A 144,179-nucleotide genomic window follows, 5' to 3' on the forward strand; every position below is an offset into this window, starting at 1 on the left:
CTTTCTGGAAATCTAAGTACACTATGTACACTGGTTCCCCCTTGTCCACATGTTTGTTGGCCCCCTCAGAGAACTCTAATAGATTAGTAAGACATGATCTCCCTTTATAGAAACCATGTTGATTTTTGCGCAACAATTTATGTTCTTCTATGTGTCTGACAATTTTATTCTTTACTGTTGTTTCAACTAATTTGCCTGGTACTGACATTAGACTTACCAGTCTGTAATTGCCAGGATCACCTCTAGACCGCTTCTTAAATATTGATGTTACGTTAGCTATCTTCCAGTCATTGGGTACAGTAGCTGATTTAAAGGACAGGTTACAAACCATAGTTAATAGTTCCACAATTTCACATTTGAGTTCTTTCAGAACTCTTGGGTGAATGCCATCTGGTCCCAGTGACTTGTTACTGTTAAGTTTCTCAATTAATTCCAAAACTTCCTCTAGTGTCACTTCAATCTATGAGAATTCCTCAGATTTATCACCTACAAAAGATGGCTCAGGTTTGGGAATCTCCCTAACATCCTCAGTGTGAAGACTGAAGCAAAGAATTCATTTAGTTTCTCCACAATGACTTTATCTTCTTTAAGTGCTCCTTTTGTATCTTGATCATCCAGGGGCCCCGCACGACCTGTTCTGTCCTTCCGATATATTTTGTACCCCGGAACGATTGTATCCCATTGATTGTCCTCACTCCACCAGGTTTCTGTGATGCCTATTATATCAATATCCTCCTTTAACACGAGGCACTCTAGTTCACCCATCTTATTATTTAGACTTCTAGCATTTGTGAACAAGCACTTTAAAAACTTGTCCCTGTTTATTTATCTGCCCTTTTCTGATGTGTCAGATTCTTTATGTGAATGTTTCTTGTCTGATCTGGCCCCTACTTTGTCCTCTTTCATCCCCTCCTCCTGACTAAAACCTAGAGAATCTCTATCAATAGACTCTCCTCTAAGAGAAGTCTCTGTCCGATCAGCAGCAATCGGCTTTCCCCCATCTCTTAGTTTAAAAACTGCCCTGCAATCTTTTTAATGTTAAGTGCCAGCAGCCTGGATCCACTTTGGTTTAGGTGGAGCTCATCCTTCCTGTACAGGCTCCTCCTATCCCAAAAATTTCCCCCAGTTCCTAATAAATCTAAACCCCTCCTCTCTATACCATGGTCTCATCCATGCATTGAGACTCTGAACCTCTGCCTGCCTGCCTGGCCCTGCGCATGGAACTGGTAGCATTTCTGAGAATGCCACTATAGAGATCCTGGATTTCAGTCTCTTTCCTAGCAGCCTAAATTTGGCCTCCAGGACGTCTCTCTTACCCTTCCCTATGTCATTGGTATCTACATGTACCACGACTACCGGCTCCTCCCCAGCACTACACATAAGTCTATCCAGGTGCCTCGAGAGCTCTGCAACCTTCGCACCAGGCAGGCAAGTCACCATATGGTTCTCCTGGTCATCACAAACCCAGCTATCTATGTTTCTAATGATCGAATCTCCCATTACTAACACCTGCCTTTTCCTAATGACTGGAGTTCCCTCCCCCGGAGAGGTAACCTCAGTGCGAGAGGATACCCCAACATCATCTGGAAGGAGGGTCCCAACTATGGGAAGGTTTCCCTCTGTTCCCATTGACTGCTCTCCTTCTCTGGGCCTTACATCCTCCTTAACAGTGCAGGGGCTGTCTGACCAGAGGTGGGACAAATCTACAGTGTCTCAGAAGCCTCACCAACAAACCTCTCTGCCTCCCTTAGCTCCTCTGGTTCTGCCACCCTGGCCTCCAAACAGGGCCAGCTCTAGGCACCAGCAAAACAAGCACATTGGGGCAGCACATTTCTAGGGGTGACATTCCAGCACCGGCCATGCCGCCCCTAGAAATATGTCCCTGCCACCCCAGCTCCCTTCTGCTCCACCTCCGCTTGCTCCCCTGAGTGCTCCACCACTGCTCCGCTTCTCCCCACTCCCTCCCAGGCTTGCTGCATGCAAAACAGCTGTTTCGCGCGGCAAGCCTGGGAGGGAGGGAAGGAGGGAGGAGAAGCCGAGTGGCAGCATGCTCAGGGGAGGCGGCAGTGGTGGAGCAGAGGTGAGCTGGGGCGGGGAATGGTTCCTCTACCTCCCCCTGCTACTTCCTGCGTTCCCCCCCGCTCGCTCACCTCCACTCCGCCTGCTCCCCTGAATGCACTGCCTCTCCCTCACCTGAGAGGGACGGGGGAGAAGCGGAGCGGTGACATGTTCAGGGGAGCAGGTGGAGTGGAGATGAGCTAGGGTGGGGGGTTGCAGGCAGGGGAGCCACAGGAAGCAATGGGGGGGGGAAATGAGGCATACCTGGGGGAGGAGGCGGGGCTGGGGATTTGGGAAAGGGGTTGGCAAGGGGCAGAGTTGGGGCAGAGCTGGGGGCAGAGGAATGAAAAAAAAAAAGCGGGGGAGGACCAAAAATTTTGGGGGGACAGCAAAAATCCTAGAGCCAGCCCTGCCTCCAAAGCCCATACATGGTCTATGAGGGCCAGGAGCTCCTTGCACTGAATGCACACATACACCATCCACCCATAGGGCAGGTAATCATACATGCTACACCGAGTGCAATAAACAGGATAGCTCCCACTCTGCTGCTGGGCTTCTGCCTGCATTTTCTCATACAGTTACCTAGTTTAATGATAGGGTTTTGTTTAAATCAAGAAGTTTCTATTATCTATTAAGAAGTTTAGTGTAAAGGTTTTAAAGAATGGCAAGTGTACCTTGCCCCATTCCCACTCCCCTTCCAAACTGCCTCTCGAAACTCCCTGTTAGCAGCCCCTGTTCGCAAAGGGGCCCTTAGATTTTATTTCTTTGGCTAATTTCATACACACTAAATAACCCCTGAAAGCTGTAGAGAAGAAATCAGTTCCGATACCTACCATGTGTGAAGTTTCCCAGAAACACTAGACAGAAATGCTTTCACTGTTCTCAAATGTTCACGTTTTAATTTCTTGAAGACGACCCTTTCCTTTTACAAGTGGCACAAAATGAACGTTACCCTCCACAAAAGCTTATTGAACATTTTCATTTTTAAAATATATTGACACTTTTTTCTCACAGATCAAAAGACAGCTGCACTACTTTGCTCAGCAAACATTTAAGACATTGCATTGAGCAAAGTAGTGCAGCTCTCTTTTAATCTGTGAGAAATGGTGCCTGATGCATTGTCACACAGCTATACACCCTCACTCAGCAGTCTTAGTGCCCCAAAGCCAATTGTTTCCTGGGGACAGAAAGTTGAGATTGGAAGTCCTAGACATCTAGCTTCAACACGTCCTATGCCAGGATCTGCAGGATTAAATATTTATTATATTTGGCTGCTTCTGCCTTACCTTCGCGAAGAAAATGTCCTTTGCCTCGTTCCAGGAGATTGCCTAGCATGGATTCATAGTTTGCCCTGGGATCTGTTTTCATTTTATCAAATGCAGCATTTTCCACAACAGTGTTCAGCTCTTTTTCATTTAGCTGCTTTCCTAAGAATTTGCAGATTTTCAGTAGGAAGATTATATATATATACAGAGAACATGAAAAAATGTTATATATATATAACATATATAAAAACATATATATATATATATATGTTCCTACTGTCTTTTCCAGTGCATGCATCTGATGAAATGTTATGCCTAAAAAAGGTTATGCCCAAATAAATTTGTTAGTCTCTAAGGTGCCACAACTACTCCTCTCTCTTTTTGCTGAGACTAACACGACTAGCACTCTGAAACCTTTCAGATATAAAGTGATTGATTGGTCTCACCTTCTTCATCTCCTCATAGGTGAGGAAGAGAATATTTAAGTCATCCCTGTGGGTGTGCCACCGTCTGACATGATCCAACCAGTACTTATGAAAGAGAAAAATTACAGAAATAAATGTTAATGATCTCAAACAGAAAAACCGTTCAATTATTGACATTTTTGCTTCCTAATACTCTCCCAAACATGGCTGCAGAATCGATGGAGCAAATTTCCTTTTTTCAGCTTCTCTTCCCTCTGCTTTGGGGGGACATTTGGGCTCACAGAGATTTTATTCCAGTTCCTGTTTTTATTCCGAGTCTTATCCTGGATTATCTTTCACTTTAAACATAAGATAAAGGAAAGGCCAAATCCAGCTTCTCATCTAGGGATCTGAGGACAAGTTTTGTTTTTTTCCACAAACAGACAGACCGTTACATGATAACGAATACACATTGCACTGTTACCTCTAGAATCCACTGGCACCATAGAATAGTACTTGCACCCAGCACAACATATTTGCACTTTTTTGTCCTGGATTATTTACCCATAGATAATAGTTTCCATTACTTTTGATGGATTAGTGATCACAAACCTAGAATTAAATTGCCCAATTAGATTCCTAGATTAATAGATTCTCTGGCCAGAAGGGACTATTGTGGTCATCTAGTCTGAATTCCTGTATAACGCAGGCCATTAAACTTCCCCCAGTAACTCCTAAACATATCTATTAGAATAACATCCAATCTTGATTTAAAAATTGTCATTGATTGAGAATCTACCATGACCTGGTTAATATTCCAGCAGTGGTCACACTAGTACCAAATACAGGGGCAAAATAATCATGTCAATGTTTGATGCCCAGGGTGAAACTAATCTCTTCCATTCCTCTCTGTCATTTGATAGTACTTCCATCCACTCAGTGGTGTTATGATCAACCATTGTGACCTACTTGTGAAGGGTTCTTTTTAGGGTCTGTTGGGCTCCCTCATTTCCTAACCCAGTTGGTTTCCACTTGACAGCTTCATGTGGAACTCTGTGTGTTGGAATGTGAAGTGCATGTCCCATATATGTCCAATTCTTCCTCCTAATTCTACTGGAAATAAGCTGCTGGCTGGTGATTTCTTGGATATATTTATTGGTGATGATGTCTCTCCATCCAATGTCCAGAATTTTTGAAGGCGTCTGATTTTCTGTTTGACATTTTAGTAGATCTTTAGCTTTCAAAACCATATGTTAGCAATGAGACGTTTGAGTTGAAAATTCTCAGTTTTGCTTTGTTGCTGTTTATCTTTGATGTCCATGTGCTGTTGAGTTTAGTGAACGAGGTGGATGCTTTTCCTAACCTTGATGTCACATAATTCTTGATGTTCCTGTTGGCTAGAATAGTACTTCCCAGGTAGATGAATTAATCCACTTTCTTGATATTTTTGCCTTCTAATATGACATTAACGCTTGACATCTGAGTGTCAAGGTTGTCAGTAAGTGATTCTGAGCCGTGTTTGACCTGCAGATTTTGCCAGGTTGTCTTTCTTTGTTTGTAGCTTTTCCAGGGAATTGCTCAATAGTGTCTCAGTCTAGGTCTTCTAGGCTTTTACCATCTGGTTTCCAGTTTTTGTGTTACTAATATACTTCTTCATTATACTGTCTATGGCAATGCCAAACAAGAGCAAAAATAAAAATGTGGTGCTGTTTCACATAAGTGTCCACAATGAACCACTCTCTTGTCAGGTTGTTCACTCTTATAGAGCAATCTTGTGTCTCTGTACATGGCCAGTATGGTGCTGATGGGTTTAGCTGGAATTTCACAGGACTGAAGAATATTCCACAATGCACACCCATGTTGGCTGTCAAATACCTTTTGAAAGTCAGTTATATCAATGATGACGGAAACCTGGATTCACTGAATTGTTCTTCATGTCTGACTTCCTGCAAGCACGCTGTTCCCTTCTAGAGACATACACAAAGAACCATGGGATCTGACAGATGGCAAAACAAAAAAAGAAATCAATTGCGTCTGAATCAGTTCAAGATTCAGGTCATCTGTCCAAGATGCATGGGCAGATTTTGCCATAGATGACAGAAGCAACCAAAATGACAGTTTGCATTGCCAAACTGAAATTAAAACTGAGAAAGACCAACTTTAAACAGAATGCAGCAAAGAAATCAATAATATAAAACTGAAAACAAAAGTGTGCTCTGAGAAATTCCAGTGTGAACTATGGAACAGATTTGGGGTGCTGACAGAGGCAGAGGAAGGTGAGATAGAGATTGGACCTGAAGAAAAATGCACAGTGCTCTGATACAACGTGATTCAAGCTGCAGCAGTCACAGCCTGGTATCAGCACACACACAGAGCAAGGACTGAATAAGCCAAGAGACCTCGCATCTCAACAAGGAAAGAAAAGCACTGAAAGGAAAACTCCTGAATGCTAAGACAAATGAAATATTGGAAGAAGCAAAGGGAAAGTACAAGAAAGCAGACAAAGCAGTGAGAAGTGTGGACATTTCAAAACAGGAAATGGGCCAATAAAGAGCCAAGATGAAAAAAGGCTACAACTGAGGTGTAACAGAACGACACATGGGCAGAGCATATCAGACAAGTCCTCAACAGACTCAGCCCCAGATATTGATGAAACATGTGAACCTAATCTACTTGGCATTAACACTGACGCAACAGAGATGTCAGCAATACAGGCCGCAATTAAGAAGCTGAAAAACAACAAAATGGCAGGAGATGATCAAATCACAGCAGAAAAGCGAAAAGAACTGGACCCCACTACCCTAATAAAACTGACAGAACTCTTCCAAGTTCTGGGGAGAAGAGACCCCTCCTGACAAGTGAAAACATGGAATCGTTGGCAGAGTACCGAAAAAGGGTGATCTCATTGACGGCAATAACTGGAGAGGAGTCATACTACTTTCTGTTGTAGGGAAAATCATCTGTCATCTGATTCTAAACAGGACAAAAGAGGCAGTAGATTCAAAGCTTAGGGCAGAAGAGGCTGGATTCAGGCCCAAAGGATCCTATGCAGATCAGATAGTCACACTAATTCCCATCATAGAAGAATATGTAGAATATATTTTACTATGTACTGAAATTTTCAGTGTGCCATAAGCTGCTTTAGTGAGAATGTTGCATTGTCAGAAATATTAAGAGAGAACTCAGGTGCTAGATAGGTTACAGCTGAGTCTTTTGGCTCTTTGGAGGATAGATATAGTTGTTTGAGATTGCAGGATAGGCATAATGATTGTGGAAAACTTCTAAACCAGAAAATTAATTGTAGAAAACTACTTCTGTGTGTTCTCTGTATAGCACTCATCCTCATCTCCTCCCCTGTGTTATCTGAGCGCCTAAGTGGAGTTGTTGAAATCTTCATTGTTAGATTTCAGAATGAACACCAATTGAGATTTACAAGGTAACTTGCACTTTATTGGTGCAATGCATGTGCTTATGCAGCTCCCCTGGACTACCTTTGCATAAAATTTCTATTGTGAGCTGTGAATGATACTGCATTTATTGCAACCTTAGACCCCAGGTTGGTGAGGTTGGGGGCCAGGATTTTGACGAACTCCACCATCTAAGTAATTTACCCACTCAGATAGTTTACTCAGGCTGTGGTCAGTGATCAGGGCTTAGCCTTTTAGCAGTAAATGAAACCTTACCTTTCCGAGCTAAAAAACTCTCCAGAAAAATATTAAAATCTGGTATTGTCTCAAGTTTGAGTGAAAGGCTAGAAAAATGAAAATAGGAAACCTCACCATCCTTTGGGTTTCTGGCTACATAAATAACCTGCAAGGTAAAGAGAGTGACAGTCTCAGAAATAGAAAAGGGACACCATTAACTTACAAATCTATGGTTTGATAAAATTGCTATTGCTGCAAGTAACATTAAAATCATTATATCCAAAAAGGGCTAGAATAAGTATTTTAGTAAATAGTTTATCCTGATTTAAATGAATGGGATTTTTTTTTGTGTCTTTGCCAGCATTTTCTGTACATTCAGTGGCGTTATTGCGCTTCCTTAATTCTAAAGACCCCCATGCACATGCATAACTGTCAACATTTGATAGTACCATTGACTTCAAGGGGACTTCACTATTATAAGGTCAAGCACATGAGTAAGTGTACTTAGAATCAGGTCTTCAAGTTTTTTCCCATAGTTTATATGGGTCTTTCACACAGCAAGAGAGGAGCAAAAACATTTAAAAATCATGGAAAATGTGATAATAAACAGCACAAAAATTAATAGGGAGTGCAGTTGCAGGTGCTGAAAAGAATTTATCTGAAAATAATATCTGAAAAGAATTTAAACTTTAATAAATTGATTTGAGTTTGAGTTCCTTTGAAATACAAACATTGTTAAGTCAACAACAGAAATTTATTTGTGTGCATTGTGTCTGGGATATTGGTAAAGTATTTCAGTGAAAAACATATCCTTAGACTTGAATCCTAGTAAGCATGAATTTCTTGCTATTTCAAAAAAAATTGCAGCTGGAGATATTTTTAGAGAATTGTAATGGATACAATGTTTAAAAAGTAATGCTAAAATGCATTGCTGAACAGCACAACCAATTTCTCCAACAATTTGGAGCTGAGAATTTCTGGAAAACCACACAGAGAGCTGAGCCATATGATGGTGCACAGTAAGAACAGCCAGCCAGAAGCCATGAAGAGAAAAACTCCCTTCACCATCACAATCTTAAAATTGTGAAAACCTACATGAGCCCTGTAAAATATACATAAGCAATACAAGATTTCCCAATGTCTGTAGTTAAAATTGTGCTCTGTGCTGCTTAGGAGATGATGTTGTTCCATTTACTTTTACTGTTCCTGTAACTTTAGGGAATCTATCCGCATGGGAAACGGGGCTGAGCTATAAAGCCAATCAGGAGGAAGGTTCCTACAGATTGAGAGGTTGCACTGATGGAGCCCATGCACCTGCTCATCTTATTATAGGTGTTACTGCAACAGAGATAAGGAAGCTGCAAGGGTGACTGTGAAGGGAGTCTCATGGGGAAGTGGGTGCACAGCACATGCCACCTTTCATGGGAGATCCATGGAGCAATGTAAGAGATTGGCATCGCTCCCACAAGGCAATTCTCACACTTTCTCTACAATTACAGCAGGCCAGCACTGCACACCTTCAGTGTGAATGACTCTCTTTAGATTAAGGAAAGCAACACAGCAGGGCAGGGCAGGGCAGGGCAGCCATCTCCATGAGAGAGCTTAGTGTGAATCCCTGGCCCTGGGAGATCCTTCCTCTTGAGCTGCGTCTGGCACAGTCCAGCCCCCTATCACTAGCAAGAAGTTTCCTGATGTTTAAAGATGCAGGAGACATAAAACATGGATAACATAAGAGTTTACAGTTACATAACTACAGACACCACAACAACAAAACCACTGTAATTTACAATATAACATGCAGACTGTAATGATCCTAACCCATCAATAATGCCCCTTTTAGGATGAGCTGTCATGATGAGGAAGAAGCAGCTCCGTTTCTTGGCCCAGAGGCCAGGCACAGCAGTCCCAAGAAAAATGGGATCTCCACGGAAACTGGACACTGCAGTCCTGAGGTCTTGATTGAGCTTGTTTTCCCCCCTTTGGCTGGGGTCTAGGGACATGGAATGAGCCTTTGGAGGAAGTGAGCCCCATCCCCATACAGAGGAGATTTGCTTTTGGAAGGGTGGTTGGGGGGAGGACAGACAGTCTGGCTCAGAGGATTTATTGGTGAAAGGTACAAGTTTTCCTTGATAATGTTAATTAAATTGTAAAAATAGTTTCACCTACTTTTGCTCTCCTGTTCCTCAGATCTCTTGGGACTAAATAGTAAAGCAAAGAGATGCGGTGATGGATGATGGTCATAATGGATATTAGTTACGTTATACTACAGCCATGGGACTTTGCATTTTGTTTCCATATTTTCTGTTCCATCTCGATGGCCTTCATGATAAATCAAGCTCAAAATATTCTGAATCCACACAGTCCCTGGGAAAGAAAATAGCCTTATTTGAAACAGCTTTGATGTTAATTTTATTTGTAATGTCATGTAATAATCTGCCATAATTACAATCTCTTCAAAACTGTTTCTCATTTTACTTTATAAATGAAGTACAAAAATTTGTGTTAAAGGGAGTCCATAATGCAGCAGGGATGGGAATCCAAATGGCATTATATTTTTGTACGTTTTAGTATAAAAAAAACCTGTACACTAGACCCTCACTAGAACGTGTGTCTGTATAATGTGAATTTGGATACAATGCAGTCATGACCATGGATCCCAAATTTAAGTATAGTACAGTACAATTTTTTGAGTATAGACGTGATAAATCGACCACTGAGCGCTCTCCTGTCGATTCTAGTACTCCACCAGAACGAGAAGCGCAAACATTTAACCAATTCTAGCTTTCATCTATATCTTTTTTCTTTTATGAATAAACCTTTAGATTTTAGATTCTAAAGGACTGGCAACCAGCATAATTTGTGGGTAAGATCTAACTTGTATATTGACCTCGGTCTGGGGCTTGGTCTTTGGGATTAAGAGAACCTTTTTTCTTTGACTGTGGTATTGGTTTTCATAACCATTTGTCCCCATAACGAGTGGCACTGGTGGTGATACTGGGAAACTGGAGTGTCTAAGAGAATTGTTTGTATAATTTATGATTAGCCAGTGGGGTAGAACCAAAGTCTTCTCTGTTTGGCTGGTTTGGTTTTCCTTGTTGTGCAAAGGAACCCCAGCTTGGGCTGTAACAGCCCTGCTTTAAGCAATTTGTCCTAAATTGACACTCTCAGTTGGGTCCCACAAAAGCCAGCATCGTTACAACTTTGTGATGGGGTGTGCACCCCACACCAGCCCTGATAGAGTTGATGAGGGCCTGAGAAGTCAATTAGGTTACCTGGTGTCATCTGTGAGAGGGAGGGCCAGGGTTAATTAAGAGTAAAGCCCAACTGCGAGAAGGGCTGGCACAGCCCTGGGCGCGGGGCTACTCAGGAAGACCAAGGCTTCAAAAAGCCCTCTCCTAAGTGACCAGAGGAACTAGCAACCAGGGGAGTTTTGCAAGGGAGCTGTGAAGGGGAACCGTGGGTTCGGGGGGGGGGACTACATACATGTACCATTCCTTAAACTTCTTTAAACATAAGGCAAAAAACACCCCCCAGTTAAAAACAAAACAACAACAAAGGAACAAGCTGCAGGAGTAAAAAGAGAATGCAGGCAGAAGCCCAGCAACAGAATGGGGGCTACCCAGTTTATTGCACCCAATCCAGCACATATGATTACCTCCCCTATGGGCAGGTGGTGTATGTGTGCATTCAGTGCAAGGAGCTCCTGGCCCTCAGAGACCGTGTATGGATTCTGGAGACCAGGGTGACTCAGCTGGAGGAGGTAAGCGAGACAGAGAGGTACATAAATGAGACTTTCCGGGACACAGGAGAATGGCCCCACCCCTGGTCCGACAGCTTCTGTGCTATTGAGGAGGATGAAACTCTCAGGGAAGGAGAGTACTCTCTCCCACACCTCAACCCCCACCCCTGAGCCCCCTCCTACACCCAAACTCTCTCCCTCTTAGTGAACCAGAATGTTTGATTTATCAGCACTCCCCATTCCCCCAACACTCCAGATAACAAGCTGTTACTGTATCTCTTTAAACTCAGCCCAAAGCTGTCAAGCTGAGAAAGCAAAAGTTGAGCAGCAAGAAGATCTGGAGAGCAACCAGCTTCATCTGCTCATTGAAGAACCAGTCTTGGGGAGTTTATTGTTTTGCTTCCCAAGTGCATACTAGGGGCAGAACCATACCAATGCACAATGCCCAGAGAATCCTTTCTCTTAGGGACCCCATAAAACGTTCAATTTGATACAATGTTTTTGGTTTTCCCAAAAAATCTGCTAATCTCCATGTTCAGTAATGTAGCTTTTAAATCATACTGAGGAATAATATTTTTTTTACAGGTAGATGTGTCTATGGAAGAGCACCATGTGATAAAATAGTTGGGTCCTAAGATAAAACAAACCTCATTCTACTACATAAATTAGAAAAAAACACAGAATGATATGCTCTCACCCAGCAGGGCTGCAGTCACCTTGAAGATTCTCCCCCTTCCCCTGCTTTCTGAATGCAATCAGCCCCCTGCTAATTTTATTACTTGCATTCTTTTTTTCAATTTTTTAAAAAAATTCAACTTCCTTTTACTCTTCAGGCTGCACTACAAGCTCTAAAAAAGTTTTCAGCTTCATGGACACTGCAAAAGGGCTGGTCTAGGGTGGTCATTCATTTGCAGGAGTACAGGAGTTGTAACCTTTCTACAAATCTCAAATTCCAGCACTGATGTGTAGAATGGCATCAGGCCAGCCAGGTGCAACAGTTGTACTCCTGCACAAACTCCTGTGTACTCTGGGTCCAGCAATCACTTACACCCCCATAGTTACTGTCCTTTGTTCCAGTTTCTTTCAGGCCTCTCTTCAGGGTGGAGAGGCTATCTTTTGAGCCAGCTGAAGACAAAATGAAGAGGTTTCCAGGGCCTTTTATATTCTATCTCTTGTGGGCGGAAACCCCTTTGTTCTCCTTGTTGCAAAATCACAGCAACAAGATGGGTCTGTAGCCACTTGGGCAAACAAATACATAGCCAATATTCATAACTTCAAATACAAAAATGATACATAGAGACAGCATAATCGTAACCAGCAAATTACAACCTTTCCATAGACACACCACTTGGCCTCCTCTGTACAAGAACGGTGCAACCATAGGACCCTGGTTGCAAGAGTGATCTCTACGGTCACAATTTATGTCAGTTACGTCACAGCTCTTATTCAGCATTTGTACAACAATAGCTTACGGGGCACCCATTATTGTGAGATCTTAAAAGAATTAATATGAGACCTTCAAAATCCCAATAATAGAGACTAAACAACATGCTCCTCTGCTGCCAGCCTGTCTATGACTATCATGGCTACATCTGGGCTGTTGCAGACAATTTTCATTTAAAAATTTAAGTACAGCATCAGTGTCTACTTCTTCTACAGCATCAAAATCAACATTACAGTGCTCTGAAGCTTTCACTTTCTCACTCATTTCTGACCAAAGATAGTATGAGAAATTTTAAGCCAAAAGGAATTTGCAAATGCTGGGAAAGGGGTAACAAATAGAATGGACTATTTCATGCAACCTTCTCTGTGGTATTGCTACTGTGATTCCATGGATTTCCTTTTATTTATTTCAGAATGTATTGGCCATCAATGTTACCAACTGACCTCTTCTTACCATGTTATGGGACAGGGCATATAGGAAGGTCTGAGCAGTTCTCTCTCTACTCTTCTCGAGTTTGGATACCTTAGTTAAGTCTCTTAACTTCTTTCAAACAGAATAATCAATATATATATATATAGATTATATATATAATAATATATATATTATTGCCAAGAAAACATAGGGACTTAATTTTCAGCAATCATTAGGGGCCTGATTTTCACACTGTGGGTGATGACAAGGACAAGCAGTTATTGTTCAAATTGTCGTATCCGTGTTAACAGTGCTAACATGTTTTTTCCTCAGTTCTGGAATTCCATTCCCATGGATTCTTTCCCAGTCTTGCATTGAGCTTGACGTGGTGAGATGTTTTCAAATGATTCCTTCATGGCATATGACTTCTGGGCGAGTGGGTGCTGGCAGGGAGCTGATCTTACCACATAAAGGAAAGGAGAGAATAAATCAAAGGTGCAACACTAGCAGGCTGCTGGTGGACTAAAGGTATCTACAAGGGTGTGGGTGCAGCAGAGTCAGCCTAGTTATTCACTTCATTTCCACAGCTTGCAGGTTGAAAAAGGGGGTGCATAGCAAAGGGGAGTGAGGAGCAAAGCCAGACTAATAACTGATGTTCGCTTCCGCAGTCTGCGTTTGCTTTGGACAACGTTAGAGTCATGTGTATGGACAAAAGGTGCACACATACTTTTCAAAAAGGCTATGGAAAAAGCCATGCTATTTTTGGAAAGGCTGGCAACCCCAGAGCTGGTTTGGCAGTGGAAGAGAACCACTTGGATATGATGAGGAAATGGCACTGCCAAATAATCTCAGGGCTCAACTGGAGCATGACCTTTGGCTCAAAGTCTCTTTTGTGAGACTTGAAAGTGTTCAGAGCAAGATAAATCAAATACTGCAGTAGCATCAAATGGGGGATTAAGAATTTAATTTTAAACTGTATCTTCCTGTCTTGTAATGTCTGTGTAGCATTGTAGGCCAGGCTTGACATGAGTCATTGGAGGTGGATGAGGCCTTATTTCTTGGATGACAGGAAAGGGAGGAAAATGAATCAGCAGGCTGGAAACAGAATATCTGTAGCAGCTAAGATAAAGAGGAACATCCATTTCCAATGGACAAAATAACAATACACTGGGATATCTAATGTTAACCATTTCTGTGTCCAGCTAAAGATGCTGCAGTGTTCCCACTTCTGCAGTTTAAGTGATAACAGATGAAAACTGTTGAAAATACAGCAGCTGTCTGCCCACCAACACGCAAATGCACCGCACGTGTATGTGAGAGGGCTTGAGTCACACAAGAGTGAGGCCGACCATGCAATGTTTTCAATCTTATTTACATGTGCTATCTCTCTAGATACTGTATGGCTGTTGAAGGGGGGAGAGGGTTTGCAGAATTGCCTTGTATTTGGGGTTGCAGTGAGCTTGCTTCGGGGGCGGAGGTGCCTTTTTTTTGCATTTCAAAGGTGCTAATCCTAGGTAGAGGGAAGGAGAATGACCGACCCTGGTAGCGGGGGAGGAAAGAATGGGGAACAGGGAGAGAAGAATGAGGGTTTGCAGTGGTCCTGAAATAGAGCGGGATAGGAAGGTGGCTTGTGGAAGGGAATGGAGGAATGCAAGGACACACTGGTGTGTGCAATGCGCTCAGCCTAGGGAAGCAATTCAAACTACAGGGTCACACATTTCATCTCTATTTGTCCCATCCTATATTTCCTCCAGGAACTGCTGCTTATATTTCAGAGCTCATTATTTCTTCTTTGTCGGTCTGGAAGTGGAACTGAAGGATGTACCGGTGAAGATTATTCATTGCAGAGCTTCAGAAAGAACTGACACTGAAATCAAGTGCATAGATTAGTATTTTTATACCCATGACTCCTAGAAGTCCCAGTTAAGATTCAGAACCCCATTGTGCTAGGCACTGTACACAAAAACACTAGGAATCAGTCCCTGCTCTTAAGTGTTTACTCTCTAAATAGGTGGGACACAGCGTCCCAGAGACCTCTCCTCAGTGCAGGTGGCGCCTATCCTGGCTGCTCTAGGGATTAGTTCTTTCATCCTAACACCCTCTTCTTGCACTTCCCCAGTCTGTCGTCTCGCTCTCTCACTCTGCGGCCCCTCTCTTGCGTCTCTGGTGCTGCCATCTCTCATCTTTGTGGCTTTGTGGCTTAGCCTTCTGGACAACTACTCCCCTTCTGGAGTAATATCAACATCTTCCTCGCCATCCCAGACTGTCCTTCAGTCCACTGCCCAGTGGCTAGAACACATGGTCCCGGTGCGGGAGCAGGATTTGATATTTGCACTATAAGAATTCATGTATGATTTGATCATCCTGCCAGCCATCCCTTTTGAATAGCAGAAAGGAATGACACTCTGGGACACTGGCAAAAATGCATCTGACAAACTGCCAGTGTCTGTACTGATCTTAAAGCAGGGACAGACCAGAACAATCCTTATGACTGATTATGGTCACCCTTTTGTTTTAGGATAAGTTATAATGTCAACTATGGTTTCCTATATGTATCATAAATTAGGCACTCTAGATAAATATACATTTCTTTGTTTTAAGGTTTAGTAAGTAAGAGGCAGGATCTTGTATTGTGTCTATGTTAAGGAGATTAGAGGAATGTTGAAGGCTTGGGCCACAATGTGAACTGTTTTGATTGCAAGATTTAGTAAGGTTTAATTTACAAGGCCTTTCTTGCTCAACATGAAAAGTGCTGTATACCTTTGAAGGTCTCTGTAAAAGACTGTGTGTGTGAATGAGGAATGTATGCATCAGGAAAAGATAAAGTGTGAAGGCCATTGTTATAGCCAGATGGTCAAGAAAGAAGGAGTGAAGAGACTTAATGACATCAGAGAACCATCAAGGTGCATCCATAATGAAGGAAGGGCAGATTGAGAACTCTGAGGTGGAGGCTGGCACCCTTAAAGACAAGACAATTGATTAAATGGAAACCAGGACAGGATGACCCTCTGAGAGGTGTTTTGGAATGTTAACATAAAAAAAATAACACCAATTAAGAAGTAACTGGTCACAAACTGACACAGCAAAATCCATAGACTTCACAGAGAAAAAAGACTATAAGAACAAGGTGCTTGGCCCTGGGACTTTGGGTTCATCTTGCCACACTCCAGGAGCATTGGATTGCGACCAGCAGAGCCCTGCTCCCCTCTGTGACCAATCTGGCTGGCCACTAGATTGATCCAGACTCTGGACTGGTAACTATACAAACATTAATTGGCGGGACTGTGTGCACGGGGTGTGTGTGTGTATGTGTGTGATTGAAAAGCATATGCTAACTGTTGTATTCTCAATAAATGTGGCGTGCTGCCTTCTCCTCTATAAAGATCCTGGGTGCTTCTAATAAGTAAAACACCGGACAGTCTCCAGGTTCACTGCCCAGAGTGTGCCACTCACTCAGTGGCTGGCAGGGGACCCCAGGCCTGCCCTCTACTCTGGGTTCTAGTCTAGGGGCCTAGTTCCAGCAGTGAAGGCCTGGGCAACCACAAACCTTCCTGCCCCTCCCCTGAACTATCTCCTACCTTCTAGCCCACATACAGAGAGCCCCACATGTTTTCATCACCATCCTAAAGTCCAGGTGACTAGGTTTTATAATGAGTAAGTGTATAGATGAGATCAGGCAACCCCGTATTAGACTACGGACTGATATAGCAGCCCCTCTGAAATACTTGCACAGGGCCACTGAACCCATTTAATCAGAGGGTGCTCTGAAAGCTGGAAAGAGCTAATTCCTGAGATGACCAGCAGGAGGTACTGTGCCAGTGAGTTGTCGCTTCACTACAGGTCCTTTAGAATATGTGCTAACTATTTACACTAAACAATCTACTCCACTGTGTATTTAGCTGTGACCTTCTGAGTACCTTTCCCAGACCTGAAGAGCTCTGAATAGTTTGAAAGCTTGTCTCTCTCACCAACACAAGTTGGTCCAATAACAGATATTACCTCACCTGACTCAGGTATATTACATAAAATTCAAACATTAAACCTATAAGAGAAATTTGTTTGTACATTTTTATAATACTTATTTTCTTTAATTTAAAAATTCTTCAGTCAAAAATCCATTTCTGGATTTACCTCTTAAGATGCAAGAAGAATTATCTGAGATAAACACTGATCATATGCTCTCAATACTGTTGAACTGCTGTTAAATTCTGGCAGCTTGTAGAGAAGAACATTTGAAAATTGGATGACAGATAGGTTTCAGATGTCACTATGTCCCTATTTGTTGCTGTTTGGAAGTATGGACTTGTGTAACATGAGCTCTTTGCTTGTGATTAGGGCTCAAAGGGAATGGTATGCTGCTGTACAACACACTAGTATCTCTCTCATGCTATCTTGTTCTTCAGAGACTCAGCTTTCATTTTTAAGAGTAAATCTCTAGTTACAATTGCAAAAATATGAACAGAGTGTAACCAATGTAGGGATGTCTGTGTGAATCTGCTGAGAGCCCTGAACATTAGCTCCAAGATATATGAACTGCCCCATTCATCTCAGTGAGGTGTTAATTCAGATTCCCTAGTGGTGATCATTTAAATTTCAGCATTCACTATTTCATCCTTCATATAAGAAAGGAAAGGGAGGTTCACAGATCTTCACAATATACTGTGACAACTCATTTGGTGTCACACGTTATGTACGTGGCATTTATGAGATACCCCCACTTATTTTACCTTCCAATGAAAGGGCCCGAACCAGGGGGCCTAGCAGAGTCCATGGAGCTATTCAAGCTTCACCAAGGGGGAGCAAAGTGCAAGGATCCCAGTGTAGCTCAGAGTATGATTGTTTCAAATCAGGCTGACCTGGTATGCCAAGGAGACTCCTATTTCCAACCAAAAATCTCCAGTCTCCCAATGTAATGTTATCTCCCACATAAAAACTGCATTACCCAGAATCATATGCACCAGGCATACATGCACATCAGTCTTGCCCGCTCTCTCTCCCTCTGAGTCAGAGAGACTGATGCGCCCATGTGGCTGATGTACAAGATTCTTATTTTGGGTACTGTAGTTGACCTCTGCTCTGCTTCTGCTTCACTCAGTAGGACTACAGGAGGGGAAGGGTTGGCCAGGCTGAGCGGCCTATTGCAGGGGACTAGGGGCGTTAGGTTTGAAGTGCAGGGCTGCCGGCGGGGGTGGGGGGGTAGGCAGGGAGGGTAGCGCAGAACTCAGCAGTGTGAATGGGGGCAGATACTGGGGGTGGGTCAGTATGTCAAGGAAGGGATTATGCCTCATTGTCCCTCAAGCCTTGACTGCAGCAAGGATTGGGGAACAGCCGCACTCACCCCAGAACTCAGTGCAGAAGGGGCAGTTTGGGGATTGGGCTGGGGAGTTTATGCCCCATTCTCCCTGGGTGTAGTTGGAGAGAGACTGGGGAGGGGATAACATCCTGTCCTTTCCCAGGATTCGGCACAGGCGGGAGCGGGCAGGCCCACCAGGTTCTGTTTTGCTGCAAATGCCCTGCTGAGCTCAAACATCTCATCTCTGCTTTCCTGGGTGTATCTGTGGCTCTACCTCCCTGAACACTGCCTACACAGAGCTTATTATAGACCTAGGGGTGGGCACCCACACTGGGGGGGAGGGGGAGCAGGGTCTGCAACTCTGCTTGCCTCAGTGTGTATTCTATGGAATAAAAGCACTGGTGGGGGGGGGGGCAAGGCTGAATGGAAGTATTAGTGGGCTAGTAGTGAGGCAGTGCGATTAGCAGTGAGGGTGTTGGGGGTAGGGCGCAGCATGTCTCTGAGATTAATTTTAAATTGTTGGTCAGTATGTTTTGAACATCTGCACAAACTACTGGGCGTAGCATCTGATTTTGATGAGTCATATGGGTGGAGCTTGGAAAAGTGCCACTAATTTTTTCTCCAAATTTAACCTCTGTTTATGACACTACTAAAAAAAACAATGGGAGAGAAGGGGTAAAAAGGGGCATTGAGGGGTGTTTGTCAACCACTGAAACTGACCAAGGAGATCTGTTCCACCAAACAGGTTCCAGTCGCCGAGGGATGTTAAGCATAGCTTCTTAAGTCCCTGCCCACATGGAGAACCTTGTAGACTTGAGGTCTGCATTTGTAAATGCCTTAAACCTTGCAAGTGTTTTTGGAGTATGCATATCTTGTGGCATGTGTAAGAGCCAAACAAATCAATAATTTGAGAATCAAATTGTACACATTTGAAAAAGGAATCCACCTCCAGGGCATTCTTCTAATTAGAAACCGGTCTAAACAAATTGGAAATAGATAGGACAAACACTATCTGAGACAGTATCCAGCATTTCTGCAGAGAAACCGACTCAACGGAGAGGACTATGGTCTGGAAAGAAAAATAAGCATGGCATTGTATGTTAGGAAGTTCTGAATTTTGATCTTGGCACCTCCACAGACTTGCCCTGATGCCGTGGGCAAGACATTTCACCTCACTGCATGTCAGTTGGAGATGAGAAAAACTAGTCCTCCAAATGGGTGAAAGATTCCATGAGAAACCACACGACCAGTAACCGGTTAAGGGACTTGGCTGTCATGGCTATTGAAAAAAACTTGTCCAAGTCTCTTGATCTGAAGAGAGTTGTGGGCATATTTGCTGCTTCTCACAACCACAGGCATGTCCAGCTTCAATCAGGTAAATAAATTGCTAGTCATTATTTATCCCCATTCTATAAAATATGGTAGGAAAATCCTTGCTCCCCCAATAATGGTCTTCACCACCCCTTTGCTCCCCCAAAACAAATTGTTCTAGTATCGCCCCTAAGATACACATTCACTGCTTCTCTCCAGCGAGTACCCCTTGCAAACTGGCAAGAGTGATAATAGTGTGCACCACAAATAGGTAAACATTGGGTTTTTGCTCCTGATTATAAACTATGCTGCACAACAGGAGTTTACTACCAGCAGCACGTTGACCTTTGAGCTGGATGCTGTACAGGCAGAGAGAGGTTCAAGTCATTCTTGGAAATGTGGAAACCTGTTTTGAAACAGTTATCAGTTTTGATATAGATTATCTGTATATACAATTGAAACAGCTCCTAGTACTCATTCCCTCTGAACTACCATCCAGCTCAAACCTTGCAGTTTCTTTTCCAAGTATAAGGTGCAATTTTTTTGACCTTGCCTGAAAAACAAATAGAACATGCAGCACTTTGTAAAAAATATTAAAGTGAGAAATACTGAGTTTGCCCTACAGGAGATAGTGGTTCCGTAGTGTCGGGCATGTGGGAGAGAAGTGGATTTATCCTTTCCAAAAACAAACTTAACGCTATACAGAACCCTTTCTCAAACTGCACAGCAGAACATTCTGAAACCCTGTGGGAGAAAAGAGAGTCAGCAAAGATAAAATTGGAAATAAGGCACAACATTTTACCAATAAAGATAATCAACCACTGGAACAGATTAGTAAAGTATATGGTAAATTCTCCATCTCTTGGATTCTTTAAATCCAGATTGGATGCATTTTTAAAAGATATGCTTCTAGTTCAACCAAGAAATTACTAGTCAAGGTGCAAGAATCCCTGAATGAAATCTCTGGCCCGTTTTGAGCAGGTGGTCACACTAGAATATTATATTGGTCCCTTCGGGCCTGAAAATCTGTGAAAACAATTAAAAGGATGTTGGTTCTCATTTTCAATCCTACCAGTTATCTGTTGTATTAATTTGGACTGCATGAGCTCAAAGAGTCAAAGGTGTCAGTATGACCCAGTCACAGTCCAATTGCTTGAAGAAGGTTTGGGGTTTGGTATACGGAGACCTCAGCCTGCTTAGTACCATGGCAAACACATAAGTAAAAATCCTTTTAACCTTTTATTAAAGATACAGGAAAAAGAAGGAAAAGCAGTTAAAGCCTTTGAAATTAGAAGTATTAATAAGGCTTTCATTCTAACAACATGTTTTGTTCCCTTTCCCTTTAGATAGAGAGAGTCTTTAGAAGGGGGAAAAATGCCTTGTTTGACAGTGCTTTAGATGGTAATAACTGTCCAGCTGGGAGGAAAAGAGAAAAAGTTAGTTGAGCTGGGCTGGGCTGGAGCTGTAATTGTTGCTGTTAAAATCTGATCCTGTTTCCTAGAAAAAAAAAACACAAGACAAGCCCAGACAAAAGGGGAGAGAAAAGAACAGCAAAGATAGAAAAAAGACAGATGGAGACAGAGGAAGAGTGGGAGGGGGGACTGACACAGTTTCACATCCCAGGGGGCATTTGCGACTTAGACGAAGCAGGTAGAGGGGGAGATAGTGATGTCGTCTGGATTCCGCTCTCTCTGGCCCAGTCTGGTCAGGATGTCTCTCAGGGTTAGGGTGATGAAGTCCCAATAGTGATGCTGTGGATCCTGGGTTTGAGGAGATGGTGGGGGTGGTATCTATCATGATTAGGCTCACTTTTTTTCCTGTTCACCCATCTCCCAGATAGCAGTTATTATCAGGCAGCTTCTTCTGCTAATTTTCCCCTCAAAGTCTTTTCTTTGTAAGAAAGGGAGTGGTGGGTAGAATAGCCCATCCTCATTATTTTGTTCACCAGTTCGGCCTAATTTCCAATACAGTAATTTTGGTCCAATGATTTCCAGTCCCACACTCTTCTGTACCAGGCATGATCTTAATGCAGACCTTGAGTTATCAGTAGGCCTTTTGGTTTGGACTAATTCAGTCTGTCTCCCTTTTGCACCTTTTCCCATTCACATTTGTTGTTATAAGTTATTGTGACCTTTGATAAACTTTCACTCACTGTTTACGGTCGAGCTCATAATTTGGGTAAATAGTAGGTCCAATTATCTCAACATATCCAAAGAGAGCAATAGAAGAAATAAACAAACAGAGGTGTTTTTGTCCTTATTAACCCGATCTTTGGTAATTAAGGAATCAGTCCTGAACAATGAACCAGAAGAAGGTCACAGGGAGAGTCAAATGAATTTGGAAAGAGGGAATATTGAGCTCTAAGGCAAAACCAGAAAAAGCAGAGAGAGAAAATAAGGTTAAATCACAGGGGGGGGAAAGTCATAGAATGTTAAAGTTACAATGAGATCCAATGGTTGAAAGCTTAAGCTACACAAATTCAGACTAGAAATAATATGCATATTTTTAATAGTAAGGGTGATTAATCACAGAAACAATTCACTTAGGGATGTGGGCATTCTCCATCACTTGCAGTCCCTAAATCAGTACTGGATCTCTTTCTAGAACAACAGTACCACAAGACAAAGCAATTCCCCTAGCAAAGCAGGCTATTGGCCTCCGAAGCCTTTCCTCTTTTCTCTGTAAGCCCTGGCAAGAGAACCCCTTTCTTCAAACCTCTGCTGTAATAGATAGGCAGCCCTTAACCCTTTCCTGGCTATTTCACCATAAGACACACCCTCCTGTCAAAAGTGGGGCCCAGAAAATTATCTCCATCCATCCAATAAGCCTTCCCCTTTCCAAGAGAAGAAATCTGCATTCACACAAGTCACTGTGGGTGTGTAGCATACCATGAAATCATAGGGCTACAGAGCCAGATACGTGCACATCAGCTTGGGGTTGGTCTCTTCCAAAGAGCCCGAATAAAAGATCTTGAAACTAGTTCAATCCAAAGGAAGTAGGAAATTTATTTTATCGCCCTTCAATCTGGGGTCAAGATATCAGCAAACACCCCTGGGTGATATCTAGGGTGTTTGTATATGTAGCCTTTCCTAGTCTGTCCAACACTTTCTCTATCCAACCCCATTAGCAGTAAAACATTCCTTTTATCCTTTTTAGTAATATCCTTGATTAGTAATAGACAATAATAGAATCATACAAATGCAGGGATGGAAGGGACTGTGAGAGGTCATCTAGTCCAGTTCCCTGCACTGAGGCAGGACCAAGTATACCTAGACCATCCCTGACAGATGTTTGTCTAAAAACCTCCTGTGATGGGAATTCCACAACCTCCAGCGCTTAACTATCCTTATAGTGAGAAAGTTTTTCCTAATAACTAACCTAAATCCCCCTAATTGTGACAGGGTTCCTGGGGTACAACAGGGACTCTGGGATTGCTGAGCCCGCTGTCCCACCAATCTGGGCTTCCTCTCACACAGTAAGCTGTTGGCAAGCTACAAATCTCTCCAGGCACTGCGCTTACACAGACATCCATTGGCAGGGGCACATCCAGTGAATGCTTCTCCCAGCCACTCATGAACCAGCAACAGAGAGGCTCCAGGCAGTTCACCCCAGCTCCCCAGCCTTGCACCCCAGAATTGTACCATCTTGCCCTGGTCAGAAGTCTGACCAGTGTAAGTTCATTACCCAGTCTGCCCCTCCCTCGATGTGGAGAGGAAACACAGCAGCTTTTGTAAACTGAGATGAGATTTCCTAAGCAGTCAAGCAAAACTCACTGTTTAGGTAAAATATAAAACAGATTAATAGATTTTAAGTGATTATAAGTAGTAAGCATAGAGATCAAATTTGGTTACCTAAGAAATTAAACAAATTTGTAATCTGAGTTCTATAAACTAAATCTGAATCAAGCAGTGTCTCACCCTGGTAGATGATAGAAACAAGTCACAGATCTTCAATACACAGGCTGGAATTCTCTGCCGGCCCAGGGCTACCTCCCCAGTTCAATGTTTTTGTCCTCTAGATCAGGGATTGGCAACCTTTGGCACGTGGCCAGCCAGCTTAAGTCCCCTGGCAGGCCAGACTGGTTTGTTTACTTGCCGCATCTGCAGGTTTGGCCGATCGCGGTTCCCACTGGCCGCAGTTTGCTGCTCCAGGCCAATGGGGGCTGCGGGAAGTGGCAGCCAGCACATCCCTCACCCTGCGCCGCTTCCTGCAGCCCCTATTGGCCAGTGGGAGCCGTGATTGGCCAAACCTGTGGACACAGCAGGTAAACAAACTGGCCCGGCCCACCAGGGGGCTTACCCTGGCGTGCCACGTGCCAAAAGTTGCTGATCCCTGCTCTAGATGTTTCTTCCAAGTGTTGAGTTGTGGGGGGAGTGAAGCCAAGTGATGATGTCACTTCCCCTCTTTATAGTTTCTTCCAGCTTTCTGTAAAGATCTTTTGCTATGACGTGGGTCAAGCAGTCTCCATTGTCTACATGCCCTCTCTGAGAAGCAGCCATTGTATACAGTGCCTGGGATAGTGGATTCTCTTTAATTGGCCATCAGCATGTCTGGCTACTCCATTGTTGTACCTGAAAGGCTGGTTGTGGGTGTTCCCAACCTCACAACATATTTCAGTAATGCACACATAGCAAAACATCATAACTCCCCACACAATGATAATACATACAATCCAACAGGATATTAACGTTCAATAGATCAAGGCTTTTAAAATGATATCTCCCAAGGCATACTTAGTACAAAACATATAATTATATGACACTGGTGAATATGGGAGTTCCAGGATACTGCTTTGAGGTACAGAGTGCCACCCCCTACTTGCAGATTGTTCCTATTTCTTCTTGTCCTACCTTCAGTGGACATAAAGAACAACTGGCCATTGTCCTCTTTATAACAGCCATTAACATAGTTGAAGATGTATCAGGTCCCCCATAGTTTTCTTTTCTCAAGACTAAACATGCCTGTTTTTTTTAAACTTTTCCTCGTTTGTCTGGTTTTCTACACCTTTTATCATTTTTGTAGCTTTCCGCTGGATTCTCTCCAATTTGTTCACATCTTTCTTAAAATGTGGCACCCAGAACTGGACACAGTACTTTAGATAAGCCCTCATCAATGATGTGTAGAGCAGGACAATTACCTCCCATGTCTTACATACATCCCAGAATGTTAGCCTTTTTCACAACTGCATCACATTGTTGACTTGTATTCAATTTGTGATCCACTATAATCACCAGATCCTTTTTAGCAGTATTACCACCTCACCAGTTGTTTCCCATTTTATAGTTGTGCATTTGATTTTTTCTTCCTAAGTGAAGTACTTTGCACTTACTTTTATTGAGTATCATCTTGTTCATTTCAGACCAACTCTCTAATTTGTCAAGGTCATTTTGAATTCTAACCCTGTACTCTACAGTGCTTGCAAACCTTCCCAGCTTGGTGTCATCTTCAAATTTTATAAGCATATACTCCACCCCATTATCTAAGTCATTAATGAAAATATTGACTAGTACTGGATACAGGATAGTCCCTTGCAGGACCCCATTAGATTCTTCCCTCCCAGACTGAGAGCAAACCCTTTATAACTACTATTTGGGTATGGTCTCCAATCAGTTGTGCATCCACCTTATAGTAATTTCATCTAGATCACATTTCCATAGTTTGCTTAAGAGAATGTCATGTGGGATTGTGTCAAAAGCCTTACTAAAATCAAGATATATCACAACTACTGCTTCCCCCTATTCACTAGCCCAGTAATCTTGTCAAAAAAGGAAATTAGGTTGGTTTGGCATTATTTGTTCTTGGCAAATCCATGTTGGCTCTTACTTATTACCCTATTTACCTCTAGGTGCTTACAAGTTGATTAATAATTTTCTCCAGTATCTTTCCAGGTATCAAAGTTAGGCTGACTGCTCTATAATTCGCTGTGTCCAGTTCATTCCCCTTTTTAAACACAGGTACTATGTTAGCCATTCCCCAGCCTTCTGGGCAGGGTTGGATTTCCAATTAGGCACAGTAGACACATGCCTATGGGTGCCGGCATTCTAGGGGTGCCTAAAAGTTAAAAGTGGGTTAAAAGTTTAATTTTTTAAGAAAAACATGAAGGTCAGCTGTAGGCAGGGAAGGGGCGTGTGCTGAAGATGCTGAGCCTAAGAGCACATAAGATGTAAATCTGGCCCCACTTCTGGGACCTCGCCCATCCTCCAAGAGTTCTTGAAGGTAATTGCTAACAGTTCCAAGATTCCTTTAGCTAGTTCCTAAAATACCCTAAGATGAATTTCATCAGGCCCTGATTACTTGAATATATCTAACTGTTCTTTAACCTGTTCCTTCCCTATTTTGGCTTGTGTTCTTCAGAATCCAAACCGCCCCAGCTCGTCTCTGAACAATGGAAACACACATGCCAAGTCTGGGACTCTGCTGTATTTGGCACCCACTGCCACGGTTCCAGTGCTGACCCAGACTTCTCTGCTATGTCTTGGCTGTCCCCAGCATTTGGTCCTCTGATCAACCCCTCAGCTGTGGGATCACAGACTCCAAGACCAGAAAGGACCATTGTGGTCATCAAGTCTGACCTCCGGTATAACCCAGTCAATAGAACTTTCCCCAAAATATTTGTTTGAACTACAGCATAGCTCTTTAAAAATATATATAATATTGATTTTAAAATTGTCAGGGACAGAGAATCCACCATAATCCTTGGTAAATCATTCCAGTGGTTAATTACCATCACTGTTAAAAAAAATCTGAATGTGTCTAGCTTCACTTCCAGACACTAGATCTTGTTATACTTTTGTCTGCTAGACTGAAGGGCCCATTATCAAATTTGTTCCCACGTAGGTACCTACAGACTGTGATCAAGTCACCCCTTAACCTTCTTTTTGTTAAACTAAATAGATTGAGTCCCTGGAGTCTGTCCCTATAGAGCAGTGGTGGGCATGTTTTCTGGTTCTTTAATCATTCTAGTCTCTGAACCCTCTGAACATCCTTATTGAACTGTTGACACCTGAACTAGATGCAGTATTCCAGCAGCGGTTGCACCAGGTCCACATACAGAGGCAAAATAACCTCTCTACTCCTACTCAAGATTTTCCTGTTACATCCAATGATTACAAGTTTGTGACAATTCTGCTTTTTGCTCTCCCTCTACAGCTGCAATTACAGAGCTGTGCCACCCAACCACACAGGACACATCTACCCCACCCCTCTCAATCATCAATCTGGATTATTCTTCCTTTTGCGGCTCTGGATGATTCTCAGGTACAGGATGGTGCAGGTTCAATGCAGCCATATGCTCAGGCCCAGCCCAGAGCTGACTCTTGTCCTACTGTATCCCTGCAGCAGCAGCAGCAGCAGTGGCAACCACCTAGTGTTCACACCCCTGCATCCTTCTGCCCCTTCTGCTCTGGAGACCTTGCCACAGGAAGTTGGGTAAGAATTTTCTGGTATCTCTTCGCCCAATTCCTGTTTGCTTGTCAGCCCACCAATCAGAGCTTCAGAGGATGAACTAGTTTTGGTGAAGGGGAATTCACAGCCCCTTAATTTAATTTCACACCTCTATGACTGGTAAGAGGACACTCCTTCCTTCAAACTCCTGCTTAATTATGTGACAGAGACAGTCCTTAATCTTTTCTTGGCTGTTTCAGCCTGGCAGTGTCTACAAAAACTAAATACAAATTAGTGAAAGGGAAAAAACCTTAGTGGCCAGCCAGCTGGCCGGCAGGAGGGGGGCCTGGAGGAGGGGGCGAAGAGGCCTGAGCGGCAGGCACAGGGGGCCAAGTGGGACTGGGGTGGAGCGCGGGCAGGGCTTCTGGAGGAAGAGAATGAACAGCGGTGGGCCTCGAGGCAGAATCACAGTCTGGGCATGCATAGCCTCCCCAAATGGAGGAATCATGCACTGCCCATGGAGGCTAGTGTGGGGACACTGATAGCTGATTTAATTGCTTTGGTGGCTGTAGGTCAACCTAACTAAAATTGACCGAATTTTATAGTGTAGATAAATCCTCAGTGCTTGGGAATAGAGAAGTAATGTTTCTTAGACATGCCCAGGGCTGGTGGTAAATTTTCCCAGATTACTGGATGGCAGCTGAAGTCCGTTCTGCTTTTATTGTTAAGAGGAACTCCTAGATAATGAACCCACTCCTTCTTGTTGCCAACTCCACCCAACAGAAGGATTACATGTGCATCATCAACAGAATTGTTATCGAAGTTCCAGTCAGTCACATTCGTGCAATCCCATTAATAACAGGAGATTACACAGGGGTGTGGGAGATCATAATTTGATCTGAAGAAACTTCATTCCAGTTGAAAGCTAATAAATACAGTTTTGTGCTTAATTCTCAGGCTGAGTTTATAGTGGTAGCAGTTATTAAAACATAAAGCAGAACTTTATTTGTAAACTGAGTGTATGAATAAAAAATAATTGAGACAAATAAAGTCCCACCATGCTATTTTTTTAGTCACTTTTCTGAGTAAAACTGCAATCTCAAACTCAGACATTAGCTCGTAGCATCATCAGAATTTTACAATAAAGTGCTTCCCCAGAAATTCTCTTGACTAATTTTACAATTTTTGTAAATTATATTTCCTTTCATCATAACAGCCTACACCTGGAAGATGCATCAGGACCTAAAGTAGGGGCTGTGGGGCAGTAAGAAAGTAAATCAGCCAATTATACTGAAACCAGGACATAATCCCAGTTTTATTATATACAGTAAGAACTACTCTTCTAAACCAAGATACCATGGAACCACATGGGTTACAGCTGATAAATTTGTTCCAAAATCTATGGGTATCAAAACATTCTAATGAGAAACTCTGATACAGCAAAGGATTAAATATGAATTTAAAAATCTTCCAGGAAATGGATGAGCAGTTGTATACTTAATAAAAGTTCTAAAGTCTTCACATTAAGGGGAACTAGCATGAATAGCTGCTCTTTGGCTGTGGGGAACAAACAAAGGCAGCAATTATTGCAAAACTTCGAAGACGATTTCAAAGGCTCACTGAAACACTCAGCCAAACCCTTCTTCCCCAAAGGGAAAAATTAATATGCAAATCAGGGAGCATCCCTCACCAAAAAGGAAAAAGCTCTGGGGAAGGGCAGCTTTGAAGATTTTTGAAGACTTGCTGGGCATCGAAGGGGAAAGTTTCAACCCCCAAGAAACATTTTCAGAAAGCAATGAAGAAACAGAAACTTCAAAAACATCACGGGCACATTTTTTATTATCAAATTATTCATCAAACATTTTTTCCAGGTTTGGGGGCTGGTTGCAGGGGCGGGTAGACACTGAATTTGCTGGAGTAAAGTGCGAGAGCCCATTTAGGTATGCTGACGCACTCTGGGATGAGGTGGAAGAGGCAGGCCAGTGATGGCACCAGCGTCACGAGCACATTGCGCACCGATATGTAGTTGTAGACGGGTCTCCCGTCCACGTCACAGAAGCGGTAGCGGCGGGCGAGGTCTGGGGTGAGCAGCACCTTGCCGCTGTGGCACATGACGGCGGGATCGGACGCCAGGCCCACCACGCACTTGCCGCTCACTTCGGGGCTCTCTGAATTACCAATCATCTTCTGCAGCAACACGCTCCACGGGCCCGAACCCTCGGCCTCCTTGAGCACAGCCTCGGTGCGGACGAGGCCGGGCCACAGCGTCACGCAGGCCACTCCGTAGGGGCGCAGCTCGACGGCGCAGTCGGCGGCCAGGCGGTCGCAGGCGGCCTTGCCCACGCCATAGGGCACGTCGAACATGTAGCGCAGGCCGCCAGGCGAGGAGACGATGACGATGAGGCCGCGCCCGGCCGGCACCATGAGGCGGGCGGCGTAGCGGGCGCAGAGGTAGTGGCCCCGCAGGCCCGTGTCGTTGACCTGGTCCCAGAGGGCGGCCGGGCTCTCCCAGAAGGGCAGCCCCTGCTGGGCAGCGATGGCGCCCACCCCGGAGAAGGCGTTGCTCACCAGCACGTCCAGCCGCCCGCCCTCCGCCTGCTGCAGCCGCTCGAACAGCGCCGCCACCTCCTCCTCCCGCGACGAGTCGCACACCACCGGCACGCAGCGCCCGCCCCGGGCCGACGCCTCCTCCGCCGCCCGCACCAGCGGCTCCCGCCGCCGGCCCGTGATGTACACCGTGCCGCCCGCCTCCGACAGCTGCAGCGCGATACCCTTCCCTATGCCCCGCGAGGCGCCGGTCACCAGGCACACGCGGCCCGCCAGCCGCCCGCCGCCAGACATGCCGCTGCCGGCGTGGGAGGCCGCTGCCCAGAGTCGGCCGAGAGGCGCCGCGGCGGCACTACAAGCCGGGGAGGGCCGCGGGACTGCCCCTTCCTCCCCCGCGACGCAGCCGGAAGTTTCCCGCCCGGACCAGCCTCCGCCACCTCCCGCAGCTAGACGCCGCCCAGCCCCGCTGGCACAAGGGGAGCGGCCCTTGCGCGGGAGACGCCGCTTGGCTCAGGCTAGGCCCGTTCCCCCAGGCGCCCGAGGAGGGGGGGGGGGGCGGGATGCGGGAATGAGGCCTCTGCACCAGCACCGTCAGCCCTCTGCTACCTCCCCTTCTTTCTCTGCACGGGCACCTGGCCACATGGAGCCGAGTCAGCCACCCAGAGCTCTTTGCAGGAGCAGGGCCCCTCCCGTCGGCCCCCCGCCTGCGCCGCCGTCACGCCCCGACTGACTACCTCAGACCGCTCGACAGCCAGGACTGGAACCCCCTCCCGCCCGTGTTGTGACGGGAGCGACAGATTTGAGTTATGCCCTCTACGACAGCTTCTTCGAAAAGTTCTTCTGCAACATTGATTCATGTGATCAAGCTGTAGAGGAAGCAGAAGCAGCTGTCCTACTTAGGTCAACTGTCTGAAATGGGCCATCTTGATTATCACGTCAAGGGTTTTTTTTCCCCCTGTTGATAATAGCTCCTCTTAATTAATTAGAGTCTTACAGTTGGTAGGCATACTGCCACCTTTTCATGTTCTCTGTATATATAAGTATCTTCTTACTATATATTCCATTCTATGCATGCGATGAAGTGGGCTGTAGGTCACGAAAGCTTACGCTCAAATAAATTTGTTAGTCTCTAAGGTGCCACAAGTACTCCTGTTCTTTTTGCTGATACGGACTAACATTGCTGCTACTCTGAAACCTGTCATTATACATACAGTGCATGACCATCGCTACATGACACAACTCCTCATCTCTAAGACGATATTATGGAGATAGGAGAACAAGAACTTTGCAATTGTTAAGGCAGTTATCAATAACACAGATACACTAGCCCAGGGGTCAGCAACCTTTCAGAAGTGGTGTGCCGAGTCTTCATTCATTCACTCTAATTTAAGGTTTTGCGTGCCAGGAATACATTTTAACCTTTTTAGAAGGTCTCTTTCTACAAGTCTATAATATATAACTAAACTATTGTTGTATGTAAAGTAAATAAGGTTTTTCAAATATTTAAGAAGCTTCGTTTAAAATTAAATTAAAATGTAGAGCCCCCGGACCGGTGGCCAGGACCCAGGCAGTGTGAGTGCCACTGAAAATCAGCTCACGTGCCGCCTTTGGCGCACGTGCCATAGGTTGCCTACCCCTGCACTAGCCCTATACGGTTTCTCCTATACAGAAAGGGTGGTATATTAGAATCGATACTAATAAAAACTAGTGGAAGAGTAAACAAGAGCCTTGGTGATCTATACAGCAGGGACACATTACAGTTACAACCTTGTGGTACTGTTGCCACTCAGAAGCAAGTAAATATAATCTTCCATACTCCAATAAATTGACCGATTCCCCCCTTTATTATGCTAATTGGCTAACATAATGCCTAACCTTATATTCCTGCAGAGTATAGAGTACACAACCATGAAGCCCATCAATATTTATTAAAAAATTAGCATGACAAACTTTTTTTGGCAAGGTATAATTAAAAATTCTGAAAATATTAACACATTATAAATACAGTGATTGAAAAGCTGTCTAAATGCATTTAAAGTTTCACATCCACTGAGTTCCAGAGAAAAGTGGCAAATAGGCAATCTGTTAAGGAATCCGTTCTGCTGTGAACACTTGAGAAGCCTGGCGGCGAGCCTTAAAAAGAAAATTAGATGCATTTAGAGAACAAAAATATCATTCAGAATATACCTTATGCAATTGTGAGCATTAAGTAATTTCAAAATATTATAAATTAGTTATAATTTTTTTTTAAGTATTAAATAACTTTAACCTAGAGTTAAGGTTACCTATTTCCTTCCATTATAAACCTTGTTTGCAGTTGCTTATAACTTTACTAAACTTTAGACATTCACGCTGAAGTTTTTCCATGCTGGGTGTCTACCTTAAACTAAGGGTTTAAATTTCAGCTGAAAAAATGAGATTAGGGAAGTAGTTATTTTGTCCATATTAAAAAATTCATATAGCCATTTTGTTGAGAAGCTCTAGCACCTCCATGTGGAGGGGGGTACCTGGTGTCAACAATTGTGTCTTTTGTTAGGGATCAAAAAGTTCACTCCAAATTTGGCCAAGTTATAAACCTCTGAAAAAATTGTTTACAAGTGCTCAGCAGAGACCTATTAGAGTTCTAAATACATGGAGCACTGCATCATTAATGGTCTGGATGATGGGATGGATTGCACCCTCAGCAAGTTTGCAGATGACACTAAGATGGGAGGAGAGGTAGATATGCTGAAGGGTACGGATAGGGTCCAGAGGGACCTACACAAATTGGAGGATTGGTCCAAAAGAAATCAGATGAGGTTCAACAAGGACAAGTGCAGAGTCCTGCACTTGGGATGGAAGAATCCCAGGCACTGCTACAGGCTGGGGACCGACTGGCTAAGCAGCAGTTCTGCAGAAAAGGATCTGGGGATTACAGTGGACGAGAAGCTGGATATGAGTCAACAGTGTGCACTGGTTGCAAAGAAGGATAACAGCATATTGGTCTGCATTAGTAAGAGCATTGCCAGCAGATCGAGGGAAGTGATAATTCCCCTCTATTTGGCACTGGTGAGGCCACATATGGAGTGCTGCATCCACTTTTGGGCCCCCCACTAGAAAAAGGATGTGGACAAATTGGAGAGAGTCCAGCAGAGGGCAACAAAAATTATTAGGGGGCCAGGGCACATGATTTATGAGGAGAGGCTGAGGGAACTGGGCTTATTTAGTTTGCAGAAGAGAAGCGTGAGGGGGAATTTGATAGCAACCTTCAACTACCTGAAGGGGGGTTCCAAAGAGGAATGAGCTAGGCTGTTCTCAGTGGTGGCAGATGACAGAAGAAGGAGCAATGGTCTCAAGTTACAGTGGGGGAGGTCTAGGTTGGATATTAGGAAAAACTATTTGACTAGGAGGATGGTGAAGGATTGGAATGGGTTACCTAGGGAGGTGGTGGAATCTCCATCTTTAGAGGTTTTTAAGGCCCGGCTTGACAAAGCCTTCGCTGGGATGATGTAGTTGACGTTGGTCCTGCTTTGAGCAGGGGGTTGGACTAGATGACCTCCTGAGGTCTCTTCCAACCCTGATATTCTATGATCTGTACTGATCATGCTTCAGCCCACGGCTGCATGGATCGAACAGAACTTTCCCTGTAATTGCTCCTTCAACACTTCTGAGAACTGCTGTGGCTGGCAACAGAACTGAGCAGAGACACTGTCTCTCCTAAGCTATCAATATTGCCACTGTTGGGAAGGATGGATGAGAAAGCAACCTGAATGGAATGCAGAGGGGCAGGGGAATGGTAGGACCTAAAGAGTGAAGAACAGCAGAGTGGGAGGGGGAAAAGGGACAGAGATACAGGGGAAAAACAGTCTACTCCAGGGATCAGCAACCTTTGGCACGCGGCCCATCAGGGAAATCCACTGGCGGGCTGAGCTGGTTATCTGCAGCGTCCGCAGGTTTGGCCGATCGCAGCTCCCACTGGCCGCCATTCACCACTCCAGGCCAATGAGGGTTGCAGGAAGTGGCGACCAGCACATCCCTCAGCCCACGCCGCTTCCCACAGCCCCCATTGGCCTAGAACGGCGGACGGCAGCCAGTGGAGCTGCGATCGGCCAAACCAGCAGACACTGCAGGTAAGCAAACCGGCCAGGCCCGCCAGCGGATTTCCCTGACGGGCTGCGTGTCGAAGGCTGCCGATCCCTGGTCTATTCTAATCAGAGAACCAGGAAGTGAACCTAGGAGTCATGAGACTATACTTCTCTGCTGTCAGCCAATACCAGTGTGAAACATGTTGGTGATGTGTGTCTCATCCCCCATTGGTTTACACATAAAACAATAACCTATTGCTACAGCCTTAATCTTAGTGCAGATAAGATCTAATTAAATTATCTTAACAGTTTGAATTGGGTATGCTATGCTTTGTTTCTGAGAAGCGCTCAGTATTCTTTTGGAAAAAATGCTGTATACATGTAAAGTATTATGTACATACACAAAGCTGCAAGCTTCACAAAACTGAGTTAGGAAACTGTTTTTAAGAATGGTAGAATTAGTATAAATATTTTGGTCTTGAATATTCCTTTAAATTAGAATTACAAGAACTTGAACCACATGAGTACAAGAATGTGTACTAAAGTGTTTTAAAGATCTTACTTTTATTAGTGAAGAATAAACAGAGGGGCATTTTGTTTTGTGATGTTTTGCTGGAGTGTGGGGTGTGGAAACAAAAAAAGATCACAATACACCCAGAGTGGATATTCACAATTGAAAAAGACGAACGGTTAATTCTGTTATGTTTCTGTGTACAGAGTTAAGAGTTGGTATGGCAACCCCCATTTTTTCATGTTCTCTGTATATATTCTCTGTGTAGTGTGTGTGTGTGTGTGTGTGTGTGTGTGTGTGTGTGTGTGTGTATAATACACACATACACGCGATATAGATATAAGATACAAGATATCTATCTGTCTCTCTCTTCCTACTGTATTTTCCACTGCATGCATCTGATGAAGTGGGCTTTAGCCCACAAAAGCTTATGCTCAAATAAATTTGTTAGTCTCTAAGGTGCCACAAGTACTCCTCGTTCTTTCTGCTGATACAGATTAACATGGCTACCACTCAGGAACTTTTCTGGAATACTTACAACTTTCTCCTCTGGTGAGAGCTCGCCATCTACAGCCACTATTTGGTACTGCTTATCTTTTAAGCTACCCACAAATTTCCGAAGTAGTTTGAGACTGGTATCATCACTGCTTTGTTTTAGCAGTTTCTGCATTTCATGCGATGGACATCCTGGGTCAAATATTAGTAAACATAATGTTCTATTCTTCCTCTCTTCTATTCCAACAATAGTACGGCTATGCCCTAATTTCAAAACAAAATAATGACAGTAAAAACTCGCATCAGGGACTAGGACTTATTTTATCTCTTTATTGCTACAAGTCCTTTGGCCAAGTAAAGAATGAGAATATTTTATTTAACAAACTATTTGCCAATGAAAAGTAGATATCAAATCAGTTCAAACCCCAAATCTGGCCTTCAGTTGACTGTAACAATTTTAATCCTATGGGAATCTTATTTTATATATTTCTCTTTTCTTATAACAAATAAGATCAACAGGAAATAAATTGGAAAACTTCCTGCATATAGGGATGAAGGAGGCAGAGAATATGAAATGTCATTTGAAATAATACCATGTTATACAAATGTAATAAAATTCAATACAAGAGATCAAGAAACTAGTACAGATTATGCTGACCTTGGTGCTGCATGTAGATAGGTGGTTTGGGGGTACACACAACCTTTGAACTGCCTTCTCTGTTTGAAGAATAATAGCTCAAAACCCATTCAAATAAACGAGGGTGGGTACCCAAGGGGCCAGTTGACTTGTGAAAGTCAATGATTTGACACCTACAGGAGATTTAAGATGAAAAGCCAGAGTATTATATAGTAAGTCCAGGTTTTTTGTCTGTTTGAAAATAATGGTTTGTAGTGCCTTGTCTTTATTCTGTAATGTCAGATACACTTATTACTGCCTTTACAAAAATAGCACTAGCAGTAGTTTCATAATGGTGTGGAACCAGAAAGAGATACAGACCCTGCTCGTCTGGAATGGCCTGATGACAGTACAGCCAGATACCATCATATTATGGTTAAAAAAAATATTAAAACTAGAGAAAAAGCTATACTTAAGAAGCAATGTGATTTCTATTGCCCAAAACTGGGAAAAAAATTATCCTTTTGGTTACAAATGTTCTATTCTTGGTCTCAGCTCAAAGATAATTTGGGGAGTTTGTGAAAATCCTTTCACCTTCACCCTGAGTTATACAAAGTAGCAGGACTACATCACACTTTAAGTTTGAGCAGTAAATTGAGAGACATGCAAATCAATAGCTGCACTTCAAACTTTTTTCATAAGACTAGACCTCAATTAGGAAGAATGGCTGTGAAATTTTTATTGAACGTGAAGCTTTAATTAAAGTGACTTTTATACATAGGCAGTATGAAATTTTACTAAGGCCCCGTCTACCCTGCCACTTAAAGTCAACGCAAGTTATGCTGCTCAGGGGTATAAAAAATACACACCCCTAAGCGATGCAACTCGCATAGACTTAATACAGTGTCTATACCGTGCTATGTCAGCAGAAGAAGCTCTCGTGTCAACATAGCTTCCATCTCTCATTGAGGTGGATTAATTGCATTGATGGGAGAGTGCTCTCCCATCGACTTATTGTGTCTTCACCAGACCACTAAATTGACATCGCTGCCTTGACAGTGCCGTAGCGAAGACATGCCCTAAGTTTTAAACTGAATAACTGCCTGCAGATCTAAGCAGATTCACAAATTGTGTGGTGCTTTAACTAAGGGCTTGTTTACACTACAAAATTAGGTCAACTTAACTTAGGTCACCCTACAGCCACCTTAGTAATTCAATCATCTGTTCGTGTCCATACTACCCTCCTCCTGCTGGTGAAGCACATCCTCATCAGGAGCACTGATAGCCAAATGAGGGGTACTGACAGCCTCAAGGGGCTCACACCTTGAGCGCCCATGCACCTCAGGGTGACAGCCCCAGCTATGAGCTTAGTACTGGGCTCAATTTCACAGCCGTAAAATTGACACTCTCACCAATTTCATGCTGTTAGTGTCTCTGCTCTACAGGGCTCTCGGCTTGGACAGCCTGGTTTCCAGCTGGGAGCTCTGCAAGGAGCTTGGGCTCTCAGAGCAGGTAAGCTGAGCTCACAGCTGTAGCTGTGAAACTGATAAACTGTAAGCCCTCCACTGGGCTCAATTTCACAGCATGGAGCCTACCAGCCATTAAATTGACATTCTTGGCAATTTCACAGCTACAGCTGTGAGCCCTAACAGCCACTGTAAGTAACAGTGTCTACAGGGACACTGTGTAGTCCTAACTACACCAACAGAAGGGCTACGCCTTGAGGAGGTGGGGTTATTATGTCGGTGTAGTAGGGCACTTACATCGGCAGAAGCAAGGCTGTAGTGTGTACACTGACATAATTAGGTCAACTTAAGCTGCTTTATGTCACCCTTACTCTATAGTGTAGACTAAGCTTCAGTCTTATGTGTGTTTAAAGATCAGTCAAGTTTAAAGCCAATGAAGTTGCATAAGTTATACAGCTCCAAAAGCAGAGTGCCTGGTTCTCACTCTCACGGAAAGGAATTTAAAATAAGAAACCAACAGCCTAAAGTGGTTTGAGTGTGCAGATATACAAAACATAGCATATGTATAGGCTAAGAATTTTGGTGCCTCGACCAAAGTTGATGTGAAGAGAAGAGACATAACTATGGTCAATTAGCAGCTCTATAATTATAAGATTAGACAAACAATATAGTGTACTATCATGTGTTACTGCTTGATATGTTTAGTTTGGAACCGAAAACATCCCTTATTCTTAAGAGATTACTGAAATTCTTCACGTACTTTAATCTGAGACTGGTTAACAGAGAATAAATTTCACATGCTCCTATCCATGCCTTGGTACCATGTAATCTATTGCAGAAGTGAGATGCTCCGTGAGGATCAAAACCTTCTTTCCAAGCATCTTCAATCATGGACTGAATTTTTGGAATACTAGGAATTAGAGTAATATCTGAAATAAAAAAAGCAACTTTTATGTTGCTGATACAATCAACTGAAGCAGTCTCTTATTGCTAAAAGTGAAACTAAGTCTTAATCAGTGTTTCATTTATAAAAACAGGAATGACAAAAAGCTTTAATATATTACAAAAATATAGTTCTATTTCTAGCTCTTAACTCTCAAATATTAATTTCAGTTGCGTCTCCTTCAGTACCCAGTCGTCTCGTCTCAAAATTTGTTCCTGAAAATTTGTAGAATACCTGCTAACAATAAAGAAAGTATTTCATAGATATCGCTAACCTATTAAGTATCAAAGTTTACACTCCCTGATTTCTAATTAATCAGAATGTTCTATACAGAAGTTAACATTCAAAATGGTAACTCACTGTACATACCTCTCAAACAGTCATTATACATGCCATTCTGCAATAATGAAGAAAGCAGCATTTGAAAGTTCCTGTAGCCACAACCCCAACCTCTGTCTCCCAAAGATGAGTGGAAGTGATCCACTCCTGTAGAAAGCCATACACGCCTTACATCTTTGATTTCATTTTGATAGTACCTGCACAGTGCTTCAATGACTCCTAAAAGATAAAATATAAATTTTAGGCCTACACAATGCACAAGTTAATATTCTGTAGGAGCAGTTCTCTCTATCTAGGAGCAGGTTGAGAAATAAGAGACAACACACGTCAGAACTGATGAATGATCGTATAGCAGTAAGTTAAATCATGAACTTGGGTCATGTACAGACATTAGACAATCTGGCCATTTCATTTCTCTCCCACATACATCATAACTTGATGAATCAATATATTTCTGATAAAAGCTCAACTGGATTTTGAGAATGTCTGTGGCAGCCACATCAAGTGCCTTTTCCAAGATCAATATAGCATCACTGCCTGAAAATATATACCTATGCTGTTAATTGGTCAATTGTGAACTACAGAAGTGATACAAGGGATGTGACTAATTATGACTAATTGTGTGACAAGTAATTCCACAGACAATGCTACCACTCTATCCCCATTATGTTATCTCCTTTCAACCATGAACACCTTTATGGACACTATCGGTAATCCTCTCACACTTTTCAGACCCTCACTTTTTAAGACAGTCCTTGAACAATTACTCACCAAGCAACATTCCCCAAAGTAATGTCCAATAAAACAGTGGCACAGAACTCAAACTTTCAAAAATTAGAAAAGCCACTTATTGTGGTGTGTCAAGTCTTTTCTTGCTGCATAACAATAATATTCTTGGAAGTAGCTTTGCATTCACTGGTGCATTTAAGTGCCCAAAGGCCACATACAGACTAATTTGTTGTTCTGCCATAAAAATTACCCTCAAAGTTTAAAAAGCATTGCAGTTCACCTTTAAGATCTCAAATCTTTAAGTACCAATTTGTTAATTCCAATTAATACAGGTGGAATTAAAAGCTAAATTTTAACTATCAAGGCCTGAATTGAAGTTTCTGTAAGCACTAGTTGCTAACTATAGCTAAGGTAACAAAACCTTGAACTCTGGTTTTGGCAGGCAAATAAAATGAATGGATTTTCAATTCCTTTTTTTAAAAAGCATTGGTAATTTTTAATACACTTAACACATTGGAAGTAGCTTGGGATCTAAACTTTAGCATATTAAATGCTATCTGAATTATGTACTAAGTAAATGTCTACCACTGAAGAATCTTTTCCCGGGCTCTCCAAGTAGGAAGAGGGCTGTATTTAACTAGGAACAGTTTGTATTGAAGTTGTCACCAAAAGAATCATTGCTAGAAAACAAAAGCTGACAGTAGGATAAACTTTCAGTGGCATAAAATGCAGGGAAGTGTTAAAGAAAAAATATAGCCGAGTATAAAATAAGCCATTCTGGTACCATACTGCTGTCTTATTGCCATCATTGGTACATACTGTATCCGTGATACTGAACAAGCAGTACACTGTCTTCAGAAGAAAGTGAATGTTACTGGTGACAGAAGGTTAAATAAAGAACCTTATGGAATTAGCTGAACATAAACAGAAATGTAAGTGACAACTGCAAAAAAAAAAAAAAAAAAGAAGAAGGACCTGAAAATGTAGGGGAAATTCTATTAAATCATGTGCAATCCAGACAAGCAGGCGGAGAGCCAAATGGACAGATCAGACAGTAAGATTCCTAATTTTTAGGGCCTGTGACAAAGCTCTGTCCTTGCCTCCGTGGGTCCCATGTTTCCTGGCGGATTTCGCTAGCCTCAGGGGTTCACTGTGACCCTCCACCTAACCCTTCTTTCTCTAGAGACAAGGGTCACAGTCTACTGAGCCATTTTCATCATAAGCCAGCAAGGGAGGTGAGGAGAAGTTATCCTTCCTTGCACAGTCTCTGTTGTCTCCCAGTCTCAGTGATTAATCAGGGGGCAAAGGTGGGGGGGGGGGAGCCCGGGCCCACCCTCTACTCCAGGCTCCGGCCCAGGGACCCTAATAGTATCAGCTATGGTAGCTGACCTTTTAGAAACATGACATGTACAATTTCCTGGGCTACTTCCCCCACAGCAGCCCTCACTTCCTCAAGCTCCGCTTCACCCTTACCTCAAAGCCTCCTTCCTTGTGCCTGATATGGTGTGTACTACTCAACCTCTCCAACAGCACAACTTCCTCCCACTGCAGACATGCACACCCACCTGACTAACTGGGAGGCTTTTAACTAGTTTCAGCCAGTCCCTCATTGGCTTCAGGTGTCCCAATCAACATAGCATTCTCCCAGCCTTCTGGAAAGTTCTTTATTGGCCCCAGGTGTCTTAATTGACCTGGAGCTGCTTCCATTTCACTTGTCCTGGTACCATGGATTTGTTTAGCCTGGAGCTAATATATCTATCTCCCACTAGTTTTCTATAGCCATCCGGCCTTGCCCCGTCACAGGCCATCGATAGCAGAAAGACGGGAATAAACAAGTAGTCAGGCATATGCTGGGCTCTACTACATTAATAGATAGTACAAGTATCTAGGGATATCCCAAACCCCTGAATTAAGACTAAACCCCTCTCTAAACTATCTAGCTCAGGTTCTCAACCTGTGGCTCAACCAGCACAGAGCTGCAACCCATGTGACATCCTCAGGGTCATACAGGTAGTATTCGATGCGGCCCACAATGGGAAATAGGTTGAGAGCCACAGATCTAACTAAATACATGGTACAGAAACTGAGGTGAGCTACATAGTAGTAACTAGACAGAGTGAGAAGACCAACTACATGAGTAATAACAAGAACATATTAGGCACAACAGCATTCATAGCAATACCATCAGGACTACTTTTGGTCTCTATGAATCTGAGCTGAAAAGATGAAAGGATCCATGCTCCTCCAGCAACACAGATTAAATACTGACCTGAGGTTTTTGTTTTCCCATCATCTACACCAAAAGCCAAAGATTCCATCATGTCAGCTTTTCTCTTATGATATTCAGAAGGCGACATCCTTCCCCTAGCTACTTCCCTTTCCATGTTCTTTAGTGACTGCTGCTTGTAGCCTCCAGAACTATCCAAGCCATATTGTCTCTGTTGAGCACAAAATAAGAATAATTTTAATGTGTTTCTTCCTGCCGATTATCATTGTGAATGAAAAAGAATGCAATTAACAGGTATCGTTGTGAACAAATTAACAATGATTTGGAAATGCTCTAAACGTGGAACTGATTCTGCCATGTGGCATTTTGTGCTCTACTGCAGCTATGTCAACCTAGAACTGCCATCAGTCTGCCAGAAAGCGCCTTTCTGAGGAAAGTGTTTGGCGATTATTGGTCTCTAGCATACAAAAATAAATTGCAACACATGAACATAATTACTGAAATTTTTGATGATTTAAATTAATAAAGCCTACCATTTTTATGAGTTTTCATTGAATGTGGACCTCTCAAACTCCCATTCTCAAAGGAATTAATTTTACATTCATACTATATTATGCGACAGCTACTATACCCAGACATGACATAACTACTTAATGCAAATAAATAAAATTAAATAATAATACTTAACATGTATCTAGTGCTTTGCATAACCAAAGCAGTGTATAGACATTTAACTAATTAATTTTCAAAACATCCTTGGGAAATGATTCACATTTCACAGTTGGGTAAAAAGTGAAATGACCTGCCCAAAGGCCACACACCAAGTCAGTAGCAAAGCCAAATTTAGAACCCAGTACCTACTGACTCCCAAACTGTGTCCTTTTCTCCAAGACCATACTAGCTTCTCAATCAAAACAGTTGAGTTTTTTCTTTTTATATAATCAAATTTCATTGGTCAAAAATTTGTTAACAGTGATGTGGTAATGACTGAAGCAATGAACCTGCTGATAGTGCTGCTTGACTACAGTTTCTTGAGTTAGATACACAGTAGCTATGTTCAGCCCACTCCAAGCCAGACCTTGACTGCTTTTTATTATATCACTAGTCACGTATTAGAATTTATTCTTACACTATAGATAAGAAAAGCATGACTTTCTCTTCATATGGTACAAAATACACTGCACCTATAGTACATCACATCTGGGATACTACCAAATTTAATCATTTCAGGTTCAGCTCTGCCTGCATAATATTTATCACAGCGATATATAACTATGAAAAGTAAGACAATTTTATCACTCACGGAGAAGGGCTCCAAGTCCCACCTTATTCAAATTAATCTGAGTTATAATATGAAGTTATTCAAATAATATAAAGTTTCTATTATAGCTGTTCAGTTTGTTATTATTAAATTGCTAGCAAATTGTGTCAGGAAATTACCAGGCAAAAAATGTGAAAAATAGCAAGATACAACAGCAAGATACAAATAAAGAGTTATGTGAGAAACTAAACTGAGAATGCACAAACACAGCTCCAAGATACTCAGTTTGTGGTCGCAAAATATTTCAGTGGTACCATTTGGATGCCATGGCAAAATTTACAGTACCTGCAGTTTTTGGAATTCTCGCTCTTGTCTTGCTTCTTCTAATCCTTGCTGTCTGTCTTCTTCATTCTGGAGCTGCTGAGCCAGTTCCAGATCACTTAAACTTCCACCTACATTTATATCTACTAGTATCATTTTAAAAGAAAAGAAGATGTATGCACGTTTCAATAAGTTGACATAAAAATATGTATCTACCTATAGCAATGTGTTTGCATATACACAGATGTGTAGAGGATGAAATGGTGAATGCTAAGGTTAAAATGTTTGCTTTCTGTATACTGACAACAAAAGAATTAAAGCAGACATTAGGCTTTGTGTAGAGTTCAGTTTTGAGGACCTGGAAGGGTATGCCCTGGACAGCTATATCTTGAACTGTAAGGGACTCTTGTGAAGCTAAGGCATCTGTGGATTTGGGTTATGTCTGGACGATAAACCATGTGAACTGAATTTGTCTGGAAGTTAACTAGTGTTTCTGTGTTTTTTAGTGATTGCATTGATAGGAAACATTTGAGTGAACTTAACTGTAGGATAACTCTTTTTGGGAAGGAATTCCCCTATTTTACTAAGTTGTTAACAAAAAAAATTAAACAGAATTGGTGTAGGTGTGATCTAATGCTATGGAGGATTATGGGCACTGTTACCTGATAAACAGCACTTGTAAACACTACCAAGGAGGCATCTTCTGTGTCTGAAAAGAATCTCCTTTCGTTTGCTTGAGAGGAGCCCCAGTCTGTTGGACCTTACTAGTTCCAAAAGACCAGGACTCCCACAGACAAACTTTATCAGATCCATGACAGGTTGGGTGGGATGGACTGGACTGAAAGTGAGAAACAAGAAACCTGAGGTCAGGGACTGAACGGGGAATCTGTTAGAAGGGTACAGAGCTAGGGAACCAGAGAGACCCATATAAAAGGACAAAAATAACTGGTCAACCAGCACCTACTCTTGGCAGAAAAGAACTGTGACTTTACCATAGGAAACCTACATATGTGAAATTTAGAGAGAGAGAGAGAGAGAGAGAGAGAGAGAGAGTGTGTGTGTGTACTTGGAGTAATACGTTCTAGGGAGTTGGAAAAAACATGAGGTAAGCAGAGTTTTTTTAAAGTGTCTCATTATAAATGCTTTAATAATGCCTAACACTACATCTGCTTAGTGGTTCCATAAAAAGATAGGTTTCAGAGTAGCAGCCGTGTTAGTCTGTATTCGCAAAAAGAAAAGGAGTACTGGTGGCACCTTAGAGACTAACAAATTTATTAGAGCATAAGCTTTCGTGAGCTACAGCTCACTTCATCGGATGCATTTGGTGGAAAAAACAGAGGAGAGATTTATACACACACACAGAGAACATGAAACAATGGGTTTATCATACACACTGTAAGGAGAGTGATCACTTAAGATAAGCCATCACCAGCAGCAGGGGGGGGAAAGGAGGAAAACCTTTCATGGTGACAAGCAAGGTAGGCTAATTCCAGCAGTTAACAAGAATATCAGAGGAACAGTGGGGGGTGGGGTGGGAGGGAGAAATACCATGGGGAAATAGTTTTACTTTGTGTAATGACTCATCCATTCCCAGTCTCTATTCAAGCCTAAGTTAATTGTATCCAGTTTGCAAATTAATTCCAATTCAGCAGTCTCTCGTTGGAGTCTGTTTTTGAAGCTTTTTTGTTGAAGTATAGCCACTCTAAGATCTGTGATCGCGTGACCAGAGAGATTGAAGTGTTCTCCAACTGGTTTTTGAATGTTATAATTCTTGACGTCTGATTTGTGTCCATTCATTCTTTTACGTAGAGACTGTCCAGTTTGGCCAATGTACATGGCAGAGGGGCATTCCTGGCACATGATGGCATATATCACATTGGTAGATGCGCAGGTGAACGAGCCTCTGATAGTGTGGCTGATGTGATTAGGCCCTATGATGGTATCCCCTGAATAGATATGTGGACAGAGTTGGCAACGGGCTTTGTTGCAAGGATAGGTTCCAGGGTTAGTGGTTCTGTTGTGTGGTGTGTGGTTGCTGGTGAGTATTTGCTTCAGATTGGGGGGCTGTCTGTAAGCAAGGACTGGTCTGTCTCCCAAGATCTGTGAGAGTGATGGCTCGTCCTTCAGGATAGGTTGTAGATCCTTGATGATGCGTTGGAGAGGTTTTAGTTGGGGGCTGAAGGTGATGGCTAGTGGCGTTCTGTTGTTTTCTTTGTTGGGCCTGTCCTGTAGTAGGTGACTTCTGGGTACTCTTCTGGCTCTGTCAATCTGTTTCTTCACTTCAGCAGGTGGGTATTGTAGTTGTAGGAATGCATGATAGAGATCTTGTAGGTGTTTGTCTCTGTCTGAGGGGTTGGAGCAAATGCGGTTATATCGTAGCGCTTGGCTGTAGACAATGCATCGAGTGGTATGATCTGGATGAAAGCTAGAGGCATGTAGGTAGGAATAGCGGTCAGTAGGTTTCCGATATAGGGTGGTGTTTATGTGACCATCGCTTATTAGCACCGTAGTGTCCAGGAAGTGGATCTCTTGTGTGGACTGGTCCAGGCTGAGGTTGATGGTGGGATGGAAATTGTTGAAATCATGGTGGAATTCCTCAAGAGCTTCTTTTCCATGGGTCCAGATGATGAAGAGGTCATCAATGTAGCGCAAGTAGAGTAGGGGCATTAGGGGACGAGAGCTGAGGAAGCGTTGTTCTAAGTCAGCCATAAAAATGTTGGCATACTGTGGGGCCATGCGGGTACCCATCGCAGTGCCGCTGATTTGAAGGTATACATTGTCACCAAATGTGAAATAGTTATGGGTCAGGACAAAGTCACAAAGTTCAGCCACCAGGTTAGCCGTGACAGTATCGGGGATACTGTTCCTGACGGCTCGTAGTCCATCTTTGTGTGGAATGTTGGTGTAGAGGGCTTCTACATCCATAGTGGCTAGGATGGTGTTTTTAGGAAGATCACCAATGGACTGTAGTTTCCTCAGGAAATCGGTGGTGTCTCGAAGATAGCTGGGAGTGCTGGTAACGAAGGGCCTGAGGAGGGAGTCTACATAGCCAGACAATCCTGCTGCCAGGGTGCCAATGCCTGAGATGATGGGGCGTCCAGGATTTCCAGGTTTATGGATCTTGGGTAGCAGATAGAATACCCCAGGTCAGGGCTCCAGGGGTGGTATTTCTCCCTCCCACCCCACCCCCCACTGTTCCTCTGATATTCTTGTTAACTGCTGGAATTAGCCTACCTTGCTTGTCACCATGAAAGATTTTCCTCCTTTCCCCCCCCTACTGCTGGTGATGGCTTATCTTAAGTGATCACTCTCCTTACAGTGTGTATGATAAACCCATTGTTTCATGTTCTCTGTGTGTGTGTATATAAATCTCTCCTCTGTTTTTTCCACCAAATGCATCCGATGAAGTGAGCTGTAGCTCACGAAAGCTTATGCTCTAATAAATTTGTTAGTCTCTAAGGTGCCACCAGTACTCCTTTTCTTTTTTCATAAAAAGATAAACTGTGATGGTTTGCAGTAATTGTAATTTGTGAGAGTGACCTTTAAAAGGGAATTATAGGGTTTTACCTCTCACTTACTGACTAAAGTTTAATGTAACCTTAAGTACAGAGTTAATAGTGACATTTTCCTAATAAAGTACTAATTTTTCTTTCACAAACCTAGACAAATGCTTGAAAAATTATTTTTCTTGATTTGTTTTGGTACCCATACGTAAATATAAAAGAAACACACTATTTAAAATACTTTTGATCAATACCAAGTTTTGATCTTTTCATGTACCTTCTGAAAAGCGGTATTCTTCTAAGTGCAAGTCAACATGTTCCTGGAGAATCTGACAGTCTGCACAGACAAGATCACACATTGGACATTCATATAGCTGTTGACCATTTCCTGTATTTAAAGAAGAACTGATTTAAATGTGATGAACAATGCTATTATTTGGTATTTCATATGAGAAAAAAAAAGCAGTTGACAGTATATATTCTTTTTTCCACCAAATGCATCCGATGAAGTGAGCTGTAGCTCACGAAAGCTTATGCTCTAATAAATTTGTTAGTCTCTAAGGTGCCACAAGTACTCCTTTTCTTTTTAGTGTTCCTTAGGACAACATTGGGATCTCTATGATCTCTATCTCTATCATGCATTCCTACAACTACAGTACCCACCTGCTGAAGTGAAGAAACAGATTGACAGAGCCAGAAGAGTACCCAGAAGTCACCTACTACAGGACAGGCCCAACAAAGAAAACAACAGAACGCCACTAGCCATCACCTTCAGCCCCCAACTAAAACCCCTCCAACGCATCATCAAGGATCTACAACCTATCCTGAAGGACGAGCCATCGCTCTCTCAGATCTTGGGAGACAGACCAGTCCTTGCTTACAGACAGCCCCCCAATCTGAAGCAAATACTCACCAGCAACCACACACCACACAACAGAACCACTAACCCAGGAACCTATCCTTGCAACAAAGCCCGTTGCCAACTCTGTCCACATATCTATTCAGGGGATACCATCATAGGGCCTAATTACATCAGCTACACTATCAGAGGCTCGTTCACCTGTGCATCTACCAATGTGATATATGCCATCATGTGCCAGCAATGCCCCTCTGCCATGTACATTGGCCAAACTGGACAGTCTCTACCTAAAAGAATGAATGGACACAAATCAGACGTCAAGAATTATAACATTCAAAAACCAGTTGGAGAACACTTCAATCTCTCTGGTCACTCGATCACAGACCTAAGAGTGGCTATACTTCAACAAAAAAGCTTCAAAAACAGACTCCAACGAGAGACTGCTGAATTGGAATTAATTTGCAAACTGGATACAATTAACTTAGGCTTGAATAGAGACTGGGAATGGATGAGTCATTACACAAAGTAAAACTATTTCCCCATGGTATTTCTCCCTCCCACCCCACCCCCCACTGTTCCTCTGATATTCTTGTTAACTGCTGGAATTAGCCTACCTGCTTGTCACCATGAAAGGTTTTCCTCCTTCCCCCCCCTGCTGTTGGTGATGGCTTATCTTAAGTGATCACTCTCCTTACAGTGTGTATGATAAACCCATTGTTTCATGTTCTCTGTGTGTGTGTATATAAATCTCTCCTCTGTTTTTTCCACCAAATGCATCCGATGAAGTGAGCTGTAGCTCACGAAAGCTTATGCTCTAATAAATTTGTTAGTCTCTAAGGTGCCACAAGTACTCCTTTTCTTTTTACATTAGAGGAATGTTTCTGCTGGAATGATCTGCAATGTAATAGTTAATGTTGAAATGTAAATAGTCATCTTCAGGTGTGAGAAAGACTCTAAGATAGATGGGACAGTTCATGTCTCTCAGAAGTATCATTCTGGCTATCTGAACATTCAGGCAGTCAAGAGAGCATTGATTTACACTCGGTTCATTTTTCAAGGCAATCTTTGCTTCTATAAAGACTAAAAATAACTTACGAAAAAAAGACAAAAATGAAAGCTGGATTCTAAAGCTCATATCTACATCAAGGGATATGATGGCATATATAGCAAATCCTGCAGTCATGAAATAACTGGCTACATAAGACCTTGAAATGCTTACAGCTCCCACTGCTCACCATACTCTCAAACATCAGTTTGAAACACACACAACTGGAGCTATTGACTGGACATTGGAACATATGTAAAATGTGACTTTATAACACACAAACATATCACTGTTCCTTAGTTTCAGAGTAGCAGCCGTGTTAGTCTGTATTCGCAAAAAGTAATACATCCGATGAAGTGAGCTGTAGCTCACGAAAGCTTATGCTCCAATAAATTTGTTAGTCTCTAAGGTGCCACAAGTACTCCTTTTCTTTTTAGTGTTCCTTAGGACAACATTCTAACACTGAAGACAATAATGTATTGTAGTCATTCCAGACACTCCTAAAAGAATCACTTCCTGGCTGAGATGCAAGGACTAAACATATTTGAAGCTACAAGAACCTGAATATTGGTGTTCAGAATAGAACTCCATATCAACTTTTAACTACAGCATAACACTTTGACTACACTGAAATTAAGACTTGGGTGCCTAGATGCTCAGTGAGCTGTAGCTCACGAAAGCTTATGCTCTAATAAATGTGTTAGTCTCTAAGGTGCCACAAGTCCTCCTTTTCTTTTTGCGAATACAGACTAACAGGGCTGCTACTCTGAAACCTTCTCCACCTTTGTCCCTCTTCTTTCCCAGGCTCATGCTGGGCACTGCATCCACTTCAGCTTCTATGGCTTTCTGAGCTCTCTTCCTCAAGCTGAATGCCTTTTTCTTCTCACGCATTAAGCGTGCATAAATAGCTTAATAGTTTCCGGTCAAATAAGTCACTTGACTCTGTCAACTTCTGGATTTTTTTTTTTTACGGTCATTAGTTTATACATCAAATAGCGAGATAATTTAATCTGTCAGACACAAAAAATCCTTATCCTTTGTTACCACTATTATGTATTCCACATTTTTGTATGGCTAAACAGTACCATAACCCCAATGAAGTGTTGTTCTTAGTATTCGGATACATACACACCACCCAGGGCCCTCAAACAGTCACGTCCATGCGTAGCTTTAGGCACCACGGTGCCTTCAGCCATAGTCAAGCAGACGCAGGAGCATTGGGGCAGGGGAGCCCGTCTTGCCTGAAGTGACTAATTGCTAAACGCTTGTCTACACGTGGGGCGGAGTGTAGACACGCGCAGCTGCACCCGGCACGGAAAGGCAGGCTACGTCCACACTTGCCCGAGCCTCAGGGAAAGCTCGGAGGGGGGCCCGACTCTGCTAAAGACAGCCGCGTGGGCGGCACAGCTCGGGCGCGGAGCGAGCCGCGTGTACAGGAGGGCTCGGGGGTATGGGGCTCTCGGCCCCACTGGCTGCTCGGGGGCGTGCGGAGCCGGGCGAGGGGCAGATCTACGGAGCCCAGGGGCTGCCCGAGAGGAGGCACGGCAGAGCAGGGGGAGCCGCACTCACCCGGGGCCGGCGGGTCCAGGAGGTGGCCGTGCCGGGACCTCAAGTGCGCCTCCACCTGGCGGCCCGAGGCGCCGGTCTCCCCGCAGACGGGGCACTGGGGCGGGCCGCCCGCGGGGGCAGGGCCCGGCTCCGGGTGCGCGCTGTCCACGTGACCGCGCAGCTCGTCGGAGCCGGGCGCGGAGAACGAGCAGAACGGGCAGCGAGTCTCGCGCTCCAGGTGCGCGCGCAGCAAGTGGCGCCGCATCTCCAGCTCCGTGCGCAGCGCCTGGCCGCACAGCTCGCACAGCAGCATGGCGCGGGCAGCCCGCGGACCGGATCAGCAATTCCCGCCGGGCCGGCCGCTGTTGGTTTCCGCTTCAACTTCAAGTTAAGCGCAGCGCATACGCGGTAGGAGTCGTTCGGCCGCCTGTCGTCATGACATCACTAGAACCGTCACCCCACCCCGAACCCCAGAACTTCCGGTTTGGAAGGGTCAATTTGTTTTTTTCCTTCCCGCCTGCGACCAAGGCCCGCCCCTCCCCGCGAGATGCATGATGGGATTTGTAGTGTTTTTGAGGCGCCGCCACCACGTCATTTACTCAACCTCGCTCAACCTCGGCGCGCAAGGCCTGCTGGGGAGGAGGGACTCGGCGGCGGGGCTGAGGCCGCCATTTTGGATTGCGAACCTCTCTGGGCGCCGTTCTGCGCTCCGGGCCTTTCTGAGGCAGCGGGAGCCGCCGCCGCCTCGATGGGTGAGAGGGCGATGGGGGAGCGGGGGGTTTCGTCCGCCCCGGCCCGGGTCTCCGGTGCCCGTTACGGAGCTCGGTGGCGTCTGTCACCTTCCCCCGGGCGGCGGATCGGGCCCTTCCCATCGTTTCCCGGGTAGCGCCCCGGCGCTGGGACCGGCAGCGTCACGCCCCCGCGGGACTCTCGCCCTTCTTTGGCCGTCGAGGGCGCTCAGCGGAGCAAGAGCTGGCGTCCCCGGCAGGCCCTAGCAGCTGGGTCTCCGGACAGGTGACAGGAGGGCGACCCGGGCCGGGGAGGTGGCCGGGCAGCTGGTGCAGCCCCGCATTGGTCGTAGCTGCATGTTTCTTGGGGCCGTGCTTAGGCCGGCCGGCCCCTGAGACCCGGCCCTGAGCCGGAGCGTGGTCTCTTCCCCTCCCCTCCCCTCCTCTCCCCCCCGCCCCTGCGTTTGGTCCCTCATCCCAGGTCAGATATGGGGCTTCAGTTCCGGAATGATAAACCCTTTCCAGGCCTGTTAGAGACGAACACATTGATTTAAGCATAAGCGTTCGTGAGCTACAGCTCGCTGCAATACGGACTAACACGGCTGCTACTCTGAAACCTTTCTAGGCCTGTTTGCAATATTGTCTGTTCCTCAGTCAAGGGGCTTTGCAAGCCTAAGGAATGTAACGTCACTGCTCCTTCTTATTTCAGTTATAGAGCCTCTTTGCTGCCTGCTTTCTCGAGTCACTGGCCCTCACCAGGGCGTTTGGGTGGACTTCGTATGGTTTGAGTTAGAAGCTATATTTCAGAAACATTTCCAGTCAAACCCGTATAACGCCACAAATGTACAGGACTGAGATGGGGGAAATCATGGGTATAACCGTATGCCTAGGAACCCGGTTCTGGGTGTCATTCTGCCAGGAGCTGTACAGCCAAAAAGCAAAGATGATAGTGTCTGTCTCAAAGATCTATGCAGTGTTTTTATAGCTGTGTTGTCTCCAGGATATTGGAGAGTCAAGGTATGTGAGGTAATATCTTTTATTGGACCAACTTCTGTTGAACATATTGAATCTATTTCCACATGTTGAGTATCCTCACACCTTCTTGTCAACTGTCTAAATAGGCCATCTTGATTATCACTACAAAAGTTTTTTTTTCTCCTGCTGATAATAGCTCATCTTAATTCATTAGCCTCTTACGGTTTGCATGGCAACTTCCACCTTCTCTGTATATACGCTCGAATAAATTTGTTAGTCTCTAAGGTACCACAAGTACTCCTGTTCTTTTTGAGCTGAAGAAGAGCTTTGTGTAGCTAGAAAGTTTGTCTCTTTCATCAGCAGAAGTTTGTCTAATAAAAGATGTTGCCTCACCCAATTTGTGTGTCTGTCTCAAAGAGTTTATTTTCTAGTTGACAGATGCAACAGACGGACAAAACGGCCAGGTTGGTGGAGTGATGAGGTTACAAAATGAACAGAGTTCAGCAGAAAAATGGAAACTTGATAGTGGCCTGAATACATTAATTAGCAAAAGCCTGGGCAGAGAGGTTTTTATACCTCTTCTTGAGAAACTTGGGCTTTATTGTTGGTGCGAGAGAATTCCACATATGAGCGCTTACTGTGGTGCCTTGAGCATCACCTTTGGGTGGTTAGTCACTTTTCAGATGAATTTTTTTTAATTGTGTGAAAAAGGTGCCACCTTACTCAGCAGATCTCCTTCTGTGTGTTCAATGTAGTTTGATTATTTCAATAACAAATATCAGTCCCTTTCAACTTGGCAGAGTGGCTGCAGCTAAGAGATGAGGGTGGGATTTTAATTTTTTTTGCACATCAATAGAAATTTTAACTATGTCACTAGTTTAAAACTATTGAAGGCAATGGGTTAGAACAGATATCACTGACCTTAATTTGGTCTCTGCAGAACTGTTATTAGTTACGCATCAGAAGGAAAGGACCCACGTTGATACTTGGATCCAAGGTTTTTTGTCCAGTGGGCATTTAAGAAAAACGAACTTGTAAACAGAGTACAATTAGCATGTTTAGACATTAACAGATAGTAAACATCAATCTGTCACTTTTTACCTTAAAAATGCCCTCACTTTTGTTGTATTGTTAGCTTGTTGGGTCAGAGAGGGAGAGACAATCTCCCATGCCTGTTTAGGAAATGGTAGGCAATAATCAGCACTTCTGATTTCACTTGGAAGGCAACTTGCAGTTCATTTACAGTGTAATATGCTTTTTCCAGCCAACCTTCCTCATAAGGCTGGCAGCTTCATTTTGCAGTAGTTGAAGCTTTTAAGTGCCTTTCATAATTAGTCTTGGATAGAATGCATTGCAATAGTCTAAGCTAGAGTTTACAAAATACAGGTACTAAGTCACTATATTCTCTCTTTTGGGCATTTTAGCAGTGTTCAAAATGGGCTAGGCCCTGCCCACAAACACAGGAAGACACAGCCTGTTCTCCAAAGATTCATAATCCATTAGAAGGCACTTAAGTCTCTCAAAATATAGATTTTTGGAGGGTAAAAATCACATTGTTTGTTTTTGTTATAGACACGATGACGAGCCCAGGAAAAGATAATTATAGAATGAAAAGTTACAAGAACAATGCACTCAATCCTCAAGAAATGCGCAGACGGAGAGAGGAGGATGGAATCCAGCTTCGGAAACAAAAAAGAGAAGAACAAGTAGGTTTCTAACAATTAAATGTAATAAGCATGGTTGTCAATTGAGAGCTTTCCATTCATAAAGGTCTATTTCTACATAATAGTCATATAAGCAGGCTGATTTTTCGGTAGCTGTAGTTTGGTTTCTAGAAGAAAATCAAGACGGTAACAGACATTTTGTTTACATGTAAAAAAATTAGGAGCAGTCTGCTAAAGCATAAATATTACAATTGAGGGTGGTGTATCTCCAATATATAAACAGATACAGGAAGCTAATAGTGAAATAGGTGGGTAGGTATATTCAGATGATGATGGTAAATATTTATATTATGGTAGTGACCTGTTGTGATGTCAGTTTGGAAATGAATTTTTTTCTTTAAAGTTTCTCAGTGAACTGCATTAAAATAATGTATGTGAATTTTGGTCAGTTAATTTGTCATTTAAAAAGTAATTTAATTTATCTAATATGTAACGGCCAAAAAGAGTACATCTATAGCTACCTGAAATGTGTGAACTCTAAATAGTGCAGGAAAATTAGCACAGCTAATCAAAGAAATGGGTAGATAAAAAATTGACATCCTAGGACTTCGTGAAGTTAGATGGAAAGATTAAGGTATGATAACATCTGGAGAAAAAATAGTGTTATATTCCAGTGGAACCAAACATGAGAACGGTATAGAAATAATCATGAATAGTGCTGCAAAGAAATCACTTATGAATATCAGATAAGCTACTGGCAGCTAGATTCCACTTTCAGCACATTAAGTGCACCATAGTTCAGGCATAAGCTCCAACAAACGATGTAGATGAAGAGGACAAAGAGAGATTCTATACAGAATTGAATGATGTAATGAAAGAAATACCAAACCACAATCTTGTCCTGGTTATGGGAGATTTTAATTCCCAGATCTGAAATGAAAGAAGGGATTGGGAAACAGTCATCAGCCCACATACAACTTGAACAACGACAGACAGTGGCACAAGACTTCTTTAATTTTGTGCTGAAAACAATCTTAGCATCCGCAATTTTTTCTTCCAATGTAAAAACGTATACAAAAAGACATGGATTTCATCAGATAGCCGTACACAAAATGAGATTGACTTTATCTGTGTTAGAAGTGGAAGACATCAGTGTTAGACACGAGTATTCGGAGGAGCAGATATAGGGAGCGATCACTATTCACTGAAAGCAAACATCAAATTGAAGTTTAAAGCACTTAAAAAGAAAGAACACAGACTGAGATTATTCAATACACAGAAACTACAAGATTGCAGAATACGAAAAGAGTACCAGATAGAGGTCAAGAATAGGTTTGAGGCCCTTAAAGATCTTGAAGAAAACAAAGTTGAAAAATACTGGGATCTTTTCAAAACAGCTATGCTAGAAGCAGCTGAAAAGATAAGAAAGAGAGGAAGCAATAATGAAATGTGGATCTCAGAAGAAACATGAAAAATTATAGACAGAAGAAGAAAACAAGACTCTAGTACTACAACATGCGACTGAAGAAACAAAGCAAACCTACAGGAACCTTGACAAAGCAGTAAAGAAACAATGCGAAAAAGATAAGTGAAATTGGATAGAAAGTAAGGCTAGTGAAGCTGAAGAAGCATGGGAAAGAAACGATACAAGAACAGTCTACACGATCTGAATTTTGATCTATATCCTGTTTCAAGAAGTGTCCCAGTGAAAGGGAAACAAGGAGAAATTTTGAAAACACAGGGGGAACAAGAAAATAGATGGGTGCTAAACCAACTAGAACCAACTACAAGACTGGAATTTAACAATGATAAACCATTAGACCTAGATATAGATGTATCTGAGGTAAAAATCGAAGAAGTAAAAAAAGCACTGCGGAAGCTGAAAAACAACAAGGCACCTGGTTGACTGCATTCATCCTGAATTGCTTAAGTAGGGAAGGGAAGACGTGGAATCAGTCATCTGTTCTTATCCCCATACATATTTTTCAATGTTTTTTTTCTAACGTAATAAACAACAAACTTCCAAGGTGAAGCCTCTAAGGCACCTCAGCTCTTTCTGAATTACCAATACTGCAGGGGTGTTTGGATTTTTCTTTTTAAATTCCTAAAACTTTATTTTAAGATCCCCAGTTTCATGGGTGATTGGGGAGAAAAAGGGAGACAGTATATAGTCATTGTTAAAATTCAGGTTTTTTTGAAAATTGAGACATTACTATCACTCATCCTAATGTATATGCTTTACTGCTTCATATGATCAACGTTTTCTGTGAAGTTTCTGAGAATTGTTGAGAGGTTCCGATGACTGCTTTTGGAAACTTACTTTCTTCAAACTTATTAAAAAAAAAAAAAAAAAAAAAATCTGTAGCAGTTCATCCCCTCTATATGCTTTGCATATCTATCCCATATATTAAAATAACCACAAAACAATGTAAAATTTGACACATTTTTCTTTGTTTAGTTATTTAAGCGCAGAAATGTTTCTCTCCTGGGAAATGAAGAGTCTATGGTAGAAAGCCCCATCCAGGATCCTGATGTCAGCTCTACTGTACCTATTCCAGAAGTAAGTACTACATAAATACAATTAAAGTATTTTTACAAATGTGCTTAAAACTGCAAACAAGATGCCATTTTTACATTTTTAGGAAGAAGTTATTACAGCAGATATGATGCAGATGATTTTCTCTGATGATCCTGATCAACAGCTCACAGCAACACAAAAATTTAGAAAACTGCTTTCTAAAGGTAAATCAGCATTTTATGTTTTTTTTATGCTGCTTTCTTTGTGTTCATATAACAAGTATTAGTCGCATTGAATTTATATATCTTTAATTTGTAACTTTAAAAAAACAAACAGATCCTGCTGGAGCTTCTAACTATGTTTAAATCAGATGAGTAGTCTCATTCATTTGGATATAATGGCTAAACACAAAAAGATTCATTACAGTAATGTTAAGTCTTTCAGATAAAGCAACAAAAGCAAGGACTTTATGATTAAAGGGGGCTAGGGCAGTGATTGCACACTTACCAATACTCATTGCAGTGCTTGAATTCCTTGAACAATTTTGATTCAGCTGCTAATGTAAAATACACTTCCAGTTTATTGTAGTTGGGATTGTGGCGGATACCATAATGGCCTCTGTCTCTAATAAATGATTTGTTCCCTGAATGAGAAAACTAATTTTATTTGAAGTTACAATTATGGTAGGAATTTCTTGAGAACTGTGCTCAGTATTGTATGTTATGTTTATGATGTAATTTAAGCTGTTGGTTTTCATTTTCATTAGTGCAAATAACCTTCTTTTTTCCCCTAGAACCTAATCCACCTATAGATGAAGTGATACAGAAACAAGGAGTTGTGCAGAGGTTTGTGAAATTTCTAGAGCGGAATGAGAATTGCACTCTCCAAGTGAGTGAATATTACTGATATTGACTTAGGTTTGGAAATGGGGAAAAAACTCAGAAAACAAAACTGGGGAGAATATGGTTTTAGAATTGGATTTAGTAATATGTGGCCATCAGGGATTTGTATTCCAGTTGCATGAGATGTCATCTTATTGCCACTTATTAGAAATCCTGACTTGGCCCTCAAGAGACTTCCATGCTAGTCTCCCTATATTCATTTTATCAAATTCTGCTTCTGTGTGAATGGCATTCAGTTCAAGAGAGCCCTCAGACTGGATTATCCATGGCATTGAGATAGATGTGTAAGCAAGCTGTCACAGCATCTGCCCACACCGTCTGGTTTGAAAATGTTTTTGTGAACATCAACTTCATTCACAAATCTTGTAAAAGAAAATTAGGAAAAAATTGTAAATCAAAAAATTTCTATTTGGCCCCTCCAGAAAATCTTTCAACAAACAATAAGAATACACCTAGTTCCGCCCAACGCTTCTCGCCACATAGAAAGCCAGACTAAGGGCATGTCTACACTACAAAATTAAGTCAACTTAAGATAGGTTGATCTACAACCACTGCAGTAATTAAATCAGCTCTTCGTGTCTGCGCTATGCTTGTCTATCATCGGTACGTGTCCTCACCTGGAGGGCTTATGCTGACTTAAGTGGGGCATTGTGGGGGGCTTAGGCTGTCAAAGACAGCAACAGGCGAAGTAAGCAATGCAGTGTGTATGAGGATGCTGCATTGATCTAACTATATTGACCTAAGCACTACGCCTCTCACGGAGGTGGAGTTATTTGGTTGGTGTAGCGGGCAAGTTAAATCAGTGGGAGGAACATTGTAGCATAGACACATACACAGGTCAACATAAGCTTCTGTATGTCAACCTAACTCTGTAGCATAGACCAGGCCTAAGGCTTTATCTAACCAAGAAAATAGCACCAGAATTAATTTTAAGCTAAACTTGGTTTAAACTGAAATTAGTGTCCATTCAGGGGTTTGCATAAGTAGAACTAAATAGGTTTAAAATAACACCTTCAGTTAAATCAGTGCAACTTTCTTGTATAGTCAAAACCTAAGAGCTTGTCTACACATGGAGTTATTAACTCCATGTATGGACAGTCTTATTCAAGAATAAGATTGTCCACACATGGAATTAAATTAGGAACAGTGAATCAGGAATAATTTCATGTATAGAAAACCCCTAATCAAGCCAACAACTTCCTTTACTAAGATGCTTAATAGGTACTAGATTATTTAGTTAATACCAGTGACTTCCTTCTTCGTAAAAGCATAGAAATGGAGAGATTTATTTTAGTATCAAAGAAGAAAAATCTAAGTGGATAATCTGATAAAAATTCCAAATACATAAAATCTATTCTGTTTAATATGTGTTTGCTTTCCCATTAATGACTTCTGTTTGTCTTTCTCCTTCAACAGTTTGAAGCAGCTTGGGCTTTGACAAATATCGCATCTGGAACTTTTCTACACACCAAAGTAGTAATTGAGACTGGAGCTGTTCCAGTTTTTATTAAGTTGCTTAATTCAGAACATGAAGATGTACAGGAGCAGGTACATATTTGTGGGTTTTTTATAATTTCTAAATAACTTTCCTTTTTCTGTTTACTCTGTGTATGGTTAAAGTTTTGAGTGGTAGAATTTGTGTATTAGTTTATTATGACTACAAAAATAAGGCTCCTCACTGTGTGCTCCTTTTTTCCATCTCACAAATGTCTGCCTTTTTTCTGTGCTGCCCCTTATGCTTCCTCTTCGCCAGCCTACCTCTTTAATCTCTTAGTGTTTCCCCCTAAAAACTCATTTTCCGTTGTGATGTTTGCAAGAAGCGAGGGGATCTAGGGCATAGCAACAGAGAAAATAAAATAACTTCACCACTAAGATATCCATATACTTTCTTGAGTTACCATATGGTCTTGTTGTTTCCCTTATTTTTCCTCTTAATTTCTTTCCTCTGCCCCACGGTGTATCTTGCTGAACTTAGGGTGTGGCATTTCAGAGCAGGGACTGTCATTTATTTGTTTATAAAATGCCTATCTCATTTTGGAGTGACTGAAAAATGATAGGCAATAATAGTTCCTGATCTAACAAATCCTTTATAATGACTCTCTATTTTAAATAGCTGTTTGCAATTGAGTTGCTTAGCCAAATGAAACTTTATCCTTAATTGCATATAGAGAGAGAGAGCCTTGCAAATTCGCTGATATCCATTTTATGCCACGGATGCGGATATCTGCGGACCATTTTTATAGATCGCGGATTGGATGCGGATATAAAATTTTTATCATTGCAGAGAAAATGCAGATATCTTTTTTGGTGGAAACATATTCACATTATAAAATAACATTCATTACAGATATAATTATTTGAGTTTTTTGTACAAATATATGGCCTTTATAAAGCTTGGCTAAAAGGCTAGCAAGCCCTTTCTTGGGTAGGATGTAACTTATCAAGTATACAAGTTTGATTTGTGAAAGCTCCACAATGAGAGGATTTTCTTTTCTGGAATGTTCAGGTAATTATAATCATGAGCTGTTTTGACTCCATCACAGGAATTTGTCATGGGAGAATACATAATGTATAGTCTACACTAAAATTATTTTAGATAAACTTTTATTGTGTTTATATTAGCTTACTTTAGCACTTTGCTTTCTAAAGGCAGTGTGGGCTCTTGGTAATATTGCTGGTGACAACGCAGAATGCAGAGACTTTGTCTTAAACTGTGGAATACTCCCACCACTCTTGGAGTAAGTATTTAAGCTAATGTTGTAAATAAAACATACAGTTCTACAGAATGGGAACCATAAACTACAGGTTATTGCGTTTAAAAAAAAACTATACATAAGCTTTTATACTTTTTTATAGGAAATATTTGAATGTAGATTGTCATTTTTGCTTTACTAGCTCTTAGACCAGGGGTAGGCAACCTATGGCACGCATGCCAAAGGCGGCACATGAACTGATTTTTCTGTGACACTCTCAGTGCCCGGGTCCTGGCCACAGGTCCGGGGGGCTCTGCATTTTAATTTAATTTTTAAATGAAGCTTTTTAAACATTTTTAAAACCTTATTTACTTTACATACAATAATAGTTTCGTTATTATAGGCTTATAGAAAGAGACCTTCTAAAAACGTTAAAATTTATTACTGGCACGCAAAACCTTTAATTAGAGTGAATAAATGAAGACCCGGCACACCGCTTCTGAAAGGTTGCTGACCCCTGTCTTAGACCAATAACACCAAAAATAAAAAAAACTATATCTGTTCTAACACTTGGAATATCTGGGCTTAATTTGTTTGGGTTTTGTAAGTGATTTACGGGTGGCATGGTATGGTATTGCCACTCTTATTTCTGCGCTGCCGCTGTCAGAGTGCTGCTTTCTGAGCTGGGAGCCTCGCCAACAGCCGCCGCTCTCTGGCTGCCCATCTCTGAAGGCACTGCAGAAATAAGGGTAGCAATACTGCAACCCTTACCCGTCCTCCCCTCTCCTCCCCCCCCAAAAAAAATCTTACAACCCCTGTGCAACTCCCTTTTGGGTCAGGACCCCCAATTTGAGAAATGCTGGTCTCGTCTGTGAAATCTATATAGTATGGGGTAAAAGCACACAAGACCAGATTTCACAGTCCATGACACATTTTTCATGGTCGTGAATTTGGTAGGGCCCTACATGTAACTCCTTAAATATTATCCATACATAAATCTTGTGATTATGATGACTGGTGAGCTACTGCCTCTCAGTAGAGACATCATATGCCACCCTTAAGTTCTTACTATGAATATATGCAACATAGGAGGCATATATATATTCCCTGTAAAACTGGGCACCAAGTTGGCACCAAGGGGTTCCTGGGTTACAGAGAGATTCAGGAATAGCTGTTTGTGCTTTAAATTTGTACGCTACTTTGGTCCAAATAAACTTTCAAGTGTAGAGGAGCTGTAAGGATTTTTTAAAAAAAAAATAACCTCAGCACTTTACAAACAACTTCAAAATGTCAAACACGGAACAATGTGTCTATCCATTCCTTCCCAGTTTTTGCAGCCCAAATATTGCAGCGTTGTTTACCATTTTCAAACTTAAATGCTTAAAAAGTAAATTTAGATTTAAAAAATTCTTCTAGTAACATAGCCAGCAATCTTTTTAAAAATAGCTTAGCCTGAATGTGTTCCTTTAAATGAAAATACCAGTGTTAATAAGGAAGGTTCCCACTTGCTGTTCCTGGCTCCTCCTTTTACCAGCTGCTATATTGCATTACAAGAAACTCAATTAATTACTTTCCTAATATTTTTCATGTAAGCAGTTGCTGTACTTGCCACTGCAATGTTATGTGATTGTGAATGAGGGGAGAGGTAGCTATACAATAGTGTAAGGGAAAGTGTCTCTTGTGAACCACGTAATCAATTAAAGTGGTCTGTGCCATGAGAATATTTCAGAACAGGCAAAAAATCAGTGTTTGCAAGAGGAAAGGAATTAAACTAGTGCAGGGAGGTAGGAATTATTTTTAGACTTCTGACAGTATTAAGAATCCTAGGAAAACAAGGGAATTTGGTAATGAATGTAATGTGATATTTGTTCTCTTGTGTGGCAGATTGTTATCAAATTCAAATAGACTTACAACAACTAGAAATGCAGTCTGGGCTCTCTCAAACCTCTGTAGAGGCAAGAATCCACCTCCAGACTTTAGTAAGGTATGTAAGGAATCAAAATATTTCACTTTTAAGGAACTTACGAATAGTGAAGGGGCACTATCCTTGTAATGGGGTGTTCTCATACAGAGAAGAATCTTCTTGTAGTCAACCCAGTCAGTCTCCGAGATAAAGAATTTTTTGTTATGAGAGGACATGTTTGCTGTAGATCCATAGGATCTGTTCTCCTCATTCTGAGGTAAATTAAATAAACCAATAAATAGTCACCATTTTGTGTGACACAACAGAAAACGTAGATGTTACCATATTATATGCAGAGCTTTGTGTGTTTCTGCTGACCTTAATGCTAGTGCGAAGAATATTGATTCATTCAGTATCTGAAAACCAAACCGAATCCAGTGTGTCTAAATAAACTATGTTAATCTTTTATGATACTTTCTATAAACAAGAGAATAAACTATTAAAGTAGTTGAAAAGTGTCACTTAACTTTTCATCAGCTTGGTCTGCAATATCTTGCTAGGAAACAAGGTTCTTGTATTTTGCTATAGCTCTTCAGCAGAATAGTATTAATGTGGTGATGTTTTAACTTTGAAAAAGCAATTAATCTTTGTAACGGAAATATTTGTTTGTAAATCTGGAACATTTTTGTATCATTATCCTAAAGCTTTTAAATAGTTTATTTAATTGAAGTAAATCAGGGGTATTCTGGAAGAGGGGCGGGGAATGAGGTCAGGACTCCTGAATTTGTCTCATTTCTGCCATTGGCTTTTGTGACCTTGTGTAAGTAAATTGCTCAGCCTCTCTCAATTTTCCCTTCAGCAAAACTTTTCTCATAGAGTATGAGATTAAAATTAAAGTAGCAAATTAATACACATTCTTGTGGGGGGATGTTAACAAAATGGTGAGTAGTTTCCCCATCTTGCTACTCCAGTTTATAAACTGCTGCCTTCAATAAAAGCCCTTTCTGGTGGTGTGGAACAAGGATGCTCTTTGCTACTTACGTATTCCCTTCTCTGGGCAACTGCTACTCAGAGTAGTTCCTTTGCCTTTCACAGTAGCAGCACTAAAAGGAGATAGAGGAAGCAGAATTGTGTAGCAACTGTCGGCTGAAGAGAAAAGGACTCTTAATCCCTGCAAAGAACCCAGTAGTCCCAACATTGACCTTTGAGGGGAAAACTGAGGGGTGAGGTGGGGCTAATACTGGCTGCTTCATCAGACAAACTGCTATCCATGTAGAGGTGATAGGAAGAGGTTGGGTTCCAAGCTTTGCCCAGAGAGACTGCAAGTGAATGGGAATTGAGATTAGAAGGAATTTGCCTAGTTTGGCTCTGAAAAACGTGTGAGCCCTTTTTGTAAAGTGATTATAATAATATAATTCCTTCAAGTGGGTAGGCTGAAAAGCAAACCTTACTTGATAAATAAATTCTGAAACACATAATAAATCCTTTCCTTTTCATGTAAAGACTAGCATTACTGTGTGGTTGCAATGTCTTTGTAGCAGACTGTGTGATAAAGTAAAGGTAATTCCTTCAGGGTTCTGATTTGGGCTATCAATCATCCTTAGCCTCGACCATGAAACAATCCATTCTGAGACTGTAAGCCAACACTACTCACCATACAGTGCATGTAATTTAATTCACATTTTTCTATTAGCACATGAAAAAACAAATTTAAAACAAAAAATAGAGGAAACATCTAATCATGTATAATTTTTTTTTAACCTAGGTTGCTCCTTGCTTAAATGTTCTATCAAGACTGTTATTTAACAGTGACCCAGATGTATTAGCAGATGCTTGTTGGGCCCTCTCTTACCTTTCAGATGGACCCAATGATAAAATCCAAGCAGTTATTGATTCTGGAGTCTGTCGAAGATTGGTGGAACTTCTTATGTAAGTGCCTTTAGTCAGATCTCTATTTTAGGCTGTGGCCAACATGAACATGGCTCAAACTGTGGGCCTACAGTATTGATGGGCTGTCCTCCAGGGCAGTGGTTCTCAACCATGGGAATGCAGAGATCTTCCAGGGGGTACATCAACTCATCTAGATATTGTATTTGCCTAGTTTTAGAACAGGCTACATAAAAAGCACTGGCGAAGTCAGTACAAACTAAATTTTATACAGATAATGACTTGTTTATACTACTCTATATACTGTACATTGAAATACAAGTACAATATTTATATTCCAATTGATTTATTTTATAATTGTATAATAAACATGAGAAAGTAAGCTATTTTTTCAATAAGTGTGCTGTGACACTTTTGTCCAAGTAGTTTTTAAGGGAGGCTGAAACTTGGGGTATACAAGACAAATCAGACTCTTGAAAGGGGTACATTTAGTCTGGAAAGGTTGAGAACCACTATTCTAGGATTACTCCATTTTTTCAGTCCTCTCTTATGGTCCATGTAAAGTGCCTGTCCCTTTTGGCTGAGGAGGACTGTAAAGCGCTTCAATCTGAAGCCTTTCAGTGCTGCTTCTGGCTTGGTCAGCTCTTTGAATTTTTCCTAGGTTGCTAGTGAAAGATGCTTCATCCACAGCACTTCTAACCTGGAAAGCAAGGGATTGTGCTTGAGACGCAAACTGGCCTGAAAACTTCAGTTTTTGAGTTTTGTTGCATTTGTTTTCTTGCTGGTAATATTTAACTTAAGGGGTCCACTAGCAGAAACATAGACAGTTAATGGATGCATAAATCCCAGAAACAGTCTTGTGCTATTTTTCACATTTTCCGAGTTTACTAGGTGGAAATTTCATAGACTGCCAAGAGGAGAAGAAAAACACTCTGCACTTTGAGACTGCAGAATAGCAGAGTATGGATCTCTGAGCTGCTCAGTCAGCACTACTCCCTATGAATAGATGGCTAGGATAATTTTAGGGAGAGTGTTAGACATGGTTTTTGGTTTTTTTTGTTTTTTTTTTCTTGGTTGGTGAAGGACAGTTCAGTAGACTCTTGTCCTAATTGATAATTGTGGGGGTGTCTCCATGTTACTGATTTGTGAGAAAGGAAGGGAGTCTGCCTCCCAAAAAACTAGTTGAAGGAAGGAAAATATCTTCAGTTTCACTGCCTCTCTTTTTAGGCTGGATGGCCGCTTCAGGAATTTTGCTCACTGGATTACGTCATTCCCAAAGGCCCAGTTATTCTGTGAAATTCAGGCAGGGTGAAGTCATTCACGTCCTTGATTTGTAGACATAGCTTTCTCTGACAGACTATCACTGTTGCAACTTTCAAAGGGAAATCCTTCCTTTTAAAATAATCAACTGGGCTTAAGAGCTATGGGGGAGAATTTGGCCAAACAGTGGAAGATTGCAAGAGATGGCTTTCTGTTGCCATGGCCATAAGTTTAAATCCTATCAAACCTAAAACCCTCCAACTGTAGTTATTGTATAAAGTTTGGCAGCCTCAAGCAGTTTAACATTTGTACTGTCTCTAGGCATAATGATTACAAGGTGGTGTCTCCTGCATTAAGAGCAGTTGGAAATATTGTGACTGGTGATGATATTCAAACACAGGTAAGACCAACTTTTAACTTGAGAAATATAGCTAATTTGGAAAAGTATATAGAATATTTTTGGTGTCGGAATGAATTGTGCTATTTAGGAAACTGATTAAGGCTAGTTAAGTTAGTTGTATTCAAAGTTAGTTGTATTCACATATTTGTCTAGCAGCAGGTGTTCAGATACCACAGTGAAAGGGGCCATATAAGAATTTAGACACATTCTGTATTACCAGTCTGACAAGATGTTGTTAATTTTGGCCAATGACTTCTACGTGTATTGCTGTGAGTATAAGATTAAGGTCATTCCAGTTCTATGGGTAAAATACTGTATTACATTTTTGAATTTTACTCTTTTGTTCTTCCTAGATATTAACATAATACATTTTCAGTAATTATTAACAGGAGTCAACTATATAATAACCCACTTGGACAAAGTGTCTTTAGTAGCCATTCTAGTTGTTTTTTTAGACACATGCGGATTGATTCAAAACTTCCTCTCCATAAAAACTTCAGTCATACAGAAGTATCAAAGTGGACTGTAATTAATTATGGTTTCTACTTCAGTATGAACCTTATAAATCACAAGCAATAGATGAATGTTTTATATTAACCAACACTTATAGAATGGCTTTAGTTTCCAGTATGGGAACTGTACTCCATTCTTGTATTTATCGGTTGCAGTTAGGTGGTACATTAATTATTTGTCCATGAACCTGTGGTCCCACTTGTACAAGGTTTCCTAAAGATTAATCAAGTGATGACATTGAATTTGAGGCTGTGCAGATAAAGACAGTCCCTACTTTAAATAGCTAGTAAATAGCTTACTCTCTAAAAGACTTAGAGAAGAGGGGGTTGATTTAAATAGTTATGAGATTTTATTGGGCCTCACAGAAGTAAATTTTTAAAAGGGATTTAAATAGAATGGCACGGTCCTCTAATGCGCTGTGGATTAAGAGAGCATTGCATTTATAAAGGTAGCGTGGAAGAAGGCATGAAAAAGGGAGAGGTAATATAAAATGAAGTTTGGGATGTAGACTGCAGCAGAATTGTGCAGGCATTCGGTGGTTGTACAAAGTGTTTAAATTTTATACTGAGGACAAGAAAGAGCTGGTGGAGAGATTTGACATGAGGTCAGTAAACAGGCTAGCAAGAAATAAAATTTTGATTACTGCAGTTGTGGACTCACAAAAGGGGAACAGTATAGGTTTAGAGGATGCTAGAGTGTAGGAGATTACTGTAATCAAGACTGGAGATGTGTATGCCCTGGACAAAACTTTGAGCATTTGGAATAGAAAGGAAGGTTGATACTTTCTAAAATGTTGTCTAAAAAGTGTCGGGATTTTGTGATAGCCTGGATGTGTGAAAAGAAAGGGGAGGAGTCAAATGACTTAAGGTAAAGGCCTGAGAGACGGAGATATTGTCAAAAGTAGTAGAAGGAGGAAGAAAAGGGAGGCTTAGGAGAAAAAACAAACTGTCAATATTGAATTCATGGTACTGCATAGGTCAGGTGTGAAGAGTGATTCATCTCAAAAAGATATATTGGAATTGGAAAAGGTTCAGAAAAGGGCAACAAATAATTAGGGGTATAGAATGGCTTCTGTATTAGGAGAGATTAAGAGAGACTGGGACTTTTCAGCTTGGAAAAGAGGCGACTAAGGGGGATATGATAGAGGTCTATAAAATCATGAATGGTATAGAGAAAGTAAATAAGAAAGTGTTATTTACTCCTTCTCATAATACAGGGACAAAGGGCCACCAAATGAAATTAATAGGGAGCAGGTTTAAAACAAATACAAAGTATTTTTTCATACAAAGCACTGTCAACCTCTGGAACTCCTTGCCAGAGGATGTTGTAAAGGCCAGTACTATAACGGGGTTCAAAAGGGAGCTAGATAGATTCATGGAAGATAGGTCCATCAATAGCTATTAGCCAGGATGGGCAGGAATGGTGTCCCTAACCTCTCTTTGCCAGAAGCTGGGATTGGGTGACGGGACATGTATCACTTGATGATAACCTGTCTGTTCATTCCCTTTGGGGCACCTGCCATTAGCCACTGTCAGAGGATAGGATGCTGGGCTTGATGGACCTTTGGTCTGACCCAGTGTGGCCATTTGTAACGTTCTTATGATTTTTGAGTCGCCATCATATAGATATTGCATCTGTGGAGCACGTTCCTTCACCAAAGGATAAGTAAAAGAGAAGACCAAGCAGAGGGAAATGTGCACACAAGGCTGGAGGGAAAGATAAACTGCTAAAAGAGACTGAAGCAGCAGTTGGTGGCAGAAGGAGAATCAGGACTGGATAAGGCCACAAAAGTTGAGGAGAGTGGTTCTGTAGGAGTTTCATTTGCATAACTGAGTGCAGAATATAGCCCATAATAGTTAGTTTGTGCGATGAGCATTATTATGGGGGGGAAATGATCCCTCCATTATTTCTGCCCCCCCCTTTTTTTCTTTTTTTTTTTTTTTTTTTTGTCATTGGCACGTGCATTTATTTGGTTTTTGGATCTAGCTTCAGTAACTTTAGTGTAAAGTAGGCATACAGTTGCCCACCTTAGTATACAAATTGTTAAATAACTTGTTGTCCAGCTGCTCCTTTTCCCCCCTCCGTAACAGCTTTCCTATTTTGACCTAATCAACGGTACCTCTCCCCAAATCACCAAATTGTCTGTTTCTCTTTCTGTGTCACTATGCTGCCATTTAAACACCTTCATTTTGGAATGCAGTATTTGATAGATGTAAAGTATTAAAGTATATTCTTATAAAGCCTGTCTGTCTTTAATTCTGCTGTAAACTGTGAACTGTACCTTTTTATGTTGTACAGGCAGAAATTTTCAACTTTCAAATTATTTTAGGTAATTCTAAATTGCTCTGCATTACCCTGTCTCCTTCATTTGCTGAGTAGTCCTAAGGAATCCATTCGAAAAGAAGCATGCTGGACTGTTTCTAATATTACTGCAGGAAACAGAGCTCAGATTCAGGTAATGAAATGTTAGTAATATAACCATCTTCTTCTGAACTAGCACTTCGTGCTTTTCTCTTGGAAGGAAAAATGTAGATAACATATTTTACCCTTCCATTTTGATTTTTCATTCTAGTTGGAGTTTTATATTTGTTTTTCCCAGCCTTTGGGGTGCTTATTAGAAATTCTAATCTAAGTTTACAACTAATTATATAAAAATAAAACTATGTGAATATCTGCATTGTTTTTGTGTTAGAGACAGATTCCTGTTTTGACTTTTTAAAGGTACTGACAACTAGTTAATGATTATAAAGTGAATTGAAGATTTAAAATATGTAAAGTTCTAAGTTTTATTGTTTGCAAAGAATATTTATGTGCAAGTGCTTGCTTACAAAGTTTTAAATGACCGGTGCTTAAAAATGTTTATGGAGCTTTGCAAAAAAATATACAAAGTGTATATTACAGAATGGATTTGGAGTAGGGAAATCTTCTGGGGATGTACAGGATTTTTATATGCAACATTCAGAATTATATACTGGGTCTGTTGTTTCCAGTTATTGAAAAGCAAATTGAGTTGAAATGCTATTTCTATATTAAAAGGAAATGCTAAATTCAACAAACATGAAAGATACAAAGGATGCATAAAATATTTTTTCAACAGTATTAATACAACAGTTGCTGTTTTTCCCCAAGTTACTGTGTTACTCTCCATTAACATAATACATGAATTCTGTCAACTGAATACATGTTAAAATAGCTTGATGTGGCAGACAGTGCATTATAGGATGTAGATAATTCACTTCAGTGAGAGACTTAAATTTAACTTCTTTTAAATCAAAATTTTCTGTGGGAAGATGTCTATTTTGATATTTTATTTTTCTTTTTGGCACAATCAAAAACAGTTTTGTTGTTTCAAGTAGACTTGTGATTCAAAACAATATTTTTAATATAAACCTTATCGATTTGAAGTTTCTGGGGTTTTGTTGGTTTGTGAAGTGTTTCAATATTTTTACTTCCTGTTTTGATTTGATATGGAAATTAATTTCAAAACCTCAAAATTCCCCACAGGAAAAAAAATTCCATTTCCCAAGCAGCTTTAGTTCTTGCCATGAAAAAGTCTGGTAATTACAGATTTAAGATACTGCAATTTTAGTGTAACTTCAGAACCAGATTGGTGAACAGTATGCAGTGCAATCTTTACTAACTACCAAACCTGTGAAAGACTTGTTTTTCTTGTTTTGCACTGTGGTATCAACCTGGTATATATTTGCATGTTTTTAATCCCCCAGACATCTGGCCTAAGTGTTCAGATAGTATTATGACAATACACCATTTTAAATTGTCAAATTTTCACTTACAATTTACAGCCAACATTCCTTCAATGGCTTTCTGTAATTAGTTGGGTGGCCCTAATGTGTGGACTGAGTGTAGTTGTGCATATTTTTTAAATACCGGTATTCCACTTGTAGAAATGGCTTTTGAAGAGAACACGAGCCCTATGTGTCACAAAAGTTCTCCCAGTCTGGGTGAGGCTAAATGATTTTATTCAAAGTTTTAATTTCAAATCGAAATCCTAGATTTTCAGCAAATTTGTCAGGACTGTATCAGGATCTTAAATATGTTGACCCAATCTAAATATCCTTATTCAAAAGGTAATATTCTTTGTACTATAACTTTTGAGATTCTCATCATGAGGCAAATCTATAAGTAAAATATTCTTTAGAAAGATGCTTCGGGACCTTCCTGAATATAAACTAGTGTGCACTGGAATCTTCACAAGTTAATAGACAATTGCTGATTGGTGCACTCTTAAAGAATGAATAGCTTTAACATATAATTTCAACATAAACAAGAATTGGCTGACACATTCTACCGAATCATGGTATTCTCTGTTCTGCAAACATCTTTAATGTTTTTTCTCGCATTTATATTAACTTGGTTGTTTTTGTTACCATTTAAAGTCTATTGTATAATGTCACTGTTTCTTGTTTTAGGCTGTTATAGATGCAAATATTTTTCCAATATTGATTGACATTCTTCAGAAAGCTGAATTTCGCACCAGAAAAGAAGCAGCATGGGCCATCACTAATGCAACATCAGGAGGCACTCGAACAGAGAAGGTAGGAATTAGAAGTGGCACAGGAGGATTAGGATGTGAAATTCACGGTGTCACTGAAAATACACCAGGGATTGAGACAGTAGGAGGTACCAGTTATGTTCTCGACCTAAAGAGCAAATCTAGCCCATAGTGGGATTCTAGCAAATTCCACAACAAATTGTAAAAACAAAACGGTTTTTGGAACTAGTTGGTGTTTATACAGTGATTTTTTTTTTGTATTGCAACTTAGAAAATGGGTTGTATAAAGTATGTGTGAAGTTTTGGGGATCACCCAGACCAGTACAGGGCTCTGTCACCTCCTGCCTGTAACCTGGGGTGCCTTTATGCTGAGCAGCTTTGGTTCAGACCCCTGACACCAGTAGGCTGGCCACAAGCACAAGATCTTGCCCTGGCTTCCACCACCTAGTTATTCCTTGCAGGGTGACACTAACATCCCTTCCAGTCTCAAATCTCCCCAGATCTGTCTCAGAGTTCTTTGGTACCAGCCATTTGTACTTTTCCTCACTGCTTCATCAGTGACACCAATCCCCCAGACATACCTTACTTTAGTTCACACACTCAACATAGTTTACACACCGGACACCTGTTTGGGGTAAAAGTAAAAGAAAGGTTTACCTAATAGGAAAAAATTACAGTTTCAAGGATAAAATAGTAAGGAATAGGAAACATGTACAAGTTACACAGAAAGTAAACATAAAGATGCAACCTCAGGCTTTAGACTTGCAATTTAGATAGATTCCCTTTTCTAATACAAATTACCTGTTGCCTCTGAACTGTTTCCCAGTTTACCATCTACTCTTATCCCACGTTTCACGGACAGCACTTACCAAATGACTGTCCCTCAGTTTCTGGATATTCCTCAAACCCCTTCTTTTTTAAAAAGTGGTTTTTTTGGGCGGGGAGGGGAGGTTTGTTATGAGTTTGGGGATTTATGCAGATTGGGGAAGTTCTAGCTGGGATGTCTCATTGTCTTCCCCATTAAATCTAATGGCCCATCATTTGTCTTTTCTTGGGTTGTATAATGCTAGGTGCTTGGACCCAGTCTCCTCTGGTTGTGGAGGTAGCGTCTCCTTTCTTGACTGCCCACTGTGAAGTGAAGCTGAATGCTGCAGCATAAATTATTAACATAGTTTTATTTATACACAAATACAAAAAAAGTCTGTATATGTAATTCATAATGACTATAAAATTCAGAACATTACAAGCTTTCATAAAATACCTCACTCAATATACTTTTATAGCACAATAACATTGTATATAATCAGTTGATTGAACTGCTTATTCTTTGGGGTTCAACCCTCCACCCCCATTCTTCCCTTAATGTGTCTGGACCCTGATTGTCACAATATACAACTGAATTAGCAGCACAACTGAAATTGTGAAATTCACCCTTGTGAAAGCTCTGAAGTCAGTCTCTCTCCTCCACAAAGAGTTTTGCTAATGTCATATTGTCAAAGCAAAATTTGAGAAGTTTATGAACTGCAAGTGTGTCTAGGGTGAATTACAGCCACATGAAACTGGGTAATGCCTATTTGTTGGGAAAAATTAAAAAAAATATATTCTTGACTTCAAGTTCAGGCAATCATGTTACATAAAACTTAAGAATATTTTTAAATAAACATCTGACTACAGCTGCAAAATGTAGCTTAATCCTTTTGAATCTGTTCTGACTACTTTAATTTTCCTTTACATTACTGTTGGGACTCTCTCTGAGACTTCTCTCCACTCAGCTTTCCAAGAACTCAGTTCAACTCCAGATTTTTGTCACTTTGGTATCTTTACTTGGCATACAGGAAATGCTCAGCTATGCTGAGTTGATGAGACTTTAAATGTAGGGGGTGGGTAAGGAGCGTATCACGCATCCAAATTTGCATAGAAAATATCTTCCTTTATATACAGTTACACATGACATTGCATTTACTATATATTGCATACCTTTTGGATTGGTTTGGTTCTTACAAAATAACCAGTCCCTATGCATCATGCTCTGTCCACACTGTCCATGTCCATCTTACCTTCCAGGCTTACCTTGTCCATGGTAAATAGATCCCTGGGTGTTCTCCCCTTCTCTTCCCCCCCCCCCCCCCATATTAGCGAGTTAGACATTCTGTGTTTTAGCTTACCGACCTATTTATCTATCTCTATCTGTTTCCAGCCTGCTGATTCATTTACCTCCCCAATCTTGTCTCCCAACAAATGAGTCCTCACCCATTTCTAATTACTCATGTCAAGCCAGGCCTGTAATTACTAGGATATTCCCACAGATAACCATCTATATTATTATGATGGTCTGACTTGGAAAAATAGCTTTGATCTCTTTAGTGACAGAACAAAACCAAACATTTTTTTGGTTTATCTGAATATCTATAGTTGGATTATTTTTGTTAGTTTAAATGACTTATTGATAATATGTGACTACCCTGGTAACGAATTCTATAGTTGTGTTGTAAACAGTTCTTTTTAAGCAAAAATGGCAAGTGCCACAAAAATAGTCTTATTTTTGTGAAACTAAGTGTGCTAAGTACTTGTATATTTCCAGGAAACAGTTAAACCATTTTGCACCACTACCGCCACTAAATATTCTAATCAAAATGCCAGAAAAATAAGATTTTTTTAAATTGTTTTCATAACTTAATATTTAAAAATATAATATCCTTTATTTTAAATAAAACTTTTCAGATTTGATACAACATGTGATGTGGATCTCCTCCTGAAACTTTGATTGTAAGATAAATATTTGTTTGGTGCCACAAATACTCTGCACATTACAAAACACAGAAGAAGGTATGATCTCTGTCACACAGAGCTTACCTCTTAAGTACTCTGCACTTAAATAATGGCACCTTGAGGATTTCAAAGGGCTTTATGAACATAATTAAACTAAACTTCAAGCAATCCTGTGATGTAGATAAGCATTACTGTCTTAGTTTTACTGATACAGTAGGAACTGAAACACAAAGGTCGTGACTTCCCAAGGTCACACAGGAAGTTTGTGGCAGAATTGGGAATAGAAATCAGATCCTCTGAATCCCGGTCCTTTGCTGTAGTCACAACATCCTTCCCTTTTTGGTTGCTAATGTTCAGAATTATTTAAATGCATTCTGTTAATATTTTGATGGATTGCTATTGAATTGGAAAAAAACATTCTTGTCTCTTTGAAGAGACTTGCTTAGAGCTTTGTCCATTACATATTACTCTTGATTTGAGAAAAGAGGCTGTTGCATCCGACTGTTACATACAGGAGAAACATTCTTATATAATTAGAAGCATCTGAAATACATGTTTTTAGAACAAGGTACAATCATTTTATAAAAGGGATTGAAAATGTTTACATAATCCAAACATCAGTTATAAGATTAACTGCTGTATTCCTGTCTCGTTAGTATAAACCAAGGTTTGACTGTATTTCAGAGTAAGGTTGCCTTCATAGGTTATAGAAATGCTCTTATTTCAGCAGGTTACTTACTGTTTTTAGCAGAATTCAATACCGTAGAAGAATGGTGTATCAAAATTATTCTTGATTATCAATCCTTCTTTCCCCCCCTCTATTTCCTCCATCATTACAAAGGTATTTGGTAGCATTAGGTTGTACCAAGCCTCTTTGTGATCTCCTGACTGTGATGGATTCCAAAATAGTGCAAGTGGCTTTGAATGGACTTGAAAATATTCTGCGTCTTGGAGAGCAAGAATCCAAACAAAATGGAATGGGCATTAATCCTTACTGTGCCCTTATAGAGGAAGCATATGGTAAGCAGTTATTTCTTGTGAAGCTGTGCACTTAAAGTTGTCTTATTTGTAACTGAAAAGGGAAAATAATGTAAAACGTTTCACTAAGATAGTTTCAAGTTACTTGGACCTACTATTTGCCATACCAATTTCTAGCCATATTTCAGACAAAACTAAATCAATATGCTGGAGTTAAAATTCAGCAAATATCTAATTTTAGGCAGAACAGAAGAGTTCTTAAAGTACAAAATGTTAATAAGCCAGAAACTCTCAAGTAAAATTAGATCATATCTATGAAATTTAGGCAGATTAGTTTTACAAAGTTAGTAGTAAAAATAGATTTAACGTTATTATGAAAACTAATCTCTTCCATAAGGATCTGGCAAGCCACGATAGTTCTTTGCAGCTGCTCTACTACAAAATCTGTGCAGGCTTCTCTGTGCTTTGGAGGAGGCTAATAATTCTTAGGGGGGGGACTCCGTCTTCAGTGACTGGGGAATACGTGATTAGACATTATGCATTTTTCTGTAGAGCAAAGTTTCTGATTTCAATGAACCTGGATGATGGGTTGGGAATTGGGCTTTTAAGATGAAGCAGGTAATTCTCTGGTTTACAGAATCCTCTCGCCAATCTAATGTGGAAGCAGAATAATTTCTGGGTCTCATAATGTTAATCAGATGGGGAGAATTAAAGGGACCTAAGATTAATTTGTTCTGCCTTGGCTGTCAGGTTTGTGCCTAAAAGCTTCAGCCCTTACTATTGAGAGGCAAATAACTGGATTAAATGGCACTTTTGGGCCGACTTCCAGAACATACCTGTCAACCATGGGAGAGCAATAAATAAGCTATTCACAGCCCATAAGATGTAATAATTACACCCTCACACCAAACAAAGATTGAAACTTGTCTAAGAACATTACAAGTTTTCTTCTTGTCCCATGTCCATGACTTCGGCCTTTCTTTATTTGCCCCTTTAAAAAAGAATTAGAATAAACTTCAAGAATAAACCTCTGGTAGGGAAATATAAAGTTAGACAGAAGCCAGAGTTGTTGAGTTTTGGAGGAGGGAAGCTAAGTTCTTTAGAACTGCAACGTGGAAATAGGAATATGGGGGTCTTTGCTGGCAGATTTTTTCATAAATCAGCCTGCGTTCAGAATCAATATTGCATACTAATATTTTTTAATTCTGTGTAAGTAGATATTTGAGCCTCCTTCTGTTTTGCTTTGTTCACATTCATTTCATATTGTTTATAAACTGTCAAATTGAACTGAAAAGGCAAAAGAAAAACTAAGTCTGTAAATACCTGACAGATGCATTCTCTTATTAGGCTGTTGGGATCATTTGGCATAGAAGAAATGCGCCTTGTTTTAAAAATAATAATCCCGGAGTACTCAGGACTAATGTATATCAGTTATTTTACAGATTGATGCATTCTGGGTTGTTTTTCTCCTATTCTCGAAAGTTCCAATATATTTCATATTAAAAGCTAATTCTTTGATTTATTCATCACACAATTTAGTGGTAGTATTCAAAACACATTTATGTGTTTAACTCTATTTTCATCCTGGCTTTGTATTTCACCTTTAAATCTTTTGGAGCTGTTGGATTTAGAGCATGTCTTTGTGTTTTTTGTTTTTTCCTTTTAAATTTAGGCCTGGATAAAATTGAATTTCTTCAAAGACATGAAAACCAAGAGATCTACCAGAAGGCTTTTGAACTTATAGAACATTACTTTGGTGTGGAAGAAGAGGATACCAGTATTGCACCTCAGGTGGATGAGAGTCAGCAGCAATTTGTGTTTCAGCAGCAGGAAGCTCCAATGGAAGGATTTCAACTATAACTATTAAAGTGAAGACGAGGCAAAAATATAATCATTTGCAACTTTTCAGGGGTCTCCTCTTCATGGCCAAAGTTGAAAGAGAGGTTTGAATGTGTTTTGCAGAACACAGGTAAAGAAGCAGCCCGTGCACTTTTATACTTTTCTGTTAAATACAACTTTTCATTCATTGGTTTTGGTTTGGATTTTTTTGTATTTCTGTGCACTTCATATGTTCAGAAACTGTGTGAGTAATCAAGTCTAATATAAAGGCTTATGTGATTTAACAAGAATGGTTAAGTTTGAATAATAACTTCAGTAGGATTTTAGGTAGTTCTGAATTTTTCATGCAATTTCTGCAACTGCAGTAGAGCTGTTGGCAGTTGCATTTTGGCAGTAAACTTGACATGCCCAATCTATATCAAATCTACCTCTGAACTGAAGCAAAAAAAGTTGCTTCAGAACTAAAGCATGAAATAAAGATGAGCTTGTCAAAAGCTTGTCTAAATTTAGAATGTGAAAACTATTTATTTAAATTGTGAAATTTAGTTTTATGCATTATATTTTGCGTAGAGCATAAACGAGTGAAATATATTTGTAAGACATTTAAAAACATAATGCAGATTTTTGTTTAAATATATAATGTTTAAATACCAGATGTAGCTTTGAATATGTGACAAAAAACTGTTCTGCATTATGTGGTTTTCAAGTTGTAATCAGCAGAGAGTTGGCTCATCACGTGGGGCTGCTAAACAGCATTAAAGATAAGCTACAAATAAAATACTTTGCTGTGTAAGCAATTGCTGAAGTTGCCACAGGGATGTTGTGATTGTAAATGAGAGAGGAGTGCGCAGTTGTAAATGATAGGGGAGATGGTTTATGTGACTATCTCCATATTAAAATGTGGTAACAATATAAAAGTTTGACAAATCTTGCAATACTTGTCTTTCTTGAAACACTACTTGTCTAAACTTTGTTTAAATTATATGTATGTATTGTATTTTAAAAAAAAATTCAAAAAGCAGTAGCATATTTGGTTAAAGTCAGATGTCTCCATTTTCTTTATTTTAGACAAGGCTGTAGAAATGTGCCCTGTTATAATCCATCTTGTTGCTGCAATTGGGGGAAAAACAATCTCTTCTCCATTTGATTGAAGGAAAAAGGTTTGCTTTGTTGTAAATATTAAGTATATGAACATCAAAATGAATCTGAAGATGTCTGCTAAATGTTTAATTCGTAAAACACTTCATGTCTGTTTGCTACTACTCACTAAAAGAAATATATCTAAGAATTTGAAACAGTTCTTCTGTATGCTTTGAAAATCTACATTAGATTTTTTTATATATATATTCAAATGTCTATACCACACTACATGATCTCACTTACCAGTAGCCAGTCTGAATTTGGATTAATGAAAATGTATAATTGTGGTTAAATATATTAGTCAAATATTGTGTTGAAATAATAGTGAAAGCTTTGAGCTATGAAACTATTTATTTAAACCATGTACAATAGTTGAAATTTCAACAGTTAAAATCACTCTTCCCAGGGTAGTGTGCTTGTCACTAAACAAAATGTTGATACCCCAAGAAATCCAAATTGGAGCATGGTATCATTTACATTCCATGTTCTGAATTTAAACTTGTTTATAAAATGTGCAAATACTATTTTCAGTTAAAATTCATAATTTGTTTTACTTTGAGACTATTAAAGCACTATAGTGTAGTAGTTTCAAGGTGAGAATTGAAGAAGATTTTATAAGATTAATAGTCAGTGTGTCTGTTGTATGTATAACTAGCAAGATGGAATTCAAAAAATGCCTCCTTATTTGAAATTTTTCTCCTGGAAATAAAAGGTATGATGTGAGGAATATAGGAGTGCGGTTACTTTGCAAATTCTGGATAATGAAAGATTTAGCAAACACTTTAAACCTAGATTTGTATAGAATACAGCAGCTTTGAATACTGTGCACAATGCTGAGCCAAATTTTTCTTATGTTTGAGACTTGTATTTGTGCCCTTTTTTATGATAGTTCGAGACTTTAGTATACTGGCCTCTTTGGCATCATCTCTTCAAAGTTCAGGGTAATTATATTGGAAATGTACAAGATTACCAGTTGATGATGATTGATTTTCAGTGTTCTTTTAGTGCAAGCGTAATCATATAAGTATTCAGGTAACAGGGTATTCCACTGTTTCTTGCAGACATTGTTTTGATATTACATAAGCCAGCTGTGCCTGCTTTTATTTTGAGGACTCTGTAGACGCTGCATTTATAAGCCTCTCCAGTTAAGCCAAATCTAAACTTAAAAAAAAAAAAAAAAAAACCAACAACCTAATTAAGACTTGTAAATGGAGGAAACTGTTCAAGTATTATACTTATTGGAGAGGATTACTTCATTTTTGTAGACATATTATTGTGTATGTCTGAGTGGTTAAACTGACTGCACTTTATGTATATAAATACAAATTCATGCCTCTGGTATATTCAAAGTAGTGCTTTTAGTTTAAATAGGAACTAAAATCAATGGACTTTCCTTACTGAAAGGGACACTAGTTATTTAATCTCAACATTTGGTTAATCCTAAAATTGTTAAATCTGGCATTTCCTATTATGTTACTTTGTGTGTGTATATCTAAAATCCACCAATCTCACTGGGAACACTATTTTTTTTTAAATAGCTATTGTTAATGAATGATCATGGAATAGCAATGTTTTCACAAATTAACAATACCTGTTGTCACAACTGATTGCATCAGTGATGCTTAGGAAAACAATGACGCTGATAGAAAAAAATCAGTTCTGCTCTGTAGAAAGCATTTAAGAGTAGGGGATTGAGCAGGGGCTGTGTTTGCTAAACAGATTATTTCCATATTGGTTTTATCCAGAAGGCTATTACAAGTTTTGGGGGTTTTGTTTAAATAATAGACAAAGTACTAAAGTGTCCCTTTAGTTATGCAGCTTGTTCCAAAAAACAAGTGGTTTTTCAAAATAGCGTACCATTTGTTCTGTTTGAATTTGAATTCTGACAAGTTAATCTATGCAAATATGCCATGTTTGTTGTAGTTTCATAAGCTGTTTGTCAGTAAATCATAACTAATTTTCTACTGAATTTTATCATAGCACTTTTTGTCTTTGAGAACTTTGTTCATACTGCTGTTTAATTTTGTAGTATTCTTTAAACACTAACGCTAGCAGCAATCAGAAGAAGAAAACAAAAAATAGTAATAATGTTGGTGCAGAAATAACTTTACTGTAGAACAAGTTTGGGAAATGATCACTATTGGGTCTATGTGTAAAAGATGCACTATCCTTTTTCCTTCATGTAAAATACCTCCATTGGGTTTTTGTCTTACAAAAATTAAATCATAAGATTTAAGTGAGACTTTAAAGTGCAAATTGATATGCAGGGTAAAATGCCTGCTGCTTAGCATGAAACTAGTGCAAAAGTTTAATTGAAATCTTAAATGAGACATTTTTCATTCTCATGGCATTATGGTTTGATGTAATGTATGAATCTAAAATGCCTATATTGACTTTAAGTAGAGTGATAGTGCATCTTTTAATCCAGACTGGAGGCCTATTACTGTGTATCTATACAAATCAACACAAGAAAAGTATGCAATATTATGGAATGTTTCAATTCAGAAAACTATACAAAAACTAATAAAAGCTATTTTACAGTGGTGAGTGTATTCATTAGTATTTTAAAATTAGCCCTGATTCTTAGAAAATAGCAAAATACAATCTCTATACTAACGTAAGAGCTGAATTCAGTAAAAACTGTGGCTGACTTCCATACTATAGAATACTGTCATGCTAGAAAAATCAGCTTTATGGAGAGGGGTTAAACAAAATATTGCATGAAGTGGCTTTTAAAACTAGCCTTGAAAATATCTCCTCCTTAAGCATCACATGCCTCTGACCATCCCCATCGTTCATTTGTAAAATTAATTTGATGGGAGTTCCCAAGAGTTTTCAGAGGAGAAGTCTATAGAGACTAAAATGCTGTCTATATTGTGTTTTAGTTTGCAAAATAACTAAGTAAACTTTAGCAAGACAAGGTGGGTGAGGTATAAACTTTAGTGAGACAAGGTGGGTTAGGTAATATATTTTATTGGACAAACTTCTGTTGGTGAGAGAGACAAGCTTTTGAAGTTGGTCCAATAAAAGAGAGTACCTTTCCCACCATGTCTCTCTCATATCTGGTACTGACACAGCTACAACACTCAGAGTAGCAGTCTTGTTAGTCTGTATTCGCAAAAAGAAAAGGAGTACTTGTGGCACCTTAGAGACTAACAAATTTATCTGAGCATAAGCTTTCGTGAGCTACAGCTCACTTCGTCAGATGCATTCGGTGGAAAATACAGTGGGGCTTTCCACCGAATGCATCCGATGAAGTGAACTGTAGCTCACGAAAGCTTATGCTCAAATAAATTTGTTAGTCTCTAAGGTGCCACAAGTACTCTTTCTTTTAGCTACAACACTGAATGAGTCAACTGTGTCAGTTCAGCCTGGTCTAGTAAACGAGATTCAACAGAGATACTGTTGTGATGCTATTCATTTTTCCAACTACGTAGTCACTGGCTTCCCTAGTATTTAAATGATTTGTGGCTTGCATAATTTTTTTAGTATGCTTTAATTTTGTGTCTAGAAAAATGTCCAGAATCAAAATCTATCAGGAAGAGATTTCAGGACAGGGTCGGTGATGTATGTGTTGTCTTTGTGGACAGTTACATATTTTTATCAAATTGAGGCAAAAAAAATAAAGCCTCTTGAAACTGGAATTATTAGAACTTTCTAAAGATTTGAACTGACCTTGGTCATCTGCTGCAAGGACTGAAAATATCTCTGTGTAACATAGAAAAAGACACCCTATTCCCTTCCCTCCCAACATTTTTTTGAGTGCAACATTGTGTTGGGCTCCAACGTGTTGATGTTTTAACATAGCAGTCTGCTAGCTAGTTAGACCGTCACTAATTAAGCTAAGTAATGTTTTTGTGGTGTTTGCTCCTACTAGCAAATCCACAGTTTTTAATAGAAATATTATTTAGTCTTAGATTCTGCTGATATTGCAGCCTCTTCACGCCACTTAGCTTTCTTTGCTAGATTCCAGCTTGTTAGGGACTCATGATGTTCAGCCTGCAAAAATAAAACATGGGCTTAAGAGTAGTGTCCTGTGAATCACTAAATTACACTTAAAAACCTTGCATCATGGTAGTAGCGAATGTTTATCTTATGCTTTATGAATACAGGTTTGTGGGAAGGAGTGTTACCTAAAATACATAAATTTGATTTAAATTTTAGTCAGTAGCAACAATTTATATATAATATGTAAATATTGATGGAACTTCTCCTTGTAGTTAAAAATACATGGCAATATACCCACCCTTCTAGCTGATGCAATCACAGCAAAGCAGGCGATAATTGTGAGTCCAATCATTAGATAACAGGCTTTTACTCGAGCTTTGTTTCTTGCAATGTCCAGCATTTCTGGCCTACAATGAAAATTGCATTGAACAAAATTAGCATGAAACATCAAGAAGTTAGTTTAGCACACCACAGATATAACTTTGGTTGATTTTTTTTTTTTAAACAAATGAAATATCCTGTAGGAATAAACTTCCATCTGCTAATCTGTGACCATTGTGGGGTTGGCATGTATTACTGGGCGTTGTCTGTCTATTGACTCTTTTGAACTGTAGGACCTAATCCATCTCTAGTTGTAAACAATGCAAGATGGATTTGAGATTCTTGATCTTTCCTAGAACTATTTGCAATGCTTGAGATAAGCAGGGCGTAAACAACATTTAAAGTTATTGGTCAATAGTGATGTGGTGAATTTCAAATACTTCCACATATATGAAAGAACTCTGTTAGAAGGGAACTGACATTGCTTCATGTGAGGAGTTCTCTTGACTGTTCCGAAATAGATGTATGTATTAGTTGTAATACCTAAACAGCACTTCAAAAACTGCTTAAAGTTTTGACTGTATCCAATCTACTATAGATCTGGGATTTCACATATTTTCTTATGTTAATAAAACTGATCAGTTTCACACAATCATGGGATTTAGTCTTGTGCATCACCTGTTCATTTTTAAAAGGATAATTTTGGTATTAAATTAGCACAGGCAACATTTACATGCTTTCTCAGTTTTGCATGCCTAAAAAAGAGCAGACCATGCTGCCCGTGTCGGAGATAGTGTGATTTGTTGTCTAGAGCATAGACAGGTCTTTCCTTGAAAGCTGTTTGCCCCACTTATGTTCAAATACAGCTCTTTACCTGCCAAAAAACCCAGCATCCTCTTTCATCCTTATCCTGGCTTTCAACAATCCCACCCCCTGCTTCAAATCTCCCCATCACTTGCTGGTTCTCTCCTTGTTCTCAATGTGTGCATTCCTGATTTTAGCTTTCTCTGCTTTCTAGTTCCTGAAGTAATTGGGAACCACTAGTGGACCATGCACTAGACACATGCTGGGAAGCAGAAAAACAGAGAATGTCTCCAAACCACACACAAATGATCTCCCAAGCTTGATTTCACCCTTTTGCCTGTTGGATACGAGGCCTGGAAACAGTATTCTAAAGATTATCCTTGCATCTGCAGGATCGGAAATCATAGGGTTAGAAAGGACTGTAAGCATCATCTAACCCAGTGGTTCTCAAACTTATTTGATAGTGCCCTCTTCTTTGTCTGCAATAGTTTATGCCACTGCCCTCCCATCTCTTACCACACCCAGCTTTGAAGGCAGAGCAGAGATTGGCTACTGGCCAGGCACCCAGCTCTCGAGGAAACGCTATTGCTGGCAGCACAGAATTAAGGGTGGCAATACCATACCATGCCACACTTACTATTTTGCTGCTGCTGGCTGCGGCGCTGCCTTCAGAACTGGGTGCCCATCCGGCAGCTGCCACTTTTCTAAAGCTTCTCATGCCCCCAGAATACATTCCTGTCCCCCCCAGTTTGAGAACCTGTGATTGAGTCTAACCCCTTGCCACAATGCGGGATTTGCTGTGTCTAAGCCATCCAGTTCTGTCTGTTCCACTTTTTGCATTAAACGGTCTTAACATTCAGTTTAGTTTTAATTGGCCATTTTTAAAAAAAAATACATTCTAAAAGGCATCCCATATGAAAAGACACTTTTTTTTAAAACTACATGTAATGAACTTAGACTACAGTTTTAGACATTCCCTCCAAAAAATAATAACCCTGTGACGTGCACAAACACGAGAACCTGACAGCATTACTAGCAGACAAAGCATTTGGTAACAAGCTCTGCCAAAATCTACCTTAACATAGAACATTTTTAAAAGGGAAAGGGTATAGTGAAATTGTGGGGCCTGCAGTGCTTCCCTTCAGCCCATAAAACCTACACCACACACAGAGACAAATCTTACAAGCAACTGAGCTAACCCTCATTTACAGTACTTAGTTGAGGGTGTAATGCACCTCCAAGAGAGCTGTCAGGGCTTGCAGGTTTGATCATCAGTGTGAGGATACTGTAGCTGTATTTCATAATGCTAAACACATTAGGTATGAGAGATCAAAACCAGACTAGCGCATAAAACTATTAATCTAGGATCCATTTGAAGCAACAGAAGCCGAAATATAAATGCATTATTTGTCTGCCTTAATGCCTTAATCATATTTCACAATGCACTAATTGAAGCTGTTCTGAAGCAGAATCCCAATTCCTACTTGCTTTCTGCCACTGTTTCAAGGAAACAGACCTAATTATGGTTTTCTGCAGTCTTTCATTAAGGACTGTATCCCTCAATCCTTATTCAAGTCAAACTCCTACTGAAATCAGTGGAGATTTGTTTAAGCAAATCTTGAATAAGAACTGCAGGATTTGGTCCTTAATGCCAAATGTCTTACAGGAGCAGATTTTACTCACATGTAACATTTGCTTTGCCATTGCAAAGGGCCATTTTGATAGCTAATCATTTTCATTTTTAATTGCTTTACATTTGAATCTTCTGAAAACACTTATTACATTGCTCTCCTATTTCTCTCTAAAGGATAACTGTCTTGTACTGAAGACTGAGTGTGAATCTTTGGCCCTGCTGAAGTCATGGAAGTTTTGCCATGGACTTCAAGAGGTCAGAATTTCTCAGTAAGGGAGGAAATTCTGACGAGTAAAATGAGTCGGGAACAGCCATGAGATTAATATTATACAGAAGTTGGGGCTATTGTTGCTTGCAGAGATGCTATTGCTTATTTTCTCAGCTGCAGTAGGAATGAAACTAGGGAACAAAGGAAACATCCTGGAGTTATCCTTGAAACTTTATCGAGATATAGTTAAGTATGTTTATATATGGCCAAGCAAGGATGAAGGCTGATGATGAAAAGTACAGTTCTGTGAATGAGTTACATTTTGTATCTATGAGGCTGAGGAATAAACATTAGTTAATGTTACATGAACTTCACATTTATATTTAACTACTTACGGAGGGAAAAGGGAGAAGAATTGTCAGTGACATGAACTGAGCTGGTGGTGGTTAGAGGGGGAGCAATATTGTGGCATCAAGACTTACTCTCAGGGAATTCAGTATTGTCCTAGAAATAACCTTTCAAAGGTTTTTTGGTTTTTTTGTTTGTTTTTTTTAACAGGCAGTAAGTACATGCTTCTCTCTCTCATCCCGCCCTTTTTCTCAAATACTTCTTTGCCTTGTAATCAAGTGTATGGAATGGATGATCACTAAATGACGACATCAAACAAGTTAGAAGATATATTTTGTTTATATAGTCCATAAACAGAAAATACTGTTTACTGATACAGTTTTCCTCTGATTACACATTAGATAAACCAAGCAAATAAACAAGCTGGTCTGTAAATACAACCAAAGCTCAAACCGCTACTGCACTTAGGGCCAAATCCTGTCTATCTTGCTCAGGGGCGTAGTTCTATTTACTTCTGATGATGAGGATGAGCACCAGGTCTTGGCTCTTAAACTGTAAAATGTAAAGTCATCTAAAAATGCCTTAAATCCTCAAGGGAAACTTGGGGGGGAGGGAGAGATCTGGAAATCTTTTAGCCATTGGCTTATATTTTAGCGTTTTGAGTTTTCCAAATTCCAGAGATCATATATTGTTGAAGGTTTAATACCCTTCTCTCATGCTCTGATTGATTACACCTAGCCTTGTTTGGATGTACAGTATTAACTCTTTTGATAGTATGTGTTTGGCTTCTCTTGGAAATTCTGTCATGAGCTGCTAATAAGCATCTAGCCATAAATAAGGGGCTGCTCAGTGAAGGAGCCAGTTCTGTCTCAAGAATCCACCAGAATAGGATACAAGACTCGATCCCTCAGCAGCCACCTGACTCCCAGCAAGTGAGAATACAATGGCAACCTGGGCTGCAAATGGAGCTGGGACCTAATAGTAAGACTAGAAGCCACTGGGTGGAAGAGAGGAGGCAATATGGAAGCAGAGGAAGAGGGGGCACAGCATCTCCTCGTCCCTTATGTCTCTGTCCTAATTTTTCATTGACCTTTCAAATGTTGTAAAATGTTGACAGGTTCAAACTTTTGGGTCAGTTTGAAAAGGAGGAGCCCTCTTTTCAGCTCAGTAAGCCTCAGTAGGAACCAATGATGCACTTACGGGATCCTTGAGGGAATCTCTTCTTCAGTCTTGAAGCGTCCTGTCCACATGAGGATTTTTTTGTCAAAGTTGGAAGGTTTGTAACTACCTGGTACTTTGTACATCTTCTCAGCTGAAAGATGAACCAGAGAAAAGCACCTCCATCACTTTGTGCACTGGAGAGGTAATGGGATTGGGGAAGAGTGGCCCTAGCCATGGTCCATCTCTATTACTGGGTTCTGGTAAAGATCTTAACCTTTACTCTTGAGTAACCTTCTTTCCTGTGCCTCAAATCACGTATGTTCTTTATGTTTGTAGTGGTGGTGTGGCCAAGAAGGTCCCAGGATGCTAGAGAGACAAAATGGGCGAGGTAATATCTTTTACTGTGCCAACTTCTGTTGCTGAAAGAGAGTGGAGGAGTTCAGTGTAGCTCAAAAGCTTCTCTCTCATATTTTGGGTCACACTTGTGGATCTGGGTAGAAACTGGATCTACCAGGAATCTGCTGACTTTTGTACCCATGTCCCTGAATTGTACCATCAACCTAAAAATCAAGTCTGCCTGCTCCTATTGTACCTCAGAAATCTAAACCCTGCTGCACCATGGCACGAGTATTGTAAAACCTCATTTTCGCACCTGGCTCTAGCCAATTTTTAACTCCACTCCCAATGCTAAAGCCTCGTCAGAGAACAAGTTTAGGTGCTCCCATTCCAACAAAACCATCCAGATGTTAATTCAGCGTGGGTGTATGACAGCTGCTCGAACCTGGATCTGGTAACTGGATCCTGCAAGACTTTGGCCTCAGTCACCCAAATTCCACAGTTTAACATGAGAACATGTTCAGCTGTTTCTGCTCCATCTTAAAAATCCAGCCCCAGTAGCAAACCACTGTATCAGCACCTTAAACTAGATATTCAGACTGATGCTTGGGAGCCACAAGTGGCTCTTTAGTATGTTTCTTGTGGCTTTTTGCAGGACATACATGCTTTTAATATGTTGTTAACCCATTGTAAAATACTTGCTTAGGCGTTTTGCTGTGAGAATAAAGTGTGTGTGTGTGTGTGTGTGTGTGTGTGTGTGTGTGTGTGTGTAGGTGTAAATGACACCATGCATTCACACTACAGTGGTTCTTGGGTAATGTTGATTGCTAATTTGGCTCCTGAACCACTGGGGTCCCACTACCACTGCCTTAAAAGTTCAGATCAAGCTGCTGTATCTTGGCAAATTTTGGTCACAACTCCATAAATGACAGGTTTCAGAGTAGCAGTCCTGTTTGTCTGTATCTGCAAAAAGAAAAGGAGGACTTGTGGCACCTTAGAGACTAACAAATGTATTTAAGCATAAGCTTTCCTGAGCTACCGCTCACTGAATGCATCCGATGAAGTGAGCTGTAGCTCAGGAAAGCTTATGCTCTAATAAATTTGTTAGTCTCTAAGGTGCTACACGTCCTCCTTTTCTTTTTGCGAACTCCACACGTTACCCTCAAAATGGAGAACAAATGCTTCTACTACTCCCCCAGAAGAAGGTAGCCCTATGCCATCTCCTCCTGGGGCAGGTCGGAGGTGGTTTTATGGGGGGAACTGGGGGTGGGGGAGTAGCCTTGTTCTCTGTGTTAATGGTACACTTCAGGGGCTTGGGTCCAAACCTTGGCTGGATCGAGGCACCTCCAGCGTTTATTCTCTCCCCCCCCCCACGCCCCCGCCTTGCTGGCCTGAGGCAGAAGGGCGATCCGGAGCGCTGCAAACGCCCAGGTAGGACGCGTCCCAGCGGGGAGCCCCTGGTGCTTGCCAGGGCCCTGGGGTGGGGCGGGGCGCAGCGGAGCGGGGCAAGCAGCCGGCCGGCCGGAGAAGGAGGAGGGCGGGTCTCTCTGAGTCACAGCACAGGGGAGCCCCGGGCTCCCCGTTTACTCACCCGAGCTGCTGGCCCCCGGGCTTCGGTTGTGGGCGCTGCTGGAGGAAGCTGCGGTGGCCGCGATCCCACGGGCTGCCGGCCGGAGCAGGGGGGCGCGCAGCTGCCCTTCGGCCAGGAGCCGGCCCAGGCAGACCCGGCTCCTAGCTGCCGCCTGCATGGCGAGGACCGCGCTGCTTGGCTGCCGCCGCCTCCCTCCGAGGCGGGGCAGGCAAAGCGAAGAGGGGACCCCGCACCCCTGCCGTCCACAGAGCAACCGGCACCAGCTCCAGCCCCTCGCAGCCTCCCTGCGCCCGCCCCCTCCTCCGGGCCGGGGAGCGCCAGCGGCTCTTCCCAGCCTCTGCCCCCGCACCGCTCGCTAGCCCAGCTCAGGGCTGCAGCCCCCTGGGGATCTGCCTCCTCCCTCCAGCCCAGCGAACTTCACCAGGCTCCCAGGCACTTGCCTCCCCCTCCACCCCCCGTCCCATAATTCCCCCCTTGGGAAACTGCTAGTCCCAGCTGCAGCAGCTCTGGTCCAGCAAGCAAGCGGCTGGTGCTTCCCTCTCACCCCTTGGGAAATGCTGCCACCACTTCTCTCATCTCCTGTGCAGGAAGGAGGGAGGGAGCTGCTTCTCTTCTCTCAGTGCCATGACCCGTCTCCATCTGCCTGCCCCCTGGCCGGGACTTGTTACCTGCTACCCCCTCAAACGGCTGCCCCCAGCGATTCTCTCATTTCCGCTCCGATGAGCTGGATCTGATGGGTGCGAGAAACCAGGGAAGATTTTGCTTCTCACTGGGCCAGGGGTGAGAGGCCTGATCCAGGCTGGCAAAGTGTGAAGGAGAGAGAAACATCCATCAGCATTTGCTATGCAGTGGTAGAAGTGTGTGGACAGAAAATACTTCACACCAATGTGGTGGGATAGTCCCATTGTAAATTAGCAAACGGTGGGGGGAGGGGGAGGGGAGGAAGGGGGAGGTAAAGTCAGTGCCTGCATATCAGACTTTCCTCTTGCCAGTCACAAAGTATCATGTAGCTGCCCCAGTGTGCACAGTGCCTGAAAAAATGGAAGCCTGATTCTTGAATGGCGCTGTTAGATGCAACCACAATTCAAATAATAACAATGGATCCTTTCCCTGCACAGAGTCCCACTGCTGCCATTCTAGGAAAATGCCAACACCAGCACAAATAAAGGGTTTGCCCATGAGAACTCATCATGTTCCGATACGCAGAAATGACCAACAAGAAAATGTAGATGTTCTGCTTAAAAGAGACTCATAAATCACCTTCTTGCTCCAGCAATTAGTGCCAGTGCAGTGTAAATACCCATCAGTGTGCAAAGTCAACAGCTCATTTTCAGAAGCTTCAAAAAGTATCAGGGCTAAGCTCAATGTTGCTAAATAATGTTTCTAGTCCTTAGCCATGTAAAAATGACCTTGTGAATTAAAGTTAACAGACTTCAGGGACTGAAAACTCGTCAGTGATTTTTCCTAAAGATCCTGGATTATTCATTGTACCCCTTCTGCCACCCATGTCTGGCCTTTGTCGCTCTATGAATCCCATGGTCACAGGTCCCTCAGTCATTGGAAGGAACCCCACCAGTTTGTGGCTGAGGGAGGTAGTGCCATGCATGCTGTAACTAATAGCAACATTGCTGCTTCATGCAGCCTCCCAGCAGAATAGATGCAATTCCTTGTGTAGGGGCATTCCTGTAAGAAAGGGGGGAGCTCTCTATGTCCTGGTAATCCTATTGCCAGGACAGTCCCTTTGGGGCAACAGGCATCTTGGCATAGTTTAGAACAGCCCTGAGGCTGTAGGGACCAAAGTGCCTCTTGCCTGCCCCAGGATTGGGGGAACCCAAAGATGGCACCAAGCCACCTTCCTTTTCACCCCTACCCCTCACTGAGTGCAGCTCTCTAGACTAGAAAATCTAGCCCCTGGTACACCAGGGTGTTATAATTCTGGCTGCTTTATGATAGCAACCTTGGGGAACTCTTGAAAACTTCAGGGTGCAGTAAATAGCCTTTTTCTTCACTTCGCTGTTTATAGGGGAATGTAAGGCTTCACATGTCTTTCCTGTGGTATCTTCACCTAATAAAAAGACAGAGAATAGTTTCCACATAGAAAGCAGAATGTTTAGTACTGCCTGCACACAAAACCATCTGCTCTATATCGTGGATGGGAGGAGGAGTTTTTTGTTTTATTCCCTGGGCATGCACACACTACATTATTTGTGTCCAAACTCAAGTACATCCCAAAAGAGCAGCTCAATATGCCCAAGTGCCTTTTGCAAAAATGGGAGATGGGTTGAAAATGCAGCTGAGGAAGTGATATGGATTTTGCATTATTTAGTTCCTTGCAGAATTTCCTTATGTAGTTTTCCTCACGATTTGCTGCAGAAGTAAACCATTTCTCTCCATTTTATGGCACACAAACTAACATTTTGTTCAGATGTGCTGCAAATGGAACAGCATTGCAAGATGCAATGACCTCCTTATCAGCCACGATGGTGCATCGCTTCCAGTAGGAATTTTGACGGCAAAAGGTTTTGTTTGTTTGTTTTTAAAAAAGCTGCCCGTGGAAGATGCCCACGGATCTTTTGTACCAGGAATTTCTGTTGATTGAATCAAATTAATCATATGTTCCACTGCTGTGCATATTTTTCATTCATTTGGCTCCATTTGGGAAGTCCTCTGGCAGCCAGAGCACAGCGGGAAAGCTGCGCCTGAATGAAACTACCCCCCTGATTCCATCTGCCCCCTTGCTCTAGCAAACTTGCATGCTACATCTCTTTCCTCACATTTTTTACATTAGAATCCAGTGCTGGTAGCAGAAAGAGATGTGGAACAAACCATTTTCATTTTTCAATACAAAGCTGAATCAATATGCCGCATATGCTACTATCACATATATCACTATTTCTAGGATATCACCACTTCTCTCAAGGCTCAAAAATGCAAATTCGAATGAAATACTTCTCAATTTATTCCAGATAAGTACTTTTTACTTTTTCCACTTTTACGATGCTTGACAGAGCAAAGAGGTGTGGTATAATTGCAGGGACCTCAGGCAGTGGTAGTAGGGTTGCCAACTTTCTATTTGCACAAAACCAAACACCCTTGCCTGACCCCATGTCCCGCCCCTCATCCAAGTCCCTGTCCTGCCCCTTCTCTGAAGCCCTGCCCCCACTCACTCCATTTCCCATCCCCCATCACTCGCTCTCCCCACCCTCACTTGCCCATTTTCACCAGGCTTGCTCAGGGGGTTGGAGTGTCGGGGGGGGGTGAGGGCTCCAGCTTGGGGTGCAGGCTCTGGTGTGGGGTCAAGGTGAGGGATTTGGGATACAGGAGGGGGCTCGGAGCTGAGGGGTTCAGAGTGAGGGAGGAGGCTCCAGGCTGGGACAGGGGGTTGGAGTGGGGGGGGGGGTGTGAGGGCTCTGCTGGGGGGTTCAGACTCTGGGGTGGGGCTAGGGATGAGGGAGTTGGGCTGCAGGAGGGTACTCCAGGCTGGGACCAAGGGGTTCAGAGGGTGAGAGGGGGATCAGGACTAGGGCAGGGGGTTGGGGCAGGGGAGGGGAGGCAGGGGGCCATGTTCCCAGCCCATGGGAGCTGTGGAGCCAGTGCTTGGGGTGGAAGGCAGCCTGTAGAGCTCCCTGGCTGCTCCACGCGTAGGAGCTGGAGGCGGGACATGCTACTACTTCCATGAGCCACAGGGAGCCACGGCAGGCTGGGAGCCTGCCTTATCCCTGTTGCACCGCCAACTGGCCAGATGCCTGGCAACCCTAAGTGGTAGCCCAAGTGGTAGCACCTCACTTTCTTATATTCTTTGCCTGCGGGACGAACCAATTTGGTCTAGCTCAAGCTATTAGGCTCATTTGAGGGGTATCTGGGTGAAATTTAATGGCCTGTGATATACAGGAAGTCAGACTACATGGCCTAATGGGACCTTCAGTCCTTAAACTCTGTGAAATTATGGAATATCTGTTGTATTTTTAAAAGTTACAATTTACATTTGTAGTACTAATTAATATCCCTACATCAATTGAAACAAATATATGTGGATTTTAGAAGAAATGGGAAAGAAATCACTGCAAACAGCGGCACAATACCAATAATAATGCAACTTAATTTTGCATAAAAATATTTCTAATACATCAGCAAAGAGGCAGGTCACTTTAACAGATATTAGGCAGCACTAGAACTTCCTGGGCCAGCACACACACACAAAATGAAATATTAATGCACCACTAGATGGCAGCAGCACAAAAATTACATAAAACATTAGTTCAGCAAGTAGGATCAATATTGGTGAAATGCATCTGGAATTGTAATATGGGTTAGTGCCTTTAAAACAAATATTGAAGTGCTACCAAACAGTTCACACTAATTTTCTCCACTGGTGGAGGGTGAGGTAGGCAATTCTCTCTGAGTCTTATAAGTTTAAATATAGGCATAATCTTAACTATTTCTGAAATCAAATGTCTAAGAGCCATACACTGTGGCCCTGACAATTGCTGGAAAACATGGGCACTAAAGAAAAGTAAAGTAAAGAACTATTAGCAACCCCACAAGGTATAACCATAATTAAATAGACACTACGATGCAGATTGCAGTATGTCACCCCACTTCCCAGAGTATCTCCCTCCCTCAAAAGCTCCCTTTAAAATACGTACTTTGTAGCATGCCCTGAAGGTCAACAGATTTGGGCTGTTTCAGACTAAGATGAGGGAGGTTGGCTCCCCCGACTAAGAATGCTCTAGATGGTTCAAGTAGGCCCTGGCTGGACAAAATTGAATTCCTCATGGTGAGACACTCATCTGTTGGAGGGATGTTGCAGTGGATAGGGCACTAGCCTAGGAAATCCAAGTCTGTTCCCTGTTTTGCCACAGACTTCCTGGGTGATTTATGACAAGTCACTTAAGTCAAGATCCTCGAAGGTATTCAGAGCCTAAATGCCTTTGAGGATTTAGACCTTTGTATCTGAGTTTCTTATCTGTCAAATGGGGATAATAGTACTTTCCTACCTCACAGAGGTATTGTCAGGATAAAAATATCAAAGATTATGAAGTTCTCATATCCTGCAGTAATGGGGGCCACAGAAACAACAAAAATCCACTCTGAATGGAGCTTTTCTATGAGTTTTCCAGGTTAATAACATTATTTGAACCTTGTGTCTGATATGCTGACTGGAGTAGGTATTAGGATCTTCAGCAAAATGGACAGCTCCCAAGGTACTATTTTTCTTGTATTGTCCTATTGACATAACAGTGCAGTGTTTTGAATGATCATGTCATAGTTCTTGAGTACTTGCCCTCCCCTATCCTACATGTCAACATGAACAGCTATTTTTTGCATCATCTATAGTTAAGGGAAGAGACATAAAATGCCTTAATATCTAGTCAATTTATTTCCTAATCAGAGTTTAGTCAGGTAGCAGTAACTTAGTACAATCTACATTATGTATATGTTGAAGGGGGGTTTTGTTTGTTTTTTGTTTTCCCACCCCGAGATTTGTTGATTATATATTGTTCCCTATGGCAATTATTAGTGGTTCGTGCTTATTATAATAAGCTAAGAGAGTTTTTGTCATTTAATTACTTGCTTTAAATTAGCTGTTGTTTCATTCCCCTAACAGAACAACGTCCCGCTAACTTCAAGCAATGAAAATTCCATGCTGCAGCTTTCTGTGATTATTATAATGTTTAATGGGTGGGGGCAGGGGTGAATGTGTTTCTAACTCCTGCTGCTGTTACAAGTTCATGTTTTTAAAAGCATCCAAAACCATCAGCTCTCATTGTGACAATGAATGGCAGGGTCCTTCCATACTAAGAGAGTGGAGGTTGTTTCAAAATAAACAGCACAATCTATTCGGTACCATACAGCCGGACACACAGACAACAACTCCATAGTTAAGGTTGTGCTGGGACTTGGACTTGAACTCAGGAATAAAAATCCCTGTTTTTCACACTTTCGTGGTGGGGAAAAAAATGCGCCTCCAAAACTGGACACACTTAAGTCTTCCTAGGACAACTGAATGCTTTATAGGTTTTTTTGTTTGTTGTTTGTTTGTTTGTTTCTGGAGATCCAGGGTGGTGCCTCCCTTTCTCCTCCTCAACCCACATGGCCTTAGGCAGAGAACTGTGACAGAGGTGCAGCCACCAGAATCTAGCCCGTAGCCACAGAAGGAGGGACCTTTTTCACTTTCAGACTTTCCAGTCAAAACTGTGGAGTGTTCTCTTTCTCTGCTCTATGCTGAGTGGCTATTTGCTCCAACCTTCCCTCTCTCCTCCCTCCAGTCTCTTCATCTCAGCTTCACTCCACACATGCCCTTCTTACTGTCTTCTCCCCTGCCCTGTCTACCTCACCCCCTTCCCTTCCCTTCTCTTTCCATTTAGCTGATCCCCTCTTAACTAATCCCACCTCCAATATTGACTCAGTGTTTCCTTCTACTCACCCATCCATTTGTACCCATTGGTCGTCTTTTGTCTTATACTTACATTGTAATCTCCTTGGGGAAGAGACTGTTCTGAGTTTGTTCAGCTCCTAGCACAACGGGGCTCTTAGTGCATGACTGGGGTTCCTAGGTGCTATGGGAATACACGTTATTATTAATTATTATTATACATTGCCCTTGGCAGAGGAAACATTTAAAAATGCTCCATTTTTGAAATTGGACCCTCAGTATCTCCCCCTTTTTCAGTTCCCCCTAGCTAAGGGACCACAGTCTCCATAAACTCTGCACGGCACACACAAGTAGGGTCTGATGACTTCTCCCAGACAGACTGCTTCGGGACATTTCTACATATCACTTAACATAATTTGGCATATCCTCTACTAGTTCTGCTAAGAATAGCCAGCAGAATTGTCAAGCTTTATCAGCTACATTGTTGGACTTATAAGTGGTGCCTTGCACAGAACTGGGGAGCCAGGGAGGCAGTCATGGGGCTGAGGAGCAGAAGGCCACGACAGGGGATTCAGTGCCGGGGTGGAACAGAGATGTGTGTGGTGGGAGAATGGTCCTGGAGGGAGGAGCAGTAGATGGGCTTGAGGCCTGGAGGTTCATCAGGATAGAACTCCTCTCCATTCCTCTTTGGCCACCAATGCCCCACATCTCCCTCATGCTCTCCCCATAAAAATCTGCCACATCCCTATCCACCCTCTTGCCTCCCAGAATGGATGCTTGCCCCACTAGGCTAATCCTACAGCCCCGTGCTCCAAACATATTACCACTATGTCCTGCCCCCCAAAACATATTGCTCCCAAACTCTCCCACAGCCCCCAGGGAAAGGAACACAAGCCAAAACAGGGAGAGAACACATTAAAGAATACTGAGATAAATTGGATGTGTTCAAATCAGCAGGGCCTGAACAGATTCACCCAAGGGTACTTACGGAACTAGATGAAGCAGTCGTGGAGCCATTAGAAATTACCTTTGAGAACTCCTGGAGGACAGGTGAGTTCCCAGAAGAATGTAGAAGGGAAAGATAGCACTTATCTTTAAAAAGGTGAACAAAGAGGACCTGGGGAATTATAGACCAGTCAGCCTAATTTTGATATGTGGAAAGACACTGGAACAAATTATTAAACAAGCAATTTGTAAGCACCTAGAGGATAATAGGGTTATAAAGAACAGCCAACATGGACTTGTCAAGATGAAATCATGCCAAAACAATCTAATTTCTTTCTTTGACAGTCCTAGTGGGTGGGAGGCAGCGGTAGATGTGATATAGTAAAGCTTTTGACACAGTCCCACATGACTTCTTATAAGCAAATTAGGGAAACCTGGTCTAAATAGAATTACTATAAAGTGCAAAACTGGTTGAAAGATAGTAATCAAAGAATAGTTAGCAATGGTTTGCTGTCTAACTGGGAGGGCATATTTAGTTTAGGGAATCACACAGGAGTCAGTCCTGGGTCTGGTACTATTGAATATTTTCATTAATGACTTGGATAATGGAGTGGACAATATACTTATAAAAAATTGCAGATGACACCAAGCTGTTGGGGGGGGGGGGGGGTTGCGTGCACTTTGGAAGACAGAATTAGAATTCAAAATGACCTTGACATATTGGAGAAAGTGGTCTGAATTCAACAAGATGAAATTTAATAAAGGTAAGTGCAAACTACTTCACTTAGGAAGAAAAATTAAATGCACAGCTACAAAATGGGTAATAACTGGCCAGATGGTGCTGCTGAAAAGGATCTGGGGGTTATAATGGATCACAAATGGAATATGAGTCAACAATTTGATGGAGTTGCAAAAAAAACCTGATATCATTCTGAAATGTATTAACAGTAGTGCTATATGTAAGACCTAGGAGGTAATTGTCCCACTCTACTCAGCACTGGTGAGGCATCAGCGAAAGTACTCTGTCCAATTCTGGGTGCCACACTTTAGGGAAGATATGGATAAATTGGAGAGAGTCCAGAGGAAAGCAACAGAAATGAGAAAAGGCTTAGAAAACTTGACCCATAAGACCAGGATATAAAAGCTGGGCACGTTTAGTCTTGAGGAAAGAAGACTGGGGGGGGGGGAACCTGATAACAGTCTTCAAATAAATTAAGGATTGTTCTAAAGAGGAGTGTAATCAATTGTTCTCTATGTCCTCTGAAGGTCAGACAAGAAGTAATGGGCTTAATCTGCAACAAGGGAGATTTAAGTTAGGTAATAGGAAAAACAATTGTTGATGCCCGTGACCCAACGGAGCTGGGGATGAGGGATGTGGGAGGGCTCAGGGCTGGGGCAGAAGGTTGGGATGCAGGGGTGAGGGCTGTGAGGTGGGGCCAGGAATGAGGGGTGCAAAGTGTGTGAGGGGGCTCAGGGCTGGGACAGGGGGTTGGGGTGTGGGAGAGGGTCAGGGCTCTGGGCTGGGGATGAGGGGTTTGAGGTGCAAGAGAGGCTCCTGGTTTTAGGAGGGCTCAGGGCTCGGACACGGGTTTGGGGTGCAGGAAGGGGTTCCCAGTTTTGGGGGGGGCTCAGGGCTGGGGCAGGGGATTAGGGAGCAGGCACGGACTCACCTCTGGCAGCTCCCACTCAGCGGCACAGCCGGGGTGCACCGTGGACTGTGCTGTGCCATGGAAGCGGCCGGCAGCAGGTCTGGCTCCTAGGTGGAGGCACGCAAGCATTGGTTGCCAGCCAATGGGAGTGCAGAGCCAGTGCTCAGGGTGGGGGCAGCGCATGGAGCCCCTTGGCCTCCCTGCTTAAAAGCCGGACCACAGTACCGCCGATGGGACTTTTAACATCCTGGTTGGTGGTGCTGACCAGAGCAAGGCGACCCAGCACCTGACATGCCACGACCCACTGGTTCATGTACTGGTTCATGACCCACAGATTGAAAAACACTGGACTAGATGACCTCTCAAGATCCCTTCTAGCCCTACATTTCTATGTTTTCTATGGTTCAATGTGTTTTTCCCTCATGGCCTGTCCCCACCCCCCACCTCGCCCCATCCTCAACCACATTCAACTTTTAGACAATATGATATTTTGCCTATCTTCATAAAATACACTGAGATGGATGAGTGGAAAGCATTGGGGCTTTCTATGTTTGTACAGTGTTTGTTTTGTGTTTGTACAGTACTTCACACAATAGGGTCCTGGTCCGTGACTAGGGCCCCATGGCACTATGGAAATACAAGTAATAATAATAATTAATAATAATTTGGAGCTAAATATTATTTTTATTTGAAGCTGAGCAAAAGTTCCACAGGAGAGATAATGAAATAAAGCAAACAAACGCCATTTTAAATAATACAGTTTATTACATTAATCATATCATTTTCTTATATGTTCAAGATATCCTAGTCTTAACATTTCTGAAAGCAACATACATATATGCCTACAGTGGTCTATCCAATTGCTTCCTTTGATTGGCCAGAGGCTAAAAAATGACCAGCATAGTATGAGCTTTGTTTCTCTCTTTTTCATGAGTTTTGCTGTTGCAGAAGCAGCTAAACTCCAGCAATTTCAGATTTACAATACAAAATGTTTTACATTCAGAACAGAACTCTTAATACATTGCTGCTCATACATGACAATCATATACACAATTGAATATACATGTATACTTTTAATCAGGCTCAAATTGTATGCACAATTGCTCATTCCTGTACATAAGTTGCACCCATACAATTCACACTCATAAATGAGTGTACATTTTCATGTCAAAATCACTGTATAGCATATGCTTATTGTTGAAAGTGATCTATAATAAGAAAAATAACATACTGCATTACCTATTTTAGCACAAAAATCAAAGGTTTGTTTTAATATACACTGTTAAAATACTACAAAAGTATAATATAAAAGTATTCATTTTCATGTTTAGTAGATTGCTAATAAAGATGTAAGTAAAATGACACTGGAATCAGTGGGCTTGATTTTGATCTTTCTTATCTTAGATTTATGCCGGTATAAGTGAGAATCAGGCCCACTATCCAAAAGTTATATTTACAAAATCTGTGTAATTTTGGACTACCATTGTGTAGAAGTTAAAATATAAAGTGATATTTTCCAATTATGCAGGTTAATGGTATAACTAACTAAGTATTCTTTACAATCTTATTTAATATCAGTCAAACTTTGTGCTATTGCTTGGTGTCAGAAAGAGTTCATTGTCATTTTTCTTTCAAGATCTGACTTCTTTACTAGTATTATAAAAGCTAAAATTTTCATGACATTTTACATTGATCCCAGCCATCGAATGACTTATCCAAATGAGATGGGGGAATTCTTTAGTGTTGAAGTAAGTGCAATTATCATGTTTTAACACAGAGTGTTCCCTTATTTGGAAAAGGTCAACACCTCTGGACAAGCAATCTGGGACAGGTTCTCCTGACACAGTCTTCCCTCCTCATGCATAGGAATTACAGCCTTGTGTGGGAGGATTTGTGGGAGAGAAGGGGACTGACAATAAAGGCAGATACAGAACTGTGGGGAAGGCTTTCATTTTTGCTACAGGTCTGTCTCTTTGACTTTGGTTACTTATCATGCTGGTGTCTGAGCATTTTCCACTCTCCTCTTTCTGCCTGAGGATAGGATGTGATGGTTGGTGGTGTTTTGTTTTTGTGTTGGGTTGTTGTTGTTTTTTGTGGGGGAGGGGGAAGGGAAGCTTCTCCTGAACAGTCATATCAATGTGCAGCTGTTTATGCATCCTAGAAGACCACATCCCATGTGGGCTGGACAGGGCCTTGGGGAGAGCCAAGGGGCAGGAGACCCTGAGAAGATCTGGCTTACTGAAGTTACCTCTTTCCCTATCTAGCTACTCCAATGCTACACGGTCATATGCTAGACAATCTCTTCCTTGATATTGTCCCAGCGGTATTTTTCGGAGGAACTTTCTCTCTTATCAGACTATGTTTGGAGACTTCAAAGTGGCAGTTGCCATTCACAGAGGTTTTTTCAGATTTACAACAAGAGTTTGTGATGGGATATTGAGGGTTTGTACAGTTAGACTCCAAAGAAATTTGGTTAACAGTAAGGCTGCCTACACTTTTGGAAGAATAATTGTAAATTATTTTGAGAAATGCAGATTTTGTGTTTGTTTCTTGCTTATAAAGAATGATGTAGCACTTAGGAAGGAAGTTGCAGCATAGAATTCCATAATTTGATATTAAAATAACAGTGATCTCAACTGCTGGCCGGTATTTACCAAACGTAGTTGTATAGACAGGGATGAATGTAATCCAAGCTATGAAGTAAATGAGCATGCCAAAGGTTATGAATTTAGCTTCATTGTAATTCTCAGGTAATTTCCTGCCTTTAAAGGCAAATATGAAGCAAATAAAGGCCAGAGCAGCTATGTAGCCTAATATGACCCCAAAAGCCACAATGGAACCTTCATTACATTCCAATATAATAACTCTTCGAATAAAGAAATTTTGCTCAACAAAAGGGCTTCTAAATATTACCCAAAAAGTGCAAATGACAACTTGAATTCCAGTGCAGGTGACCACAATAGGAATAGGTTTGTAGAGACACTTCAGAAAATTCTGTAATTTGGGATCAAAGCTGAAGGCCAGTAAAATTTTCAGTGACTTCATTAAAATACACGAGATGCAGAGTGCAAAACTGATGCCAAAGAAAGCTTGCCGGCTTTTGCATTTGAATTCCCTTGGCTCACCAATGAAAAAGCTGGTGCTAGCAAAAATGAAGAAGTGGCAGAGGAGGATAACATAACAAACAGTTAAACCACCTGATGCTTTTACGACAGGGGTATCCAGGTTTCTAGTAAATATTGTGCTAATTGCAAAAATCAACACAACTCCAAGGCCAGAGAGGATTATTAGCAAAATAGCAAACCAGTCATTCCAGCTGAGGTATTCGACTGTCTTTTTGTAGCATGTAGTACTGTTCACAGGTGCCCAGTGAGTTTTGTTGTTGCACAGAAAGCAGTAATCCATATCTAAAAGTAGAGAAGTGGAGATTACTGAGCAAGACCAAAGGAGGCTGGTTATCAAAGATAGAAGGTTTGTTCTGAGCTCTAGAACAGGATAAATGTTGTTTTATCTGGGACCCAAAATAATACCCTTTAAATTAAACCTGTTACCTCCTGGATACTTGGAACTATCATTCCTTTAGAAATTTTATTTCTTTCTATAGGAAACTTCTGAATACCCTACTGTTATGGCGTGAGACTCACCCCTGCAGTGCCTCCTGCTGGTGTCTCAGGGAATTAGCTCTTCCAGCCTCAGGAGCACCCTTTGCAAGCCAGTGTATTGCTTGCTGCTGGGCCCAAATCCCTCCTGGACTCCAGTGCCCCTTTCAGGTCAGGGTGCTGCCCCCTGGTAGTACCCCCACAGGTCTGGGTCTCCCCTCCCCAGGGAACCCAGAACCCCCTATCCCCACCATATATGGCTACTGCCCAGTCACCATCTAGGCCCCTTTCACTGGGGTGGATTGCAGTATATAAGCCACCCATCACAGGCAAGGGGGGTTGGACCTGCTGCCTCTGCCTACCCGTGTACTCTTTGTGGTCTTACCCTAAGCCTGCAGCCTGGGGGGTTTTCCAGGCCTGAGCTCCCCAGCTCCTCTGGCCTTCCCCCAGCCCTGCTCAGCCTCAGGTCCCTTGGTACACTCCCCAGCAGCCAGGCTCTTCTCCCTCTAAAGGCAGAGAGAGAGTGTCCTCCTCCTTCTGGCCCACTGCCCTCTGATAAGGGCCAGCTGGGCCCTGAATGCACTGGCTAAAGCTGTGGCTGTTTGGCCAATCTGTTTTTGCCCAGCAGCAGCCCTCTCCCTGGCTGCTTTTAACCCCTTCAAGGCAGGAGCGGGGTGACCACCCCACTACACCTACAGTAACTTTCATTTTACAGACACCTTTTCAAAATACAATAGTGAGGACAGACGTTACTGTAATTTGCCCTTTAAAAGTCTAACTTTATTGTAACTGGGCTACCTTTTGGCACAGTTCTGTTGAACATACCTGTAAAATTCTTTGCAGAGAAATTTTGCCAATGCTTTGGTTTTTATGAACAGCATAAAAAGAGGGTGGAATGTAGTTTACTGTTGGTTGCTATCAGAATGTTCAAAATATATGGTATTGAACACTTTCTTAAGCCCACTTCTTTCCTTTTCCTCTTCTACTCTTCACTCCCCATTTTTAAAAGCTTTATTAACACTAGGTACTGATACTGACAGCAGGTACTGAAGTCCTCATCCTACATGCATCTAGGAGATATTATTTTATATCCTAACCTGACAGTACTCCCATTACAGACAAAACATGTGTTTGGTAACCAAAACTAATACCCACAGTACTTGTATTGAAATGGATGTACTGCAGAACGACCAGGAGGACCCTGCTCTAGTTTTAAGGAGAAGTGATCCAGAGATGCAAACTTAGGCCCTGATCCTATCATTGGATCCACGTGATTAATCCACTGTGCCCAAGTGGTGCCTTAATGAAGTCAATAGACATCCACTTACATGGATCCAGTTGTAGAATCAGATCCTAAATTTGGGGCTATTTGGATTGGAGGTTTGATTCAGTCCATTAGAGAGGTCAGGGTTAGATAAAGGGTAAGTTTGGATCTGGATCTGAATTTTCTTAAAGTTCAAGGGTGTTTGGATCCAGATTTTGGATTCAAGCCATTTCTACCTTAAATAGAACCATCTATGATAGCAGGACTGTCTCACAAACTCAGTGAATTGGGGCATCTAATCACTTTAGCTTTGGAAGAACTGATTTAAAAAAAATTATTTAAACTGAGTTGTGTGCCGAATACTCCTGCCCTATGTATTTACGGCACTGAATGTAGACAAATATATTTATCTCATTATAATTCTTTTCCAGGTTGCCAAAACATATATTGTACATGAATAAAACAAATGTTTTATCTGGATCCTAATTAATTACCCGTTTGATTAGTGTAATGGTCTTCTGGGCAGTTCACACACTCATAGCAGCATGTATGTGGACTGGCTGAAACCTTCTTCATTTGTCCTGGTCTACATTTCCTGGAGCATGTTGATTTAACTTTCTGCAATGTTATGGAGAAAACAAACAAAACACAAATGAGGCATATCTAGAACACATGTAGAACATTCTACAGTTTGATCAAACTCTTTGCTATTAAACAACATTTTAATGCAATCTACTAATGATTCTGTAAAAATTGCATTGTAGGGCTCCATGTTTATTGTCTCCGTACTTTCTATATGTACTCATTTTACAAGTAAAAAGATGGGGGAGTTTCTAACTGATAATCTTGCAAATCCCATAAGTCATTTTTTTTAATGGGACTTGGGCTTCTAAGTCATTTTGATGCTTTTGAAAATTTGACCCGGATTCTGACCTTTGGGTACTTTCTTTTTCATCATCATCAGTAATAAAGGTTTATATCATATTAGGTGTTCAGCCTCAGCTGGGCAATCAAATTTTGCCCTCCGTGTCATCTGGCAACTCCACTGAAGATAATAATGTTGTCCAGATGTAACTGATTGGGATTGTTTCCCGCACAATCCCCAAAAACAGCAATGGGGTTGGACAACAGTTCTATTGATAAGGCACCAGATGGAACACAATTTTAGCACACTCTCTTTTAGCTGTGTTGACTCTGGGGCTAGTAGAAGCAAAGAGCAACAAAGGATTATTTTGTCACTAGAGTGATCATAAACAAAAGGAATAGATGTGTTGCATAAGATGTTGACATTTCTACATAATTACTTTTTAAATTAGAACCACACTATCAATAGAAATTTTAGGACAGATGTAACTTGTAAACTGTGAAATATGAAAGCATCTGTAGGAGGAGCTGGATCTCAGCAATGTTTCAATTGAAATAATTGAGACTATTCACAGATCAAGGTATTAGTCAGAGTAAACAAGGGTGGCAGAATCTGTCCCTAAAGTAATGGAACATTTGAACTATGACATCCGGGAGGAGTCTTCACTAATAATACTAAGTACATGAGAGGTGAATATTAAATACATACCGCAAGTGCTAGATCCTGCAGGAGAAGGGTAAGGGCATGGAACAAACTTCCCAAACCATAATTTGTTCACTAACACTTTCACATTTTACAATACAAACACAGTGTGTCCTCCAGATACCTTAAAATTCAGAAACTCCATTTCTTTCTCCTCATCCTTGAAGATGAAGTCATCTTTCTGCAGGTCATATTCTGCTATCTCAGTGATCACTATATGGCCACTGATTTCCTTCCAGAGGAGCACATCATATCCCATGTTAAGGTCTCCTTTGGCATCAAAATGAACTTCTTTTTCATTGTCAGTGAATGTTACTTTTTTAAGTTCTTCAAGTAGCTGAAGCAGTAAAAATAAGTAAACACAACAATATCATTTCAGTTTGGTAAAATTGTTATAGTTTATCATTTATATGGTTGCACAATGATAAGAAATACTGCTTTTAGGAACATAAAAATCTTAAAATCAGGAGGAACCATTATGATAATCTCATATGACATACATAACACAGGCCATACAATTACATTAGGTAGGAGGCCAAACAAGACAATCATACAGGTCCCTTTTGGCCTAGATACATAAAAAGCAGTTTTCTAATCATTACTTTATATAATCACACAAATGCTCATGTTATTGCATGTCCAGCTTGTGACAATTTGGTACAATGTGGAAAGGAGAAGATCCTGCTGACAAGCACTGGAGAAGGCCTTCAAGAATGATCCTCTTGTACAGAACTTGTCCTGGCTGATGCCAGCCATTATTGTTCAGCTGTATCTGAGGTAGAGATGGACAGAGTTCAGATATGGATCCAGATCCAAACTCTCCCAAAGCTCTGGGATTGTTCAGATCCATATCCAATTCTAACATGTTTCAACTGCGACTCTGATTAAGACGAATCATCTAATGCCATGGTTACAGTATGGGGCTGAGAGGGAATTTTGAAGTTAATAACCTTTCAAGTCATTACATTTTCTTATACAAACATCTTCTACTTGAATAAAATCAAAGAACCATTCTTTTGAATGCAAATGCGTTAGGCCAGTTTCTGCTCTCAATTACACTAATGTAACTGTAACTTCATTGATGCTATACTGGTGTAAGTGCAAAGTTTATCTTTAATGGAGTTATGCCTAATTCACACTGTGTGAGAGAGGAGCATAAGGCCCTAAGTTACTAAGAGGCTGAGGCCAAAGTTTCAAAAGTAGTCTTTAACTTTGGGTGCCTGGGGTTTTTTAATGTCCACCTTCAGACACCGTGTGTCTGATTTGCAGAGGCGTTGAGTGCCTAGAAATTCAGATGAAATCAATTCCTCTGAAAATCAGGCCTTTGATGTCTTATGCAGGGTACCCAGAAACAGGGAAATCCCAAATTAGAGACCAGTTTTGAATAATTGTCTCTTTCTGATTTGTCTAGGATCATATGTCAACTGGAACCATTTAGTTGCAAAGGCTGAATCTCCACTGACCTTGTGGTTTCTCAGTACAGGGCAGTACAGGGAGATGTGCTAAAGATTCCATTTCAGCTTAAACTTTGAATATGCCTGCTTGTGGGGCTTAAGCATGAACCCTGAAGGATACATTTTCAAAGCAGTGCATATTTAGTCAACTCTCACAACTCCCTCTATGTCTTGGACTCTAAACAGGTTTATTCCTATGCCCTATAGGTTTTGGACTATAAATTCAGCTGTGATACGAATGCAATTCCACTGCAGTTAATAAAGTTGTAGCCACTTATACCAGGTCCTTTGTGTTTACAAGTTTATGTAAAAAGTTGATGTTTTCTTCAATCTCTATCTTGGTTTGACCTGCCCTGACTTGGGATGATAGGTCACAACAGGTCAGTGTGCTTCAGAGTTTGTTTGCCTTTTAAATGATCTTTGTTTAACTATCTCAGTAAAAGTGTGTAGAAGTGAATAGGCCTGACCAGGTACTTCAGGTAAAAGGTCAGGTCAGGTTTATTTGTCTGATTTCTCCTGCTCTTTCCCCACTCTACTCACACCCCAAAACAGATGGGTATTAGGCAGAATACTTCACCCATCCCAAATACACCAGGGCCTGATTTCCCTGCCATTCACTCCAGTGTAAAATCAGGATTAACACATACACACACACACACACAAAAGAATGGTTTGCTTCAGTTTGACTTTCAGGTGACAGTTCATGTCAGATGAAAAACAACTGAACCCAGGGAAAATGGAAGTAATGTTGGGAGGAAGTGGGAAATGCTTTGAAGAACTTCCTTCTTCTCTAATAATCCTGTCTATCAAGAGCATCCACTGCATATTGTTAAAGTGGTATGCAGCCTCTGGGTCTTTAGTACCTGGGAGGTGTTCAGATACTAAAGTAGTGGCTATTTACCTTCTTAAAAAATTGATTGATTAGATCGTTCTGGTTGTATCTAAGATGTTTGACCAATCTCTAGTATACAAACTTTGGTTTAAATTGACACAGCAGTGGTGAAGGAAGGACTAAACATGTACCTCAATTCAGGGAACAGGTTTCTGGTGGGAAAGAGTAGGTTACACAGTAACAAGAGGACAGAAGTGCACAGCTAGTGAATATGGGCAACAAAGAAGAACTAGGGAATGAATGGTGTTCATAGAAGAGAAAATGCAGAAGTATCATAAACGTACTTCCCAGGGGGCAAAAGCAACCGGATTCTTGCAGTCTCTGTCTTTGCACTGCTCCCGTATAGCATATGCAATAGCATGGACTGCGAGCATAGTACTCTGGATAAATCCTGGCTCAATGTTGGCCCTCAGAAAATCATCTCTCCAGATCTGACTGCGTATCCCAGCCTGGTAGATCAGATTCTCCTGAGAATAATTTGAAATGCACTTGTTCAAATCCTGGTCCTCCACATGTGCGCAGGTTGACAAAAGCACGCTATATTCTTTTAAGAACATGTTGTTTTCAGTGGGTTGCAAATGCAGGGTTTTCAAGAAATCATGAAAAGTAGACATGTTTTCACTTTTATATGCAAATCCCACAACTGGTCCAAGGTGCTTGATGTTGGGAATAGTAGTAATCTTGACGGCAGCTGACCAGTTATCACTTGCAATCCAGATTTTATGTATGTTCCTCTCAATTGCTTTTTTAAATAGTTTCGTCACATGGAATTGTCTGAGAAAGACAACGATTACATTTACCCTGGTTTCCTTGACAATCTTCTCGAGTGCTTGATTAACTTTGGCATTAATGGTGCCATCAGAGAGATAGGCTGGCAACATTTCTTTAAAAGCGATACAGACCTTGTTCGCCATGGCCTGTATCCCAAAGCTCTCCAGAGCAGAACGCCCATAGTCATCGTCGGTGGCTATTAATCCAATCCAGTTCCATCCAGACCTGTGGATCAAGCGGACCATTCCTCGCGTCTGATAAAAATCACTAGGCACAGTGCGTAAGAAGGAAGGAAAGCGGATTTTGTCACTGAGGATTTCAGCACTTGATGCATGACTAACCTAGGAAGGGACAGAACATTTCAGTTACAGAAACTGTGAATTCTGAGTAGATGCTAAGGGATCCAAAGCTATAAAAATTGTTCTTTGAACATGTGCTTTGTACTAAAGGTTTAATCCTTAAGTGTGCCAAGTTTGAGCCTGATGCAGCTGAGGGTGGGAGAGGCAAAGGTGGCTCTAAGCCATCTTTGTGTCTGCCCCAATCCTGGGGCTGGCTGGGGGCTTCAGAGACATTCCCAGCAGTCCAGGATCACCCAGTTCATCACACTCCACCTCCACCCTGTCATAACCTGGACCTCCCTCCTCTCTACCCCTTTGCTGTCCCCAACATTCCCAGTCTGCTAGACAATTGGAGTGGGTGATACAAAGCCAGCTGAGGACTCCTCCATGTCAGGGGAAAGATGAGCTGACTATTTAGGGCTGGTGTGAGGAGTCTGGGCAAGATTCATAAAGGTATTTAGAGAACTTAAGATGCAGACAAGTGCCTAGTGGGATTTTCAACAGTGCCTAGGCACCTATCTGCATCTTTAGGCATCTAAATACTTTGCAGTTCTGGTCCTTTGTCCTATTCTGGTAGCACAAAGGGATCTTAATGATGGCTGAGGATCTGGTTTTAAAAGAAGAAATGACAACTACGCTAGTACTGTCATTTTATTTTACAGATAAACTTTGTTCAGATGACATCAACCTGCTATTAAAATTTTTGGAAGTATTCAAATAGTTACTGTTCAGACTCTTGGTATCCTTAGTCTTTGTAGGACAACACTATCATCAAGCCTGGCAGAACAGTTTGCACAGATACATATTCATTTATCAGAACTTTAATTAATTTAAAAAAATATATACAATCTCAGTATCTATTGGAAGAACATCCCTGAGAAAATAGTAGCAAATAGTTGGAAAGTGTAGTCCCAGAAAGAGTGAGACAAATTCTTTTATAAAACTGGTTGATGCACTGATGCCATGAAATATAACTCGGATATCTATGAGTGGAAAAGTTTAACTTAAACCAAAGTAGCTTTTAATCTGTTTGTCTTTCAGGATTTTCCTTTGCACATATTCCTTGGCACATAATATTGGCATCTTAACTGTCACAATAAATCCAAACTTGCCAACAAGGGAAGGATGACCAGGCTGGTTGATACCAGCTATTACAGTTGTTAGCTGATTATAGAAATTAGTGATGGGAAAAGCCTCTATTAGGTCATCTTTCCTATTCCCCTGTGCCAATGTATGATTTGTTCCTATAACCTGCCTTTTGATTAAGATCAAGTTTAGGATTAATTTAATATCTGTTACGTGCCCAATAGGGGAGTTGGAGAGCATGATCCCTTCCTATCATTGCAGAAGGAGGGATTTAGTGATCTTATATATCTTATTCCTAGCTCTCTAATTACTATGTCCTATTCTATAGTCAAAGTGATGTGTTCCGTACTGTTAGCAGTACATTCAGGACTAGATCTGGGACCCCAACTCCACTTCTTGTGCATCACTGAAGCATGTGCCTAAATTTAAACATGTGAGCAGTCTCACTGATTCCATTCCAGTCTCATGGATTCTATGTCAGGGATGGAGAAGGATATTTGGCTGCAGGGAGGATGTGGCTGGAGCACCATGTGGTCCACCAATCCTTGGATGCTCTACGGAGTGGGAGAGGAGAATTTCCAGATTTATCCCCAAACTAGGTCTTCGTCTTTTTCCAGCACAGGACAAGACACTAACACAGTCACTCCAGACCAAGTAAGACACCCATTGATTCAGTGGGCTTTGGATTAGGCCTTCAGTTTCCCCAGCCCCTCTAGTTGGACAGATTGGGCCAAATCATCATGTGCCACTGCTCTGTGGTTTAGAGGGCAAATGAACAACTCCCTTCAGAGCTCTTGCTTTATACCCTTCCATTGAACAACTGAAAGAGAGTGACTGCAGTGTCAGCACTGGCAGGTTGCCACCTAAGTGCCCTCTAAGCTGCGCAGCCATGCCACCATGCAGCAGCCTATTAAATGCCATGCAGGCGCTCAGGGCTGCAGCGGGGAGAGGCACCCCTCCCTGCTGGCCGCCACCCAGCCCCGGACCTGCTTTGCGGGAGAGGCTCCTATCCTGTGGCCCCAACCCTGAAGCTGCCGTGGTGGGGAGAGGTGGGGAGAGACGCTCTCCCCCAGCCCCCAGACCTGCTGCAGCTGGGGGGGAGAGGCGCCCCGCCCCCAAACTCAGCTCAGCGGAGCCCCAGACCTGCCATAGCTGCGGGAGAAGTGCCCCAACCCAGCCCAGCCTGGATCTGCTACAGATGGGGAAGAGATGCCCTTCCCCCAGGCCCAGCCCAGCCCAGCCCCGCACCTGCCATGGTGGGGAAAGATGCCTCTCCCCCTCAGCCCAGGTGCTGTGGTGGGGAGAGAGAGCAGGGGGAGTCCTCTCTCCCCACCATAGCCCTGGGGCAGCCTGCACCCCAAACCCCTCATCCCTGTCCCCACCCCATAGTCCACACCCCCAGTCTGAGCCCTCACGCTCCAGCCCTAATCCCCCTTCCACATTCCAAACCCCACGGTCTCACCCCCACTACATGACTTTTGTTATGTGCACCAATATGGAGGTGATAGTGCACATAACAACATTCATTTTGAACATGCATGGGAAAAATTAGAGGGAATGCTGAAGCACTTTCCCTCTTTGATTCCTGAAGATAACAGACAGTCTTTGGGCAAAATCCAACTCTGGCATAAGCATGTGCAACTGTCATTCATTTCAATTGGCACAGCACCTACTTATACCAGTGCTACATTTGGTCCTCTATTCAAAATAAAAATATTGCCCCAAACTTACCAGTGGGATTAGTTGCAAATTCAATATCCTTGAAACTGCCATTGCTATTTCAGAGTAGCTGGATCCTATGACAGCCTTAATTCTTGGTATGTAGTCTGAATAGTTACACTTGTATTCTACTGTGTCCTTGGAAGCATTGAATTTAGCCAGGAACCTCAAAGCTGCTCCCATGGCTTTTGTAACTTCTGCACAAGTGTCATAGATTTCATAGCCCAGTATAATTCCAGATAACAGTGTTGAATTGTTGATCATTTCAATGGCATGTATCATCGCAAGAGTCTGAAGAAACACTTGAATTTCGAAACTGTCATGAAACAGAATTGTTACTTTAAGTAAAGATTTGCAGAATCAAGGCTGGAACAAAGGCAGTTCCCAACCTTCTTCTTTAGCCCCTGATATTTACTAAAATGAAATGTCAAAATTGTTATAACGTGTGATTTGTTTGGTTTGGAAGGAAAATATTAAATTTAGATTGTTTTGTCTCACATTCAAATGTGAGATTTAGGAAGCCAACACAAAACCTATAATACAATGTAAATAAGAATTAGCATGTCATGGAGAAGTAGAATACACCTTGCTACTCAATTGTTAAACTATATACATTAATGAGCCAGATCCCCAGCTGGTATAAATCAACAGAGCTCTGTTGAATTCAGAGCTCTCTGCTAATGTACATCACCTGAGGATTTGGCCATAATTTTCTATTTGAAGCATTATCCTTAAACATACGCCTGAAGAGAAAGTATTTTTTCATACAATGCACAATTAACCAGTGGAACTCATTGCTGTGGGATGTTGTGATGGCCAAAAATATAACTGTTTAAAAAAGAGCTTGATAAGTTCATGGAGAATAGGTTCATCAATGGCTATTAGCCAAGATGGTCAGAGATGTTTGGGTGACCCTAAACCTCTGACAGCTAGAAGCCGGGAGGGGAAGATGGATGGATCTCTCCAAAATTGCCCTGTTCTGTGCATGTCCCCTGAATCTCTGGTACTGGCCACTGCCTGAGACAGGATACTGGGCTAGGTGGACCATTGGCTTAACCTAGTGTGGCAGCTGTTATGTTCTTATGGTCTTAAACTGAAAAAAGAAAAGACTCTAGGGAAATAAACATTTCTGAGACTATAATCTGAAACCCATATAGCATTTGGGTGGATGATCTTAAGGCCTGATCCAAAGCTCACTGAAGTCAGTGGAAAGATTCCCATTGGATCAGACCCTTAATCATAAGTATCGATGTACAAAATATTCACAATAACACTACCTCATCTCATGTAAGGCTCACAAGGCTTTGAGTGAAGCTGGAATCAATTTCAAGTGGACCTGAGACAATTTATGATTTTACATCAAAATTGCTCAAAATTTGCAATTTTGTATAATTGTGAAGCAAAACCAGGTGACAATTGAATATTTCAACTGCTTTGCACTTTTAGATTTTGTGTTCTTTTGAACCTAGAACTCAAAGTGAAAATTGAGAGTTTGTACCAGGATTTAAAAAAAAAAGCATGAAGGAAAACCACAGGGTCTGACAAAGTTGTAGTCATAAACAGCCACTAGGAGTATTATGAATAGAACATTAACAAACCGCAAAATAAATGCATAAATTAAGTAGGTGTTTGAAGTGTGTAAAATTATAATCCATCTTCACAAAAAAATATGTATTTGAAACACAAATAATGTGTGTTTGAAACATAAAGTACTGATTTCTCTTTATCATTTATATATTCAAAACGAGATCCTTGAAATAGTATTTTATTGAATTTCATAAAAGACCCAGGGTGGGATTTTGAAGAGTACCTAATGAATTAGGAGCAATGGCTTTCAATGGGACAAGTGCTCCTAACTCACTCAGGTGATTTTCAAAATTCTGCCGCAAATCTATAGCCAGATACTGAAGCTCTTCACTAATCAAAGTTCTCAGTGGTACTTTTGCTGAATAAGGACTGAGCAAGGATATTAAGATTCAGGCTGCAAAAGTGAAAATCATATAATCATAGAACTGGAAGGGACCTCAAAAGGTCATTTAGTCTAGTCCCCTGCACTGAAGCAGGACTAAGTATTACCTAGACCAGGGATCAGCAACCTTTGGCACTTGGCCTGCCAGAGTAAGCCCCCTGGCAGGCCGGGCCGGTTTGTTTACCTGAGGCGTCCATACGTTTGGCCAATTGCAGCTCCCACTGGCCACTTCACCACTCCAGGCCAATGGGGGCTGCAGGAAGTGGCACGGGCCAAGGGATGTGCTGGCTGCCACTTCCCACAGCCCCCATTGGTCTGGAGCGGCAAACCACATCCAGTGCGAGCTATGATCAGCTGAACCTGCAGATGCGGCAGGTAAACAAATCAACCCAGCCCACCAGCGGGCCTACCAGGGGGCCTACCCTGGTGGGCTGCATGCCAAAAGTTGTTGATTCCTGACCTAGATCATCCTTGACATGTATTTGTCTACCTATTCTTAAAATCCTCCAATGGTGATTCCACAACCTCCCATGGTTTTTTGTTCCAGTGCTTGATTAACCTTGCAGTTAGGAAGTTTTTCCTAATATCTATCCTAAATCTCTCTGGCTGCAATTTAAGCCCATTACTTCTTGTCCTGTCCTCAGTGGATAAGGAGAACAATTTGTCACCCTCCGCTTTATAACCAACTTTTATGTACTTGAAAAAGTCTTATCATGTCTCCCGCTCAGTCTTCTCTTTTCCAGCCTAAACAAACCCTCCCCTCCCCCAATCTTTCCTCATAAGTAATGTGTTCTAACACTTTAATAATTTTTGTTGCTCTCTTCTGGACTCTTCTCCAACTCGTCCACATCTTTCCCAAGTGTGGTGCCCAGAAATGGACACAATACAGCAGCTGAGGTCTTATCAGTGCTGAGTAGAGTGGAAGAATTACTTCTTGTGTCTTATTACACTCCTGCTAATACATCCCAGAATGATGTTTGCTTTTATTGCAACACTATTACATTGTTGCAAAATACTGAGTTTGTGACCCACAATAACCCCAGATCTTCTTCTGCAGTACTACTTCCTAGGAAATCATTTCCCATTTTGTATTTGTGTAATTGATTATTCCTTTCGATATGTAGTACTTTGCATTTGTCTTTATTGAATTTCATCCTGTTTATTTCAGACCATTTCTCTAGTTTGTCAAGATCATTTTGAATTCTAATCCTGTCCTTCAAAGCACTTGTAACCCCTCCCAGCTTAGTATCATCTGCAAACTTTATATGTGTACTCTCTGTGCCATTATCCAAATGAAGATATTGAATAGAACTGGATCCAGGACACTACCTGCACATACCCCTTGATATGCCCTTCCAGCTTGACTGTGAACCAAACTACTCTCTGAGCACGGTTTTCCAACCAGTTGTGCACCCATCTTATAGTAGGTTTGTCTAGGCTGTATTTCCCTAGGTTGCTTATGAACAGGTTAGGTGAGACAGTATCAAAAGCCTTATCAAAGTTGAGAAATATCATATTATCTACTGCTTTTCCCCACTCCTGTCCACAAGATTTGTTACCCTGTCAAAGCAGATTATTAGGTTGGTTTGACATGATTTGTTCTTGATCAATCCATGTTCACTGTTACTTATTACCTTATCTTCTAGATGCTTACAAATTGATTGTTTGACTATTGATTATTTGTTCCATTATCTTTCTGCATACCGAAGTTAAGATGACTGATTTATAATTCCCTGTGTTATCCTTATTCCCCTTTTTATAGATAAATAATTTTCCAGTCCTCTGGGATCTTTCCCAGCCTCTGCGAGCTCTCAAAGATAATTGCTAATGGCTCACAGAACTCTTCAGCCAGTTCCTTAATCAGTCTAGGATGTATTTTGTCAGGCTCTGCCGAGTTGAAGACATCTAACTTGTCTACTTGTTCTTTCCCTATTTTAGCCTCAGATCCTGTCCCATTTACACTGATATTCACTTTGTTAGTTGTCCAATCACTGCTAACCTGTTTGGTGAAAACTGAAACCAAAAAAAGGCATTTAACATTTTGGCCATTGCTGTGTTTTCTGTTATTGTCTTTCCCTTGTCATTGAGTAATGGGTCTACCCTGTCCTTTGTCTTCTGCTTGCTTCTAATGTATTTGTAAAATGTTTTATATCTCTAGCTAGTTTAATCTCATTTTGTGCCTTGGCCTTTCTAATTTTGTCCCCACATGTTTGTGTTGTTTTTTTAATATTCATCCTTTGTAATTTGACTTAGTTTCCACTTTTTGTGTGACTCTTTTTTGAGTTTCAGGTCATTGAAGATCTCCTGGTTAAGCTGGATAAGCCAGCATGGTCTCTTCCTATCTTGCCTACTCATTGGGATAGTTTGCTCTTCTGCCTTTAATAATGTCTCTTTTTAAAACTGCCATCTCTTCTGAACTTTTTTTTCCCCCTTAGACTTGATTCCCATGGTATCTTACCTATCAATTATTTGAGTTTACTAAAATTGTCCTTCTTAAAGTTCGTTTTCTTTATTCTGTTTTTCCCCTCCATCATTCTTTACAATCATGAACATTATCCTTTCATGATCACTTTCACCCAAGCTGCCTTCCACCTTCAAATTCTCAATCAGTTCCTCCCTATTTGTTAGAATCAAATCTAGAACAGCCTCTCCCCTAGTTAATTTCTCCACCTTCATTAAAAAGAATATACTATAATTTAGAACATATACAATCTAGAGTGCTGGCCAGTACAACATGTTCAAATGATATATTATTATATGGCCAATACTTAAGATGTAAGGTACTACTATAGGTTGTCAGTAAGGTACTACAATGGATTGTAAGCTCTTTGGAGCAAGGACTGTCTATTTATTCTGTGTTTGTACAGTACCCCAAACAGTGGGGTTCTGGTCCAGGACTAGAGTTCTTAGGCACTACTGATAACAAATAATAATACATTAGAGTACTGTTTAGGCAAATAAAAACAAATCAGAGCTAAAATGATAATGGAAATGAAAAAGATTGCTCATCCCCAACCTTCAATGCCATTTGCTTCCAGGGGTAAATAGATCCAGGTGATCAGAGGAAGAGTCACCCCCAAGTTCAGCTGGTCACAGTATCTTCTGGGGAGCATATTATTGCACTACACTGTGCTATGCACCCCCCCCCCTTACTGGGAGGATTCAGAAGACTAACTTGTTTTTAAGAAATAATAATTCAGAAATGCAATTTATCGAGCATTTTTGGTGTCTGCTCATGAGTAGTTTCAGTTATATCAGCTTGGTATTTCATTTGTATTATTTGCAGTGTTACTCACCCAGCACAATTCTGAATCACTGGTCTCATGGGGTGTTCTTCTGGATGCAGCATTTTGCCATGAATTGCAAACAAACCTCCAATGACAATGTCCCCAGGAGAACTGGCACCCACAAAATTGTCAGCATTCTGGCAAGAGTGGGTGACATCAAAGCTGATCACAAAGCAGGGGATCAACAAAGCAACTAATGCCATGTTTCTGTTTCACTTGCTTACTAGCTGCCTTGAGTCAATTAAGCTAGCTACAGTGCCAACAACACTGTTCCTATTTCACCTGTAAACAGCAGCAAAAGAAAAGGGCTGCATTGAAAGCTCGTCACACCTCACCAGATGCCTGTGTTTAGTTCAAATGGCTCATGGTATCTCCCTGATGCCACTAATGCAATACTCTTACAAACAGCTGAGCGAGAGCCCTGAAATAGATTTAATAAAATAGATGGGATGTTGGGCATAAAAATTCTATGTACTTACAGTAATATATTATTGGGCTGTATATGAAACATATGTCAAATATCTTGATGTAAATTTGGAATAATCTGTCAAAAGCATATCCTGAATACCTTCTAACCCAAGGCATATGAATCTCAAACCATGTAAAATACTAGTAGAAATACCATGTCCAAAATTTTGCCACAAAAAGCTTTAAAGGCCTGATTTCAACCCATAAACCCATCGAAGATATTGGAAAGAGTCCCATTGACTTCAGTGGGCTTTGGAGCAGGCCCTGAAAGAAGAAGTTGTCTCCAGACTGCATTTCCTCACAGCCATTTTCTGAGAACTGTTTAACATCTTGGTATAAAACAAATGTTTGGATGGGCTTGATCCAAAGCCCGGCTTCCATTGACTTCAATGGGCTTTGGATCACGTGCTGAGTAAGTAAAGGGCCAGATCATGCCCTCTGCTTTTTGAGCCTGAAAGGCAATAAATCAGTGAAAAACAAGCTGGTCTGAGCTATATTTTGTTAGAAGGAATGGGTGTATCATCTCTTCTCTATTTGACTCTGCAGAAATAACCTCCATGAACATGATGGCTCTGATGTGTGAATGGCAGGGAATAGCCACTCTCAGCAACAACACCTCCTGCCAAATCCACAGAACTATATCACATGAAATACTTCACATCAATGGGTAGCCAAATGTACAGCAGAGAGACACTGAACCATCATGTAAATGTCGCTACCATCAATAATTGCCCATGACTGTGAAAAATAAAAACCAAATTAGAAGGTTCATTTTGAAACTCTGTTCTGAATTTTATGCGCCTTCCTTCCATGGAGTTTTTGTGAGGAGGGCATTATTGGACCAATATTTGGAGTGGCAGCCTGGATTTTGTTTTTCCCACCGTGATTCTCAGAGTAGTTACACTGCCAATGGTTTCAGTCTGTTGTTGTGCCCTAATCCTTGCTCTGTGATAAAAGTCATGGAGAAATGTATGCTGTAAACAGTAGCATTAATTCTGGAGAGGTTTTCTGTCAGAAAATCCTCAGGTTGCAAGGAGGCCATATACCATGGGGATGAATTAAGGAGACCTAAAAAGGTTGTTTCTTGGTTCTACCCAGCTTCAGGTGGCACTGTCACCTCAAAATCCTGCCCACCCCCAAAAGTAGGGTGGGCCCTACTCACCCGATGAAGGGATGTCAGGAGGAGGAGGAAGTTACATACACTCCACTTCTAGAATTTTTGGCCATTTGTATATGATTAGTAGAGATGGGCAATAAATAAATCATGAAATTTTTGAAAATTTTGAAAACATGCTCATTAAAAGCTCAGACTTCAAGGTTTCAGCTGCCCACCTGCAGGGATCAGGAAGGGATTCCGCCCCTACCCCCATTGTATTCTGTTTTGTGTTTGTTTGTTTGTTTGTTTTTATCTCCTTCTTCTGAAACATCAGGGATGGCCATGTTTGGAGATGGGTTACTGGATGGAGAAGGCCACAACTCTGAGGTGGCCCTGAGCATTCTTTCTCTCAGGTGCTTGGCTGGTTGGTTCTTGCTCACATGCTCAAGTCTAAAAATCACGCCTTATGTGAAGTCAGGAAGGAATTTTCCCACAGGTCAGATTGCAGTGACCTTGACTATTCTTTGCCTTCCTGTAAAGCATGTGGGTGCAGGTCACTTGCCAGGATTTCTGGGTGTCTTTCTGGGTGTCTCTCACTCAGTCATTTCCCTGCCATTGCAGGGGCCTGAGTTCTGGTGCACCTCGGTCTCACCTATTATCTGCCTGTGGCACACAATAGTCTAGTTTCCTGAGAACTGCAATATTTGGGTTTAATTTTGGGTGTTGGGTTTAGCATGTGGGTGCTGGGTGGTGTTGGGGGTCCTGTGATATATAGGAGGTAAGACGAGGTGATCTGGTGGGACCTTCTGGCCTTGTATTCTATGATTCTATGACTCTAAGTGAGATCTGAATCTAGCCCTGAGTTAGGAGCTGTGTTGGCCTGGTATTTTGCATAGGTATTCTTACATATCTGTTGCAGCCTTTAATTGTGTTTAATCATAAATAATGATATTATGATCCACCTCCATTTGCTTGGTGTAATGCAGTACCATTGCTCTGTTTATAAGGATTGTAATCTAAACATCACGGGTGAAAGCATATCTGTGGCTGGTGCTTTCCAGCTTGCAGTACAGACTACCACATCGCTGAGGACGGTTGTGGCAAATGGAAACACTCAATCTTGAATCAGTATTGACAAACCACAACTTGATCACAAATCCCTGTTGCACATTTCCCTGTATATTTGCTGACATCTAGTGAATCTTTCTTTGACCTGTGATCATTCTTTCCTCTTCAGCTAGCAAGTTCTATAGCCTAGGTCCCACTGTCTCCCAGACCCATGAAGTTCTGTCTTCCAGGCCCAGGAATGCCCCTGTGTTACTCTCACGATTTCAGTGCAACGTAGCTATCATGGGAGGACATGGTTGTGGAGCAACACAATTTAGGACTATTTTCATGGAGGGCTTTGAATATCAGGACCACGACCCTGAACTAGACTCTGTATTGAATATGGAGCTACTGCAGAGAGAGAAGTGACCCATGTTTCTAAACAGATGGACTTCTACATTTTGTACCAGGTGGAGCTTTATGCGGGTGTGTAGATTCATTATTAGTTCTGAGTTGCAGTAATCAAGCTTGGAGGTCACAGATATATGGATTACAACTCTTCATCCCATTGGTGATTTCAGATAGGCATTGAGAAAGCCAGGAGATGGACAGAAAGAAAAGGTATAACTCAGTGATGTCTCCATATTCATCAGTTGCTGAAACCTTTGTGTCCCTGGTAATAGTGTGTCTGGTTATCCTCTACTTTCTAGCAGTTTTTGTACACTGCATTCTCCAATTCAAATCTCTTTGTTAAAGGTGAATCTTAACTTAATTTTTTTCTCATTTGGGACAAGCATTTATTCAATACATTTTGTAGGTCAAATTGCATATGGATTTATCTTATATTTGTCTGGGTCGTATGTGGGTGTCTAACATATATTGGCTGAATATTTCTTTTCATTATTTGCCAAATTCTGGCAACCTATTGTAACAACTTAGGTATTCACCCACCAAGAGTGACATAAGTATAGCCACTTAGCACAATATTGCGCTGTGACCAGAATCTGATCAGCATCAAGCCAAATATCAGCATGCAAATAAATGGAGGTGTGGATCCACTTAGCGCTGCTAGTAATTCCATCTCAGAAATGGAATAATTTACTCAGATGCTGTGCACAGCAGGATCAAGTTTGACAGTAGTGTACTTATGCTGGTTTACACGTGGACCACCCCTACTTTGGTACTAATCAACCCCATGCGATATTCCGTGTTCCTACATGCATGCTTATTAAATATTGATGGCATAGCACATACTGATAGATATTTATATCAGGTTTTTTTCCCCAAGCAAACTCACAGAGCAATCACTGTTCATTACATAGCCTTTTGCACCAGCAAATGCCATCCAACATCTCATTTTGTATACGTGTTCTTGTAAATCTCCTACCAAAATGATATCCTTTGAGATATGAACAGCTTGGAATTTAAGCTAGCCATTCCCTTGAGAAGCTAGTGAGAAAGTTTCAAGTGTCTCTAGTGTAACACATGGGCACTTTACACATTTAACTTTCAAGGGCCTAACATTGACTATTGCATCAAGGATACAATGAGATTACAATTCTGATCATTCAAGACTTGTTAGCGATTATGACTTGTGGTTTAGAAGCAGGTGAGAGATGGAATTTCTGTCCTGCCCTGTCTGCAACAAGCTAGTCATTTTTACACAGGAGGATTAGATTTAGAAAACAAAATCCTTGTTGCCTCATTTTGGAAAATGGAAGTTGACAGAATAAACATTACACATAATTTTTGCATAATTTGATGGTATTTATAAAAACATCCTGAAATGATGTAAGCAATAACCTAAATTGCTTGGAGTTCCTCTCTTGGACCAATACTGTGTAAAACATTTTTGTAGATAGTTGGGTTAAGCTTTTATATCTAGCATTGTATCCTACTACTGTTTATCTGTTGCTGCTTGGATACCAAGGTGTAGGTGCTTAAAAATACCTTAGCCAGTGTGACGGGGCAAGGCCGGATGGCTATAGAAAAGTAGTGGGAGATAGATATATTAGCTCCAGGCTAAACAAATCCCTGGTACCAGGATAAGTGAAATGGCAGCTGCTACAGGTCACTTAAGACACCTGGGGCCAATTAAGAACTTTCCAGAAGGCAGGGAGAATGCTAGATTGATTGGGACACCTGAAGCCAATCAGGGGCTGGCTGAAACTAGTTAAAAGCCTCCCAGTCAGTCAGGTGGGTGTGCATGTCAGGAGCTGTGGGAGGAAGTTGTGCTGTTGGAGATACTGAGTAGTACACACCATATCAGGCACACGGAAGGAGGCCCTGAGGTAAGGGTGAAGTGGAGCTTGAGGAAGTGAGGGCTGCTGTGGGGGAAGTAGCCCAGGGAATTGTACATGTCATGTTTCTAGAAGGTCAGATACCATAGCTGATACTGTTAGGGTCCCTGGGCTGGAGCCTGGAGTACAGGGTGGGCCCGGCTCCCCTCCCCCCTTGCCCCCTGATTAATCATTGAGACTGGGAGACAACACAGACTGTGCAACGAAGGATAACTTCTCCTCACCTCCCTTGCTGGCTTATGATGAAAATGGCTCAGTAGACTGTGACCTTTGTCTCTAGAGAGAGATGGGTTACACGGAGGGTCACAGTGAGCCTTTGAGGCTAGTGAAATCTGCCAGGAAACACGGGACCCATGGAGGCAAGGACAGAGCTTTGTCACACCAGATAAATATACATAATCCACTAGTGTAGAATCAGTTAGTTGAAAAATCCCTGTTTCACTTATGCATTGTAATATTTATAAACTGGAAATTTACAAGGTGAAAATCAGATCATGAAGCCCCTCTGTATCATAGTATTAAGAGATTCCTTGTTTGCAGAGAAACAGGAAAGATTTCTTTAAGAAATATCAAGCCTGTTTCTGGTGTAGAAAGGTGTAAGTCACAAGCCAGAAGATTTGTAAAGGTGTTCTCATTGCATCTCCTCGACAAAAGTGATGCTCATTCAAAGATCCTTTTTTTGGTGATCTGACTCTGGAACCCAATTGAATTGTGGACCATGGACTCAACCAAGGTGCTTGGGGAAAAGATGGGCCCTTCCTCACTGATGGGCAGAAGAAGAGTTAATGGAAAGCTGAATGACCTGACAGACTCTAAGAAAATGTTGGAAACTTAAGATAAACATCTGCTCCTTGGAGTTATTTGAAAGAAGAAAGGGATGATCACAGGGGATTCTCCATGTTATGTGAAGAGACACCCAGATGACTCCTAGGTGATCCAAAAGTCTGTTGGTAATTCTGACAGAAATAGCTTTAGATACAGGCTAGTAATTAATGGAACAATTTTGAAATGCTTTTCTGGTCTATGAAGCAGTGGCTTTCCTTCAGTTTGATTATCTCCTCTTATTCTTGCTTGTGTAGAATTAGAGGATTTGGGCATTTCCAGTAACGGTGCAATCACCTGGAGCAGTTGTGAGACACTCCATGTTCACACACACAAGTGGTCCTATACCATTTCATAAGTGTGGCCAATTGCACCACCTCTTAGCAAGTTTTATAAACTCCTCTATCCATATTGGTTCATTCTGAACCCAGTCAGTGTTCATGTGGATGGGAAATGCAGGTATTGTGGCTGAATTGAACATTTGATCCCCTCTCAGCATATTCCTACAATGATCCAGCCCATTTCTCTGATAGCTCAAAGTACAGACTGTGTCACCTCTCAACTGTCACTGCACAGATTCTATGCTTGTACATGGCTGCAATTAGCTCTGCTCTTTTATGCCAGCCCCAACAATCTGTCAGTGTTAAATGTTTCCACTTTGGATGAGTGCAGCCTGGACATGCAATCATAAATAAACCAGGGAGGTCAAGATGACAAGTAAGCTTTGTCTTACTGTGGCCTTGTACATGAGCTCTGCTAGATTTTATCTGTCCTGTGTACATGATCTCCTGAAGTAGCAGTGACTGGAAAACAACAGAAACCAGAATCTGAGCGAGCAAGTTCTTCCCTGCTCTGCTGTTGTGACTGGTTGCAGCTGACTCAGCTGGTCAGGGCAGTTCTAAGAGTATGTGATTCTTTTCTATTTAAATAAAAATGAAATGTATATTGCAAAATATTTGTTGTTCTGATACATTCCAGTCATATCACTGGGCTTGCTACATTATTTGCATAATATGGATTCCTTGGTAATTGTTTTGTCTTAGAAAAAATGCATGGCCATATGATGCTCTTGTACTTAAAAAGCTATGCAAGAGCCAAAGTCATTGTTTTTATCGTGTGACTCTCCATGGCAGACTGGGTTTAATAGCCTGTGGAGGAGCAGAAGACATGACTTACCAATTCTGAAGACATGGTGAGGCCACAAAAAAATTCTGAGGTTTCGAACATTTGTGGAAGGCCAGCCTCTCTCTGACCCCTCAAGGTTCTCCATCACCATAGCAATATGGCTCCTCACTTGTATTCCCATCTGTGTCTGAGCTCCAACTTCCTTTCCAAGGAGATTTAAAGGGTAGATGTTCCCCATGGGAGATAGTGCAGGCAAGATCAGCATTAATTCCTGCAAAATATTTTCTTGTAGATTTACATAGCATCCATTTCATTGTCAGTGCCATTAAATGCCATAAACCCTCTTTGTCCAGATGCACTCCACTCCCAAAAACTGTGGCCGTGATTATGTGGAGTTCACACTGAAGAGCATCTGTGCGGTCAGAAGGAGCTGAATATGGTGCCAGATAGATGCAGCCTCAGCTTACTCTGAAAAATGTTGATCCCACATGTTGATCTTCTGCTCCTTCCATCTTGTCCATGGCCACAACTGCAGGGTTGAACTGGTTCTTATACAGAAGGTAATTTTATCTAACAATAACTTTGGAGTTACATTGTGTAAGCAAAAAGAGAGAGACTATGTTGCAGGGGCTCAAACAACAATAAGTTTGCAGTATCTGTATGCCCTTGCAACTGCTTTTAACAGTGGAGAGTCCTGCAGAGCATGTTGGATTCCAGGGCCAGTTTCTTTTCTGTAATGTCCACCCTATGAGATACTGTAGGACTTGTGGGAAGACATGTTTTAATACCATTTTCTTTCAAACATAATTACTGTTTAATTTCATTCTTTACAAAACAATGTGCAATAAAACTCCAGATCCTCAGCTAAGCCAAGCGTACGCTCAGTGCAGATGGGAGAATGGGAAAGGAGGCAGGACCTTGGTTATTTTCCTTTCTCACCATCCAAAGGAGCTGGTTAGACATCTCTCATTCAGCACTGTTCTGCCCTGATCCAGGTGAGCCCTTAACATATTTTGGAACACAGCAGTCACTGAAAAACAAAATCTCGTCATGTATTTGTACTCTAATGTTCTTCTGAGTTGAGAGGGATCAAAACCCACTGACATCTCTTCTGTGTCTGTTCCTATACGAAAATTACCACCCCAAGAAAGGAAGGAGGGTCTTGTGATTAAGGCACTGGACTGGGCCTCAGGAGAGCTGGGTTCAGTTCCTAGTTCCGCCATAGACTTCTTTTGTGACCTTAGGCAAGTTACTAGACCCAGACCTCAATGGCAGTTAGGTGACTAAATACCTAGTGTCTCTGTGCCTCAGTTCTCAGCTGGTATAATGGTATAATAATGGTATAATAATACTTCCCTTCATCTGTCTTGTCCATTTTGATTGCAAGCTTTTGAGGACAGCGATTGTCCCTCACTATGTGAAAGTACAATGAAACCCCAACTCCAATGGGGCCTCTAGCTTCCATTTTAATAAGATAATAAATAACAATAATAATAACAACAACAGTGTGGTAAGAGAAACTATACACATTGATCCAGGCCCTGGTGTAAATCAATGCCGCAAAGGGGGGGGTGGGAGATTAAATGGTTCTTTTATGCATGTTTGCATTTGAGCAGGGTTAATTTTCCCACCACCCTACATGTTTTGCCTTTCAAAGAGTCCGTTTAAAAAAAGTGTTAGCTTCTTACATCACTCCCTTGATTTTGAGAGTACTGTAAATATTGTGGTTTCATAATCCCTAATCCATTAATGGTTCATTCAATACAAATGCCAATTTGTGAGTGCTGTTGTCTTCATTTCACTCCGCTGATGTCCCTATCATTTCTCTGGCCAGCAAACTATCAATAGGTAGATGTCTTCCTTACAGGGGCCTTCTGAAATCACTGAGGAGTGAACAGCTCACCTGAAAGGCTCTCAAGCAGTGAAAGTTAAAGGACCTGCTCTTGTAAGGTCTTTCTGAAATCACTATGAGCTGACGGTACTCCGGATCTCCCAGAAGGTGTTCAGTACCTCACAGATACAGGTCCAAAGGTCATAGCCTTGAGTCTAGTGAAAAGAAGATAAGGGAGAAAAGGTCAGGGTGAAACATGAATGTTCATATGTGTCTAAGGCTATATCTACTGCACTACGAGGTCACATATGAGCTTGATGAGAGTTAGCTTGAGTGGAAATAGTGGTGTAGCCGTAGTAACACAGGCAGTGGCACTGGTGGCACAGCTTAGCTATGCTGATTACAAATCCACCTGGGTATGTACTCAGCATGTACCTCTTGTCAACTGTCTGAAATGGGCCATCTTGATTATCACTGCAAAAGTTTTTTTCTCCTGCTGATAATAGCTCATCTTAATTAATTAGCCTCTTAGAGTTGGTCTGGCAACTCCCACCTTTTCATATTTTCTGTATGTATATATTTCCTCTTACTATATTTTCCATTCTATGCATCTGATGAAATGGGCTGTAGCCCACGAAAGCTTATGCTCTAATAAATTTGTTAGTCTCTAAGGTGCCACAAGTCCTCCTGTTCTGTTGACCCATGCAGTTGCTGCCCATATTACCACAGCTACGCTACTATTTATACCCACGTTAGCTCTCATCAAGCTAGCATGAGCAGAGGTGAGGTGTGTGAGTGGGGACATGGGGGTCACATGCCCCCCCCTAGATTTGCTGCTTGGTTTGGACTGAGCATGCTCACACAGACTGAGCATTCTTAGTAACACTGCTGAAGCCAGCTGCCCTCACTCTGTCGCCCTTCCCCCACTATCAGTAGGCCTGGGTCATCGCTGTATGTGAGCTGGGAATCTCACCTCTAGTTCTTAATGCAGTTGTAGCCTCACAGGAGAGTCTGACAAGGCACATCTGCAAGAGATAAATTATCCAACAACCAAAAACCAGCTAAAGCCAAGAAAACACAAATGGGGTTTAAACCACTCTGCAAAATCTTCCCAAAATGTCCATAAAATGAGAATGAAAATTCGTTTCAGAGAGTGACACCATCATTGACTATTGATACCATAACATCTAATACAAAGAATTTAGCTGGGCACCAGATATTTCTTTTCTATTAGTTAAGACAATATAAATATGGGGCTACATGCACTAGATCAGTGTAAGATCTAAAATGGGTATCTCAAGATAATGCATGATAATGCATGGCCAGGTGGCTCTGCACGCTGCCCCGTCTGCAGGTGCTGCCCTTGCAGCTCCCATTGGCCGTGGTTCCTAGCCAATGGGAGCTGTGGGGGTGGGGCTTGGGGCAGGTGCAGCGTGCAGAGCCCCCCCAGCTGCCCTTACACCTAGGAGCCAGTGAGGAGACATGCTGCTGCTTCCGGGAGCCACACAGAGAGCCCCTGACCCCACTCCCAGCTGGAGTGCCAGAGGGGGGGAAGCCTATGGCCCCGCTCCCCAGTGGGGGCTCGAGGGCTGGATTAAAAAGCCTGATGGTCGGGAAGTGGCCTGCAGGCTGTAGTTTGCCACCCCCCACCCCCTGGCCCTGGCTTAAACCCTTGTCCACGCTTTGGTAGGTTACTGCAACTTTCTCCTGGCTGCCTCCCTGTCTATCAAAATACCACTTCCTGCCTGTGACAACCACATCAATCTCTTCCTTGGCTTCCTGTTTCTTATTAAAATTTGATTACTTTCTTCTCACCATCAGGACACTGAGACTTCCTTCATACACTCTATTCTTGGAACAATATCCCACATCCTGCCTGCTAAGCACCCCATCTGTGGTTCCCCCACTCTGACAGGAATTCTTCCTGCCACAGTCTCTTCCCCGATGATCTCTCCACGCCTTCCCATAGTTGAAATGTGGTCCTATGCCTTGCTTTTGGGACATGGCTATATCTTACTCTTGGTTTGTGTCACAGCCCTGGTAAAGCTCCCCTTTTGCACACTCACCAGGCTGCTCTGTTTGGGCCCCAAGCAGTAGGCCTGTGTGTTTTTAAGCTTTAAAAGTTTGGGTAGGCTCCAGCATTCTCTTTCTTTGGCCTCTCTGGCACAGTTGCTGGGCACAGACTCTGTCTGTTACCCCTTCACAGAAAAGGGATCTCACATAGTTTTCGACCAGTCAAAAAGGGAACCTGGCAGCTCCGGTCAGCACTGCTGACTGGGCCGTTAAAGTTCCAGTCAGCAGTGCTGCGGAGCTAAGGCAGACTAGAACCTATCTGTCCTGGGGCACCCCCATGCTGCACCCCAGAAGTGGCCAGCAGGTCCGGTTCCTAAGCAGGAGGGACATGGGGCTCCATGTGCTGCCCCCAGCCTGAGCACCAGCTCCACAGTCCCAGAGGCTCTGTTCCCAAAGGAACAGTATACCACAGCTTCCCAGCAGAGCACAGCTCCACTTAACACATAACACTTAGATTTGTTCATAGAGAAAGCAAGTCTTTTTATTTAATAAGTAACAGAGATTCAAATGATAGCAAGTAGAAATATTGGAAACAAAGGGTTACCTGTAAAATAAAATAAAACTCATACTAGATCCTAAACTTAACTAATAGGACTTTATTACGAAATAAGAGCAAAAACTCAGCCAAAATCCTTCCAGCATATGACAGCTAGGCATAGTTGTGAAATTCTGTTTATGAAGCAACTCCCCATCAGCTTACTTCTGGTTGAAAGATACCAGGCTGTCCTTTAGTATGGATCACTTGATAATAACCTGTCTGTTCATTCCCTTTGGGGCACCTGCAATTGGCCACTGTCAGAGGAGAGGATACTGGGCTTGATGGACCTTTGGTCTGACCCAGTATGGCCGTTCTTACGTTCTTATTTATATGGGATCTAGAGGGAAATAATAATGTCAGTATTAAAAAAGCCACAGTAGCATGGGTAGTCAAGGAATGGAGGCTCCTAGAAAGGATAAGAAACAGATACTATTCAGCCTGAACTATTTCTGAATCTTTGGTTGTCTACATTTTTTTCACAGTGATTTAAACCAAATTTAAATGCGAAAAAAAGGAAATACTTTTTTCACATAACACACAATTATCCTGCGGAACTCATTGCCACATGATATTACTCATGGTCAAGAGCCTAGCAGGATTCAAACAAGACTGGACATAAATATGGAGAATAAGAATATCGAGATTGAGAATAGTAAGGACTTTTTTGAAAAAGACTTTTGAGAGAGATATGCACTCTTATGCTTCAAGGCATAACCCAACCTCTAACTAAAGAAGTTTAAGTAAGTATTTTCCTTGGGGCCAAGTTATCCCATAACTGCATATTGCATGGCTTTGTGGACATTCCTCTGCAGCATCTACTGTTGGAGACCAGACACTGGGCTGAATGGACCATGGGTCTGCTCTGGCATAGCAGTTTCTATGGTCCTAACCCTAATCTAAACTCTAGCCACAGCCCTGATCCTAATCTTATCCTAAACCAAGATATGACTCCACTGTTATTCTTAAACCTGACTCTAACCCTATCTTTAACTCTAACCCTAAGCCTAACAGAGAATCATCATGTTTATCTTCATTCACAAATGGCCAAAAAGTCAAACCAGAAATGGCAGTGGCGGGTAAAAAATGCTGTTTTCTAGACTAACATCACTGTGGAATTTAACCTGGTGCCTTTTGACTCAATCCGTTCAAATAGACAAGCAAGAAGAAGAAGAAAAATAGAAAGAAGAGAAAAAGAAAGTAATACATTATTTTAATTATATTCAAACACTCACTTGTACATACTGGTAACAGTGTAAGCTCATTTTAAAAAGTGAAAATTAAAGGATAGAGCAGAGGACAGCCTATTATTTTGATTTTTAGACTGTGCCAACAGAAAAAGCTTAGGGTCGTCACAGTCATAGAAAGTAAAAGATCATCCACAGTCAAATGGAGCTTGGCTGAAAACCAAACACGTTAATTCCTAAAGAAACAAACTCAGTTTTCAAGGTAATTAGTTTTGTCCTCTAAGCCCCTGTCACATGAGTTATGTAATGGGAAAATGTATATTTTTTGTCCTTGAAGACTTAGTAGTGTAATATCTATGCTAAGGCAATGCAATCTGTGGGCTGGAATCACCCATGATCCATGATGCTTTCGCTACAGTAGACTCTGGGGAAGGCTGGGTTGGTGGAAAGTCTGCCCAAGGGAAGGTTCTAATAACGCTATGAGCTGTCAATATTCTTTTTGTGGGTGAGGCTGGGCCTGTAGTCATCCTGTGCAGCTTCCAAAGTGGTCTGCTTTGGCTGGGGAGGGATGCAGTCAGGACATGTGCTGATACAGTGCATCATCAGTGCAGCCTCTATTGATTAGGCTCCTATGAAGCTGTGAGAGATTAAAGCTTTCCCTTTACAGAACCACTGGGGGGAAAGACAGTGATAAAAATAAACCCCACCTCTATCAATTGCAGTGTCCCTCGCTAGTGAAGGGAGGCACAATTTGAACTTCCATTAATGGGAACGATTCTGCCCCTTTAAAAGGGAAAGTTTACCCCAAGGATATGACGGAAGGTCAAACAATGTCTTAAATAAGTTCACATGCCATTTGTAATTTTTCTTCTCTATGTATTACGTACAAAAAGCAAGTTAATATAATGTTATCTGAGCGGCAAAGTCAAGTACTCAAAAAGTAGGATGCTCCAAAACTAAGGTTGCTTTCAGGCTATGCAAAATATAGGTGTGTTGTGATACAGCCTTTAAGCGTGGGTACACACTCTATTTTTTTCTGCAGGATGAGTCCTGATACATTAAGAGGACACCAGTCACCTTCAGACAGCAATGGGTGAAGAAATAGAAGCCAGTTTTTACAAATATGGCCCACAAAATCTAGGCTTGGCAGATGTGACTCAAACACAAGATATTTGACTGTTTTCTTTTCAGAATAAATCACCCAATTGTATTTACTTTACCTTATCTCCTCTCTTCTCAGAACAAAAACAAGTTAATACCAAGAGTGCTTGTTCCTTGAAACATCCACAGAGGGCCCAACCCTGCAAATTAATCCATATTGATCTTCAGTGAGACTTAGGGTCCTAAGGCCCAGATCCACAAATGTGAGTTAGGAGCCTAAATATCTTTAAAAATCTGGGGCTGTGTAAGTCACTTTGAAGAATGGGATTTAGACCCCTAAATCACTTTGGCACTTCTCAAAATTTGACCCAAGTTCTTCATTATTATTATCTTTATGCTATTTTTTTTTAAAGAATGGAAAAGACACAGGTCAGGTAATAAGGCTTGTGTTATAAGGATAAACACACTTCTGCAAACAGCATATAGTGAGAGCAGGTGACCCCAGTAAAAATTCCTTTGAGATAAGGTACCGTAGACATTTCTGGAAAAAAACAAACAAAGAATCTGCAGGAAACCATTCTGCTAAGAGACTACAAAGAGAGGGAGGTATGGGGGAAAATCAGTAGATAGTCTTCTGTTCAAATGCTCTGACTTAACACAGATTATTTTAAACCATTAACTTTCTACATCTGTTTGGAGTGCAGGTACTGGCAAACTCTAATTGCTCACACAAAGGAAATATTTCAGTATTACCTCTGGCTAGCCATAATATAAGTTACAGGTTTTGTGTTAGTTAATTTCTACTAAATAGCAACTAATAAGAGATTCCCTTCAAAGCCACAGTTACAGGAATAAATAAAACTACTAATGAAAATTTATCCTCCTTTATTCAGGATATACTGGTTGTGGTAAAACACATACTAGTTAGAGATTCAGTCACAGACCTGTAGTTGTGGAATGTTTGGATTACTCTGGAGCTTGGTATTGCATCTATTTGAAGCCATGCTCCTGTGTTTATTATATGTGGAAGAGCCATCAGCATTACATTCATAACCTGTAAGGTGAAATTCAAAGCCAGGGAAGAAGATGCAATTCCTTGTATTGACAGGTTAACCAAAAGATAACAAGAACTAGTTAGAGCCAATGATGGACAGAGTTGCAGTGATAAAGAAAACACATTGGAGGGAATAGCTGTGCAGCATTCACAATTTTCATTCCACAAACATTTGGCTGAAAATTTTCACTGTTTCAGTTAATGCATCTTCAGACCCCTGACATTTAGATATAGTCACTATTCTGATGTCAAGAAGTTGGATGTTTTTAACGCAAAAGTCGTTTCCCCATAAAAATAGGCCCATTTTCTTAATCCCTGATTTTTCTCAGAAGATTCACTTAGTTTAACGATATCTTCTGCAAAATGGGCCCATTTTTCAATTTGTAGCTATGTGCAAAAAGCTTTCATCCTCCAGTTGTTTTTCAATTTGCTATAAAGATTTTGCATGCTCTTGCAGCAAATGGAGTTCACAGGTAGCTTCATAAACCAGAGAAGCATTGAGAAAAAGAATATCTGGAAGTTAGAGGCCTGGGCGTAAGTAACTTTGCCCAACAACAGAGGTGATTGCTGGACCCGGGTGCTTGGCCATCTGTTCTCCTAAGCTTATCATGGTTTCCATCTTCTCACACTCATGGCTGTTTACATTGATTTCTAACACTTACTTGGGAACTTCATATTTTTATTTTGTTCCCAGTGGTGGGAGAAAGTATCATCATATGGCAGTATGTAGACTCTGTAAATATATTCTAACTTGAAACAAAACCCTTTGATTTAAATGAAACTGCAACTATGATTTCACAACCAAGGGCAGCCAAGGTGGCCTTTACACTAATCATGAGTGGCTTTACTGGTTCTAAGTTTTCCCTCTACTTCAGATATATTGTCATGAGAATATTTTTTGATTTCTAAATATTATCGACCAAAGTTGGTTCTCATTTACATGGGTACAATGATCTTTTACCTGAATTCATATAAATTGATGGTAGGATTGAGTTGCCTGCATGTGAGCACATTATAAATTGAAAAGATTTATGGATTGACTGAGATAACGTTTGTGTTTTTAAAAGTGTTAACTTTAGTATTGCCAGCACAAATCACGAGTGATAAAGAAATCACATTGGAGGGAATAGCTGTGACACATTCACAATTTTTGGTGAGGTGAATCCTGAGATGCATAATAATAATAATACATTGAGGTTCTTTTATTTGCTTTTTGGTGTTTGAACCTTCAGAGTTCATGTTTTCAAGCTTTTCTCTGCAAGCACAAGGACTAGAAACTTACTTTTTTAAAAAAATGAAAGCTGAAATTCTCACATAACGACATGACTCCAGGAGCTGAATCTTTAAGAAAACACCAGCACTTATGCTTCAGCTAGTCTGCTACTGCTCATAGTTTCATTAATTAGTGAGAAGTTAGGAAACAGCCATCCAAATTCTGCTCTTAGTCATAGCAGAGTGACTGAGGGTTTAATCCTACAAGGTATTGCACATCCTCAATGCTTATTGATATCACTGGGGGTTGTGAGTGCTTATCACCTTGCACCATTAGACCTGAGAGATTTATACTGGCATCATGAAGGTAAAACAGTTGCAGAATGCAGAACAGACCAAACATTCCCTCACCAGGCTTCAAAACACAACTAGGATTGCCCTCCAGGATTGTGAATCTTCAGGACCTGAAGATTAATCTTTAATTAAGGATAATGTCATGTGATGAAACCTCCAGGAATTCATCCAGCCAGAGTTGGCAACCCAAAACACAATATGATCTAATTATTTAAGATGGACTTTGAAGATAGCTTTTTATTATATGGTGACATAACACTGATATTATTTCAAGATATAAATACTATGGAAGAATAAAAAGCAAGAGAGCAACATGGATGTATTATATTACATTTTTTTCAAGTGGCTAGTTCAACAGCAGCAAAGAAAACAATTACAAAATTCTTTTGTCATGCTTGTTGTGTCAAGTACTCTATAATCCTATAGCATGGTTCAGTATATGTACAACAAGCAGTTTCTCTACCACACTCTGTCCCCGACCCCCAAATCACATGTACACTAACCACCAACTACTATCAAAGCCCTGGTCTACACTAGTAGTTGAGGTCGAATTTAACAGCATTAAATTGATTTAACCCTATACCTGTCCACACAACAAAGCCCTTTTTTTCGACTTAAAGGGCTCTTAAAATCAATTTCCTTACTCCACCCCCGACAAGGGGATTAGCGCTGAAATCGGCCTTGCAGGGTTGAATTTGGGGTACTGTGGATGCAATTAGACAGCATTGGCCTCTGGGAGCTATCCCAGAGTGCTCCATTGTGACGCTCTCCTCCAGGTCATTTTGTGCTTTCCTGCACTCTGACATTGTCTGCCTCCATGCATTCGCCTGTGCTCTGTCAGTGTGGGAGGACAGCATGAGCTCAGAGAACATTTCATCGCGAGTGCGTTTTTTTCACCTTCTAATCTTCACTAGCCTCTGGGAAGGAGAAGATCCTGTGATCCTTGAAACACATGCAGCTGGTGGAGAAAAAAAAAGGGACAGTGGTATTTAAAAAGACACATTTTAAAGAACAATGGGTACACTCTTTCACGGTAAACCTTGCTGTTAACATTACATACATAGCACATGTGCTTTTGTTACAAGGTCGCATTTTGCCTCCCCCCACCATGTGGCTACCCCTCCCTGTGGCTAACAGCGGGGAACATTTCTGTTCAGCCACAGGCAAACAGCCCCGCAGGAACGGGCACCTCTGAATGTCCCCTTAAGAACAGCACCCTATTTCAACCAGATGACCATGAATGATATCACACTCCTGAGGATAACACAGAGAGATAAAGAACGGATGTTGTTTGAACGCCAGCAAACATACACTGCAATGCTTTGTTCTACAATGAGTCCCCACTACGTGCTACTGGCCTGGAGTGGTAAAGTGTCCTACCATGGTCGACGGAATAAGACTGCCCTCCCCAGAAACCTTTTGCAAAGGCTTTGGGAGTACATCCAGGAGAGCCGCGAATGCCAGGGTAAATTAATCATTAAACACACTTGCTTTTAAACTATGTATACTATTTAAAAAGGTACACTCACCAGAGGTCCCTTCTCTGCCTGGCGGGTCCAGGAGACAGCCTGGTGGGACCACATAATGTTGCAGGTCTGGGACGATTCCCAGTGGCTGCGCTTGTTTCCCGGGCCCAGAATCTGTGTTCCACCACATGAACCTGCTCCATTAGCACCATGATGCCCATATTGCCAGAGCCCGTGCTTTGAGAGAAGTCTGTGTCCATGTCCTCATCACTCTCGTCACCGCACTGATGTCGCCTACTCGCCCGGTTTCGCTTTGCCAGCTTCTGGTGCTGCATATACTGCTGGATAATGCGCGTGGTGTTTAATGTGCTCCTAATTGCCAAAGTGATCTGAGTGGGCTCCATGCTTGACGTGGTATGGCATCTGCACAGAAAAAAGGCACGGAACGATTGTCTGCCGTTGTTCTAATGGAGGAAGGGGAGACTGATGACATGGCTTACAAGGTTGGCTTACAGGGAATTAAAATCAACAAAGGGGGTGGCTTTACATCAAGGAGAAACAAAAACAACTGTCACACAGAATGGCCCCCTCAAGGATTGAACTCAAAACCCTGGATTTAGCAGGCCAATGCTCAACCCAATGCTCAACCCACTGAGTTATCCCTCCCCCCGCGTTATTTCAGGCAGGACTGAATCTCCATTAAACTTTTCAAGGTGCCCGACAGACCTCACCGAAACGATTGTCGGCCGTTGATTTCATGGAGGGAGGGAGTGGGGAGCAAATGAATACAAAACAAATCTGGTCTATTTCTTGTTTTGATCCACTCCATCTATCTTTTACATCTTTGGCTGGCAGCAGACGGTGCAGTAGGACTGCTAGCCATTTTCATCCCCTGCCTGTTCGGCAGAAGATGGTCCAATAGGACTGCTAGTCATCCTCATCTCCTGCCTGCTCACCATAAGACGATACAATAGGACTGCTGGCAGGACTAAAGAGAATGACCTGGTTGAGTCACTCCTAATTTAGTCCCTGCACCCATGTCTGCCCAGGCGCTCCTGACTGACCTTAACAAGGCAGCCAGGAGCACCTCGGACACAATGACTATGGTTTTCAGGCCTATTGCACCGTCTGCTGCCACAAGGCAATGGGTTGCTGCTGCTGTGTAGCAACACAGTACCGCGTCTGCCAGCACCCAGGTGATGTACGGTGACAGTGAGCTGAGCGGGCTCCATGCTTGCCGTGGTATGGTGTCTGCACAGGTAACTCAGGAAAAAAGGCACAAAACGATTGTCTGCCGTTGCTTTCACGGAGCGAGGGAGGGAGGGCCTGACGCCATGTACCCAGAACCACCCGCAACAATGTTTTTTGCCCCATCAGGCACTGGGATCTCAACCCAGAATTCCAATGAGGGGCAGAGACTGCGGGAACTGTGGGATAACTACCCACAGTGTTAGTCTCTAAGGTGCCACAAGTACTCCTTTTCTTTTTGTGAATACACACTAACCCGGCTGCTACTCTAAAACTCTGGAAGTCAACGCTAGCCTCGGTACTGTGGAAGCACTCTGCCGAGTTAATGCACTTAATACACTTATAGCATTTTGTGTGGGGACACACACAATCGACTACATAAAAACGATTTCTAAAAAAACAACTTCTGTAAATTCGACCTAATTTCATAGTGTAGACATACCCAAAGGGTCATTGGCAGGTTGATTTAAATCTAAAATGTAGTTTTTATAAAAAGCAAGGGGTTTTACAAAACTTAACAGCAATAGAAACATTGCCATGACATTTTATGTTTAAATTCCACTGAAGCAGTTTTCTATTTGGATTGACACCTTTCTGTACAGTGTTGGCAAACCAAATAGCATGGCACAATTGTGGGAGTATTTGAGCAGAAAGTGAAACTGAGTTGAAACTAAAGTGAAACTTGTTATCCTGTGTATCTTTGTCTGTCTGTAATACTTGAAATACATTCATTACCTTGGACTCTAAGGGTATGGCTACGCTGCAGCCGGAGGAGTGACTGCAGACCGTGTAGACCTGCTCACATTAACTTTTATCTAGGCTGAAAATAACAGTGAAGACCTGGCAGCAGCGGCTTCAGTGTAGGTTAGCAATACGAGTATGTACCCAGGGTCCCCGGTATGAAGCTTGTGCCACCGTAGCTTCACAGCTATTTTAAAGCTAGTGTGAGTATGCCTACAGGAGTTGCAGTCACGTCTCTGATTGCAGTGTAGACAGACCTTAATGCCTCATTGTCCAAGCTGCAAGAAAGAAACAAAATCAATAAAACACCATTAAAGATGAAAAGTAAAGTAGAGGTTATAAATGCATAGGTTAGGTTTTATTAATAACATAAGTGAGGGCATTTTAAATATATGCTATTTAATCTGACAGTAGTCTTTTAAATTGGACAACCTGGAGGATAGGGAAATGCCTATTCATTCCATACTAGTATATGTAAGGGCCACTCCAGGATTGTGTGAAAGGCGAATGAACACATGGACTTGCATCTTCAGTTAAGCTTTCATTCCCGGCTGCTCGGAATCACTGACATCATTTTAGGATACACAGCTGGATAACAATTGGCACAATGGCATATTAACACACGGGTCCACAGGGCCTGCATAGTGCTGGAAGTAGGGGCACTGCCGCACCCCCTGGCTTCAAGTGGTTTCCATCATATCCAGGGTTTACAGTTTGGTTCAATGGCTCTCAGCACCCCCATTATACAAATTGTTCCAGGAACTCTGTGGACCTGTACCCCAGGGTCCCAATTTGGGGGCCCCCAGGAGTGTTGGAACTGTAGCCCCACCCCTCTTCCTCCTCCTCCTCCTCTTTCCCCTGGGCCCTGCCCCCTGTCCAGACTGGAAGCCAGAGCCACCGAGGGAGCTCAGGTCAAGCCCCAAACCTCCACCTTTCCTGAGCAGGGAGCCTGGGGGCCTGACAGCAGCCTCCAGTCTGTGTCCCAGCCCCCAGGGACATACTGCCCAGGGTAGTTGGAGGGTCCGGGGTGCCCACAGTGACTCGGGCTCCCTGGGCAGCTACCGCAGCTCTTACCGCAGCCCTGCTCTGTCTCCTGGCCTAGCCACTGGTGGGGAGGAGGTCTCAAGGGAGAGAAGAAGTAGTAAAGAGAAGTAGTAGAGAGAAGCGGGGCCCCATGGTAAGGGAAGTGGTGTGTGCTCAGAGACCTGTTAAATCTTAATCCACCTCTGGGTTTCTATCTGCCACCCACCATCCTGTCATAACAATGAGTAACACTGCTAGAATGCACAACTGCAGTGTCTTTTTACTTGGGACTCTTTGGCACTGATCAGTTCCAAGGACACTACTACCAACACTAAGAACCAATTAATTTTGCAATAGCATGTAGCATTGGGAACTCCCAACTCCAAGCACTCTTAGGCTGGGCATTGCCTCCTGAATTCTCCGGCACTGGAACCATGGGCAACTCAGACACTAAGTTAGGGAGGGATAGCTCAGTGGTTTGAGCGTTGGCCTGCTAAGTCCAGGGTTGTGAGTTCAATCCTTGAGGGGGCCATTTAGGGATCTGGGGCAAAAATTGGGGATTGGTCCTGCTTTGAGCAGGGGGTTGGACTAGATGACCTCCTGTGGTCCCTTCCAATCCTGATATTCTATGATTCTAAAAGCCAGAGATGAAACAAGACAAAATCAAAGAGGCTCCGGATAAAAAAGTAGTTTGCAATTAATATCAATTGTTTTAAAACAATGTTCTAATGTCATCCCGTGGTATGGGAAAAAAATCATCTCAGTTGAGGCTCCCTTGAATGGACAACTGGATTGATAGGATTCAACACAGATGCTTTGACCTTGACTGTCTCTTTTTCCCTGTCTCTCTGGTAACTGCACATGGACACACATACACATACAGCTGGCACCATTGTTGGGAGCCTTCACATGTGCCCTGGAGAGCTCATGACACTCATAGAGCTCATAGAGGTGTCTCTCCAGAACAGGGCTAAAGAGAGCTTGGTGGGGAATTGTGGGGAGACTATTATTTCTGCCTCTATCACTGCCTGTTGCGTGGTAAATAAAACATCTTGCAATATCTTCCAAAAATGCACTTGCCTGTCTTCAGTGGGAGCTTCATCTATGCATTTAGGGCTGAATTTGGCCCCCTTATGTTTAATCTCATCCATCCAGCATTTTTTTAATCATTCAGTTCATTTCAACGTTTAAAAATAAAGGAACTAAGAGTGCTAGGCTCCCCCACTCCCATCTCTACAAAGTGCAATTAGATACTTTCTAAATGAGAGGCAGCGTGATCTAAGGATGGGACTGAGAATCAACAACTCCACAGTGCTAACCTCAGTGTTACCACTGACTTGCTGAATGACCTTGGGAAAATCACAATGGAATTGCAAAGATGTAACCCAGGCTGTGACTACACTCCAAGCTAGGGGTGTGATTTCCCTGCTCATTGGCACATACTCACACTAGCTCTTCTCAAGCTAGTAGGAATAGCAGGGTAGCCACCATAACACAGGTAGCACCGTGCTGAGTATATACCCACTGGTTTCAGGCAGGTTTGTACTTGGCACAGCTCAGCTTTGGCTTTGCTCCTATTACCAGAGTTACTGCAACTACACTGCTATTTATACTTGCGCTAACTGGATGAGAGCTAGCATGAGTATGTGTAAACTAAGAAGGAATCACACTCCTTGCTTGTAGTGTCAACACAACCTAAGAGGGGATTTAGGCCATGGCATGGGTTATCTTCCTGAGCTGTAAAAATGGGATAATGGTACTAGATGGTGAGGATTAACCTTTTAGAGCATCTGCATTGCTTTGAAGCTGTAAAGTGCTAATATTATTACTTATAATTCAATTAATAAAACAATCAGTTTTTTACTTTGCTACAATGATTTCCCAGTGCTCTTTTGCCACATTTTAAATCCTCACACTGTTTTCTTGGGACCCTCTTTTTACTCATATTTCAAAATCAAGATTCACAGACTGTCAAAATGGTAGTGTGAGTCCTTGTGCTATGAGTTTTTCAGAGAGTCTGAGGCTGAACCCATCCTCTGAGTTTCCCACCGTGAGCTTCATTCCCATGACAACTGTCACGTTCACCCGGCCTAGTACTTGTCCAGTCTGTTTTATTTATATTCTTTTAAATTGGTAAACAATGACTTTGGAAATGCCTCCTATTTAATGAAGTGACATTGAACTGGAACTAGAGATATCAGGATATAAATCAGTGTTTGTTAGCAGCAAGTTTACATATAAGAAAAAAATGCTGAAAAAGTATAAGATGGAAAAGCTATCAAATCCTTTCTTTTGAATAATTGCTTCTTTAAAAAAAAATCAATGAATTAGATTTTGCTGATGGCTGATCTTGGTTACTATGTCTTATTCCCAGAAGGAAAGTGAAGAATGTTCTTATGTGAACAACAAGGGAGATTATGAGGGGCTCTTCCTGATTTTAATTAGGTCAGCCTAAATCAGCGGTTCTCAAGCTTTTGTATTGGTGATCCCTTTCACACAGCAAGTCTCTGAGTGCGACTCCCCTTATAGATTAAAATACATTTTTATATAGTTAGCACCGTTATAAGTGAAACAGAGTTTTGGGAGGGAGGCTGACAGCTTACGACCCCCATGTTATGAACTCATGACAACCTGGGGGTCACAACCCCCAGTTTGAGAATCCCTTGCCTAAATCATTCATATAAAATTATTGTGGGTTATATTGTGCAGCCCTTACTCAGATCGGTGAGTGCTCATTGTCGCAACAGAAGAATCATAAGATACATCTCCAACATCTGAATGCTCTGTCTTCTGCAGATTCCTTGAGCTCTGGGGCCACATGCATGAGGACAGGCTCTTCCAGTGCCTTTTCATCTACCTTGTTTTGTTATGATCAGTGTTGCTGCTAACATCCCTTTTCTCCCCATACTGCTGCCAATTAGTTTTACAATGACTGGCATGTAGGACACCCCTGTCCTTGATGCCTCCAGCCACTTTATCAATTAACCTTTGTTTGTAAAGAACAAGGTCTTTCTCTTTCTTGGGCAAAAAAATACTATGGTCCCTTTTCACAGATATCAAGCTGCATTGTAATTGGTTATTATCTGTATTACATTAGCACCTTGAGACCTCCACCAGGATAAGCTAGGCACTGTTCATACACATGTCTATGCTGCAATAGAAGACCTACAGTTGGCCCAGGTAAGCTGACTCAGGCTCGCAGGGCTTGGACTGTGGAACCATAAAACAGCACTGTAGATGTTCAGGCACCAGTTGAAGCCTGGGTTCTGAGACCCCCGCAATAGGGGAGGGTCCCAGAGCCGGGCTCTAGCCCGAGCCTAAATGTCTACACTCCAATTTGATAGCCCTCAGCCGAAGTCCTGTGAGTCCAAGTCAGCTGACCCGAGCCAGTCACGGCTGTCCTGTAGGTCTTTTATCAAAGTGTAGACATACCCTGAGAGGCAGTTCCTGCCCCAAAAGGCTTACAAGCTTGACAGACAAAAGGGAGACTAAATCGACACTTTACAAATGGGAACTAGAGAGATAAAGTGACTTGTCGGAAAGAAAGCAGGTTGTGCGTGGTGGGGGCAAGAATGGAACTCAGTTCCCAGTTTAGCACCTTAACTGCAAGCTCATCCTTCTTCACCATGAATCAAAAAATGTCCCTAGCAAACTTTGACACACAGTTTGCAGACAGACAAAAATGTCGATGAATTACTGGCCAGACTCAAGCCACCTATGATTTTGAGGTTTGAGTCAAACATTTTGCGGAGCTCTTGTGATTACCGGTGAGCAGAGACTAAACAAATCCCCACTAAATGTACTGTTTTGTTATGAGGCACAGAGTTGAACAGCAGTTCAGAAGATTGAAGCACAAAAATACCTTTAATTACAACATGATACAAATAGTCTATAACTATAGAGTACATCAGGTTCCAACTGCAGCAGGCTGTACTGTTAAATTTGTTATCCAGCACAAATCTGCCATTCATTTAGTCTGTTGATGAGACACAGTAAAGGCCTCTCTGATGTTTTCAAAACACTTCCAGACTGAACAGGTGGTACTTAAGGAGTTCCAGTTAAAGGAATAGACTAGTTGAGGCTGGCTGTGACTAAGGGGATATTGTATCCTGTGGTTTGGTGTCATAAACAGAAAGTAAGAAAGAGGCAGTCTTGTTGCCCCATTGTCCGTTATTACGTTACTTCACAGGCAGCTGTTAACCTAGACATTGCTGTGTATTTCTGAGGACTATAACAGTCGTTCTCAATCTCCCACCCCCCTTATTTTTGCTCTGACCATCTCAAATCCCATAATCCTTTTCAGAGTGTGGGATTAGAGTCATAGCAAGGAATTAGCCATCTCTATTTCACTTATCCTCATCTCACCACAGGGCCTGCATCCCAAGATTCCTCTACCCCGGTGCTCAGAAACTTTGAAAGTTAAGCAACTTCTATTTACTTTAAAAGAATAAAAGAAGGTGTTTCTGATCAGGATTTGTTTTTACAGCTATGGTCCCATTGTCATATGGATATCAGACTCAGTGGTTTTGAGGGAGAACATCTATGTTTTCGTTCAGGGCACTGTGCTTCCATAACTGTTTGTACTAAGTTCAGTGAACATACAATTAACTAAGAGACAAGGCAGGTGAGGTAATATCTTTTATTTGACCAACTTCTGTTGGTGAAAGAGACAAGCTTTCAAGATACACAGAGCTCTTCTTCGGGTCATATGAAAGTTCAAAAGTTTGTCTCTCTCACCAACAGAAGTTGGTCCAATAAAGGATATTACCTCACCCACATTGTCTCTCTCATATCCCTCATATGGGACTAACACAGATTCACCACTACTGAAAACATACATGTAACTTTTATTTACAATTATGGCCTGATCCAAAACCCACTGAAGACAGGCACTTAATAAGCAGTTTTGCCATTCTCTGACCATCACTGAATATATGATACACAGTTGTAACCATTAAAAATCAGCTTTAGCCAAAAGTTGCCTCATAGAAGTACACCACAATTTCTTCCATATGCTTTAGAATAGAAAAATAACCGTGACTACTATAGGCTACATTCACTAAGAAACTTAGGCATGGTGATGCTCAGTTTCACTGCATCTAACTTTTAGGTACCTTTGTGATTCCCAAAGCTGATTTCAGCATCTAGGCTCCCGGTACAATGAATGGGGAGAAATAGGCACCTCAGAATGGTATTCACAAAAGTTCCTTGAGATGCCAAGCCAAGGGGTGTGCGCTAAGCCCCACCCCTCTCTCACACAGAGGCATCTAGGTCCAGTCTACAGGGAGGTGCCTCCTTTCACTTGGGATTCTCAGCTGCAAACAATTCTCCTGGCATTAGGTAATGATACCATTTTTGCAAGAACCCTGGGGAGAAGGAACTAGGAGGCATTGCCTCCTAACTTCTAGCCAAGTGGTTAGAATACTCACTTGGAAAATGAGAGGCCCTGGGTTTCAGTCCCCTCTCCATGTGAGGGGGTAAAAAAACCCCAATATCTGAACAGGGATCTGCTACCTATCACCTAAGCTGTGAGCAATGGGCTATTCTGATGGGGGCCTCCCTCAGTTCATCCTTTTGAAGTTGTTCCACTGCAGATACATAATTATTAAAAAAAATTATGGAGTGAATTCTGGGTCTCTCATCTTCCTGGTGAGTGCTCTAACCACCAGGTTACAAACACCAAGCAAGTTTAGATATTTACAGGGTTCAGTGGCATCTGAGCAGGGATTTTGTGAATCCCACTGGGACCTGATTCTGGGATTTAGATGCCTAAAAGTGTCAGTTAGGTGCATCAGTCCTTTTGTGAATTTAGCCCTACATGTCATCGTGTGGCAAATGCTGACCTGTTAATGACAAGCACTGTAAGTGCATAACATGAACAAAAGCAAAACTTTGATCAAATTATATTAAACTTTGGTCAAACTCTGAGACTGGCTGGCATATGAATGTCTTTATTTCTGTCAAGGATGACAAATATCAAAGAATGTACACCTCAGCCAGAATGCAGAAGGGTAAATCAGTGACAATATGTGAGAGAGAGAGTTACACAAGAAAAATGGCACTTTTGCCCTCCTAACTAAGGGCCTAATCCAGAGCTGAGTGAAATCAATGAAAAGTCTGCCATTGATTTCAATTTGTTCTGGATCAGGTCCTAAGGCCCAGATCCTTAAAGGGAGCTAACACCCACTGATTTCAATGGGAGTTAGGCATCTGATTGCCTTTGAGAATCAGGCATATAGCTAATCACATATATAAATGAAATGTCAAAAGGATTTTTCAGATGAAGTAATTGACAGGACACATAAAATAACCAAGTATTGGGCAGTGTGATGTCATTCTTCTTACTTAGCAAATTGCCACTCTTGAACGTTTCCATGTGTGCTCTGACTAGCAGTGGTGGTAACCTGTAAGTCATTGAATGTCAAATCTGAGACATAAAATTGATTGTTCCTGTATAATAGCACAGTTAGGTCAAGCCATTTGTTAAAGAAAGGCATGTAAATCTATTAAGTACCCTTTCCAGTCCTGTAGTACTAGTTATGAAAATGAGTGATGGAAGCATCTGAGCTACCTGTCTCACACAAAAGAAGAGTAGTTTCATGGCCTTGATGACTTGCCTCCCATAACACCTTCTTAGCAGGCATTTTCAGCTACTCCAGCTATACACAAGTGAGGGCTGCTAGTTGAACTGTGTGAAATATCTGCATAAACTCTCCTTGCCACTCAGTCAAGGTTGAATGAATCCTCCAACCTCAGTCCATGTTCTTGGAAAATTCATAGAAAAGGTGAAGCTGTTTGAATAGCTGCACATAGAAAATCTCATCTGGCTTCCCTACCTTCTTTCCCACGGACACCCTCCACCTAGGCAGGGTGTAAACATAAACTGTAAAATCATTTGCAGCTGGCAAGCATTAGGAGCATACACTTGTGTTAAGCACAAAAAGATTTTCACAAAATTTGGCAAAGACAGGTATGTCTTCACTGAGAAAAAAAATGTTAATTCCGAGTGAAGCAGAGGTAGTTTTTATCTTACACCATGACTACATTTACATGCTTACAGCAGCATAGCTGTATCGATGCAGCTTACCTAACTCACGGCAGGGAGGGACAGAGGAGAGGGGGTTAAGAGGCTAAAATTGATTAATTTTTGTTAATTAATATTCAGATTCTCAAATGGAAGGTACCATAGAAGAAAAAATACAACACATCTCTCAACATGTTTTTATACTTTTTTTAGATTGTTAGCGACCTCAGCTAGAGACCATGTCTTCCTCTTTATTTGTTCAAGACCCAGCATAATGAAGCCCTGTTGCTGACTGGGACCTCTGGGTGGAGGAGAAGCTATTGAAATACAAATAAAAAATAATAATTCATATTGTATAGAATGTCACTTGAAGAGGGGAAAAGAGATTTGCACATTCCTGCACAAACAAGGCTATTTCTCCACTTAAAAGAAAATCAGAGCAGAAAATGAGAGAATGGATCTAGAGCAAGCAGGAAATAAATGCTCAAACATCACCATCTACTGGTGATCAGTGTTTGTTCCTCAGGAAGCACTCATTACAGTTCTGTGGTGAATTAATTTGCTCTCTAAATCTCTTTTTTTGTACTGATGATAGCAGGGGTTAAATTATCAGAGATTATTTCCCAGAGCCCCAGCTGTGACTCCAGGCTTCAGCTGTGGGGTGGGGGTCTCAAGGCTTTAGTCCTGTGGGGGGTGAGGGTGGCGCGGGGGGCTTTAGCCCCGCTGGGGGGCACACCGGGGCTCGGGGCTTCAGCCTCGCAGGAGGTGCTGGGCTTAAGGCTTCAGCCCTCCAGGGCGCATCAGGACTCAGGACCCATGGGAGGCACTGGGGCTCGGGGCTTTTGTTCCACAGGGCGCGCAGGGCTCAGGCTTTCAGCCCTGTGGGAGATGTGGGGATTCCCGCAGGTAGAAAATATTTACTGGAGCGCCACTCCAGACAGCTCCAGTTGAATTTAAGCCCTGGATGATAGTCTTCATGAAATGGTTATTAGCTCACGCACTATGTTTATGGACCTTCTTCTGAAAACACTATTTTCAATATTAAGGGGGAAAGATTGCCTAATCAGGTATTACCAAGACAAACATGAGCATGTAGCAAGTTCTTTGTGACACCATGGAGAGCACTTGCCAGCTATCAACATGGCCCATTTTTTCAGCTTTTTAAAAAGAGGGACTCAATAGCATTTTTTGCTAACAAATTTGCTTTAACCCAGAGTGTATATAGATAGCATGGAATTATATCATTAATCCTGTAGGGGGCATGTGTTAACTGTTATTCCACGGCTTGCCAAGGAATAAGAAAGACCCATTTGTTTTAATTATGTGTGATAATCTACAGTGGTAAATTGAAATGTCTAAAGTTTTCCTTTCTGCACCCGGATGTGTGTGTCCACATGTGCGTGTGTGCATGCACACACATGGTCTACTTTAAAGTGAACTTGGATGACACTTGGATTCAAGACTATTATCTTCTTAGCCTCTTGCCTGCACAGAGTCCATTTCTCTATTTCTCTTCTATTCAAAGTCACTTTCATGCTTTCTGTGCCTGTGTAATCATGAACATGAAACCACCAAAATTCAGCATATTTTAGATGTAGTTTTGGGAAAACTCCCCGATGAGTTTGACCACGTATAACGGGGATTGGAAGGGGTTCAGAAAAGAGCTACAACAATGATTTGAGGTCTGGAAAACTTCCTTATAGTGATACACTTAAAAAAAAATCACTCCATTTAGTTTATCTAAGAGAAGATTGAGAGAGGATTTGATCACAGTCTGTAAGTAGCAACATGGAGAAAAGCTTTCTGATGGTAGATGGCTCTTTAACTTAGCAGACAAAGACATCATACGATCCATTGGCTGGAAGTAGAAGCCAGGCAAATTCAGACTAGTAATAAGGTTCAAATGTTAAACAGTGAGGGTAAATAACCATTGGAATGACTTATCTGGGAGTGTGATGGATTATCTGTCACCTGAAATCTTCAAATCAAGGATGGCTGCCATTCTAAAACATAACCAGAAGTTATGGGCCTGAGGTAGAAAGGTTCTACTGCCTGTGTTGTTGATGATCATAACAGTCCCTTCTGATGTTCAAATCTAGGAATCAGTGTATTCTGTAAAAAGAAAAGGAGTACTTGTGGCACCTTAGAGACTAACAAATTTATTTGAGCATAAGCTTTCATGAGCTACAGCTCACTTCATCGGATGCATTTGGCGGAAAATACAGTGGGGAGATTTATATACACACACAGAGAACATGAAACAATGGGTTTTATCATACACACTGTAAGGAGAGTGATCACTTAAGATAAGCCATCACCAGCAGCGGCGGGGGGGGGGGAGGAGGAAAACCTTTCATGGTGACAAGCAAGGTAGGCCATTTCCAGCAGTTAACAAGAACATCTGAGGAACAGTGGCAGGGGGTGGGGGGGAGAAATAACATGGGGAAATAGTTTTACTTAGTGTAATGACTCATCCATTCCCAGTCTCTATTCAAGCCTAAGTTAATTGTATCCAGTTTGCAAATTAATTCCAATTCAGCAGTCTCTCGTTGGAGTCTGTTTTTGAAGTTTTTTTGTTGAAGGATAGCCACCCTCAGGTCTGTAATCGAGTGACCGGAGAGATTGAAGTGTTCTCCGACTGGTTTTTGAATGTTATAATTTTTGATGTCTGATTTGTGTCCATTTATTCTTTTACTTAGAGACTGTCCAGTTTGACCAATGTACATGGCAGAGGGGCATTGCTGGCACATGATGGCATATAACACATTGGTAGATGCGCAGGTGAACGAGCCTCTGATAGTGTGGCTGATGTGATTAGGCCCTATGATGGTGTCCCCTGAATAGATATGTGGGCAGAGTTGCCAACGGGCTTTGTTGCAAGGATAGTTTCCTGAGTTAGTGGTTCTGTTGTGTGGTGTGTGGTTGATGGTGAGTATTTGCTTCAGATTGGGGGGCTGTCTGTAAGCAAGGACTGGCCTGTCTCCCAAGATCTGTGAGAGTGATGGGTCGTCCTTCAGGATGGGTTGTAGATCCTTGATGATGCGTTGGAGAGGTTTTAGTTGGGGGCTGAAGGTGATGGCTAGTAGCGTTCTGTTATT

The 144,179-nt window shown here is 41.7% G+C and overlaps 5 protein-coding genes and 1 long non-coding RNA gene across 12 annotated transcripts; 2 read left to right on the forward strand and 4 right to left on the reverse strand.

Annotated features, from left to right (window-relative positions):
* The first annotated feature begins 3,419 nt into the window (after positions 1-3,419).
* Positions 3,420-16,685, forward strand: LOC122459324. The gene is made up of 3 exons (XR_006279931.1): positions 3,420-3,506; positions 6,719-6,721; positions 16,674-16,685. It is a non-coding gene; the product is annotated as an uncharacterized LOC122459324 (long non-coding RNA).
* A 12,088-nt stretch (positions 16,686-28,773) lies between these two features.
* DHRS1 (dehydrogenase/reductase 1) lies at positions 28,774-30,174 on the reverse strand. The gene has a single exon (XM_038396056.2). The coding sequence runs from the start codon at positions 29,791-29,793 to the stop codon at positions 28,807-28,809; it is 987 nt and encodes a 328-aa protein (XP_038251984.1). The 5' UTR covers positions 29,794-30,174; the 3' UTR covers positions 28,774-28,806.
* A 1,234-nt stretch (positions 30,175-31,408) lies between these two features.
* Positions 31,409-49,960, reverse strand: ZUP1 (zinc finger containing ubiquitin peptidase 1). Of its 6 annotated transcripts, none has more exons than XM_038398004.2 (9): positions 49,448-49,960; positions 46,252-46,362; positions 42,496-42,614; positions 40,932-41,100; positions 37,964-38,152; positions 37,412-37,580; positions 35,228-35,379; positions 34,613-34,833; positions 31,409-31,632 (listed from the first exon to the last, which is right to left on the reverse strand). In XM_038398004.2, exons 1-9 carry the CDS (start codon positions 49,737-49,739, stop codon positions 31,585-31,587), a joined length of 1,470 nt encoding a protein of 489 aa, XP_038253932.1. In that variant the 5' UTR covers positions 49,740-49,960; the 3' UTR covers positions 31,409-31,584. The 6 variants fall into 6 exon arrangements, with proteins under 6 accessions (XP_038253932.1, XP_038253931.1, XP_043366806.1 ...); XM_038398003.2 differs by having other exon boundaries at positions 42,496-42,617; XM_043510871.1 differs by lacking the exon at positions 34,613-34,833 and having other exon boundaries at positions 42,496-42,617.
* A 60-nt stretch (positions 49,961-50,020) lies between these two features.
* On the forward strand, positions 50,021-78,651 carry KPNA5 (karyopherin subunit alpha 5). Its single transcript, XM_038398009.2, has 15 exons — positions 50,021-50,178; positions 52,702-52,835; positions 55,252-55,353; positions 55,436-55,535; positions 56,105-56,199; positions 57,630-57,761; positions 58,863-58,951; positions 60,791-60,890; positions 62,575-62,738; positions 64,278-64,356; positions 67,199-67,324; positions 69,300-69,425; positions 70,893-70,894; positions 72,993-73,171; positions 74,802-78,651. The coding sequence occupies exons 1-15, from the start codon at positions 50,175-50,177 to the stop codon at positions 74,987-74,989; spliced, it is 1,620 nt and encodes a 539-aa protein (XP_038253937.1). The 5' UTR covers positions 50,021-50,174; the 3' UTR covers positions 74,990-78,651.
* Positions 76,006-86,884, reverse strand: FAM162B (family with sequence similarity 162 member B). The gene is made up of 4 exons (XM_038398008.2): positions 86,459-86,884; positions 84,571-84,682; positions 80,355-80,463; positions 76,006-80,107 (listed from the first exon to the last, which is right to left on the reverse strand). The coding sequence occupies exons 1-4, from the start codon at positions 86,613-86,615 to the stop codon at positions 80,012-80,014; spliced, it is 474 nt and encodes a 157-aa protein (XP_038253936.1). The 5' UTR covers positions 86,616-86,884; the 3' UTR covers positions 76,006-80,011.
* A 9,285-nt stretch (positions 86,885-96,169) lies between these two features.
* GPRC6A (G protein-coupled receptor class C group 6 member A) lies at positions 96,170-113,668 on the reverse strand. Of its 2 annotated transcripts, none has more exons than XM_038396172.2 (6): positions 113,384-113,668; positions 108,131-108,434; positions 104,489-105,316; positions 101,983-102,195; positions 100,786-100,909; positions 96,170-98,835 (listed from the first exon to the last, which is right to left on the reverse strand). In XM_038396172.2, the coding sequence occupies exons 1-6, from the start codon at positions 113,575-113,577 to the stop codon at positions 97,712-97,714; spliced, it is 2,787 nt and encodes a 928-aa protein (XP_038252100.1). In that variant the 5' UTR covers positions 113,578-113,668; the 3' UTR covers positions 96,170-97,711. The 2 variants fall into 2 exon arrangements, with proteins under 2 accessions (XP_038252100.1, XP_038252102.1); XM_038396174.2 differs by having other exon boundaries at positions 105,107-105,316; positions 113,384-113,666.
* Between the last annotated feature and the right edge of the window lie 30,511 nt (positions 113,669-144,179).

The sequence above is a fragment of the Dermochelys coriacea genome, chromosome 3 (assembly GCF_009764565.3).
Source record: "Dermochelys coriacea isolate rDerCor1 chromosome 3, rDerCor1.pri.v4, whole genome shotgun sequence".
Taxonomy (NCBI): Eukaryota; Metazoa; Chordata; order Testudines; family Dermochelyidae; genus Dermochelys; species Dermochelys coriacea.

What these genes read in the sequence shown, in the direction of transcription:
- DHRS1 (XM_038396056.2), bottom strand. Translation starts at nt 29,793, where the DNA reads ATGTCTGGCGGCGGGCGGCTGGCGGGCCGCGTGTGCCTGGTGACCGGC.
- ZUP1 (XM_043510869.1), bottom strand. Translation starts at nt 49,739, where the DNA reads ATGCTGCTGTGCGAGCTGTGCGGCCAGGCGCTGCGCACGGAGCTGGAG. An exon ending in AGAATACCGCTTTTCAGAAG is followed by an intron (nt 42,618 to 46,251) that starts GTACATGAAAAG and finishes AAATGATACTAG; the next exon opens with TAGATATAAATGTAGGTGGA. An exon ending in GTATAATGACTGTTTGAGAG is followed by an intron (nt 37,581 to 37,963) that starts GTATGTACAGTG and finishes TTTTTATTTCAG; the next exon opens with ATATTACTCTAATTCCTAGT.
- KPNA5 (XM_038398009.2), top strand. An exon ending in TAGAAAACTGCTTTCTAAAG is followed by an intron (nt 55,536 to 56,104) that starts GTAAATCAGCAT and finishes TTTTTCCCCTAG; the next exon opens with AACCTAATCCACCTATAGAT. An exon ending in CCTTATAGAGGAAGCATATG is followed by an intron (nt 73,172 to 74,801) that starts GTAAGCAGTTAT and finishes TTTTAAATTTAG; the next exon opens with GCCTGGATAAAATTGAATTT.
- FAM162B (XM_038398008.2), bottom strand. Translation starts at nt 86,615, where the DNA reads ATGCAGGCGGCAGCTAGGAGCCGGGTCTGCCTGGGCCGGCTCCTGGCC. An exon ending in CCCGGGGGCCAGCAGCTCGG is followed by an intron (nt 84,683 to 86,458) that starts GTGAGTAAACGG and finishes TTCATCTTTCAG; the next exon opens with CTGAGAAGATGTACAAAGTA. An exon ending in GAGATTCCCTCAAGGATCCC is followed by an intron (nt 80,464 to 84,570) that starts GTAAGTGCATCA and finishes TTTTCATTGTAG; the next exon opens with GCCAGAAATGCTGGACATTG.
- GPRC6A (XM_038396172.2), bottom strand. Translation starts at nt 113,577, where the DNA reads ATGGCATTAGTTGCTTTGTTGATCCCCTGCTTTGTGATCAGCTTTGAT. An exon ending in ATTTGCAACTAATCCCACTG is followed by an intron (nt 105,317 to 108,130) that starts GTAAGTTTGGGG and finishes GTCCCTTCCTAG; the next exon opens with GTTAGTCATGCATCAAGTGC. An exon ending in CCATTACACTAATCAAACGG is followed by an intron (nt 98,836 to 100,785) that starts GTAATTAATTAG and finishes CTCTACTTTTAG; the next exon opens with ATATGGATTACTGCTTTCTG.